The sequence below is a fragment of the Maylandia zebra genome, linkage group LG5, assembly GCF_041146795.1.
Source record: "Maylandia zebra isolate NMK-2024a linkage group LG5, Mzebra_GT3a, whole genome shotgun sequence".
NCBI classification, from domain to species: domain Eukaryota; kingdom Metazoa; phylum Chordata; class Actinopteri; order Cichliformes; family Cichlidae; genus Maylandia; species Maylandia zebra.
In genome coordinates this window covers 14,375,428-14,497,323 of record NC_135171.1, presented here as the reverse complement: position 1 = coordinate 14,497,323, position 121,896 = coordinate 14,375,428, and the positions used below count along the sequence as shown (strand labels likewise).

General features: G+C 43.1%; 2 protein-coding genes across 3 annotated transcripts; one reads left to right on the top strand and one right to left on the bottom strand.

The window, feature by feature from the left end:
* Positions 1-4,789: 4,789 nt before the first annotated feature.
* slc25a26 (solute carrier family 25 member 26) lies at positions 4,790-55,798 on the top strand. Its single transcript, XM_004545302.3, has 10 exons — positions 4,790-4,996; positions 5,509-5,665; positions 7,823-7,941; positions 14,351-14,455; positions 15,212-15,259; positions 35,439-35,483; positions 42,513-42,582; positions 45,329-45,393; positions 50,165-50,238; positions 55,369-55,798. The coding sequence occupies exons 1-10, from the start codon at positions 4,964-4,966 to the stop codon at positions 55,463-55,465; spliced, it is 813 nt and encodes a 270-aa protein (XP_004545359.1). The 5' UTR covers positions 4,790-4,963; the 3' UTR covers positions 55,466-55,798.
* Positions 55,799-57,688: 1,890 nt separating this feature from the next.
* Positions 57,689-94,238, bottom strand: lrig1 (leucine-rich repeats and immunoglobulin-like domains 1). 2 transcript variants are annotated; one of them, XM_014408027.3, is made up of 18 exons: positions 93,131-94,238; positions 83,022-83,093; positions 82,117-82,191; positions 72,951-73,088; positions 72,584-72,727; positions 71,495-71,638; positions 70,904-71,047; positions 69,122-69,265; positions 66,921-67,001; positions 65,271-65,342; positions 65,017-65,088; positions 64,727-64,890; positions 64,079-64,435; positions 63,111-63,392; positions 61,401-61,835; positions 61,129-61,263; positions 60,615-60,899; positions 57,689-60,154 (listed from the first exon to the last, which is right to left on the bottom strand). In XM_014408027.3, the coding sequence occupies exons 1-18, from the start codon at positions 93,331-93,333 to the stop codon at positions 59,961-59,963; spliced, it is 3,141 nt and encodes a 1,046-aa protein (XP_014263513.1). In that variant the 5' UTR covers positions 93,334-94,238; the 3' UTR covers positions 57,689-59,960. The 2 variants fall into 2 exon arrangements, with proteins under 2 accessions (XP_014263513.1, XP_014263512.1); XM_014408026.3 differs by having other exon boundaries at positions 57,689-60,157; positions 93,131-94,237.
* Positions 94,239-121,896: the final 27,658 nt, after the last annotated feature.

Genomic DNA, 121,896 nt, shown 5'->3' with positions numbered 1-121,896 from the left:
TGTTGATCTCTTATGTGTGCAGTCCATACTGCAGAAAAGAAAGGTGTGCTTGAATAGGAAATGCAAGAGCCAGCAGCTGGTAGAATTATAAAGAATTGAGACTTGGTGGACATATTTATCAAAGGAAAAAGTATGCTGCAAACAAAGCTGCTGTGACTCATTTTCCCAAGTACCACGAGCTAGTCTGGATGCTCTCACCTTCTCCCTCGATACGCTCAGGCAATGACAAATGCAAGTGTCATCTGTGACTATGAGCCAAAACAGCAAAAAGCCAGTCAGTTAATACCAGCAGAGGGGGAAATTCAGCCACACTAGTTGTGATGAATAGATACCATATATTCTTTAAGGTAATTTCGTGGCTTTCTTTTCAGTTTTCATTTTTCCACTCAGCAAATTTCTTCTAGGAAACTTCAGGCTGTTGGCGTCTCTCTGAGATCACACTTCCTCCCATTTCTCAACATTTACAGCTGCACACTACTACATGAAAACCAAAGGAAGAAACCAAGTGGGCTGCATTAAGACAACTACAAGATTCTCCTAAAGAACTTATTAAAAGATGTTATGATGTGCTATTTATTATATGCAATAGCACTCTGATTGACTGTGAGGCACCAAGAAAGTAAAGCACAAAATTTAAGGGGTTTGTCCTAGTCAAGTTTCAATCTTGATATTAAAATAAATAAATAAATAAAATAAAAGTTAAATGTTTATATGTTTACAGCCTCCAGGAAGTCAAAACTGGACCCAAAACAGTCATATATATGTGTGGCTGTCTGTTCCCTTACTCCTCCTACACGACTTAATCAATGTGGATGAAACTTATTATATAAACTGCTCAGGGTACCTCATTGAGATTAAAAATCTCATTTCCAAGAGAGACCTGGCATCATGGCAACAAAAGTCAAAATACACATACCACATAAGTATATAACATTTAAAACAAATACAATATCCCATACCAACATGTGTAAAATATACAATAACAGATATATACATCTACAGTGATATAATGAAGATGAAAAGAATAACTTAATAAATTGTAATGAATCTGTGTTTTTGTACATAAGCAGAGCAAACAAGTGCTGCAGACTAATGATACTAAAAGTCAAAATGCCAACAATGTAAATAATTTTCAGTATGAAAAATCATCCGTGGTGATTTGAGCTAATGTCAACATGCTGGTAAACAGCTGGGAAGTATAGCACATTTGCTTGCACCAAGCACAAAGTGTAGCTGAGGCTGACAGGGATTGCGCTGTCTAAGAGATAAGACTGACTCAAAGTTAGAGTGGCTTAGTCCTGCATGTGTTGCACTAAAGGTCTCAAGGCTTAAGCTTTCTCATAAGTTAAAACAAAATTAGCCAAGTAGCAACCTAACTTGATCAGATACTGGGCAGGACCTAAGACAACTTGGAAGAGCAGAACTCATGCGTTTATAACGACTGTAGTCATTCTGCTGTATAAACAAGGTTTTAAACAAAGATTTTATCTGCAAAGTCTGAACATGGCCCTGACAGGTGATGCTTTGACTGTGGCCACTGAACAGCTATAACGCAAGGGTGATTACACACCTTCCAACCAATCCAAATCCATCACAGGTCACTTGGTGTGACAGCCCTTCTCTCAGTTTACCTGCACATGCTGACCCAACGATAACAAATGCACAGTGTGCGCCGTGGTAAAATTGATAACAACAATCAATATCAACCACTGAAATCATTGGCACGGTTGCTTCTGCAGAAAAGAAGGTGTTGACCGTTCTCTGCCTCGTCTGTCTTTTGGCAGGAGCAAAGCATGGGATCAATATGCTACAGGCAGCTCGCTGGTGGCCCGGCAGGGATGAGAAAGCAGACGGGGGGAGAAATAGGAAGGAAAAGATGGGATGATGACATGGCTTTGCAAGGCTCTAGGGGGGTCAAAACACAAAGCGTGGTGCAGAAACAGGTGATAGGGATGCGTCCAGAGGCGATAAGGAAGGAAAAGTTTTGTGTGTAACGCAGGAGTCAGTAGTTTAGCAAACACTTAAATGCAGCATGGACACGGGGCAGCCTGACAGCTTGTCGATTCAGTGAATTTATAATGAATGTTCTTTTATGCTCCACTTTCTCTCTAACCTTTCTCCTCTCCTTTGCTCCCTTTATCTCACCTCCCCTCCTCTCTTCATTTAGAGCATCAACACCTCTCACCCACCCCACCCTGTCACAGGCTCATGTAGCCTATCATCCCGAGAGTAAAAACAAAGAGTTATACGAAAGGTGCTTAGTCGCATTTCTTTCTACCCCTGCTGTTGTGGTGTCCTAATGATGCAAATGTTAGGCCAGCTAATGAGCAGGAGCTATGTTTGGGCTGAAGCTCACCTTGCCGCCTCATGAATAAAAGCACCGTGTCAGAGTCAAGATGTGTGTTTCTCTCAGCTCTCAAACAGCGACCATTACAGATGGTGCTTTCTCACATTACATCCAAGAAAAGAAGACAACTGTTGTTCCATAACAGTGTCCAAAGAATAAGCTAGGCATTTGAAATGAAAATTTATTTAAACTATTAAAATGTAAGCAACCTGTCCTGTCTAAAAAACCTCGCACACGCACACAGAAGCAAGAAAAAGTATATAAAACTTCAGCTGGAACTCTGAGCAGCCTCTCACCTGTGCAAGTCACATAACCTTTTGACTCAGAGTTCATTCTGGCTGTCACCGGCGCACGCCTCTAAAGGGGAGTGAAACCAATAGATGTTAGCTCTGTGTTATTGCAATAAACCTCATGGCTGCTTGCATTTCTCTCCCTCCCCACCTCGTGGCTTAATCCTCCGTACTTTTGCCCTTCAGTTTTTAAAGACAGCCTGCGGGCTAGAAGTGCCCTTTGCTGACTTGTGGCTGACAGTGAATAAGTTCCCCTCTCGTCTCCTCCCTTTTATCTCTGAGATCATACTCTGAGTGGGTCAAGATCAATGGTGCTCCCTGCAAATCTGCCCAGACTCTGGGTGATTCTTATTGACCTTACACGGGGGTAACTGAGCGCTCCTACTCTCATCCTGCCGCTAGCTTTTGCATCCACTCCTATGGAGAAATTCACCTCCTGCTCGCACTGTTTTTATCGAGAAACATGGAGCATACTGGCGCAGGCCGTTGCTAAGTTCTTGTCTGCCTCAAACCGAAATGTATCTGGTTGGAGATTTGCGGTCCTAAAACCAAACTAGTTTCTAATGCTACAGAAGGGAAAACTGTGGTTGGAGACTCAGGCAGAACCGAGATTAGGTTCTGTCTGAGGTGAGGGACAACCAACTTTTGTTGTCCCTCACCTCAGTCCCCCAGGTTAGGCTGTGAGGTGAAAATCCCCAAAATACAGGATATCATTCACATCTTAATTGTGGAAATGAAATCCAGAATTTAAAAAAATGAAAAAAAAAAACAACTTACACATTCATCATGTTTTTTAAAGTGTTCCATCAAGACAACATAAGCACAAGAAGGAAAGAGTAAGTGGTGCGACTGCCATCCTCAGGCCCATGGATGAAGAGAACAAGTCCATCCAGATCCAGCTGGGGCTCTCATCCAATGGGATCCCAGTGAGACCACCTTCAACAAGATGGATGGCGCACGCCGAGCTTCAAACTGGGCGCACCCAGCCCAGACATCATTGGGTCCGGGCTGAATAAAGAGGTGGTGGCCCCTCGCCTGCTCTTCCCTAATAGGAGGTGCTGCCTGGCTGACAGCAGCCCATAAATAACCCAGTCGACGTGTCACTGGAAAAGAACACACTCACCTGAGCGTACTCACTCACTCACGGGCACCACAAGGGAGAAGCAGGGTGCAATAATACAAGGCCATACAGACACAGAATGACAACACGAGTGTGTGAAGATAGGTCTCAAATTATTTGCTCCCTAGCACATATTATGTGGTCTGATTAAAAAGATCAAACAGGATTTGTGCCACACTTTCAAACCACATTAGGGTGGCTTAAATTAGCCACCAGTTCATCTGTGTTTTTGTCAGGTCATCATAATGACTGAGCAGCGTTCTGGGGAGCTGAGGACAGAGCAATTTCCCTTTTTCTTTATTTCTTATGGGAAAAAGCAAACCTGCAATCATCCACTTAGGCTGTAGATGATGACTATTTGTCAGGTGTTCATTTCATCTGAGCTAAAGGTCCAAATCGTCACATTTTACAGCTTTCTTACAGACAATCACACATGGTCACCCAGCTGTAACCACGTTTCTTTTACAGCCTCGAACTTTTTCCCTGCAGTCATTTTGATATGAATTCGTACATGTGTTAGTAATCACACTAATTACAACAGAACTTTAATTAATGTGATTAGCAGCACCGTAGTCTACCTACTATTACCTCTCAAAATGGCCATCATACAAGGACAGCTGTTGCGTTTGCGCTTTTTTCCCCTCCAAACGCGCCAAGCTGTTTGTCAGAGTTATCTGACATTTTCAGAGTATGTTTTTGTTTCAATTAGTCTTTAATTATTTTAATATTTAGATATTCCTCAATTAAGCAGGCAATAACGGCCAGCAGGAGCCAATCTGCTAGCCAGAATATAGAAACGAGCTATCGAAAAGTGGGGAAATTTTTATAATTTTAAGTAATTTTACAGCATCCCTCAAACACCTCAGAGCCTCAAACACGTGGAGGACTTACCACAGCTCATCAAATGACACCACAGGTATTAAAAGGCACATATTATACTGTTATAGAGCATGTTATAGTCAGAGAGTCTGTCTTACTGCTTTATTTCCCTCTCGTTCAGACACTCTCCGAAAAACAAACACGCACGTGAAGCTTCGGCTCAAGCGGTCGACGTCATATGCGTCGTGACGCAATGCGGAAGTAATTTAACCAAGATGGCTGCGTCCTTCACAGGCATGATTTGGTTTCACTGAAGTGTCAGATAATGTGTAGCAGTTGCATTTTTAAGAGCTAAAAGACCACAAGGGCAGCTTTGAGAGCGGAAACATGGAGAGGCGAGAGTTCGTGGCGTCTCTGGTGGTAAGATAATTTTATTTACACAGAGTCGTACTTTAAATACAGACAAATATAAGCTGTTAACCCCCCTCTCATATATCTGGATTAAAAAACGCCACTTTGCCGGTTCCTTGTTGTTCAGACAGTATAATGAAATCTGTTTGAACAGGTAAAAGTCCATGACGCTTTATATTTAGCTCGAGAAAATAAAAGAACGGTACTGAAATGAATATATGTAAACGTTATTATAATGTAAATATAAATATATCGATAAATATAAATTGATAAACTTCAGTTAATCTTCTAGCCAGTCTGTTTTCGGTTGGAGTTTTGTGGAGACTTGAACCGACCTTGAAGAGTCGATTTTAAATGAACTCTTACAGACACAACCAACATTTCTCAGCTCTCCTTGTTTTGCAGTTAAATATTTGCTAGACATTAACGTGACAATATAGCAGTGTTTTCTGTTTCTTAAGTGGACAGTGGGTGAGTGTTGCAGCATTACTGTACATCTCACAATGTGACTGTCACCGCAGGCAGGTGGCTGTGCGGGGATGTGTGTGGATCTGACCCTGTTTCCACTCGACACAATAAAGACCAGACTTCAGAGTCAGCAGGGCTTTTACAAGGCTGGAGGCTTTAGGGGCATCTACGCCGGAGTCCCATCTGCTGCTGTCGGCTCCTTCCCCAATGGTATGATGTTAAATTGTGACAGCTGGATATGTATTCCCTCTGAACTATTGTTTGCATTATTTCTGTTCTTGTGTTATTCTATCAGTATCTCACTGTGTATCTGTAAACATAAGTCACGGTGTAAATAATAATATTTACACCGTGACTTATTCAGCTCATTCATCTTGAAGAAGATATAAAATTATATCTCATATTAAAAAAAATCTACCTTAATCTCACCTGATTCTGTGTCCATGTATATGGAGGGATTACTGAGTAATGCAACCAGAAATGACAGCAACATATATCTAATTTTTTTTTTTTAAAACAACAACAAAAAGAAAAACTTCCAAACTGCAATCATAGCGTATGTCTTGGTCATGAGTTGTTTTGGAACATATCTTTTCCTACACTTCCTACACCTGTCAGCATTTAACAGAACTTACCTGTTTGGTAGTATAATCTTTCACCGTTCACACATAACCTTATTTTGCTCTTCTGATAGACGTCTGGTTGGATATTTTAGTTTGGTAGTTCACAATCAGATTAGTTTGATAAGAGGGCAGCTGATTTTTCAGTGGGCCGATATTGTCAGTCGATATTAGTTTTTTGTTAATCTATCAGTATTGGCATTTTCGATTAGCTTAGAACTTTGTTTTATATCTTCTCTTCGAACAAGATAGAAATTTAGGAGTAACATGGCCTTACAAACCCAACAGTGAGATCTTAAGAGATCCACAGCCTACGGCTCTTCAATGGGGTGTCACAGGGTCCCCAGGAAAAAAATGTTTAAATGTAAAATAATAAAATAAATATTCTTCTGTAGCAATAACAAAGTATAACATAAATTATTCTGTAGCAATTACACAAGAATATCCAGTAATGTCCCTGCCTACAATTAAACACATTCACTTACTGAAAATCGGGGGCATCTGCTGTGGCAAATGGGTTCAAGCCTTTGACCACAAACTTAGTCACTGCTCGGTGACATTCGTCTATCCTGGCCTGAAAGGAGACGCTAACGGTAGACTGCAGTGAGAACTGCCAGCATCTGAGCCAGACTCTGTCCGTCTCTCTCATCATGGTCACCTAAATGCACAGTAATGGCAGGTTTTGTAATAAGGCAGATCGCGCTAACATAATATGCACTGTTAGTTGATTATTTACCTGCCGCATTAACGGGAGAGGACGTGCAAACGTTACCGCTGCTGCTGGGTTGAGATTCATGAGTCCGGAGCGGAATTAAAAACATGACATTCATTTAAGGTTATCGCGTGTTTTTTGCATATTCGTAGTGTTTGTGTTCAGGCTTTCTAACTTTTTCTACAGTCACTGCTTCAAAGAGGATCAAATGTTTAAAAAAAAACCCTTCAAAATCTCCATGGAATGCACTTGTGCTTTTCTCACAACTTTAAGTGCTGCCAATTGCTTGTTACTCCTTTAAACAGTTGCTGAAAAAAGTAACATTAATAACACTGAAGCTGATTCATTTATTTGTTGAGCTGCAGCAAATTAACCATGCACTCAAAGAATTTACCACAAATAACACTGTAGCTTTCTGAAAATTTAGTGATTATTTGAATTCACTGGAACCTTAAACTAAATGATGCTCTCCTTTTAGCATTTCGATCAATTATTTTGCTTTACAATCCTATTTAAATGTCCCTTTTATATCTGTTTGTTTTCTTAGGATTTAATTTGGGAACTTTGAATTGCCTTGTAGTTGAAGTGGTCTATAAAGGGCCTATAGATGTAAACCTCTCTAACTGTAGCTTAGTGTTTTCCACACAGGCAGCATCCTGGTCAAGGAGAGCATTTGAGAAGGTGCCAAGCACAGTCTTACAGGGTAGCAGCTCCAACGTACCTAATATTTGAGCATCAGTTTAAAGAAAGTATGTTTTTTCTGCATGTCTACCACTCTCACAGTCAGAAATTGGAAATACAATAAGCATCTCTTTATTTGAGTAGAGTAGAGTGATTTTGATGATTTCATCTGTATACTTTTGCAGAATGTGTTAACTTTCTTTGGGTTTAAGTGCAGGCAGACACACACACACACACACACACACGCACACACACACCTCAGTTCCTCCCCTGTCAGTGGTAGTGAGGGATATTAATTGCTCTATGCTGGTTGACTAATGGGCCTTAAACGCCTGTGGTTCTGCTTGGTTTCAGCCGCTGCTTTCTTCGTCACCTACGAATACACAAAGGCCCTTCTCGGCACCGGTGGAGTGTTTGCATTACCACATGTGGCACCTGTCACTCACATGCTGGCCGCCTCCCTGGGAGAAGTAGTAAGTCAGCCTGTCCCTCATTCTCCCATCCTTTGTCTCCTCTCATGTGGATTTCTATCCCTGTTTCACTCTGGCAGTAAACTGTTGAGTCATTTGTATTCTTTTGTTGGTCTAAATGATTCCCAGCACTTCCATCTTTAGAAGGCCAGCTGTCTTTACATGCATATTTTTGCTCTTCTGTGTTCTTGCCCTTGTTGTTTCTTTCCCACCAATGTATGTCCCAAATGAAAACCAATGGCATGTCTCTTAATGTTTTCGCCTTTTAAATTTCGTAGACCGCTCTTCAATGGAGTAGCTGGGGAGGGAGTATGTGGTTTTGGCTGTAGGCCTCAAGGTCCAGCTGGGTGAGTTAAGGGGGCTTCCTCGGTACTGTCCCAGCAGTTCTCTCAACCAGCTGGGTAAATAAGACCTCATTACTGCCTATTGATTCATCTACTTTCCCATCTCAGTACCCCAGACTCTGACAATTTAGTCTGGGGAATTCACGCTTGAAACCAATGAGAAGCAGCGCAATTTCCTCAGCCGAATCCTCTCCCAGTCACTTGTAGTGAACCGCAGGATTTGAGCCATAAGGGGGCCATGGGTATTCACACTGGCATGAAATGGGGGATATGGAAAATAGGATGCCCCCCTTGGTATACCCTAGGCTGTCTGCAAAATGCTAGAAATTCAGTATTCATGGCTTTTGGATGGGTGTAATTTAGCCAGGTTTTGCATGTTTATGAAATGGGATTATTCCACATGGCAGGTTGTTCACTGTACTTTAGGTTACCTACGAGGTGCGATGAGAAAGTTCTGAGACTGAGCCTGTTCTGCAAGAACGGAGCGAAGCATGGCATCATGGTTTAAGACCTAGAGCCCAACAAGCCTTCTAGTGGGAGAGTTTCCTAGGAGCAGCTTGATCTGATGCATCATGCAGATGTTTCTTCCTCTTTCCCAGAATGAAATTCAAGTTGAAAGTTTGACATTTTGACTTGGTGGAAGAGATCCAGCGCGGGTCGTTTAAGGCGCTTACAGAACAGAACTTCCGGAGGGAGCGATCCGAGTGTGGCAAAGCACAGAGAACAGCGCGGTGCTACACAAGTTGTTGTTTTGTTTTGTTTTTGTTTTTTTAATTTACAGAAGTCTGTAGCCAAACTTGGATCAGGGAAAAGTTTTTGCCTTTTTTAGATGGAGTCTCTAAACTTTTCAGGCCTCACAGTGTTCGCAAGAGGACATAATGATACTCGAAGATTAGCAAATCTTCCCCTAGTTCTCAGAATTAGTGTATCAGTTATTGGGGTTACCGTATGTGTTTAACACTTAACAATCAGAACATTTTTTTCAGGTTTTTTATGTATACTACAGTCAAGTTGAATGTGAAAGGTCAGGCAGAGGTTGCCACTACCTCTAACCTCATTGTGGATTTGAGCACATCAAAGGCACAAATCCACAGAATGGAGCCGAGCAGAGCAGGGGCGGTATCCTCCTGCATTCTGCCAGCTGAGATTGTCTTGTTCAAAGAGGCTAATCTTCAGGCTTAGCCATGAAAGGCCTACCCTAGTGCTGCCCCGAGTTAGATACAAGACCTAAACTTCTGCACTGTGATGCAACAGCAGCCAAATATGATTCTTTGTCTCAGTAGGTGCTAATGACTTTTTATAACAGTCTTGTTTTGAGTGTCTGACAGAAGTGGTGACAATTTCTTACTTTTCTTAGTATTTGCCAAGAAAATAATTAATAACACAGGCAGCAGAAAATGCGTGATTAACAAACATTCTGGTAATCCTCACTTCCTGAAGTTTTGTTTCATGAGAGGTGTATCTGACTTACTTTAGCACTCTTTTATTTAGCTTCAGGAGACAAGACACCCTCTTTACTTTTATGATGAGCATAAATCTTTTCTTTTTAATTGAATTTATAGTTTGGTCTTGATAAGTAAACTTGAAGCCATCCGTTAATTAGGCTGCTATGGCTGCTGTAGGACTTCCCATGATGTACTGACCCTTCCTTATTTTCTAGTCCTCATGTATATAATGTTGTGGGCATTTAGTTTGATTTTGTCGATTCTCTCCTGTAGTTTTTCTCCTTTTGAATGTTCATGACTGTTCTCTCTTCTCCTTACACTGGTCATGGCCTTACACAGGCCATAACCAGTGTAATAAAATAAAACCCAATTCTTATCTGCTGACAGGGTCACTTGAATCTTACGTTATTCACTTGGTTTCATCCAAAGTTCCTTTTTTTAATAGTCCATCTCATCTGAGCTGAGATTATATCATAACTGGCCAATCATAGCTAGGTGTGTTTTTCACTTGTCCAAATGTTTTATGAGTCAGTGCCAGTCAACAGGTTAAAGCAGAAGCACATCAGCTCTGTCAGATGTGTGTGAGATGGGTGACAGAAAAACACAGTGAACACAGTCACACAAGACTTTATTTTCTATTTTGGCACTTATATGTGCTATAATTTAATATACAGTGTGCTAAAAATGTTTTTGTCCTTTAAGCCACAAATAAAAAGGACATTAGGCAACAAATTGCCAAAGGAAAATTTTGAGGGATCAAGGAAAATATTTCACAAACAGATTTTATGAAAACTGTGCAGCTTCTCCATTTTCATCCAAATGTAATATGTCAAACAGATCGTAATGACCACCTATCTTTAACCAGATCTAATCAATCTTCATTTTTTTCCCTCTTTACAAACAGGCCTGACTTTAGTAAGCAGTTAAGATGGTGGGATGGATGGCGACTGTAGATCAGAGTGACTCGCTTTGATTGTTTCCTTATTGCTCTACCTCCTTCTCGTTTTCTCTTGTGGAGACCAGAGCAGCAGTTGTGTAACACACACAACTTAAAGAAGAAGCAACTTGTTATTTGGTCCTCGCCTGACTTCCCCTCTCTAACCCACTCAGTCTACGATCCTTTCCCCCAGGAGGCTAGTGTGTTTTACCAACTGTTTCCACTCCACAACGTTCACTACAGATGTTTTACGGGCACTTATTGCTTTGCGACTTTGATGTCCAAGCTCAGTGGATTGTGTGCTTGACTTAGCAATATCTTATTAATAAATGTAGACTAAATCTATTATAGCCATACCAAAGGGAGTTTGCTGCTCAGATTTTATTCTGTACCAACGTATGATAGTGGAATTAAAATCCTTTGGTCTAACAAGTGCACAGTCTTTGTGGACGAAGCCAGAAATTTACTAGAGCTGTTGAATCTTACTCTTCAAGTGTCTATATTAACCTAGTTACCACTGCATTCACCTGCAGGCAATAACAGAGAGTTGTAGAGAGAAAGAACTCGAGAGGGTCGAGACAATGAGAGAAAATCCCCACTGCCACAAACACCTCGGTGTTTGTGCGACCGCAGTGGTGGGACGCTCCCATAAAGAATGTGTAAGCTGATGGCGTCTGTCAGGCTCTAGCAGGCTGTTATCCAGCCATTAGATCAGATTTATCTTCATTCCCATTCGCTCGACGTCTGCCCTGAAAGCTCATTTGTCAAGGCCAGGCAGCAGGCTTCTCTCGCATCTATAACCCCCCCTCCCCACACCCTCTTACTGCCACACATCTGTGGGAGGATGTACTGGAAAATACAGTGTGACATGACAAGATAGGGGGGACATTGAGAAGGAGGGAGCACAAGGGAGGAGTTTCTTTTTTTGGGAGGGAGGTAGGAGAAACTGGCAGCCACTTAACTTGGCTCTGAGAAATAATCCATGCATCGCCTTCGAGGAGCGCCACGCTCTGTGATTTATTGGCTGTTGTTTCAGACTTGGAGACATCTCTACCCTTCTTCTCCATGACCTTTTTCTTCTCCATCTTCCTTCTTTCTTCCATTTTCCTTGCTTACTTTATCCTTTGCGATACTGTAATGCATTTGAAGTATAATGAAATCCAAAGAAACAGTGGTTACAGACAGTATTGTCTTTTTGAAAGGGCAGCTCAAGGCACTCTTACTGTTTGTTTTTTATTTTTTATATTGTGTTAACTGCACTATAGTTGCAGCCAAATGTCAACAAAGAAAAAAGATTAAAATTTACTATTGTCCACAAAAGGGCAATCTTGTTTCTTGGTGGTGATCGCACTGTTTTTTAATGATGAATAAATCCAAATAAGTTAGGCCCAATGCAGTTATTACAGCCTATATGTTTTCCCACCTGTTGTTGCTATGGTGCCAAACGGCAATCCCGGTCCCGACTGACCGACCACCGTGTCCTGATGGCCAGACGTGGTAAAAGAGGCATGGGGGCAAAGGCTTGCCGGATGGAGGGATTTAATGACTCTAATGTGCTACGAGTCTCTGCTAATTTCCCATCCCTTACTGTGGTTCTCCCATGACTGAGTGCTGGACTTTCACTACAAACAGAAAACATACTCTGTCATTTGGACTAACGACAACAGGCCAAACTGAAGAGCTTCAAACACAGACAGGCAGCTTCCTAATGAAGGCTGCTTGACATATCCAGCAGCTTGTAAATAAAGATAAATGGTAGCAGAAATTTAAAAGGCTACCAACAGATTTCTAATAAGTTTACGAGCCGGAGGAAAGTGTTGAATGCTTGCATGCTTGCTTTCGTTCCCCTTCTTGATTCTGTGCTCCTTTCTTTTTCTTTTTCTGCTTTGATTTCTTTGTATCTCGCTTGCTCTCCGATGAGATATTACCTCCGCATCTCTAGCCATTATTTAGATTTCCTTCATCCCAGCCATACCTCATTGTGTCCTCATTCAGCATCACTCATTTCCCTCCCTCGTTTGCTGCCGCTTCTGATACTGTATCTGAAATAGCCTCGGAGACCACACACTCGATCTTTTATCCACTCAGCATCATCGCCGCCACCTCTAGTTGCACAAATTACTCCCAAATAAACAATGTTCCTCATTTATTTGGTGTAATCTGTGTCTCATTCTGGCCTCCTCGCTGCAGTGACAGGAAAGGAAAAGGCCATCTTAAGTCCAAACCCCCAGCCAATTACATCAGTAATTACTTGTCATAGCCACTTTCTTTCCATTTAGCTGCCGTTTTCTGCTCCTTTGGAGAGTTGGTTTGGGGTAAACATGATGTACAATGTATTAGAAATTCTAACTTGACCAAAGGGGGAGGGTAAATGAGATCTCAGAGGCAGATGCAGCAAGCTCAGTTGTTGCGAATGGGTCATGCAGGTGCGAGTTTGGGCACTTGGTGGTAGTGTTGCTCCGTGGTTGTGCTGCAGCTGGACACACTGATGTGAAACACCAGCAGCCTGCACAGAATTATAGAGGCACATTCAAGTCGTTTGTTTTTGCTGTTATGTATGGAGATTAAGGCTGCTGTGTTCACTGTGTGCTGAAAAGAGGAACAACTTGCGTAGCCTGCAGAAAACATGATGTAGTGAAAGTCAAAACAAAGTTGAGAATTGGTCCATCTGTTGCTCAACAGTCAGCAGGTATTATAGCAGTACAGAAAAATAAGAGACGACAGAGAGAGCAAGTGTCCACCAGAACCCTTTAACAGCTTGCGGTGTATCTTTGCCTTCTTATTTACAGGGTATGGCCCAAAAGAGCCTAAAGAGCCCAAATGCTAAATCACTATAGCGACAGCTGAACTGGGAAAGGAGCAAAACGGGAAGTGTCTTTAATACACTGCCTCTAACATTCCTTCTCTCCTTGCTATCCTACTAGCTTGGTGTTGCTGTGGCGTCTGGCATCTGTGCGACTAAGGGAAGTCACAGTAGGGTGGGGTGGGGGGGGGGGGGCTCACAAATCGCTCTCAAAGATTGCTTGCTGTTAGCCGGTTTTTCCACTCCGGTGCAGGATAAGTGGGAAATCAAGCCGCCAGGTGGGCAGCTGTGCTTGCCTGCCTGCCTCTCCTTGCCTTTCGGACCATGGGAGTTATGAAGCATAAATATTCATGTCTGTCTTCACTAGCTGTTGGCAGTCCATATTTTTGTTGACATATGGTGGATGGGTTGGGACTTGAGCAGGGAGTGTGGCTGCTGGGGTGTGCATGCGTGTCTGGATCTATCAGGGTGTTTGACGGTAGCATGTTCCTTGGACACAGATACACAGTCAGCCTGATGACCTTTTGCGAACATGACAACTGTTGCTCTGGTGTCATGTCCGCTCTGTGTACCAGTTTGTTAATTGGCCCAGTTGCGCACTAACTAAAGCAGTCGTTAGCCTGCCAGCTTCATGTAATTGCTCTCCTCGAGCCGTGCCACATCATGGCCACCTGCCACGTAGCAGAAACATACAGAAGGTGATATCATGTACAGCAAAAGGGCATCTAGGGGAGTGGCGTGGGTATGTGCGCACACAAAGATGTGGGTTTCCTAACCTCCAATTAAGCACAACATGGATATAAAGGGTCTATAAAATGAAAGTATAGTGTAATACAACAACTACAAATTCAGGCCTTTAATGTTTTGTTTTTTCATCCTGTAGGTGGCGTGTCTGATCCGGGTACCCACAGAGGTGGTCAAACAGAGGGCCCAAGCTTCCCTCTCATCCTCTACCTACAACATACTGCTGGCTACTCTTAGAGAAGAGGTATGTGGCAATCAGAAGCTCGTTTTTGGCCATTAATTTTGCGTTTATGTGTGTGTGATTTTTGGCTGTCGTTCATATCAGTAACGCTGCTGAGATATGGGATCTGAGGCCATTGATGAAAACAAGCCTGTTGCCAAGAAATGCAAGCAGATTATCAAAAAGCAAACTTATCTGAAATCCAGAACTAAAGTACTCGCACTGTGAGTTTACAAGTAATGAAGTGTACTGCTAGTTCATGTGAAGCCATGATTCAAGGCTGAGGTGTTGATAGTAGTTCCAAAAGGTAGCAGATCAAGGTGGGGAAGATTTAAATGAGTATATTGTCCATATTCATATGTTTGAACATATAAGTAAATTAAGTTTCTGAAGTCCCCTCTGCTTTGAGCCAGATGTACCGATCAGATCCACCAATCACTGTTCTGAATGGGTGTGGATGTTGGGTCACTGATTTCATAAATTGTAATAAATTGTTAGACTCTGCCGCTCCCATCTAAACATTATGATGTTGGGTGGGTGTGGTGTGTGGGGTGGGGGGTTTAAGACGAGTGCTTTGGTTGGAGCATACCAGCGCCTTAACCCTAACAGCTCTCAGCAGTTATGTGCTGCTATAATCTGTGAAGAAGCTGAATAAACGTTGTTCCCACAGATGAATTATACAAGTGCTTTATCTGTTCATTGACTGATGTGCATTAAAGCAAAAATTAGATTTTATACGTTAGATTTAAACATTTTTTTTCCTGTTGTTTCTCGGGGCAGGGGGTTCGAGGCTTGTACAGAGGATATGGCAGTACGGTTCTCAGAGAGGTAGGTTTCATTCACGGGTTAACTTCACACTCAGTCGCTCACTTGTGTCTGTCATCCACTGTTGATACCATCATCAGTACCTGTTCCACAGCAGATCCTGCACTTATGTCTGTCTTTGGTAAAGTTTAGTTCCAGGTAATTACAAAGTATGTCATACAGATCATATTGAAATCAATACTAAAAACAGCTCCTCAGCTCTTTCAAAGATGTGTGGTGGATTTTTTTGGATAGGTTGAACGGATATTGAGGCTTTCCACGCTTGTGACTGAAGACAATTTAATTTCTCTGGGGTTGGATTGAAGTTTGTAGTATTGATTTACAGATTTTCTTTTTTCCTCCCTCACTTTCAATACAGTCAATTACTTGCACAAGATGTGTGCTCTCCTTTTTAGAGCTAAATCTGATTAATTAATTCAATTACTCTGGTTATAAATGCAAAACAAAACAAGGATAAATGAGTTCTGGGCTAAACTCCCTTGATAGGCGCTCACCTTTTGTAATGGAGAAAAAAAAAGCAGCTCTAGTTCTTTGATTCATGATCCTCTGCCTAATTGCACCTGCAGTGCATGATATTGCAAAATAATTGCGGGAAGCATTGTATGGGTGTTTTGAGTTTCAATAGAAGTGGAAAAAGAAAATGGAGAGGGAGAAAGAAGTATATGAAGGTGACACTTGTCTTTTTTTTTTTTTTTTAGGGAGGTGGGTGAGGGCGTAATCTAGTCCCCTCTGCTGTGCTAGCCTGTACTTATTTTCTGCCTCACTAAACTGATGTTATTCACGCAAATTCCATCTGGACAGCCAGGGAAAAAAAGGACAACAAGACACTGTGATTTCTCCGAGGGGCTCTGAATAAATGAATACATTTGGAGGCTGGCGCACGGCCTGTGTGCATACTAACACTGGCAGATGAAACGCAGCGGTGGCGGCAGGGATTTGGGGCACGGGAACGGCAAAGGATGCTTCGTGGTGATTGGCTTTGACGTGTGTCAGGAAGGTAATTCATTTTCTCTCAGCCTCCTTCGCTATCCGCCCATCTCGCTCCTTTGGCCAAGAGACCCTGTCAAGATAAGTTTGTTTATGTGGTACGGCATGGCGCCTCCCTGCTCTCACTGGCCCACTAATTGAGGTCCTATCTGTGCTATATATTCATTAGGCAGCCTTCAGAAACCTTTTCTGATGGGTATGATATCGCATTAGCGCCCAGTGTGCAAGAATCCACTTTGATCATCTTGGAGGGTGGAGTAAAGGAGTACAAGTGTCACGTCAGTTGTGATCCGTTTGTCATTGTTGCGCCAGCCTACATGTACGGGCGGTTTTTGCCCAGCGCACCCCGGCTTTGCCCAAAGTTGTCTTTAAAACTTAAATCTAAATTATTGATTAATAGGATTTCAGTTCTTTTTAATTTTGCACCACATTAATCTTTATTGCGGTATACCCTTTCTGTCAAGTTTTCTGCTGAGTTGGCATCTTATGGGTTCCAACTGAACAGAGCATGAAATCACTGAGATTTAGATTGGGGTGAAGGAAACTGGAGCGCGGTGAAAAATTACTTTATTCTGCTCTAGAAAAACAAGGACCTTTTTTAATTAACACCAGCAAGACTTTGCTCAGGACTTTGAGAGAGACTACACTTGCCCCATATCCCACATAAGCTGTTGATGTTGTCTGTGTGTTCATTTGCATTCATTGTATGAAAACACACAGGGTAATCTTCCGAGTCTAATCAAGACTCTAATTATATGTCATCAGTAGTAGTGGTCCTCATTTCGTCAGGATTTCCTGCACTTGCGCGGTTTTGGATTGTACCATCTTTCTCCACTAGATGGCATGTTAAGATTGGTACTGCCTTTATGAAGCTTGTGCCTGACTTTTGTTTGAATTCCACACAATCTGTACTTCCCCTCCTCCCTCTCCTCACCTATCAGTACCAATCCAGCTCCATGACATTTATGCACAGCAGTTACTGATTTTTAAAAGAAATTATTTATTTTTATATCGAGCCCTTTTTTTTCTGATCCAACATATTCTGAGGCAATATTGAGTAATTGAGTCTTAAGTGGGTTATTAGATAGTGTTTAGTAATGCAGTGTTGTGTGGGTTGCGGAGTGGCAGGTGTAAGTAAAGCTGGCTCTGTAAAATGCACCTTGTCTCAGTGACTCTGACATACAGCCAGTCTACATATAATCACTTATAGTTATGTTCTGGAAAGTGTCTGCTCTGAATGCTCTTAATAAACACATTTAATCTAGGAAGCACACAGACAGGGGAGGCATTTGAGCCACCTAAGTTAAAGCAAAACCGGGTGTTAGAATGACTTCCCTTTACCAGCATTACATATAGTTTGCTTAATACAACCCCTCCATCAACCTCAAAGCTTCCCCACTTCAGCAGCTGGGACCTGGCAATGCAAAGTACAGGCTCTGGCAGCTGGGCTTATGAAACACCTCTCCATCCAGGCTCCCCCATCCCAGCTCTGCTTTCTATTTATCCATCTCCTCTTCAATCTGCTGCCCGATCCCCCCCAACCCCCCCCCCCCCCCCCACCCACCCCCGCCTTCTCCAGCAGAGGGCTTAGCTGTAAGGAAAGACACGCTAACCTGGGATTTAACTGTTACCAACAGATCAAATACAAATCGGAGCTGATTTGTATTTGAGCTACAGAAAAGTGACAAATGAGAGAAAAACATGAACCAAAGACCGCATTTTGCCACAATTTGACCAGCTTAAACAGAGTTCTCTTTAACTCTGCTTGAATATATTGTTACATTGAGTGTTCTGATGTCATAATGATCATTAAGTAATTGCGTTTAAATGGTAACCACACTAGGGTCATTTAGGAAACTCAGCGTGTACCATGTTTACATGTCTGACAGCTCAGGTCTTGTGGTGTGTACACTGGGTTATAATTGTCAGAAACAATGTGGGGGTGGATGCTGCTTCCTCTGGTGGAATCCTAAGGTTGAAATTGTCTCAACAGGCACACAGCAGAGCGTGTGCGTGTGCGTGTGCGTGTGCGTGTGTGTGTGTGTGTGTGTGTGTGTGTGTGAGAACCCTCTCCCCATCCCCCCCCTTTTTTGTGTCCACCCTCCACCCTTGATGTGGGTTCAAAAGTGGAATCACTCTATATCCTGTGTCTGTGCACACTGATCCATAGAGGCTCATGTTTATATACCCTCATATGACTGAGACAGAGCAAAAAGAGGGAAAAAAAGAAATGGTAGTAGAAGCGAAGGTTGTTTATTTTCCTCTAATATGTAAAGGTAGGATTTGTGTGACACGTGTAAAGGAGTGAAGGCTTCCTCCTGCGTTGTGCTTTAGAGTTGGAGCTCATCGGAGCAGCTGCCGCTAGTCTCAGAGACCCAGAGAGCAAACCAACTCTTAAATTACTTCAACGCCTTTAAAAGCTTAACAAGACTGGATTAAATAAGAAGGAAAGTGCACTGGAAAAAAGAGAAATTAAGCCAAGGAAAATATTAAGCTGTCATTCGAAAATGAAATAGAAGGCTCACTAGTGAGATGAATGTGTTCACTTATTTTGGGCCTTTTCTTGATTCGTTTTGCACTGTTTGTGTGAGCCGTTTTCATTTCATAACTGTTTGCTATTATACAGTTATAGAATAAGACTTTTATCAGCCTTTGAAATTAATAAAATGGAGCGTTGCTCCGATGGGTTCACATCAGAAGCGAATGGGAGCTGCTGGTGTTATCTGTTTACTCTGTGATCAGTGAGCGGGCTAAGAGGACTGAAGAAGCCTGTTGACCTCAGTAGATCTGATCCTTGACCTGTGAAGGGCTGTATGTGTGTGTTTGCGTGTGCTCCTGTGATATGGAGGAACCGTAGAGGGTTGTCTGCCATCTTGGTGTTTTGAGTCAGAACTGTCAGAGTACACATTCAAAGTATATTTACATTATACATACACAGTGGTGGTCAGAAGTTTGCATACACTCTTCATGGGCATGGTTTTAGCCCAATATGTCACTACTTTTCTTGGCAGAATTGATTGGTTTCCTGGTACTGACTTGGCATTTAAGTTTAGTTTACAAATTTATAATGGGATTGACATTGGGGATCTTCTAAGTCTTTTCCAAAAGTTTAGTGTCACCCTGCTTTATTCATTGTAGACGTTTTCGTGTGTGTTTGGGATCATTGTCATGTTGGAACATACAATTGTGTAAAGATTAAACTATTTAGCTGTTGATTCTGAGGTGAGGTTGAAAAATGTAGAGGTAGTTGTCTTCCTGCATTATTCCATCCACTTTGTGCAGCATTCAAGTACCACTGGAAACAGAAAAGCCTAAATTACCCAAACTGAGTCTATGTAAACTTTTGACTACAACTGTTTTGGTCAACAATTAGTTGGACCACCCCATATAATATGTATATATACTAATATAATATATACTAAGATAATATAATATCCCCTTGTGGGGATAGGTTAATTGGATAATCCAAATTGCCACTAGGTGTGAATGTGCGAGTGAATGTGAGTGTGAATGGTTGTCTGTCCCTGTGTGTTGGCCCTGTGACAGACTGGCGACCTGTCCAGGGTGTACCCTGCCTCTCGCCCTATGACAGCTGGGATAGGCTCCAGCGCCCCCCGCGACCCTGAAAAGGAGAAGCGGAAGCGAATGGATGGATAATATAATATAATATAATATAATATAATATAATATAATATAATATAATATAATATAATATAGGGAACCATTTAAAAATAGGACCAATAGCCAAGGATGTCCTAAAGAAAAAAAGTGCAAAATAAGTCAGTTTGTTCCACAGGAAGTCCAGCTATCATTACAAAGAAAAGTACGACTGTATAGTGTGTATTAAAGAAGATAATAGAAAGTAAGGGGAGGATGATGTAGATTTATTTGGTGTTTACCTTAATTTGTCACCAGTGGCTAGCTGAAACGTCCATATGTTCAATCAAATTAGGTGATTGGTGTTGGGGATGTCCTTGCAAGTGCCAGTTCATTAACAGAAGGCTTTGAGTGACTTCCAGAACATTTAATGACAAGCAGTGAATTTGATAAAATAAATTTAAAGAATACACGATTGGAGGCCTTAGCTTGATTTCTCGGTTCGTATCATTCCTTTCTTTACTGTCAACTTTCTTGACTTATGGGATACTCTTTTTGAATCCTGCCCCTGTTTGCATTGCTTCCAGGTCAGGCTGACTCTTGTTAGAAGAGTGATGACCTTCTTAAGCGATCCACTTGTCGCTGGATGATTTGTATCACTTTATCATAGATGTCACTCAAGGGAATAATGGTTTTCCTCCCACTGCCATTATGGATGACGGATGAATGCGGTTCTGGCTGCACCTGTCATTCCCATCAATGTGCCTTTGTGAATATGATCATATCTATATATTTTTCCTCTTCTGTGTTTCCTAATGCAGCCATACTGGCATGCACGTAGCGTATTGCAGCCCACTCGTATATCCAGTCCCTCTGAGGTGGCAGTAGGACATCTGCTGCAAATCTGACTAAACCTCAGTAACCTTCCTTAGATCAACATGTGGTCTTATTGATGAGTTCTGCAGTCAGTAGGGCTAAAGGAGTTAGCTGCCATGCTGTCAGACCCCCACGTGTGGCTTTTGCTAAGTTCGGTTGGGGGACAGCACCGGGCTTTCTCTGCTGGCTTGTTTAGGATGATACATTGGAAGCCTGTACCACTGAGAGCCATGGATCACACACTTATGTTAAGTACGCTGGTCTCCGTTGACGACGACTCCGAAATCCATCATTCTGGTTGCAGTTCATCATGCACGGCTACTCTGTGCATTTTTGAGACTTATTACCGATATCATCTGCCAAACATATTCCCAGGAAAAAGGCACTGTTGCCTTTAACGGCTATAGTAGCTTTCCGGTGTATAGTGCCTGTGTAAGTGCTGCATTCATGACCACAGTGGCCTTGTTAGTCAGTGAATCCCTCGGGGTCTTGGGGCTGTGTTTGCTTCCCACAACTTTATGCATGTTTATCTCAATCCAGGCAGAAAACCTTTAGTAATCCACATGTGTTTCTAATAACACACAGCCGACAGCCTGGCAAGGGACTTACGGTCTGTGAGTATTTGTGGGATTGGTGGGGGTCTGGAATGGAGGGAAAAGCGATGGCTATGTTTTGGATGTCATGTGGAAGGAAATAAGTGTCAGGAGTGTGCTTCTGTATGTTGGTGCCATAACACAAGATTGAGAGTGATGCATTATTCCCCTGACAGCCATACTTGTAATGCAGATTTAGCTTGAATTGGATGCCTGTTCCACTTGAGTTTAGCAGGTATTTAAGTGACATAATACCCCAACAGCCTAATTACTCTAACACCCATCGCAGTCAATCAGCACTTTATAAGTTACTGCATTTGCTGAAAAAGAATGTTTACATGAGGCAACTCATCAATCAGATCCACTCTATATAGCCAGTGTCTCATTTTCACTTTATCCTGGAGTGACAGGACAGAGTGAGAGCTGTGGGAGTGGAAGAAGGATAAATCAGTGCTGTGTAAAAGCCAGATGTGAGGAAGCACCCCATAATTAGAGGTTAACCTAACTTTTTTTTTTTTTTTTCGTGAAAACCAGTGATGCAGATCCTTATTCCTCCCCTTTCCCCTCACTTCCTTTCCAAAGCCAACCACCTCTCTTTCCTGTGGATTTACTGTAACGTTCAATTCAAAATGTAACTTATCGCTCCTTGTCAAATTAGTTGGCTTTTTGACTTTAAATTGAATAGTTATGTCTATAACTTCTGTTCCCTGAAGGAGAGGAATGAAGTACAACACATAAGTATGAGATATCGCGCCCTTGCGTGTCCTGGCTGAAGAAACCTTTATTCACACCTTTAAGGCAGATGACGTTTGATGACACGCGCACGGCCCCGCCTGCACATATAGCCGCTGTCATCACAGTCATCCCTCAGTTCGATGGCCGCTCTTCACCGAGCCAAACTGCTCAGTGGGGCCACCTTGTGTTGTAACTCGTTCCTCTCCTTCAGGGAACAGAAATTATAGACATAACTATTTGTTCCCTTTCAGTCGATTCACTCCGTACAACACATAAGTATGGGACATATATACACGCCCCGCAGAGCAGCCACCGAACCGGAATCAGACCACCACCACCTTAGTGAGCGGTAGACCCAGCAGAAAGGACAGCATGAGCCACCAAAGGGGCTGTAACGTCCAACCAGGGTGGGCCTTTGCTCCAGGCTGACTGGCATGGAGGTCGGGCCGGAGGATGTGTTCCTGCTGGTGGCACACTACAGCAGTGGGCGCCGATCTCCATGCCGGAGCATGGAGATGGAGCTCATGGCGTGAGCACTGCCCGATAAATCTTCTCCAGCTGCAAAGCAGAGAATCTGCAGTCCTTGGACGGCAGAGTTGTGGGGCCGCCGACACAATGGTTATGGGACGGGGCCAGATAAGCAGCCATAGATGGCTCCATAGGGGGTGGGTTCGCTAAGCTAGCCTCCTCGGCGCTGTCCAACTCCATGTACTGTCCATAGCCGGGCACAGTGACGCGGGAAGACAGAGGTTTGTCCCATGATGCTGTTAGCTCGCAGATAAATTCTGGGAACATGGGAAGGCAGTTTTTGGCCATTGCGGGCTCCGGTGGGAGGAAAAAACCTGGGAACCGCAGCAGTTTGCATATTTTGCTGTGCAGTACAGCCAGACTTTTGACCGCTTCACCTTGGGCATTTTTAATCTGTAGCTCTGCTCTAAAAGAACATGCGTACCTGGACCCGCCTACTATCCTCGGAAACGTAAAATGATTGGCTAGAATCTAAAGTGTATAACAGCTCAGGAAAAAAAAGCACCGAAATAAAGCACCGAAATGTGCGCTGCTTTTCGGTCTGGTTACTATCGTTTAAGTCAGATGGCACCGGATACCGGTACCCATCCCTAACCACATGATTAACTTTAGCTGTCACACTGCAATAACTCCATCATCAGATCAAATATTGAAAATGTATTGTGTCTTTATAAAAAACGGGCTCCAAGTGTATAAAAGTTAAGTTGTTTTTTAGGATTAGTTAGCAAAAATCTATTTTTTGCAGGGGCCTATCCCAGGTGATGGTGAATCTCATTCAGGTGACTAGTAAATGGGGAATTACAAGAACAAGTAAACAAGTATTAGAAAAGTTTCATACTTTTATACCATAGTATACTATAGTGACCATAGTAAACATATCACCTGAACTATAATGTGTTATAAAAAAAAAGACAGCTCAGCCCAGTCATCTGAAAATCTAAAACAAAAGCCAGTATTGGAGTAAATGATGAATTAGAAATGAATTAAAGGAACCGTCTTAATGTCATTCTGGGTGATCCGGTAACTGGATATCTGTACTATTTATTGTTTTTGAGGCGCATGAAGACTGAATAATGATGGGTGTGTTAGTTGAACTAAGATTTAAGATGTCTTATCCATGAAGGGTGTGTGTTTTTATTTCCACTAACGATGTTTCATCTCAGCATTATGTTGTGCTGCCTTTTGTCAAGCCCTTCAACGGATCAATCAGGCCCATACATGGTCTTGTTTTACTCGTGTGTGTGTGTGTGTGTGTGTGTGTGTGTGTGTGTGTGTGTGTGTGTGTGTTTTTCAGAATAGTTGCGTCACTGCCAGTATGCACTTTTCTCACTGTGGAGATTCTGTTATTTCCAGCTGTGCTGCTGCTGTGCTTATCTGATTCCCAGCTGATAAGGTACAGCTTGCACGTGTGTGTGTGTGTGTGTGTGTGTGTGTGTGTGTGTGTGTGTGTGCGTGTTACTTTTCAGCTGGCCAACTGGTTAGCTGGAATGACTCTGGTCTGTGTTTTATTGCCGTGGGCACTGCTCCCAGAGAGCACAGTGTGTGTCTGCTCCTCGGCTATGTGGGTTTCAGATGGGCATGTGTGAGTGCCATGCTGGAGATATAAAAGCAAGCGGCCTTGTTCTGGACCTACCTTAGTGCTTTGCTCTTACTTTAATAACCTTACTGAAATTGGCACAATTGGTTGTTTTTTTTACTTTTTCCTGCATAGTGTCACTGATGCATCGTGATTTCCAGGTTTACTCCTTCACCTATAATACTTCATGCTTGTAACCAGCTTGAATTAGCCTGTCACTGAAAAAGCAGCTCCTTCAGAGACAAGCTGTGGTACCAAGGGTGTGTGAAGGAGAGATTTAGCAGGTGGTTCCTTCCCGCTGCTGCAGACCCCATGTATAAATACACATGTGTATATACATATGCACTCACTGCTATATCTCAATGTGCAATAGTTTTCAGTCAGACAGTGCAAAGCTTCTTATCTTGTCTCCTACTAAGCATCTAAAACAATTTAATGTCATCCTTTGTATCAAATATAAACACACGTATTTAAATTATATTTCTTTCTACAGTCTATAGTTTAGTTTTTCTCCTCTACCTTATGTAGTTCATATTTTTCTTTTGTTGTGTAGTATTGGTGTTATAGGGTATATTGCATGTATTTTTTGTTTTGCTTCTGTAATAATGTGAGTTTCCCCATTGTGAGATTAATCTTATCATATCAGCCTACTATCTTAAACGATGCCTTATGTTGACTGGTTCCAGAAAAATCCTCGTTGAAATGTTTTAGCTGAGTCACATGGCAGTTTTGCAGATACACTTAAAATATTTTACCCTTATGACCTTCCATATCTGTTTTGTGTGTCATAGTTTTGATTTTGATCAGATATTATCTACCCAGGGTTTCTCAGATCTCAGTATCTCTGGAAGCTTCTCTTGACACCAGCTATCTTTGGTGCTAACAGTGAGATAGTTGACATTAAAGAGAAATGCTCGCCTGGTCTGAGCTACTTTATCATATGAAGAAGACAAAGGAGATGTACATTTGAATTCTAATGAGTTTAGTCAACCAGAAACCTCTGAAAAGAGTGTGTGTGCGTGTGTGTGTGTGTGTGTCGGTCATTACTTTGAACATGCCTGCTCCAGTTGCCCTGCTGTATAGTGTGCTGGGAAGACAAGTACCAAGTGTCCAGCTCTCTAGCCTCAGCTAGCCTCCTTGCCTGCGCCTCAGCTCCCAGCACCAACATGTTTTTCTATCTCTGTTCCCTCATGTCTCGCGCTCAGCTTCAGACCGAAGTCCTGAGGCAGCAATACATCTCTGTTCCTGTCAACAGCTAATTGGTCGACCCTCAGGGCATCCTGTATCACACCACATCACCATTGATTGGCTAATATGCCCTTTGCTATTGATGTCATCCATCAATGGCTGTGGCGGGTCAAACCATCATGCTTTTAAGCCAGCCATAGAATAAGTATGACATTTACTTCATATATAACAAGTTCAACTCAACATCTTCAACGTTTTTGTTTTTTTTTTAACTAAGTTTGCAATAATTTTATATATTTTTCCTTTTGACATCATATGTGGATGCCTTTGCTTCACAACAGTGTTGCATTTGCAGTGGGTTAGACTTCACGTCGTAAAGGCCGAGTAGCATCGGGTATCCGTTGATAGGACCCTTTGTGTTTTTGCGTGTTCTGCAGTATCGTGTGTCCAGTCTGAAGCAACAAGCTGCACAAAGCTGCACACAGGTGGGAGGAAGGGGGGGGGGGGATCTCCAGCACAACATAAATATTATTCAGTTTCTGGGAAGCATTTCTCTCATGTCAATGGAATTGCTCTCTTGAATCTTTGCCAGCACACTGTTTCCCCACCACCACCTCCTTAAGGCTTTTCTTTTCCACTCTTTCTCAGTCTCTCTCTCTTCTTCTCTCTCTCTCTCTCTCTCCAGCTTCGAACAAGTCTTAATTTGTCAGGACTATAACTCCGCTGTGCTGAGATTTTTGGTGGGCCGTGGCAGCTTATGGGAACCCAACTCCAGCTGCCATTTGATTGGCTCCAGCGTGATGTGCCGGCGCTTAAACCTCTCCCTATTTTGGCTTGTTTAAACATACGCACACACGCTCGCTGCCCTTGGCATTCAACACTGTCAGGTGGAATTCTTCAGCAAGTGCAGTCACACTCACACTAGTTTTTACAGCGCACAGGGGCTAGAAACTTTGGGATGAGCTATCGCTTGTCGCTTGCGGCTGAATGCTCCTCGCATTTACGCCGTATAGACCTTAAAGGGACATGCGCTTCTGCTGCCGGATGCACGGCAGATGTACGGCCTCCAACCCTCTTAATCTGTGACAAATTTAGGTTTGGTGGAAAGGCTCTGAGAACAAGGGAAGTCCTGCTTTTTTTGTGTTGTAGGCTTAGGTTGGATAAGCTTATGATTTGTGTGAAGCGTGCCTCAGGGGAATCTAGAGACAGGTGTGTATGTATGCACATGCATGCCTCAACTGACAAAGCATATGGGAGTCTGTTTTCTGTAATTGAGAGAGCAGGCCTTGGCTTCTACTAACCGGGACTATACAACCACCAAGAGAGAAGTAATCGAGCCTTCTCGTTTGCCTCTCTCTTTCGCTCCCCCACCCCCAGGCCAAACAGAGGCCCAGAGAGCCAGATCAGGCTCTTTCTATTGATTTACTTTTATGTGTGTGTGTGTGTGTGTGTGTGTGTGTGTGTGTGTGTGTGTGTTTGTGTGCGTTTGTTTGTGTTTTTTAAATGTGTATTTGTTTATTTATTTAAGAAGACCTGAACCTTTCTGTCCCTAGAGTGTACTTAGGTGCATACACGCACGTACACACAGAGGATCCCTTTGTCTCTCTTATTGGACTGTACACATTCAAACTCCTCTCACAGTCCAAGGCAGGTTTTTTGTGGTTGTTGTTTTCTGTTTTTTTGCTGCGTCACTGCAGGATGTGAGATGTGTGATCACTCCACTTACTACCTGTGTCATTACTACAGATGTACAGCGTTTACATGCATGGTGTGGAGCCTGTGCAGAAGAGGAAAATAATTAACAGCCCCTTGAAGATTTAAAAAAAAGGCCAGGTGGAGTTAGCTAGCTCTGTTTTTAAATCATGGCACTACTTAACTGTTGTTTGGATAGAAATATAAGTACGACTGGCTTTAGCGAAGTGTAGAAATTTCCATTTTACAAGTTTTACTTTGGGTTTTGATTCGTCAAATTGTAGCCAACTGGTCTGGAACATGTATACGTATCAATCGCATCCCCTGACCTGTATTTAAAACAGGCCCGCTGTGTGCTCAAAGCTCAGGGCATTGCAACATGCATCCATATCGCATGTCAGTGATACTTCGTTAAAACAGCACTAACTAGCAGCATGCCTGTGGTGAGTGTGTTTGTTTTTTCAATGTTCTTTCGTTCTCGCAGGCATGCACAAACTTGTTTTTAAGCGATCGATTGTTTTCGTATTTTTGTCTTCAGCTGCCCTTGCACGCAGACCTACTTTTTATGTCAGCAGATAGTCCAACAGGTCTGGCTTCTTCTCGCTCAGTGACTTTTTAGCGACTGTGGTTGAGCCCTTGGCACCATAACCTACAGAAGCGTCCAACACCACCTGCCCGTCTGACATGATTAATGACTTTATCGACTTTCAGCATATTAAAATATGATCTGTCTGTTTGTTATCAGCGTGTCACCGCAGTCAGTTCCTCGTCATACTTTCGTGACACACAGCAGATGGAATGTGGGTGTGTCTCGATGTTTGTGTGAGAAGCGTATGCACGCGCTCATGTGTCTTTGGAAAGTGAATCCGGCTTGCAGCCCTGTTGCATTAGCAGGTAATAAATGTGGACTTAGACTGTGGGCTTTGCTGCGCCTGCATAACCCATGTGTGTGTGAGAGAGAGAGAGAGAAAATGGTCCATAGAGATCTATAGTCCTTCTTCCCTTCGAATAAGGTTCCTACTGAATGCTTCACCATCTGACTTCCATCTGCTTCTTTTTTAAAAAGGTTCCTCCTCTCCTCTCCTTTCCTCTCCTCCTATTTCTTAATTGGACCATCCAAAGTCAGCTACAGCTCTTAAGTGACTCACTGTTTCTTAAAATGACTATTTAAACATTTGGAAAAGACCTTATGTTTGTTTTCACTTGTGCATAAATTGAATTTGACGTAACATACGTGGTCTCATTTGAAATGGTACATTTGGTAAATTCCAAATCCACAGATTTAGGAGGTTTTGCCAAATGGATTTGGAATGGTCGTTGAGTATCGAGTGCTAACTGAGGATATGCTAGACTTCTCTGCCTCATGAATCATTTGCTCTTTGCTCATTTGCTCCACATCTGGTGGCAAGAATTGGGTAGGGGGGAGTTCAAGATTGCACCACCGTGTCTTGACTGAGTTACAATGTGAGTATTTATTATTTGTGTCTGGGATTTCAAAATGTAACTGTAAAAATCTTTGAGAGCATCCTTTACCGTCATTGTGATGATGGCAAACAGTGTCATCAAGACCACCCGGGCTTTTTTACTTTTTCATTTTTTTATTTTTTTTTATTTTTTTTTGTGAGACCATGAATTGTGTGTTTGAACACATTTTTAGCAAGGTGGCAAACCTGGTGTGTGTGTGTGCGCGCGTGTGTGTGTGTGTGTGTGCGTGTGTGAGAGAGGGAGAGAGTAATGTGGTAATAAAAACTGAAGCTGGGTTTCCACAAGGCTCAACCAAGAGTGAATTATCAGCTCTAGTGGAGTGTGAACAATCAAATTTGCACAACTGGTAATATGCTTTTTGGTATCACAGATAATTAAACCAAGCTGTGTGATCCACTTAGGGAAAGATACACCAGATGTTAATTATCCACTTGCCACAGTTAAACACAAGTTGCGTTTAAATCGGTCCAATCCCAGCCTTTATGGATGGAAATGATAGCGTGTGTTCCAGGTCACCACTTTAGCTTGGACTGGAACACCGTAATAAATGTTAAATTAGAGTAAGGTATGCATTAGGCAATAAATCCTCAGTGGATGTGCTTTTTCTCTCTCTCTCATATTGTAACATTCAGACCTTAATCTAACACGCTAACACAGTCTCATAAAAATAATAGCTGGATTTAGTCCGAGATTTTAGTATGTTTGAAATGGCTCCAATACTAGAGAGAAGTAAACAGCAAACCTTAGTAAATCATGTTTGTGTAATTTTTTTAAATATTTGCCACACAACATTTTGCACTTGGAAACAAAAGCTCCTTCATAAGGCAGCTGAAAAAATACTTGGCTCGTGACTGAAAGTCATAAACTATGTCTCTTTTAACTCAGTTCAATTCAATGTATTTATACACCAACAAATCACAACAACAGTTGCCCCATGTTGCTTTATATTGTAAGGTAAAGACCCAAAAATAATATACTCCAAGAATCAAATGATCCTCCTTGAACAAGGACTTGGTGACCGTAGGAAAGAAAAACTCCCTTTTAACCGGATGAAACCTCCAGTAGAAAAAGGCTCACAGAAGGGAAGCTGCAACCAGTGTTTAGTAAACACAGAGTGTAGCTTTTTTAGGAGTTTTATCAGTAAATCTGGCTCTAAAAGCATTTACACATCGGATGTGTATGTGAATATTTCATGCATTAAACACGTTCATACCAAATTTGCAGCATTTTTTTTCTGCTCAAGTTTAATTTTTCCACATTTTTTTAAATGCAAATAAACAGATGTGACCAATCAGGCCACTGCATTTGCCAAGAAGTGTACATGTAGCTCAAAAAGGCCCGGTACTGAATATACAGATAGTAAAACAATGCTGTTAAAACTCAGACACACAGCTAGACGCTGCTCTGGGTCAATCAGCTTTCTGACATTGTTCCTATGCTTCCTTATGTGTCCCAACTCTGCTAACAAGAGCTCAAACTGCCCCACTGACATCCTGAAATATGTACCATTGCTTCAACTTCTGTATCAAACCAAGAAATACTCTCTGCTGTTGCCTTTTAATGAGAATTGAATGAAACCAGAATCTTGGTTTCTTGTTTAGAAACATTAGGACCAGCTCATCATGGCTTGATATTGACTTCATGTTTTTCACAGTGAGGTTTTTGGACAAGTTTGTATCTGAAAATTTTTTAAAAACACGCTCTGTGTGGAAATGGCTTGATTGACTAAAATTGTAGGGAAAACCATGTAGCTTTTAAGGCTAACACTGCTAACATGCTACAGCTAGCGTACCTCCAAGTGGAGCTTTTGTAAATTTGTGTTGTGTGTAGAATTTATGAAACTTTGTCAACAGAAGTAGACTTCAGACAGTTTGATAGACAGATATTTGTTACTAAGTACTATCTTCCAAACAGTTTAAATCAAAGTACATCAAATTCACACACTAATCTCATTGGCTAGTGTATTATGCTAAATGTCAGACGTATCAAGGCAAATTTTTAGATTTGAGTTTGGCCTCAAGTGAAGTTGATTTTGGAGTGCTAACCCACAGTAGCCCAGTAGCCCAGTTTCTAAAGTAGGAAAGCATTCAACGTTGAGGGCTGACATACTTTTTTTGGAAAGAAAGCTTTTGGAAAAAATAAACCATGACTTTCATCGCTTGGTTTGGCCATCTATACATGTGTCTGCTTGTCTCAGTATCCATCTCACTTACTATTTCTCTCCTGCTAAATGCTCATCAGTATGCAGAGGCTGCAGTATGACCTATTAAAAGTCATTTGTCAAATTGCAGCCAACTGGCCTGCCTGCAATCAGGCTCAATGTGAATATATTTTGACATGTGTTTTTCCTGCCCTCCGCTGAGTGCCTAAGGACCTGTGACAGCCCGGAGCCTCTCTGAATACTAATAACGTTAGGACTAATACAGTTGGCAAGGACACACACACACGTACACACTCAAAAAACACGAGCACTGTAAGCAGAATGACACAGCAGACGCAATCTCCATATTTGCATTATATCGTACCTGACAGTCACAGCAAGTGGCACTGTCACTTTTGATCATTTGTGAAATACATCAGCGAGAAAACAGAACGCTGCTCTTCATACACACATGCGCACACATAAGCAAGAATATGGTTAAGCACGCCAATGTATTCATACAAAAAAACAACAACTAAGGCATGCATATGCAGGATAACGGGTCTGAGTGAGGGCCCTGTTTGTTTGTCAGGCGTGGAGTCCTGTCCCTGGAGGATTACTTGAATGTACAGATGAGTAGATACTGTTGGGCAGTGCAGCAAGAGCTGGAAATACATCATAAACTGGAAGGTTTATGATCTGTTTTCTGGTTAAAATATTTAAATTATTTGCCTCTGCTCCTTAAGCATGTGTGTCCTTATTTTAATGTCGAGTGATACTTCATGTTTGTAGACCTCAACAACGTGATTACTGCACTGGGTGTGTTCGCCTCCATGGTTATGATTCGGTTGTAGCCCGTGCAGCCATAGAAGTCTACTGATTGGCTCAAGCTGGGGTTGAGCTAGTAAAATGTTGGCAAGCAGAGAAAAACCTCAGTCTTTTTCAGTGGACATAAACAATACTAGTTCTCAGCCTTCAGGGAAGTATTTTATCCCACTTTAACAAACAGCTACTCATTTGTGACTTCCATGTCAAATAAAAAACACAAGGAAACAAGATAGAAATGTCCTCTTTTTAATTAGCTCTTAAATTGAGCCTTAATTGATGAGATAATGATGCGATTCTCCTCGCCTGTGTGGCCTGATAATCCTAACTTTCTTTTCCATTTAAAGGAATTCATTAAGTCATGTTTATTAGGATAATCACAACAGCCCTGGACCTTCCACACACATGCACACGTTAACTTGGCTTCACAGAGCTGAATAGCCCATGGTAGCTGAGGCATTATATGAGGCGGTGGGATGAGACAGAGTGAGCAGTTAGCACCGTGGGGGAGTATGGAGTTTATGCAGCTTGGCTGCCTTCATCCTAACCAGCCTTAGAATAACCCGGGATGCCTGCATGGCCTTGTGTTAGTCTAGCATGACATAGCTGAGGTCTAAATGTGCCCTCAACACTTGTGGCAGAGGCGTCTGTAACTCAGAATATCAAAACCATGCTGTTTTTGCCCACTGGCAAACACTTTGGTAAAGTGTGCCATGAAATTTAGCACCTGCAACCATTTAAAAGCAGCAGTGCACAGAACAGTACACTAAACAGTCATTTGTTCAATATCGAGAGTTAAGTGTAAGATATTTTCATGAGGGATTAATGGTAATTTTGTTTTTATGCTACTTTTACTGTCCCTCCTTCACTTATAAAAGCCAGTTGGGCTTTTTTTTTTTAGTTTTTCCACCAGCACTGCAGAGGGCTAACGCTCCAAAAAAAATCTGTAAAAATAGTACTTCCCAACTTGCACAATGATCCAACTGAATAATAACAGTCACACATTATCCCTGAAGAATAGTCATAGTCATGTTTTCCAGAGGATAGCAGTTGAATATTTTAGGCCCCTCTTTATCTGATTACAGTGTTGTTGGTGAAATTGTGACTTATAGAATATGTTAGGTTTCTCTCACCCTTTCTATAACATGGTGCAGGTTTCAACTCTGTAACCCTTGAAACTGTTTCTGACTGGATGTGCTTGTTAGTGAGGGTTCCTCTCAAGAAAGACGTCCAACTGCGTCTGCATTGATTTATATCGAGGGTCAAAACTCATCATTAAGGGTACAGAGGAGGTCATCAGACTTGATCTTTATACGGGACAGAGTTTAAAACAGTTTGTCCCACTCAGCAGTGGCTTGAACTTTCACTTAGTTTGTGAGTAACAGCGAGTCAGTCAGGTGTGACATGATGTGCATGTCTGTCTTTCCCAACAATGGAAAATAAATTTCTCTTCTGGGCTTTTTTTGTTTTTTTTTTCCCCCAAAGTCTTGCTTGTGTTTTTAGTTCTTCTCCATGGTCTAAGAAGCAGAAGGGAAAGCAGAAACACATGTTCAGTCCCCTTTGTTGTTTTCAGCTTCCCATTCTGTCTCTACCTATCTTCAAAATTTATTCCTTCTTTGATCTCCTTCTGACACTACAGCAACCTCAGGTTAAAGCATTACAGTAGAAGTGCAGAACCTCACATTAATGCTGTAGAAACAACTCTATAGCCGTTAGCTCATATGCCCTCCAGCCTGCGTTCTTGATTTTGTAACTCAAGCAGACATTCTTCTAAATGTCACATGGAGTCAGGTTGGTACGTCTTCCCAGTTCCTCGGTTTGCCTCGGTTTAATGAGAAATTACTCATCGATTTTAATCAGACCTCATGTGGTTTTTCAGATGTTTCATCTTTGCCGGGCAACGCGCTCAAAAAAACGAGCACTCCTCTCCAGCTCAGTGTGCCAGGAGTGTCAAAGCGAGCCATAAATCACCGGTGGATCATTCTTTCCAGATCCTCTGCTGAAGCCATCTGTCTTTGTCTCGCTTGCTCTCTCTGTCTTTGCACTCACTGCAACCAAAGATTTTGTATTTTTTGGATGAAATTTTGTAAATTAATATGTAGTAAAAAACAAAAAACCCTGTCAGTTGCATTTAAGGCTAAATTTAAACAAGTTTTTGATAATTAATGCTTTTTTCAGTTTGTAAACAGAAGTTACTGTCGCTTTATCTGTGCTGCATCTATCTGTGCCTTATTTAAGGTGACGTTACAGTAGTTTTGCACTTATGTGCACAAGAATTCTAGTATAAAATATAAATATAAAACCTGTCAGGATGTGTTTACTTAGGTTGACTCTCAGTTTACTTTGACTCATATCAGTACAACATGTTCCCCTTGCACTCAGCAGCAGTACCCATTACCCTTCCAACATCCCTGTACTCCCTCTTTCTCTCTCTGTCCGTCTCTTTTCCCAGCCTGGAATAGCAGAACTCATCAGGGTGGTAATAAAACACAGGTGCACTTTTATAACACTCCACTTTCTGGGGGCTGGATACCAGGCTTCCAGTATGTCCCAAAAAATTTTTTTTAGATAATCTTAGAGGAGTGAGAGAATTTGCTTCTGTCTGCACAGATAGACCAGATGGGTGAAGATTTCTGACCTTGCACATGCCAGGCCCATTTATCAAGGAAAAGTCAAAAGCCGCCTGCAGTATTTTCAGCTTTAACGCTTGAGTAGTAACTACACTAATGCAGAATTGCATTTAAATCTAAGGGTCTAGGTGAGTTCAGGTGTAGCTGCAGTGCCTGTGTGGGTGGGACAGTGTTATGGGGATTACTTACAAACATTTTACAAGCAGTGGAGTACAAATGTATCAGTAACAGCTCTAACCTGTCATGGATGTCTGGTTTTATTCAGTAGGTGTTTCTTTAAGTTTGAATCTGTACCCCTCCCACCTCCACCCTCCACCCTCTGCCCCTTCGTAATACTATCTCATGTTCTTTATTTGTCATACTTGCATTAGGTCTTTTATCAGCTCATCTCAGAAACTCAATTTCCTCCACTTAGTTGAATTTGCACTCAATTTGACAGCTTTATGTCTTTACTTTAATAAAACTCTGGGCCTCTATGAAGATCTTTAAAAGTCTTATATTAAACTCTTAAAAAGCAGATGCCCTTTAATTGAATCTACTTCAGAATGAGTGTTTATATGAGGTCAGTGCATTTGGACTAAGCTCATTAGGTGGCGTAAACACACTTGGTGCATTGTCTTTGTGCTTTGGCTGACTCAGTTTTTGCCAATGTGCTAACATGGTCTGATGGAACATGTTGGAGGGGGTGGTTCGGATGGATGAACGATCCTGTTGTATGTGTGATCAAAGCCTGATGACACAACTCACTGTCACTTTATTTATTTCTTCCTTTGCTTTTGTTTTTTCCTGTCTTGCCTGTCTTCGTCCACTGCAGGATGACAGGATATGTGCGCGTGTGTGTTTTCTCTATTTGTTTGCTTAGTACACAAATGGAGAAAGTATACTCGTTCCTATGTCTGTGTGTGTGTGAGAAAAAGGGAGAATGTGTGTGTGGTCTGACTGCGTGTCATTTGCACCTCGCCTTGGCACTGCCATCGATTTCTTTCCACTGTAACTTCCTGCCTGAGCCGATTTAGTCTTTCCAGCAACAACACACACACTCCCACCATCCCCTCATCCCTCTATTCCTCTCTCCAACTTTGCTCCATCTATACATCCATCCATCCGTCTGTCAGGACTGCCAGACCACAGCCCGTCTCATTCATTAATCATCAGCACTGAGAAGGAACAAGGGAGCAGTCAGACGAGTTAGAGGAAATAGAGAAAGGTGGCAGGAATGACAAGTGTAAGAGATTAGAGGTTAAAGATGAAACCTGAACCTAAAGAAAATGAAAAACTAATGCTGACATAATGACGATGATTAACACTCTGCCTTCTTTCTTTTTTTCAGATCCCATTCTCTCTGGTTCAGTTTCCGCTTTGGGAATATTTAAAGGTATGCATCTATCTCTTATTTTATTCCCTTTTGCATCTTTATTGCTAATCTATTTTATCAGAGTAGCATCATTTCCAGTGAAAATTATGTCGAGGATAAATCCACTGTACAGTCAAAACTCACACATTTACAGCACGCTCACCCTCTGCATTCTCCTGTATCATTGTGGCAGGCCAAAATGGGACTTTGCACCCCGGTTTAATGGCTTGTCACGACTGTCATCAAACCAGCCTTTCGATTTATCACGAGCTCTGAGAATAGCCGTGTTGCTCTTCCTCTAGCTTTTTCTTGCTTCCTCTCGTCCTTAATGTCTTTTTCTGCCCCATGTCGCTGCTCTCCCCTCGCGTTTCACAGATAAAAAGCCATTTCTCTCTGAAAAGATGGCGTTTTGTTGGAGTGACATCATGTCTCAAGGGCGCGAGAGGCGGCCAGTCAAACATTCCATCAATGTTGGGAGCTAACGGCCGAGCGAAGGCGAACAATACGGCGCACAGCTGTGTGTGTGTATGCGTTTCTGTGTGTCTGTGCATTTGCGGGAGTTAGATTTTGTCGTTCACAAGTGTCTCTTTGTCCCTCAGTCAAAGGCCTCCTCTCTCCAGGCCATCTGGACACATCCGTTGGTGGAGAAATGAACTGCTGGAATCTGGACCTCTCCTCTCGAGCCGTTTTTGAGTTCTAATGGCAGACTAGCCAAGAAAACAGATGAAAATAAAAACCCAAAAAGCAATTGCTTAGAGGCAAGCAAGTTTTTACTGCTGTTTCTTCAGTGACCACAGGGATGTTCAAGAGGATTTCTCCAACAAAAATAATGTGATATACTTTTAAAAAATGCTAAACCGAAGGAATTTGAGACAGTGCATGTGTGTGGCATGGTTTCCCATCTGCTTCACGGCATAGTAATGTGCTGCGTTATGGCTTTTTTTTTTTTTTCCTTTTTAATTTCACATGGAGGCAGCACAGCTGTCAGAGAGAAGGGGGGAAGAAAAGAGAGCCAAATGAAGAAAACCCACGACCCAGTGCTGTTGTCTCGTCGTAAAATGGCCAAGCATCTAAATATCTGCATATCACAGAGGCAGCATTTTGCAGACACAAGTAGTCAGGGAGTAAATCATGAGGGAATCGGTCACTACACTGAGATTTAAAGCTTCTCCACGCCAGATTTCAATATCCATGTGAATAATTCTCACGGTTCTTTCACACATTAATTTCACAATATTTTGGTTTTCCCGCAGTTGTTTTCCCAACAGCATCTGCAGAATAAAGTGCACAGTTTGCTCCATCTGTTCTGACCTCAAAAATAACATTAGCAAAACAGGAGGGTGTAACACTTTTAGGTTATGATTGAACACCAGCTTAGACCCACAAAAAATCCAGGGAATGTGGAGTCAAAGGCATGATGGAAGCTCAAAACGAGCCAGTGAGATATAGCACTGTTTAAAAACAAAAAAAAAAAAATCTGGAGTCATTTCTCCTCCTTACTAATATTTTGCTTCCAAGGAGCTATGCTTTCTTCTGTTCTTTAAAGTGTCTTGAGCAATAGTTCTCCATTCCTTGAGTTTCGAGGGATGAACCAGTGTTGTCTACATATAACAGATAACTTAGCAAAGAACCAGTCTATAAAAATAACAAAAATAAGTTTCACAGCCAAAAAATAAGCATTTTTGCTCCAACAAGAAGGTTCCAAAAGAGCTATTAGCTGAAAGCTTTATATATGTCAGCGTGGTGTAAAACGTGTCGTTAAGAAAATTCAGTTGATCCATCTACTGCTGCTGAAACTGAAATCAGATGATCATCAGATATGTGGACAGAGGAGGTCAGGAGAAAGCTACAGCAGTGAGTCTCTACAGCTGTCTATAAAGCTTGGTGGAGGCTTTGTCATGGTTTGGGACTCCAATCATCTAGTTCAGCGGTCCCCAATCTTTTTTTGAGCCACGGACTGGTTTAATGGCAGACAGTGTTTTCATGGACCGGCCTTTAAGGTGTCGCAGGTAAATACAGTGGTCCCTCGTTTATCGTGGGTGGGTGTTACTTTCTAAAAAATAACCTGCGATAGGTGAAATCCGCGAAGTAGCCAGCTTTAATTTATACAATTATTGTAGATTTTTTAAGCAATGTTCCCTCTAATTTTTCATGTGTCGGAGCGAACACACAAATTCCCTGAGCGGTCTCTTGGACCGCTGTGAGCAACATTAGACGTGTGCACTGTGGTCACGCCAGCATCGAATCCATCCAAGTTACATGGTTTATTAAAATAATCAAATTACAGCATTTATGTTAGACTACTTTTAATTAAGTGCTTTAGCCCACTTACAATGAAAATTTAAAAAAAGAATCTTGTTCTTGACCTGTGCAGCATGTTAACACTATTGGAACTAAAAATAACTTGAACTCCAATTTATAAACACAACTTTTTTTTTTCTTTTTTTCTTTTTTTAAATAAAGCTCTGACTTGTATTATGAGTCTGTGGTCTTGGAGAGAGTCCTGTAACTCTCTGTCTGCAAAACACAGTATATCAGAATCAGAATACTTTATTGATCCCTGGGGGAAATTATTTTTTGTTACAGTGCTCCATTATAAACCAACATTAAGACAAGACAGACAATACACTAACTAAGAATAGTACAATATATACATACATACATACATAAGTCACTCATAAATAAATAGCTGAACAAGAAACATGTGTAGTTATAGCAGCAAACAGTGTGTTAAGTGGAAGCGTTGTACAGGGAGATGGCCACAGGCAGGAAAGATTTCCTGTGTCGTTCAGTGGTGCTTTTCGGTAATCTCAGTCTCTCACTGAACGTGCCAGCATGCAACAGCATAGAGGATCGCACTATAATGACCAATGTTGGGTAATTCATTATATAGTTAACTGAGTTATGCAAACAACAAAGTTTTTTGCAGCTGTTTACCTAAAAATGCAGCCAAGGCAGTGTTTTTAAATAAACATTTCAAACTATTTACAGAACAATCAGCTTGTTCTGACACACACAGCAAAACTATTGACTACACTACACGCTAACTACACAAGATTTGCGCTAAACGTTGCAAATCTCTCACATCTCAAACCACTGCCGTCACTCCTAAAACTTCCCCCTTCCTAAACAACTAAATGCCATGTTGCCATATCATTTTTTTGATTGGTCAACATGATACATTTTTCCACCAATAGGAAAGGGTGGGATTTTTTTTTGGTTTTGTTTTTGCTCACAGGCGGAGAGTGCTTTGAGCGTTTTCCTTATAAAACAGTAAATATAAACAACATCTCCAATGGTTGTACACGTTGTCATTGACGTGGCTTCACTCCATATCAGGCACGCCGCTTTGCTAGCTGAAACACCGGTGTCTGCACATAAGGACGCTGTCCTAGCCTGTCAATGACGTTGATTAGCTGCGTATATACGAATGTGAATCGCATTATTGGCTGGACTATGGGATAAGGTGGTATCGTTCTAATCCCATAGTCACTTACTGACTAACACTGCAAAACAGAACTGTTAAAGTTTTAATTTTAATGTCATTTCAGGTTGGATTTTTGTTTTTGTGCGCAAAGCAGATTTTCTGTGCGCAGAGACCGTGCCAGCAGTGCGCAATTGCACACGCGCGCAGCTTAGAGGGAATATTGGTTTTAAGGCTGTAAAACCCCTCACTACACACTTTAGACACTTTTCTCAGAAAGGCAGGAACATTTTCACACTTTTCTCTCTTGTTTAAACGCTTTCAATGTTCAAACCTTCGTAGAAAAATAAGTCCAGTGTTATAGAATGAAACCAAAGGCACACGCAGTTGCCTTAGGGTGCAAAACGTTTCGTCGACATTGTTGTGTTTGTTGGGGAAACAACTTACAAACATATAATGTAACACTTCAGAGTCACACTGCTAGCGATCGACAATTTATGTAAATTTGACGAGCTGAAGCATTCTGTACTGTAAAGGAGACACGGCACGAGATTGACAGTGATTGACAACGGTCTACAGCCAATCAGGAAACGGAATACAATGCGCTGTAAGAAAAACGAAATCATGCAAAATTGCACCAAAAAAAAGTTATAGCGAGGGACCACTGTACAACAAAATAAAATGAACAAGACAAAAACTGGTATTTTGTAAATATAATAATAAACGCAAATTCACTGTGTAATTGTGTAACTTTATTAGCAGCGTCCTTCTGAAATGAGCCAACAACATTGAGAGTAACATCCTCCTGTCTGCCCCTTAATGCTGTCCGGTCGCTATGGTAAGGCGTAAATATTTCTTTCAAAATAAGACACACAACTACAACACGGGAAAAGACCCAGGGAAGCCGAGTTAATGATAAAAACCCTGAAAACCATAAATTTCACACCCAAGCCTCAACTGGTAGCTGGTACCAAACGACTCACGGACCGGCCCGTGGGTTGGTGACGGAACAAAATGCATATAACATCCAAAAAAGAGCTTTAAATGTCCTTCAGCCTTGATGAACTATTCCTGAAGGCTACTTAAGGAAATTAGAGGAAAGCTGTGTTGAAAATTAAAGGTGGTCATATTGACTTTCAAGCTTGCTACACTATATACTGTGTTTCCACTTCTGTTTTGCACATGTATTAACCCCTGCACCTATTTACCATTTTCCTAATAAGATATATTGGGGTTTTTTAAAAGAGGGATGGCTCAAGACTTTTTCACAGCATTGCATCTTTACTAAAGGACGTTTCCCAGGACAGAAATTCGAACATACACGTGATATACACAGACCCACCGCCCACTTTCCTGTGGGAAGGCAACCAGGTGCAAAGGCTGATCCTGACACAAGGGTTCAGAGGTCAAAAAGTTTGTTTTCCCAGGTTTACTCCTTATTATTTATTCATGAAACGGGCAGTAAGGGAGGGGGAGAGTCGGAATAGGAGAGAAACAGAGGAATCCCCCAGCGTGAGGCCTTTGATGTGGAAAACAAAATCTCCTTTTTAATCTGCCCTCTAATGAAATACACATGACATATCCTGAGCTCATCCACGGCCTCTGCCTTTGCTTCTTCCTTCTATCTTTCTCTTTGTGTTTACTTGTTTGTGTGTGCACACGTGTGCGAGAAAAAGAGTAGAATGAGTTAACATGAAACAGATTCAACTTGTGAAGGAGTGAATAGACAAAGAAAATATTAGTAATCACTCCATGCTGTTGCTCAATTGCTCTCACTGAGAAGTAATCATTACTTGCAGCACCCGAGGCAGCCCAGCTGTCCACATGTATTTTATACGCAGGCTAACCTTGCAGAGTTGGGCTCCTCGCCATTTTGCCAAAAGTGGTGAGGGCAGAAAAAGAGACATCCTCCCTTCTCATCCTGACTTTAATCTTAAAACAGAAACATCAGGTGGTTTCACTCAGTAGCCACTCTTAACTGTGAGAGTTTTTATACACAGTAAGTACTTGGAAAATACACTTATCTATATAATATAAACAATATATTCTATTGATACAATTCTGGGCTGTTTTTTGTCGGTGTAGTTCGGTCTGTAAAATTGCAACGCTAAAATAATTTTCAAATCTTTTAGGATATTTAAGGGGAAGAATAAATATAGCTCCAATCACAAAAAAATCTAGTTTAATTACATAAACTGTTGTTGCATGCAAAAGTTTCCTCATTTCTGAGAAAATATAAAAAAACCCCATAAAGTTAAAGATTCAACATTTCTTTGGTATTTGCAAATACTACAACAAAAAAAAGAAAAGTTTAGGGACTGTCATGGTCAGTTTTTTTAACATCTGCTTCAGAAAAAAGCCTACTGAGGCTTTTCTTTGGCTGGTGAGTCACTCAGTTCTTTTGGGGGGGATTTTTATCCATTCTTACTGTATGAGACACTTGTGGGTTTTCATTTTAATTTAATTCAATTTTTTAAATGTTTATGTTGGATATTGTGAAGTTCATGCAAGCTTTTGTGTTTAGTATCATATAGCGTTGCTAAGGCTGTTGTTGGTTATGAGTTAGCCACACCTTAATAACAACCTAATTAAGGTGTTGTTTTTTTATTTTGTTTTTGTGGGGTATTTTGCATTTGTTTCACATTCACTATATGTGGAGACGTAACAGTCACCAAAATTCCTTGACCGACTTTGAAATTTGAAAAAGAACCGCAGGCCTAGTGCCTTGGACAGTTTTACCAACAACATCAACATTTTGCATACCAATATTCAACAGAACATTTATATAAAGAAAGCTTTAATTAGTATATTGGCCACAAAATAAATAAATTATAAAGTCATTTGTCTGAGATGAACACTTGTAGAGATTTAAAGCCATTTAGCAAATATAGTGTTCTAGCAGGCTAATAACATACTGTTAGCTTAAACATTTGCTAATTAGCGCTAAATGCTAAGTACAGCTTGAGGCTGTAAGCTGTAGCACCTTTAACTGTACTTAGTATTTAGTGCTAATTAGAGGATTCAGAATCCTCCCCACTATGTGTTAGTATGTTAGTAATACCTTTATAAGCGGTTTGATTTTAAATAAAAAAATTTAGAAATCAAAGACAATAGTGAAACACTTCTAACCATCTTTTCATTAAGAATAAATCTGCTACTGTGATGTTCCATGAAATATGTAAAGAAGCATTTAAGTAGGGGTTTACTGACACAGCTGCTTGGCCAGTACATTGATTTTGAGCTCCTGGTGTAAAACTACTAAAGTGTCAGTATATCCTAATATAATTTAATAATTATACTGAATATCTGAGTATGAGATGACCTGTTGTACTAAGTATATTCTCTTGCCTCCCTCTTATCCCACACCATGTCTTGGGAAACAAGTAGCATGACATCACTGGGGAGAAAAGGCAACACAAAAATAGCTGGACAGCTCATTTCCCAGCTGTGGGCTCTAAACCCCAGACCAGACCAAGGTTCACAATATGTTTTCAATGTGTCTGATAGTCCCACTAACTGCAGTGTCTCTCTCTCTCTCTCTCTCTCTCTTCCCCCATTTTCTTTCTCTTTCATCATCCTCCTCTATCTGCAACCCTCTCTCTTGACATTTCTTCTCTTTCTCCCAGACTCTGTGGTCGTCGAGGCAAGGTCACACGCTCTACTCTTGGCAGTCAGCAGTGTGCGGAGCTGTTGCAGGTGCAGGGGATTATATGCTGTGCTGGGAAAGAGGCAGAGAGGGAGGAGGGGAGGGAAAGGGGTTGGGATGGATGGATGGACGGACAGATGGATGTTAGATAGGATAGGTGAATAGATGGGCAGGAGGGCAGCACAAGTTTACCCAAAACCACATTATTGCAAGGTTTCTCAAGTGTGAGCTCTGCAGACAAATCCCATTCTCTCCTCCACCCGGGATTTGCTAAAGACGACTAAGGAGAAAATGAGAAAATGAATTCCAGTATTTTTCTTACACACAGATGGCATTAAACTGGCAGTCCTCGGTGCATTGATCCTGGATTGTTTCCACAACAGAAAAGTCACATTATCACAGTTGTCGGCTCATTCAGCCAGTGACTATTATTCCACTGCAGACTTTATTGTTCTGTCTTGATCTGGGTGAATGGGATATACAGACAACCAGAGGAAAGGACGGGAAGCATGAGATGGAGCCGTTTCTGGCCACGCGCCCCTGCAGCGCTGTGACATCCTGGGCACTGGAGCCTAAGCTGCTTTAAGAAAGGGAGAAAGAGATTAGACAGTTTATTAGAACAAAATTCACAATGAGAATTTTTTTTTTTTTAAATAAATGAGGTACGGATGCACCTTCTTTATCCCAGATCTGGGAAATTCTTTTGGTTTGTTTTTTTACAAAGATTTTACAAAATTAAACTAAACAAAACATTTTCAGGAGGTAATACATTTTACTGCATGTTGTTTTTGTACTAGTTGTAATTAAATGTAGGGTTTCAATTCATTTGGAGAATAAATGGAACTTTGAAACACGACAGGCTTATACTAAATAGAGTTTGTAAAACTGATTCTCTGTTATCATTTTAAAGAGTTTTGCTTGTTTGTTTATTATTTGTATTTATTATAGTGACTTGTCGTACTTGGAGTTTCAGTGTAACCAGAGAGAGAAATCTCGACCCGGGGCCATTTAAAGCGGCAGCGCTGTCCTTCATGGAAGAAAATCTGCAGCAACATCTGTCTTTCCACCCAGTCTTGCATTTTTTGAGATAAAAAAATTAAAACCTGAATGTAAAGACATATTTCAGCAAAAGAACAATTCTGTAGTTCAGTCTGTGGAGCATTTATTGGACTTTTACAGCTTTCAGTCCATAACTCTTAAAATGCTACAGCATGCCAGACAGGACAGGAAGATGGAGGTTAGGTGATCTGGGGGCGTGATGCTGAGATTGAAGTGTGACTGATTTAGAGAAAACACACAACACAGCACCCTGAGGAATTGGGACGTGGCCTTTAGCCATCCCCCATCTGGGCTGTGGTCTCAGTGAAAGGAAGATTGTAGATAGAGATGCTTCAAAAGAAACAAGTGTGACAGTGGGTGTCATTTTAAAGAGGAAACCCCGTTTGGATTTATTGAAGGATTTCTGCACGAGCTGGCTTGAACCTCTTGTGCAGCTAGTAATTGTGAATGATGTCAAATTGCTGCACCTAATTCCTTGTTTCGTTAGTTCCTCATGAAATAATACAAAATCAGTGGATCAAGACTGCACTGTTCACTATATGCAAATAGTATTTGAGTATTTAAGCAGTCAGGCGGCCTGGTCATTGGTTTGAGAATATGTATTTGTAGAGAGAACAATGTGGGGTGAAGGATCGGGGGGGCAGGGTGCTGTGGGTCCAGGGTAGGAGTCAAGTTCACGTCCCTACGTGACCAAGCTGCTGTCCAAGAGGGATCCTCAAGTTTCAGTCACTTCCCCTAACATTGCGCTTCACACTCACTCTCTCTCACTCATACATAATCTGCTTGACGCTGGAAATGCTCACGCATGCGTGTTTAATCATCCCAGATATCTCTATGAGTATCCTGCGTTGATTTATGGCAGCTTTCAGCCTGTGTAGACACCATCATATCAGTCACCTTCATCACCTTCACGTCCCCCACTTACCAAGTGTAGATTATTTAATTGAGCGCTAGACATGTGAGATTATTTATTGGGATGATCGTAGTAAAGCATGCCACAGTAAGACAGCTGTACTGTTTTATTCTTGAACTTATCCCCCTCCCACAGCAGAGAACAAAAGCCATCTATTATAATTAGCTATTAACTATAAACCCTAACGCGGTTTTCCTGCAGCTCCACCTCACTTACAGTCACATTGCTCCTCAGTGGCCCATATAGATATGTTTACCAAGAACAGTTGCTATGTTTGTGTCAGGGCGACACACACGTAACACACACTTTCTCAGTTATACACACTCTTCTGCTCACTGGAGGCTGCTCTGGATTTTGCTGCCTATCCAGCTTCCAACTTGGAGTGTTGGGAGGGAATTTGGGGTGGAACGTCTCTATAAAGCTCACAGGAGTGAGTGTGTGTTTTAGGGGGTCTGCGTGGCTTTTTTTTGCATGCATGTGCATGTAATCAGGTGTGTGTGTGTGTTTATAGCTCAGGGGAAGACGTAGGCTGGACGAAGCTGTAGAAAAGGGGGTGCTGGGAATAGAAGCGCGTCTCTGGTTTTTGTGGTCTAATAACAGGGGAAGGTCTGGGACTTGGAATATTATGATTTTATGAACTTAATGGAGTTGAGGGCCAATAGTTCTTGTGTTTATTGCTGAATTAATACATTACTGTAACTGTGGTTAAGTAATTGGTCTCTTTTATGGGTTTATTTTTAATATTTAAAGTCTGTTCTGAGAGCATAGAGTAAAGGCCTCTTATGTTTTCACTTTGCTGAGCGCGTTTGTGTGTCTTTCTGTAGGTGCAGTAGCCGCGCTTGTTACCACTCCTCTTGACGTGGCAAAGACCAGGATCATGCTCGCAAAGGTATACACACTTTAAACACGGCCACACAGCACAACGCCTCCTCTGGCAGCGAATTCATAAACACTGCTGTCAGGTGATGCCTCGCAGGCGGGGAGCTGAGCGACCCCCGCAGTGGTCGTGAGCACGTTTTGACAGTGTCAGCATGCAGGACCGGAGCAGGCCGAGGTAGCGCCGGGACATTAGTGACACCTGTGTGCACATATATCACCTCACCTGGAATATGGACCATTTCGGGAACACGCTGTTTGTGCGAATGGTTAGTGTTAAGAGTGCGGACATGTTACTACTTCAGGAGAATTTCCATCCCAAGGCTGCTTGTCACTGAGAGGTGAAGCAGAGGCCCATTGTCCCTCCGGTTAACTCTCCTACTATGTCCGTCTTCCAAGGCGTCCCCCCCAAAATCCTCGTGTTCTGCGAATCCTCCTCTTCCTCCCTCTCCAAGCCACCTTTTTTCTCTTCTGGCTCGCTCTAACTGTATGTCTGGCTTCCCTCACTTTGTCCTGTGTGTGTGTGTGTGTTTGTGTGTATAAAGGGTAGTGAGTTCAGAGTAACCTCAATCGGCCCCCCACACACACACACACACACACACACGCACACTTACACTATCCTTGGAGAAGACACAGTGTTCCATTCCCACCCCGTCCTAACTAATGAGACACTGGAATTAACATAAGACTCCGACAGTCTTGATCTCTGGTGAGAAGCCGTTGGCTGTAGGTGGAACACTGTGTTACAGAAGCTTCCTGTAAACATTATCTGAAACACAGCTGCTGTAATTTAACCACCAGCAGAGGACTTGGCCTGCATCGAGTTTCAGTTATAACTTTATAAGGCCAAGTCTTTGATTCACTAAAGGCGCCACAGGTGAGAAAAGGAGAGTGAAACGAGAATGTGCTGCTATGCCGTTTAAAGCGCTTCTACTTCCTGTTTAAAGTCTGTCCACATCCACTTTACTACAAGGAGGATTAAATGTGTGCATCTCAGACTTTCATTTTTTGTAATTGAACTCAAAAAATGTAAGCTTTCATATATGCTATATTCATGACATGTAAAGTGAAATAACTTCAAGCCTTTTTTGTTTTAAATTTTAGGATGATGGCTTGCAGTTCATGACAATCAGAAACTCAATATCTCAGAAATGAGTGATTATTAATCTCCGGCTCTCTTATACAGTGTGTCTTTTGTCTTGTCTTTCTCCTCTCACGCTCAACTGGTTGTGGCGGATGGCCTCCCTGAAGCTGCTTCTGCTGGAGGGTTTCTTCCTGTTCAAAGGGAGTTTTTCCTTCCCACTGTCGCCAAGTGCTTGCTCACAGGGGCTAATCTGATCTTTAGGGTTTTTTCTGTATTATTTTAGAGTCCTTACCTTACAATATAAAGCACCTGGAGGTAACGGTTGTTGTAATTTGGTGCTGTAGAATTAATATTAATTTGAAGTGAAAAGTCTGCATGAATCGTTGGACTTCAAACACCTTGGATTCTGTGCCTCTGCATGCTTCCTCCAGACTCCAGGACCTTTGTTTTTCAGTAAAGGAAAAATGTGCTTTGATCTGAAAATAAGACTTTGGGCCGCTGAGCAGCAGTGGTTGTTGAAGCTTGTGCTTGTTCCTGCCACACTTTCCCCTTCCAGTCCACTTGCTTTTTATTCTTCAGCACAGCACTCTACTAACATCCTACACATGGAGGGTGTCAGTGATCATCATCATCATCTGGACAACGGTTAGGTCAGCAGGCTTTCCAATCGTGGCGGCGTGCACTGAACTACCTTTGAGTATAAATACTGTTGAATTGTAATTTAGTCAAACTTTAAATGAAAAATTCTAATAATTTGAGATACTGGATTTTCAATTTTCATGAACATCAATCGCTAAGCTAAGCTGCAGATTTTTTTTCTCCAGTAACCTCAAATCATTATGTTTAGGAGTTAGGAGAAAGTGATAATAATGCCAATAAATGTCTATTTATGATTAACAGTTTAAAGCTGTGATATTGAGTTTATATTCACCAACCTGGAAACAACAAATCTTTGGCATTTTTTTTTTTTAAATTACTGAAAACCCCCCCAGAAAAACATCATATTTAATGGCTGTGATGTATTTCCTGTCAGCCAAATTAGCAACCAGTGGTCCCGATAGTTCTTAAAGTGGTGCTGAAAATGAAATTGTAAACTATTTTTTGTGAAAATTATAAATTATTTCCTGTGACATCAGAATTTATACTGTCCCGATCAAAAGATCAAGACCACTTGAAAAACTGCAAAAAGCTATATTTTGCATGGTGGCTTCCAAGTAGAGCTTCAACATGCAACAAGAAGAAATGGGAGTGAGATACAACTTTTTTTTTTTTTTTAACATGCAGTTTATTGAAAACAACACTTAAACTGAAACAGGCTGTTTTACAGCTGATCACAGGTTTAGGACCACATGTATTTAAAAGGCCAAATCTGTGCAAAAATGTGGATTCATTGTCATTTTCTGTCAGGTAGTCACACTGTCATGACGTTCTGATGGCAAAGGCAAAAAAACGTTCCCTTTTTGAACGTGGTTGGGTTGAACTGCATAAGCAAGGTCTCTCGCAGCGCGCCGTCACTGCTGAGGTGGGACACAGTAAGACAGTTATTTGGAATTTCTTAAATGATCCTGGGGGTTATGGAACGAAGAAGTCAAGTGGAAGACCCAAAAAAATTTCACCAGCACTGAGCCAGAGGATCCAATTGGCTGTCAATCAAGACACCGGACGATCCTCGAGCCAAATTAAGGCCCCATAACCATCAGACGGCATCTGAAACTGAAGGGCTTCAAAAACAAATCTCCTTGAATGCCACAGAGCTGACTTTTGGACTTTCCAAGCGAGCACCAAACATGGGACAATAAAAGGTGGAAGAAAGTTTTATTCTCTGATGAGAAAAATGTAACCTTGATGGTTTCCAATGTTACTGACATGACAAGCAGAGATGTTTTCTATGTGCCACAGCGGAGGGGGCGCCATAACGGTCTGGGGTGTTTTTTCCTTCAGTGGAACAACAGAGCTTCAGGAGGTGCAGGGGCGTCAAACGGCCGCTGGCTATGTCCAGATGTTATAGAGAGCATCCCTCATGACTAAGGGCGGGTTTGGTCCTAAACTTTTGATCAGCTGTAAAACAACCTGTTCCAGTTTAAGCGTTGTTTTCAAAAAATGTTTTGTCTCACTCCCATTTTTTCTTGTTGCATGTTGAAGCTCTACTTGGAACCTTGTTAAGATCCAACTATGCAACATACATTTTCAAGTGATCTTAAACTCTCATTTTTAGGGGCTCAGGTTTGGTGTCGCTCGGTTGGCTCCTTGTGGGTGACAAGTCCAGGCAGGAGCGTTGAAGAAAGACAGACAGAGCAGGGCTCGTGTTGACTGTGGACGCTTTAGATCCGGGCTATGGGGGGAAACTGGGTGTTGGAACTTGTCACATCAGTTTTCTTCCCACAGGACACAGAATGAAAGACTGGCGTTGTACAGTATGCAGCCTAGCGCAACCGAGACCCAGGCAGGCCGACATCCAGGGCACAGCTGGAGGAGCAAAGCCCCTCCAGGACAGGACTGCCTGCAGCAGTGGCAGCGTGCCTGTTGTACCACAGAGCTGCCTCATACCTCCTATGCTGCTACCGCACAACACTGGTCTTCTTAGAGTCGGAGATTTCTGCCTGTTCATCACAGTGCTGCCATCAGTGTCATGTTTACTAGTATCCACTGAAACCAACTGTGGCAAAGACAGGAGCCAGTGCAACACTTTATAGAGCAGCCGTTACTGTTCAGACTTTTCACAGGAAGCATAGTGGATGCCAGAAAACCCAGAAAAACACATCAAGAAGCACTTTTAAATCTTATATTTGGACAACAAAAAAACACGAATCGGGAGAAGAAACTCATAAACTGAGATGCATAAAGATACTTTTGTATGTCAGCATAAGTTAGACAGGGACTGTGTGTGTGTGTGTGTGTGTGTGTTTTGGACACCCTGTTCCTCCATTCCCTCGTTCCACCATTCCACAGCAGTAAAGGAAAAGAAAACTTGTCAGGCCAGAAGAGGAGGGGGCGGTGGTGGATTCATTTCTCAACCACCTGTCTCCAACAGAAACACAAGAAATAGGGGTGTTTTTCCCATTTCCGTGAAGAAAAGAAGCATGAATCCTACTCTAGATTTACAGCGGATGCTGCAGACTGTTTCCTACATGTTCAACAAGCTGCAGCATAGATCGCTGTGCGCACACCAACACACAAACTCCTCAAGCCTGTGCTCAGCTCCCTCCTGCTTATTCGAATCTCACAACTGCCTCTTCCATTTTTATCTTCCTTCCTTTTAAACTGAAGCCACCCACCATCACTTAACCCAATGTGGCCTTATCGTGCCGCTCTCATACCCGTGACGCTCCACGCTGATGGATTCAAAACTCTCTGGCCAGCTAATCCGTTTAGTATAAATAAAACGACCGGACTGGCAGGAGGAGAGGGAGACAAGGAGAACTTGTTGAGTGTGTTTTTTTTGGGTGGGCAGCTGGTTGGGTGTGTTTCTGAGCGGGTGCTGGAGGTGACACCTGCGCTGACACAGCTGTCCATTAGCAGAAAGAGGGGGGAAGGGGAGGCTGGAGGAAGCTGGGCTAAGAAAGACTAAACAGGGTGTCTGTCTGAGGAGCAGGAAGCACGGGAGACAATTTATCAGTCATCGCACCTCTATTTGTGCTCTCCAGGTCCCTCTTTCTGTCTCACTCACTCACTCACTCTCCCTCTCTCTCCCTCTCTGCAGGCCGGCTCAACCACAGCGAGCGGCAACATCCCACTGGTGCTCTACGATGTGTGGAGGAGTAGGGGCATTGCAGGGTGAGTGTGTGTGTGTTTGTGTGTGTGTGTGTGTGTGTATCTTGATTTTGGTGAAACATTCAAAGACCCTTGTGATTGTTTAAAACCAAACAGCCTCTTTACACAAACCATTTTATCCCAGGCCACTTTAGAAAGCTCGTATTTTACATGATTTGATTTAACCCGGCTCCCGATCCCTCGCGTAATCAAGTTTGATAGAGCGGTTCCTCCAGGGAGCGTGAATTTACAGCCACGGCTGAAAAATGAGCTGTATAAAAGCTTTTCCTGACGACTTGCTGCAGCGCCTTATTGATTAAGGTGTTACGAGGGGCCAAGTGAAAGGGTTTATTTAAGTGTTTTGATGTGTTTATGATGCGCACTGGACAAAAGGCCAGGTCTAATGGGGTCCACAGAGGGCCGCCAGCACTAAAACAAACCCTCAGTCCCGGTGAGTAATAGGCCTGCTTGTGTACAGGCTGCCATCGCTTAATCGGGATGCACCCCGGCGTAGTGCTCGCAGCAGATTTGGTTTGGGGCTGGGCCAAACGCTAGTAGGATAATGCTCTCCACCCTCCCTGACTCGCAAACACACGCACACACAGGCAAATTTTGTGTTTGTTTTTAGCAGACACAGTCCTGGAATCCAATCAGAGCCAAGGGTGATTCCCTAAAAACCTCTTTCAAACATTGGTAACACTCTGGGCATCATTTTTAATAAAGATCACGTCTGAGACTTGATTAAATCTCAGTGAGCTGATAGTTGGCAGGCCCCCGTGGAAAAACCCTAACTACAAGTCCCACTGTCCCTGCTGGAGCACAGGAGAACTGTTTACAGCCTCCAACTCTGCAGCACATGGAAATCTTTTTTTTTGTCTCCCTCTTCTTCTCCTTCTACTCATTGTATCATCATCCTGGGCTTAGCTGTGTCTCAGCTGCACCCAGAGAACAAGGACCATGAGCTTAAAATGACAAACACTTTTTTTTTTCTCCTTCATGATGTGATGTAACCAGAGAAGGTGAAGAATGAGAACAAAGAGAGTAGCTAAGAGACACATTAAATGCAGAAACAAAGGAGAGTGTTTAAAAAGTTTTTTTTAAGTACAAAAGGAGGAATGGGGGGGTCTGTTTTGGCCCGGTGGCCCGGTGGTTGCACTGGTGCATGCCTGATACAGATTGCTGGGGCTTTAAAGCTGTAATTATGGTAATAGGCCCAATTGCTGTGTAGTGAAGCTCTAAAGTGCTTCCATGTGTGTGCCATGCCCCAGAGAGCCCGGGTTAGGAGAGAGCAGTGCAGCTCACTGGCCTACCCCACTAACCTGCAGGATAACCAAACACGGCTATGAGTCATGTCAAAATAAACACTAATGGGCAACATGTCCTCGAGGCTCTCTGATTGGCTCCTTGTGCAAACCAGAATAGAAGAAAAGCAAATAAGTAACACGCTCTCACCTCACACACAGAAACCTGTGGTAAAGTGCAATTGTACTTTACTGTTATTGGTCCTGCAACACAGCATGAACGGAGTCGTGCTGTGTTGCAGGAAACAGTAAAGCTGTGCTGCAAAGACACAATGATGAGCAGCTGTCCGCCCATCATTTAAGCCTGTCCCTGTTTTTGTCTCGTAAATATCTCGAGGACTCCAGAACATAGATAGGATTTCTGGGAAAAGGTGTCTGTCTTCTTCTTTTGGAGTCAAACTTTTCTTAGGCGCTGCGCTGAGGAAACACAGAAGTGATTAAATAGCATTTTACAGACTGTTGTTTCCTTCTGCAACAAGTGGGGAGAAACCATGTTTACTAGAATGCCATGTTAATTCAGCCTGTAGCACAGGTGTTGACTACAGAGGGAGTTATTTCCAAGGATTTATCAAATACATGTAGCGCTCTGTCTTCCAGAATTCCTCAGCCACGTCTCAAACTTGTTAGTTCTCACGAGAACTGAACAGTATTAAAGAAAATGTCACTTATTCTTTTTCTTTCTTTTTTTTATAGTTTTGGACTCACACAACACAGAAAGTGCTTGTTAGAGGCTCAGTGGTTTGTGCTATTTGTTCAGATGAAAAATGTCCACCATCACTGCAGTTATAGTTATATAACAGATAAAGATAACACAGAGGAAACAGGGTGACTACAGATGAGTAATTTGTTTTCCAGACACTGATTATTTAGTGTTTTTTAAGGGAAAGTGTGCTCGAGTCTGTTTTTGTCTCTGCAGCTATCGTCCACTTTTCTACACCCACTCCCTGCTAGAAGGACATAAAAAAGATTGATTTTCCTCAGATTTGTTGAAGACCCAAACATGTTAGAGTCGGTCCTCTTTCCTCTTAAATTTATCCTTTCAAAGAGTTTCCGAGGACGGCTATTTTTATTTTATTTTTTTCATGGAACGCATTCTGTCTGCCAGAAATTTGCTTTCAGATACATTTGAAGATTTCTCCCTCGCTCTCTTCTTAAGCAGCACCGGCATATTTCTTCACCGCAACCAAAACATTTTGCGTGAGCTCACGGCGGTTCCTCCATACTGTCCTGCCGAGCTTTGAAACTATATTTAGCCCGGTTCCTCGGGAGAGGCGATTGGCCGACAATAGGGGGATGACGGCTCTCTGTGAATGGCCAGGCCGTGATGTCGAGGAGTCCCAGGGGGAATATTTGAGCTCCGGCTCTGCTCTGACGTCCACAGGTGGGCCTGATCCCAGACAGGAAATGTAACGGCAGCAGAGAGCTGAGACAAAACATGAGCGCTGAGTTTAAAATTAGTTCATTCCTCGCAGCGCGGCTATCGGACCATCACATGATGGAGAAGGTTGAGTGGAATACACAGGGATCTGTGTTGTCGTTAGGCGCTCCACCTGCCCTCTGTTACTTCTGTCAGTGGGTTTTGATTAGCTTTGGATTGTATTTGATATCAGGGTGTAAGCAATGCACAGCACTCCCCCGGTGCAAGCCTGCGACTTTTGTTTCAGCAGATGGTGATAGATAGCCGTGCCGAGATGGAAAGAGCACGTCGAAGGGCAGGGCAACAGCCTCTGACTAATGTCCCGTGTTTATTTGCAGCAGTTCGGTTCATGCTTGGATAAACACACTTGTATAAGGTCTCTCACACTTCCAACTTCCTCTCGGTTTCACACACTTATCAAAGCCAGCCATGCAAAGCTAAGCCGTCTGTTGAGACCGGGCGACCTAGGCCTGGAGCATTCTTAAAGGTGGAGTCGTGTGAATGGTTGGGATGTTTGGAAGATCCCTGGCATGCTTGGACACTTGTATAACTTTACAACGGACAACGTGAAAATATCATAAGTAGGAAGTCTGTCATGGCCTCTGATCTCAAATATCTCAAAAGAGCTGCACTTAACTATGTGTGTGTGTCCAGAAATAGAAGCTTCATGTAGGGCACTGAAAGGAAGATGACAGAGCTTACACAGAGACTGTTGTAGGAAGATCTTCTGTTCCACTTGAACATGCAGGGCCGATGGTTAGGCACAGTAGAGCTTTGAGCTAAATGCTAACATCAGTATAGTAAATGCACAGCGGAGCGCCGCAGTAGCTGTGTCATTAATACAGGTTTTTTTTTTTCCTCTAATAGTGAGTAATAGCAAATCTTGGACTGGGTGGCTCTGCAGCAGAAGCTGGTGTGAAGTTCTGAAATGTGATATGGAAAATAATCTGCATACTTTACCTCTCAGTTGCTAGCTGGAAGTCCTGTTTTAATTTCTTCTCTATGAAAACCTGAAACCTTAAAAATGTGATGCCTAAGCACAAAACCGGCCTGGTCAGGTTGCCCAGAAGTTGTCAGCTCTTCAGAATTATTTTCTTTCTCTTTTGATGTGTGATGTATTTGCATTCAAGAAGCATTTTTAAGGCTGATGAAAACCAAATTAAACTTTGCAATATTTCAAAAGTTTCTCTAGAAATGAAAGTGGACAGGAACACAAGTGCCAACACACCCACACGGATGATGAATGGAGACAGACATGTTGCATGCGTCGACAGTTTTGTTTTTTTCAAACACGTGCGCGCGCGCACACACACACACACACACACACAAGCGAGCACAAGCACACATCCACCAGCACACAATACTTCTCATCTGGCTTGGACTGGGCCAGACCTTGTGAGCGTGGGGGCGTATTGGCAGACAGAAGGTGTTGGTAGGCAAATGCACTGCGAGAAAGTCAGACAGAGTGAAGCGGGGGGGGGAAATAAATGGAGAGACGGACACAAAAAGCCGGATGAACTGACAGGACCGAGTGAGCACGTGTCTTAGAAGTGCATGACGCAGCACGAATAGGAGTCAGAGGAGAAATCCCCAAACAAGTGAGCCAGCTGAGGGGGACGTCGCTGAGCGGAGAGACAGAGAAATGGATGGATGGACAGCAGAGAGACATGTGCAGATGTCATCTGGCCATCAGTCACATAGAGAGAGAGTAGAGAGAGCGAGAAGGAGGTAGGTGGGGGGAGTGAGAGCTCCAGAGAGGACTTGGGTGGAGGCTTGAAGCCTAATCCCAAAAACAGCTGTGTGTAGCAGGAGGTGGGGGGTATCTTGGGAGACTCTTATGGCCCATCACATCCTTTGACCACCACCAATGTTAGCAGCTCCTCGTTGAGCCTCGGTCGCTGTAACACGGGCCCCAGCCTTTGCTCTTTGTGAAAGTGGCTCACTAACATGGCCTCATGTTTGAGGCGCTCTCATCGACCCCTCTGCACCCAAACACCATGCAGAGCTGGACACGAGACGCTCCGGGCTCCTCCTTTCACAGCGCTTTTTCATGGCAGTCATTTAAGCTGCAGCACACTTTTATGAGAGTTGATCACACGTCTGAGTGTAAGAAAATCTAGTCCTTCCTCTAACCACGCCGTTGAAATACGGATGAAGTGTGCTGCACAAAACGCCAAGTGTTCTCTTTTTTAAAAAACATACTCTAGCTCACAAACAGGGTGTCACGAACAAGGCAATCTTACGTTGTTAGACAGTAAGCGAACATTAGTGGACTGACATTTTGCTCTTTATATTGAGGACTCCATTCATCCTGCACAGAAGCGCTGTAGATAGTCTTGTAGCGTCTCAAATGCATTACTGTACCGCAATTTTGACAAATGCTGCAAAGATATCTTTTTTTTAAGAAGCACATGTTGCTCTCTCCCCTTTCTCCAGTCTGTTTGCTGGCAGCATACCGAGGATGACCTTCATCAGCGTGGGCGGTTTCATCTTCCTCGGAGCCTATGAGAAGGTCCGCCGCACTCTGCTATAGCAGCACGACCTGTGACTGTCCTGAGTCCTGACCTGATGGAGAGAACCAGAACAGCAGGGAAATCGTCTCTGGAAATGGAGGATCCAGCATCCTGCTGAGTCCTTTGAAATGAGGCAGAGAGGAGACGCTCACGGGGATGACTGCATTACCCAGAGTGCCACATTCATACTTATTGATTAGGCACTCAAAACACCACAGAATTTTTTGAAATGAAGCAACACTGTATCACCTAGGACAACGCAGTCATTGTAGTCAGCAGTGACTGGGACCATTTATGTTTCACGTGTTTGTGAGAGAATGAGTTATGTGATTAAAAACGGTCTTTGTATCTTTCGAGTGAGGTTTGGGGCTTTCTTTGACTCTCTGGAACTCTGCATAGTTTAATGATCATTTTAGCGTTTTCTCCTCTCCATTGGACTAAGCCACCTGCTTTAAAGACCCACCAGAGAGACACAGCACTATCTCACCATTGTTACAATCCTGCTGCAGCAAAGCTGACCTCATCCACATGCAAAAGCCTTTTTTTTTGTCTTTTTTCTTGTAGAATCCCAGAACAGTAGAAGCCTTTTATTAACAAAATCACGCACTTTGTCATCTCCGGCTCTTCAGATCTTTTATTTATGAATAGATCAGATTTTTGATTCGGCCACTGCTTAAGCATTTTGCTGTCTCTCTTATAGGTTTGTGTAAGGCTTTTTTTTTTTTTTAACCTTTTGTTGACCTCCTTCACTAGTATCAGTGTCTCTTTGGAACTCAAATGAAGTTCGACTGAACAGCAACCAAACACTCCAGATCTGTTATCTGCTTATTTTGTAAAGAGAGAAAGAAGGAATGGGCTTCATGGGCTAGAAACCTGCATATAAACCAGTTCACTTGTTGAGTTTCTGAAAACGGGGTAGTTTGCATAAAAAATGGCTGCTTCTCTGAAATTTTGCACTTGCTTAACATCCCCATGTTTTGATGTCAAGTGCTGCACATTAGCGGTGCTGATAGGCAGTTATAGAAAGCCATGCTAGCTTTTCCTCTTATGGCAGTTGTATGTTGTGGGACGCTCTGAGCAACTGCATTCTCCACAATGTACAAACATTCAAGTCAAACAGAATTAGAGTAAGTGATCGACCTGATTAGAAGTCATGAAACTGGTAAACATGCTGATTTTGGCTATGTAAATCACTTGTGCTCTGATACACTCACTGAAGGGATCAGCACACCAGATTTCACAAAGAAGCTTCATTTTCTGCTCTTTCATTTAAGCAGATGGTTTTGATTTTGTTTGCTGAGGTTGTGTGATATCAGCGGTCCAGTCCCACAGCTGAACCGATCTGCATGACTGGATCAAGCAGAGGTAAGGCCGTGCACATTTTTACTCCGGCTTTGATCTTGTTTATTGGAGCAGCGGTTTCCAACTCCTGGACCACAGAAGTGTTGCGCAACCCGGCCACGAGGACGAGATATAAGAAAAGTTTGGAAATGAATGAGAGAATCTCTGAGTTTAATTTAAATTGTTGCGTGATGTGATTTCCAGTGTGGCCTTTTTAAATTTTACAAGTATTCATGCACCCCCTCCCTGCTCCTCAGGCTTTTAAAAGAAGCTGGCATATGGAAGAACAGTTAGGTATCAGTGTGTTTTCAGTGAATTAGCTCCTCTCATCTGTCAGCAGCCGGTCTGGAAGGTAAAACTGCACGAGAAGACAAATGTCCTCACAGGTGGGACTGTTTGTCATGCTGCTTGTCACTAGGCTGTAGCACAACAATGGTCGGAGTGTGATTGGTGGAGGCCGCGGCCAGGGGCACGTCAATCATCTGGTGACAAACGTCCATCTGGAATGCACATCCTGACCTTCAGTCAGACTCGACTCAATAGCAAATATTTTTAACAGCCCGCAGAAGGAAAAAAAAAAGCCTGCTGTCTTTGCAGCTCCAAGGAGCCAAGAGACATTCCTGGTTGGAAGATTAGCTTTCTCTCTGTGTGTGTGTGTGTGTGTGTGTGTGTGTGTGCGTGCGTGCGTGCGTGCGTGGCTACTTGACTACTTTGAAGCTCAAGGACTCTGGATTTCATGTCTTTGTGCATGCTCCATTTGAATTGATGGCTTCTCCATAACCGCTGTGACAGGAGAGCAGCGTTAAATGCTAACTCAGCTGTTTGTGATATTGTCGAAACATCCTCCCTATGTGTGTGCTTTTTTTTTAATATGAGCAAGAAAACAGGCCCAACACTTGTAATAATAGCAAAATGGGATTTTTATTAGACACTTCAATGCCATGTTAGACACTTCACTGTTTTAACTTTGACATTGGGACAACGGTTTCAGACAGTCTGCATCAATAAATTACTCAGGATATGAACTGCACCCTCGCTCCTTCGAGTCCCTTTTACCTACTACACGGGGGTTGCTTTCCCAAAGCCCAAAAAACAAAGAAGAGGAGGAAAAAAAAACAAACATACTCTCTGATTGGTCTTGCTGGTAAAAATCACCTCAGTAAGTGCTATCAGGTGTAACCAGAGGAGCATGTCCTCCAGCTTACCTTGATAAGGCCACTGGTGTATTCATGTTGAATGGTACCAAAGCATTCAGGGACTGTGACAGTTCACCCCCCAAAGTTTGGTTACGGCACTTTTCACAAGCCTCCCTAACTGTTCACAGGAGTGAGCTGCACCTTTATCCACCTCAGGCATGAATCGTTATTACTGAACTGCAGTGATTCAGGTGGAGTACTGGCCATCTTTTGCTCCCAAATGCACCACCCCGTACCCCAGCTTCCCCCCCGGATGTCGACCCATATTACAGCAGTAACTGAATGACACAACATCACAATGCATCTTTTGCTAATTCCATAGCATTCAGATTTTATTATTAAAAAGAAGAGAAAAAAAACAGTTGGGCAGCCGGCCAATTAAACATCCAAAAATTGCAGCTTCGGTTATGAATGTGGGCCGTAACTCATGACAGGTGTCACGCAGTTGCACTGAGAGATTATTACTGGCTTTTGCAGCTTCCAAGCAACAGCTGTTAGCAGCCACATGTGGTTGCAGAATTGTACCAAAGTCACTTTCTGGGACAAATAAAAAAAAAATCGAACTTAAAGAGGACCTATTATGCTTATTGCAGATCTCTCTCTCTCTCTAGATCGATTGATCTAATTTTGTAAAAAATTATTGGCATTGACTTGAGCAGCTTTGCACGATTCACAGTTCAAAACAATTATTTAGGTTTGTACACTGGGCCTAAGTGCAGCCCCCTCAAATCATCCTCTGGCAAACAGAGTGTCTGAACAGCAGGTGGGTGAAAACCGAGCAGTCTGAAGCCTGAGCTTTGGGCTCACAGGGATTACTTCTACATGCACTGACCTCGTTATGTGAAAACTTTGGCTATGTTTAATACGAGCATCCAACACTGTAACAGTTTCCACGTACATCTGCATATGAAAAGGAAATACCAAAAAGCATAATAAGTCCTCTTTAAAACACGTGAAGCATTCATCCCAACCCGATGAGAGCGGCTTTGCAGTAAACGTGTAGTGTTGTGAAACAGGTGGAAGAGCCTTAAGGGTACAGTATGTACTGTTGACTTTAGTGCGTCGAGATATGCGGAACGTCTCCTCAGAGAGGAGGCTACTGCATTCCTGCCGGTGGATCGTGTACACACAGTCTGCATGTTTGTGAAGTGAAGAAAAAAGTGCTTTAACTGATATCCCACCACTCGCACCAACATCTAACGTACCTAAATAATCAGCATCCGAGCTCTTCCTTCATACAAAAACGGTGGTGCGAGCTGTTTCCGTAAGGCCATAGCTGGCAAAAAAAAAAAAAAAAAAAAAAGGTAAAACATTCAAGTGCGATCAAGTGTTTTGTTTGCGATAAAAAGTGTACCAGGATCTCTCACAGAAACAGTCTCTGGATATATGCTATTACAACTTGAGTTTTCTTTGATCATGCAATAAGGCACTGCAGCTGAATGTTGGTAAAAGCTGAAAAAAGGCTGTTTTTTTTTTTTCTTGTTGTAAGAAAAATAAAAATACCATCACTCCTTTCTTTGCCATGCACATATATTTAAACACTCTTTTTTGTAAAAGTTATATAATATATAAGAAAACTCTTATGTACAGTCAAAAAAAAAGTCCAAAAGGCATATTTCTCTTTTTAGTCCCCCTGCACATACATATTGTACAAGATTCCCCACATTTACATGCTTCAAATGCAAGTCACATTTTTTTCTTCTTTTTTTTTTCCTCTTTTTTGCAGCTAAAATTTTTATTTTTATTTTTTTTAGCGGCCACCTCCCAAAGGAAGGTTTTTAACTATGTACAGCTGATACGCTCAGATGGGACGCCCCCCACACAAGCTCCGCCTTCAAACTCCGGATGCCCATCCCCCCTCCTCCGTCAGTTCAGATGCAGGAGGCTCGGGACCGTTTGCCTCGATATGAGGTAGCAGGTTATTTCCCAGTGCAAGAAAAAAAATTATTGTATATATCGGTCCACATTTTTGGGGCTGCTAGTCACTGGCTCTCCTTAGAGAGGCGCTCTCATTCTGAGAGGCTCTGAGGGCGTGTCCATTGGACAGCAGAGTCTGCCTGAGCTCAGGCTCGCAGTCCGTGTCGATGTGTCCGTGGCTCGTCACGCTGGCCAGCTTCACCGGCTTGTGGAAGGAGTCTTCCTGCGATGTCTTGGTCTGTCCCGCTTTGCTCACTGCTGAAACAGAGAAGGAACAGGCGGGGTCAGTGACGTGGCACGCACAAAGACAAATATGTGCTCGGCTTTGGAAGAAAGCGAGTCAGTGGAATGTGTGTGTAGAGCTGTGTGGAGGTGAGAATTGGTATTCAAAGGCCAATACCACTGCTATATAACTAAAGGAGCTGAAGCCCAGAACAGGCCTGGGCGTGCATCATCAGGAGGGAGATACATATCCTGAGGGGCTCTGGGCATGTAACTATGATACAGTGTCAGATGCTGGTAGGAGACAATCCATCAAAGATCACATTCAAAGGCACTTGCAGAAAGAAGACTCCAGAAGGGCTGATAGCTTCTCATGGCATCACCTGATAAAACTGTTATTCCATCAGGGCAGTGTGGAGCTTTAAGAAGAGTAGTGGATTTATGGGATAAGGCTGGATAAGTACAGTTAAACTCACTACACTAATCACCGTACCTTTTCTATCGTGTTGGTTCAGTGTTGTATTATGGTTTTTTGGAAACACTGATCCTTCAGAGTTCTTTCGGATCCTGCTGGGGGTCCCATTGCAGAGTGGGGTTGTGTGTGACCCAGTGTCGTGCTGCTCCCCGGGGTAACAGTAAGAGTAGGGTGGTGGAATAAGCTGCTGTTGGTACTCCATGCCTGCAGCAGGACCAAACCCGTGTGCCAGGTAGTTGGGATCTTTGGAGTAGCTGTTGCCATTCTCCATACAATCTGTGCACAGCACTGTGCTGTCGAAACCTGCGGGCAGCCACGGGGAAACAAATAAATGATTTGGAGGCAGAAAGTCAACAAATGCATGTCAAAATTGTGCTGAGGGCGTCTCCTGTGATTATTTTTGACACTGAGCAGGTCTTTACAGCTTTACAGCAGCGCTCGTCTCATCATTACGTAACCCACCAGGGGACGTGGGAGAAACTGCCGGGGAGAGCGCAAACATTTGGAAGCAGAGAGCGAACTTTAGCGGTACCTGTGGTGTCTACAACGTGTCCGTTGGGCTGAGGGCCACCGCCGGTCTCCACACGGATGCACATGTCCTGCCGCTCGGACAGAGTCCCCTGGGAGGAGAGGTAGCTGGATACATCTGGGTGAACGATCGTCTCATCTGGGAGAGAGAAAAGAGGCAGACATCAGAGCCAGAACTGTGGGCTGCATGAAGTTTTAGTGGTTTCTTCATTTTTAGATTAAATGTGTTTTTAACTTACAAATTAAAAAAGCAAAAAGAAGTCATTCTGAGCTCACCTGTGTTGGTCACGCTGCACTCCTCGCTCTTCTTCCTCGTCTGATAGATGATACACACCCACACCAGCGATGTCACCACAATACTCGTAACCACAGCGATGACGATGATCCCTATAGTAACGGTGCTCGGGCCTGTCGGCGTGGCGCAAGCGTTCCTGCGCTCAGTCACCACCAGCTGGCTGTGGGCGCGCTCTGTGCCCAGAGTGTTGGACATGAGGCAGGTGTAGCGCCCGGCGTCCTTCAGCAAGGCGGAGCCGATGACAAGCAGCTGGTTTCCCGGCGTGAAGTGGTGTCTGTCGGAGGGGCGCAGCGGTTGGTCGTTGTGCAGCCAGGTGATGCGCGGGGGCGGGCTGCCGAGAGCTTTGCACTGCAGCGCCACCGTCTCCCCGACAGTAATGCTGCGGTCCTCCAGGTCCTGAGCCAGGTGGGGCGTTTCTGTGGAAAAGTGGGGTGATGAGTTTCCTCATAAAAAGAGCCCAAGGATTTCTAGAACTACGGTTTTGGTGGTTCTACGGTTTTCTTTAGCACCTTTCTGTTCACTGTATTGATGACAGACTACTGGATTGTGGTGATTCAGCTGGACAGCCTGAGCACAAACGGACATGTCCAGCCACTGAAAGCCTATCCGTCTTCTAAGACTGATATTTATTACTCAAACACAATGCTGATAAAGTCCGAAGTTTCCTGAAACTTAAAAGCTTTTTGATTGGAGCACAAACATTTCCTCTGGGGCAGGATCCTCTTCAGAGGACCTGTCTGTTTCCTTGCCAGCTTCACATTTCAGTGAATGAAGCACACTGGACTGAGCGATGGTGTGCGTGTTAAGGGTGGCCTCTCCTCTCAGAGTGAGCACTTCCCTTCACAGTGGGATGTACACAGATTAAGACATCTCACTTAACCCACTTCAGTTGTGTTCTCGTCTATCAATATTTTCGTCCTCCTTCTCCCTGTTTCTCTTTCTGCCCTCCCTCTTATTTTCTCTAAATCCCTTTTAACTACCTCCTCCCCCTACATATGCGCACTCACACTCCACCGCTGCAGTTCTTCTTTGGCTCCCATTTTTCTTCCCCCACCACTTTCTTTCAGTTAGGGGCCCCTTGACTACACACTACCCCTCCTTCTCCGTCACTTAAACTCAAACATTAGAAATTCAGAGTGGTTCTACGGTATCTTGTTTCAGTATTTTGTAGTGCTTTGTAGATTAAAACTTGACAACATGCAAATGTTATGCTAAAGCAGTGTTTTAAATGTTTGCGGGTATGTTACAGATTAATTTAAAAGGTCAATTAAAAATGTATAAGTAAAAATATATCCCATCTGTATACAACAGTGGGTTGTTTTGCTCAGTTCAAAGACAAAGGACAATGATGATCTATGTGCTGAGATGGTTATAAGAGAGAAGCTCTGTTCTGTTTAACAGTGTAAAACAGCCAATAAACTGGGAGCACTGAGGCCTGCAGTGAAGCAGCCATGACTGTCCCTCACAGAGAGTGTGTGTGTGTGTGTGTGTGTGTGTGTGTGTGTGTGTGTGTGTGTGTGTGTGTGTGGTGTAAATGCCTAACAAACTCCCCTCTGTGATCCCCCTCGATCCCCTCCTTTGACCCCTAACTGTGACCTCTGACCCCTGACCTGCAGCAAGGCCACAGCTGGCGAGAAAGCAAAATATAAAGATTCTCATTCTGCTTCGGACTGACCAAACCCAGCTCTTACCCAGTACGGTGAGGGTGGCGTTAGCAGAGACGGTGCCAGCTGTGTTTTTGGCAGTGCAGCTGTACACGCCCATGTCCACCGGCTTGACGTCCGTGATGAAGAAGACGTCGTCGTCGGGCATGACGTGCATCCGGCGGTCGCGGGCGGCGGGGAAATCCGTGCCGCCGTCCTTCTGCCAGGCGATCTGAGGTGCCGGGTGACCCTCTGCAGCACACTCCAGCCTGGCGGTGTGGCCAGTTCGGATGGTGCTGTCCCTGGGAGTCTTGATGAAGGATGGAAGAACTACGGATGGAAAAATTCCTTCAGTATTAGCAGATCAAAACAATATGACCTTTATATATTGTAGGAAGGTTGACAATCCACTTCATAGTTTGAGTAATTTCCTCATTTACAAACATATAGGCAGTCTACCCGAGCAGGATGTAGAACTGCAACAGCAGTTGTAAAGGATTACAGAGCTGCTCATTCATTTTCCCAGCTGCTGCTGACATTCAAATCAAGAAACTTTCAGTTAGAAAAGCAGGAAACCTTTATTTATACATGAGTAAGCCAAAGCAACAACCAGGTAAATAACTGCCAAAATGCTAAATTCAGTTTGACAGGATCTGCTGTGAGCGAGCACTTGGCTACAGCAAGGGTTAAGAGGTCTGATGGAGGCTTTTTCACACTGCTTTTCTGCAGTTGGACAGTATTTATTCAGAGTTTGGTTCCCTGCCAGAGCGCAGAATAGATCAAGCCTGTCAGCGATGACATGCAGCTAAATCAATTTGTTCCAAATATCAGCCTAGAGGAGAGGACGCTCAAGAGAGTGAGAGAGAGGAAGGGGACTTTATTGTAGCGAAAGACAAACTCACTGTGGGCCCTATAATTTTGAAATTCAGTTGAATAATATAAACAGCTGAAACAATTCGTCTGTTTTAATAAATGAATAAAAGTGACCCAAAGAAGCTATTAACGACGTAACATACCATTGACGATGAGTCTGGCCTTGCTCGAGTAGGTGGAGCCAAAGTGGTTGGTGATGATGCACTGGTAACGACCCTCGTGGGCAAAAGTGACGCGGCGCAGGTGGAGAATCGTAGTGTACTCCATCACGCCTCCTCCTCCTGCGCCCGGCAGATCTGGTGTCGCAGCCTGGTGGTGAGCACGCACGTGGGCGTAGTTCTCCATCTCAGCGTTACGAAGGAGCTCCTGGTCCTTGCGCCAGGCAAAGGTCATGGGGGAGGAGCTGCTGCTGGCAGCTGTACAGGTGAGACGAACGTCACTGCCGAGGACTGTCATTGTGGTTTCCGGCTGTACGGTGATCTGAGGCTTGGGGAGGTCGTCTAAAAAAAGGCAGCGGGTGAAATAAAGTGTGTTTAAAAAGCGTGAGGATATTATCACAAGCGTTGCTCAGCAGGTGTCTGAATGTAAAAAGGGAAAATAAAAACTGACATCATGTTGCTGGAGAGTTTATCGCAGAACTAAACAAAAACACTACCCAAATACATGCAAATGTGTCAATAACAGGACAGCGGAGCCCATGTATGTGGCCCATCTGTGCCTTGAACGCCTCCTACTCATCACAAAGCAATGACACAGCCATGTAACCAGAGAACACACACACACACACTCACCACACACAAAGCTGCTGGGCGGAACCTCAAAGACGCTCTTTCCCTTCAGACTTTCCGGGTGGGCGCAGGTGGCATTGATACCGACCTGCAAACCACGTGCCACCAACCAGTCGGGCAACCAGTGGAGCTGGCAGTCACACAGCAAGCTGTTGCTTTGAATGAGACTGGAGGAGAGGGAACAGACAAGCATATGTCACGTGCACTGTACCCTTTTCTGTATTTGTGAGTGAGTTGCTGCAGGCAGGTTCTGTAAGCACACTCAGAACCAGAAAGATCCGTGTTAAACTCACAGGCTTTTGAGGTTCCTCATCTTAGTGAAGGCGTCGGGCTGGATGGAGCGAATAGCGTTCTCCCCCAAGTTCCTGTTGAAATATTAAATACTGTTTCATCAAGTGTGAACAGATTAGTGTTACCCACACCGATATCATTCTCTTTCACCACGACGCTAGCAGCCTCCCCCTGCCAACTACTTTTACAAAACCCACACCCCCTTACACTCCACCCCCTCTTTCCCCTCTTCCGCTCTCTCTCCTGGGATACTCACAGGTGTTCCAGGGTATCCAAGCCAGAGAAGGCCTTCTTGGCCACGGATTTGATCTTGTTTCCAAACAGAGTCCTGCCGTTTCCAAACACGAGGGGTGTCAATATATGAAGAAGGGGGGAGAGGAAGAGGGAGGAGGGAACATTTTGGGGAAAGGGGATGAGAAGAGAGAACAAAACAGAGAGAGAAGCACAATTAGCCGGTTTGAATCTGATAAGATTGACGGGGGGGGGTTATTGGAAACCTGAACTGTGTGGAGATTAGCCAAGAGGAAGGGTAAAGGGGATGGAACAGGGATGTGGAGGTGGGCGGGGGCACCTGAGCTCTGTGCTGCTCTTCAAAGACCACTTTTATCTTTATTAGAATCTAAAAGCCCCCCCGCGAACAGGACATACGTGTAATCATTTCAGTGTCTGTCAAGCCCAAAGTCTAGCTGCTCTGATTTGGGGTCTTAATCCCCTTCCTTCATCCCGCCACTGCCACCTCTTCATACCCGTCGTAGCCTTTGGATCGCAGGAAGAGGAGACATGGCTGGCTGGCTCACAAAGAAGAGCCCAGTGTTCAAACTCGTCCACATGTACACAAACAAATGGCAGTCTTGTCACACAGATAACGGTATAATTTTTTGTTTTTGAAGGAATTCAATGAAGCTGTCACATGCACTTGTAACTGAATCAAATCCAAAAATCATCTTTTGAACAGTAAGATCCACTTCCATCCCATGTGGCGGCATTCCCACGCAGCTTTTTAAAAACAGTTTTAAAATGGGAACTCTGTGTGTGTAATGGACACTTTGATGTAAGATTCTCTCTCTTGTTTTTCCCATGGCTCGCTTTGCCAGCGTTGGGATGCATCAGGCAGCTTCCGACAACGGCGTGACAAAAGGGGCACGGTCAGAGGGCGGGGCTCATGAGGCGTTTGATGTTTGATGACTGAATGCGGCCCTCAATTTCACCCTCTCTCAGCTCTTAACAACAGAGACTGGGAATGAGGGGATGAGAGGGAGTGCGGCTATGGAGGAGAAATAGTCCTTCGCCTATTGGGGAGCGAACCCCTGCCAGCTCAAAGAAAAGCCCTTTCTCTCCCCTCTTTCTCTCATTCTTTCTTTCAGCGGTGCTCACACTGGGAACCATCTTGGCTGGACATCATCTTTTCATCCTGTGGGTTGATGATTGCTGCTCATTGCCAGAAACTTCACGCCTCTGTAATTTCTAAGCTTACTAACTTTTGATATTGAACTTTATACAAGGCGTTTGAAAGCACCAATGAGTAATTAAAAACATGACTCATTTTTCCAGCCATTATCAGCAAAGAGAACCCAGTTTGCCCATAAAGCTTACAATCAAATCACAAGATGAACGCTAGAATGAACTGAAGAGAAAGTGGCCTCTATAGGATGAGGAGAAAAAAAACTAATAAACTAAATAAAGAGGGGACCTTTAAATTGTTGCTCAGTGTGAGCATGTTTTTTTCAAAGTAAAGTGTGGGGTCGTGATAGTGTCTCAAAGTTCTAAACAAACTTAAACTGGAGTGGCTTTGGGATGCAAGAAAAGGAGGCGGCTCCCTTCGCTTTCTCTATTTTTGTTTTCTGAAGAGAGCAGAGAGACAGTGGCAGGCCAGGGCTGAGGGATGAAAAGGAGGGGAGACACTCACAGCTTGATGAGGCTGTCCAATCCAGAGAAGGCCCCGTTGGTGTCCTCTATTGTGCCTGAGATGTCGTTATGGTCCAGCTCCCTGTGGAGAATGAGAGAAAAGAGGAGGATAAGAACGGCGGAAGGCGGTTGAGGAGAGGAACAGGGATTGGTCCTGGCAGCGCTGAAGCGCTTCACAGCCCTGGCAGAAGCTGCTCTTGGAAGTCACGGGTTACCCCCTTCGCCCCCGCTGCACCTGGCTTAAAGAGCCCCTCTCCCGCTCTGCTCTGCCAACCAAGCATATTCTTTCCTTAGAGGGGTGGAGAAGGAGTGTGCGTGTGAAAACGTGTGCATGCGCGCTGGTGTGTTGAGGCAAACCCTAGTGCAGGGAAACATGTATAATTCATGATGGCGTAGAGGGACTGGCAAGAACACAATGCCAGAAGCCAGACAGTTCGGACTGCAAGTCCGATGCTGGCAGGTACGGCGCAGCCAAGAGTGCCGACGGGGTTAGCAGCCAAGCTTAGTCATGGCCAGACAAAGACAGAAGAGATTGAGTGAACGAAAGTTGGGGGTTTCCGAACACTTGCTGAATGCTTCTGCTTGAGAGCTACCTCTTTCAGTGAAGTCATAGCTGCAGAGGGGCCACCGCTCCGCCCTGCTGCATGGTGATCAAAAAGAACAAGCGGCAGAGTCTGAGAACTTCTCCAAGCCATTAAAAAGAAAAAAAAAAAGACTTTCCTCAAACTTGAGAAAGGGCCTTCGGGGTTAATGGTCAGCCCCACCCCTCCGCCCCCACCACAATAGCCACCTCCACTCCTCCTCCCATTTGCTTTCCAAGCATCTCTTATCCCCTTTTGGTTCTTTTCACTTTGCGCTGACGACTGTGTCTGTTTGACTGGACTGGAGCTGCCAATTTCCTACTCTTTCTGGCTGGGTGGATGTTAAAGGCTATTGCCTTGTTAAAGCAAGGGCAGCGGCGGGGGCTGCAGAGTAGAGGAGCGAGCGAGAGAGAGAGAGTGAGGGAGAGATGGGGGCACGGAGAGGGGGGCCCCGATGAGCCAACGACCCCCGTGGCCGAATTAGAGGGCAGGCTGGCTTGTTTGGAGCTTTCACACCCCGTTTCAGGCTCCAGCCCCATGCCAGCGCAACCAGCCACTCCGGCCCAATTAAAGCTCCCCCGGCTCCTTTTCAGGGCCCAGCCTATGCACGTCCTCCCCACTGCTGATTAGATTAGGCCTGCCTCAAAGACACCGAGCAGAAGGAGTACAAGAGAGGAGGAAAAAATTCCAAAATTAAGACAGAGATTATATGTATTGTGGGATATCGTTAGGAGATGACAGAACACACTTAGAATAACAGAGGGGAAGAAATGGGCATTAAGAGGGCTTTGAAAGTGTGCAGCCAAATGAAACAAAGCAGTTAATTAAAGACAAGAAAGAAAAACATGAGAAGGGCTGAGATATGGCAGTGAAAGCTCCCTGTTCCACCCTCTGTAGCTAGTTATCTGGCATCCAGCGTGCCAGCAGAGGGAGAAGCCTTATGTGCCTTGGCTTCTGACCCTGCTGTCAGAGAGCCTTTCTAGCAAGCTCTGGTATTACTCTCCTCTCTGGCTCTCTTGTGAACAGCTCAGCCAAGAAGACCTTGGTTAGGGACCAAGACCCCCAAGTCTTTCTGCTGGATTTATCCACCGGCTTTCTCCCTGTGGTTCTCCCCTTTTCTTTCTTTGGGCTTTTTGTACACATGGTGGATCAGGGAAAGGAAAAAAAAATCCTCTATCTTCATTCATGGCTTCAAAAAAGCCAGGAAGGATCTCAAGGGAGCCGAGTGACACAGAACCCTTTTAGATCCAAGATTGCTGGGTGTTTGGAGACAAAACAAACGCCCCAGACAAAACTGAAGAAACAAAGTGAAAAAAGGCACTAAAAAAGTAAGAAGTTGCTACAGAAACCATGACAATAGACACCTTGTAAAAGACATGAATACAAATGACAGTAAACCCTCACTGAAAGCCAACAGCTCCCTCTTTCCTATGTCAAACGAAGGGACTTCATGAGATTAACTATCAAATGTCACCCAGGCAAAAAACAAAATTAAGCATCTCAATTTTCACTGCTCCCAAGTGGCACGTCTTAACCTTATGGTCAGCAGGGGCATAATGTGTGAGTTAGGGGTCTGTTTAGGGCTTGGTAATGGTGGTTGGGGGTGGGCTGGTGTACTTACAGGATGCGTAAAGCCTTGAGGCCTCTGAAGGCTCCCTCGTTGATGTGGCTGATAGAGTTGTGGCCCAGACGGAGGGTGTGGAGATCCCCGAGCACTGCCAGACTCCCTTCATCCAGACGAGTTAAGTTGTTGTAAGACAAATTCCTGGAGAGAGAAAGAAATAGAGACAGAAGAGGAGAGACAGAGAGAAAGTGAGGGAAAAAAACAGAACAGACAGAGAGAAATATTCTGTGTGAGGTCTGGAAGGTTGGCAGACCACTGAGACCGCTCACGACATCATTATACTTCAGTTTCAAAGCCCATTCGATGACCATTTGCCAGTTTATGATGCGTTTTTCCATTGTACGGTTTTCCACACCGCATGATGTTAACGGAGAATGGATTTAGCAGAAGTCAGAGCTTAAATGAGCTTCGCATCGTCTGACAGGAAAGAAAAGAAATTCTGGGTTGGGACTCAGCATGTCTACAACCTCCGTTTATAAGACTACTTAAGCGTGTGGTAAACCCCAGGGGAATAAACTGCTACTCGTGTCCTGGAACCCTCAAAATGTTGCTCATATTCACATCCAGCCTCTAAATCTTTTCTTTTTTATTAAAAGGCCTGAGGAACATACTAATGGGGTGTCGACACTGCATGGGTTTCCAAGGGATTTCCCCTGTTTTAGGAATTCAGAGAGATGGTTTACTTGCAATCTTAAAAAGAAAAGGAAAAAAAAGAAAAGAAATGAAACTACAGCTTGAAGAGACTTCTAAGAATGTTTCTTCTTTTCGTGGTTTTTATGGCAAATCCTGATTACCACTGATAATAAATCTTACAACGGTATCTTTCAAACAGTGCTCAAAGGCAGTATTGTGCATTTTATTGCCCTCTCTGTCTGTCTCAGGTTTGCTTGACTAGTCATGTGTGCAGAGATTCTCCCTGATGACCAGTTCAGCCCGGCGAATCGGGAATGCAATAACAAGGCTTCTCATAAAGACGAGTCACTCACTTCTATCAGCCGTGAGGGTCATCAAAACGCAGATAATAAAATCATATAACTGGTGGAAAGGTGTGGTGCTGGGAGAAACGTGTGCTGGGAGCGTACAGGAAGCGGCGCTGAGATACCCAGAGCAAACTAGCGCGATCACCATCTACCACTTTATCCATTCTGACTGTTACACATAAACAAACATAGGCGCCACAGATAGCCCCGGCTACCTCGTAGTTAGCAACGCCTCAGCTGAGCGAAGCACTTTAAAGCGGCATTACGACAGTCGTGTCAACAGTGCAGGAAAGACTCTCAGATAATAACTCGGCAGACAAAGGCAGTGAAGGTGATCCTTCAGTGTAATTACCACAACATCCAGCGGAGGATTTACACGCCGGTTTGCCGCAGGTTTACACACGGAGCACAAAAACTCATGTCGAAGCGCTCGAGTGCTGTTGAGCCCAGCTCTAATTATGGGATAAACAGGCTTAATCCTAAGAATAGTGTAAGCGTACTGAGTGTTAAAACAAAATGTCGTTTAACCCTGAAAGGGAGATGGTGATGATGATATGGGTGGCAGGTCAAAAGAGTTGGGCTCTCGAGGCTTTAAGAATCCACATTTAGTGTTAGTGGAAACTTTAAGAGCTAGCATTTAAACCTTTATTTTAAAAAATGCAAACTGCACTGATATATACGCTTTTTGTCGTTACCAAGCTGAGTTTTTCGGATATTTAACCACTCTCCGGTGAAACGTTTTAGCGGTACATCTGGCAAGAGAGTGTGCGTTCGGGCTAATTTGAATGCTGGTACTTACAGCTCCCTTAGCTTCTGGCAGAACTTCCACCCATCAGGATTGATGCGTGCTATGGAGTTGTTACTGAGGAACAGCTGCTGCAGGGAAGTCAGTCCGTAAAGCGAGCCACTGTTCACCTCCGTCAGGCTGTTGTAGTCCAGGTGCCTGCATGACACAGAGATACTGCAGTGAGAATCTGTTGATCTCACAACACTTCACCACATTACTGTGACATAAATTACAATGCAATTTGTGAGCATTACTCTGTTATTTTGCGTGTAATTTAAGTGATTATGTAAAAGTTCTGGGTGGAGGGGGGAAAAGTGTAATTGTGAGAAAGTTCCAGTAAGGGTACAAAAAGATCTTTTTTAGTCAGTGAGTATTCCTGTAATGGCAGTAAATGAGTGCAAATAGGATTAGCCAATCAGATAGTGCTCGCTCCAAACTAACTGCAGCACCCAAATTCTTTAAATTAGATTTTTTTTTTCCAACTATTCGGATTTGTCCTCTGCTGTGCAGGAGAACTTGTGAAAGTAAAACAAAACCAGTCGGATAATAGTTTTAAATAAATGATTCTCTTTGGTATGATTAAAGGTCATGTTTAGTACGTACAGGACTTTCATCTTAGCCAGGTCAAAGAAGGCTCCGTCAGTCAGTTTGCCGATGCTGTTCCTTTGTAGTTTGAGCACCTCCAGGCTGGATAAACCCTGGAAGGTTAGACCCTCCACTTGGCGTATACGGTTCCTGTTCAGCTCACTGAAAGGTGGTAGGACAAAACAGATAACTGTAAACAGAAGACCATTTTAAAGAGAAGCAGCAGAAAAAACATCTTCCCCTTGTTTTGCCCTTATTCAGCAAAGGCATTTATCAAGCATTGGTGGTGGTATGGGGCCAGGGTTGTACACTACATGTGTTATTACCCCTTGAATTAAGACAGAGTGAGATGATTAAAAACTTTACTCATTTTCTCTTTGTATAAAAAGCCTGAGGTGCCTGTGGATGTAACAATGAATCTGTACAGCCGCTGTGTGCGCGCGTGTGTGTGTGTGTGTGTGTGTGCGTAGGCTGTAAAAGCCTTCAGCTTTTTCAAAGATAAACATTCACAAAGCTTCTTTTGTGTCTCATGTGCATCACCTCTAGCATGTGGTGATACAGTGTCACTGGGGCCCCATGTCCAACAAAAGGCACCTGGGGAAACTACTGGAGCCACAATGGAGAGAGACTCCCATTACGCGAGTCCCTTTGCTCTCCAGAATGGAGGCGTTGAGCTACAAATGGGTCTACCTCACCGTTATGCTAGAGGGAAGTTTGACGAAGATAAAGGAGCATGGTGTGGGGACTAAACTAACCACTTTGGGGGATATGGAAGAAGGCAATAAATCACCAATAATATGGCTCTGGTGTTTACCTAGTCAGGTCTTATCCATCCCTAGTGGTACAGCTCACACTAACAGCACTCTAAATGTTAAACACACACACAGCTCAATCAGCAGACACTAGAAGCTCCTTCTCAGGGAAAAGGCTCATCTCTGTGTAGTTTCCAAACACTACAATTGGGAAAGGCGCTCGGTTTTCAGCCTAAATATGATATGACAACAGCGTAATGTTTTTGCAGGGTGAACTGTTTTGACAGATCAAAGCTCAAGCTTGTCAGCACACTAGCCTACATTGTTAAAACTGATCAAATCCAGTGGCACTCACAGCTGGGTGAGCCTCGGGAGCTGGAAGGCTTTCACGGGGATCTGGCTGATGCGGTTTCGGCTCAGTCGTAGAACCTGTAGGGTTTCGCCCAAATGGTCCAGAGCTCCGAGCTCCAACACATTGATCTTGTTGTTACTGAGGTACCTGAACAAAGGGAAGCCACAGTGAGGTTTGTTAGAAATCTTATATTTGGAAAACATGTTATTTTGCATGTGCATGTCCATTAACATCACTTAATATTAGTTACAGAACTAAAGTTTCCTCATATAATAAATAACATATTTATCTTTACTAATTTATTTAATTTTGTTTTAATTAAATAGCTGGTGCATGACGTGCCACAGGAATCCTCTGAGATGCTACTTACAGATCTCGGATATGGAGGCCTGCAGGGAAGCACTGTCCTCGCAGCTCAGTAATGTCATTATTGCTCAGGTCCAGGGTTTCCACAGAAAGCAGCTCCCCAGTCCGCCTGCCATCAATACTGCGAATCTTATTATGATGTCTGAAAAATAAAGAACACAAACAGAAGACATAAGGTGTGGTCCTCACTGTTACCTAAACTTTGTGTACTCTTCCCATCAGGGAAGCCACTCCAATCCCACTGGCTTCTGTAAGCCCATTCGGGAAGAGAGAGTGAGAGAATGACAACACACAGAACAAAGTGGTCTTCATCCACCACAAAATGTAGTACTTTAAGTGCTTCCAAACAGAGGCTGGTCTTCTTTAAACAACTCCCAAGGACAAAAAAACAGCCACAAAATCTGTCTGATGGATGGGGCCTCAGTGATGAACCAGAGCCACTTGAAGGAAAATCTTGGTATGCTGTGAAATGGGGAGAGGAGTTACTTTAAAGGTCCTAATGAACCCAGGGAGTTTTCACACAAGGAAACCTCGATCTCCGCCGAGCTTTGTCAGTGGGTGCTAGCCTGGTTTAGCCAGAAGCCTGAAAGGAGACTGAATTTCCTCTCAGGCTGTCCTGTTTAGAGCTCTTGTTCAGAAATGAGGGTGACTCTCTTTACCCTATTCTGACCTCCTCCACATCTGTGCTCTTTGAGAGTAACGAAATTTCTATTCTCTGTATGTCCTGTACATGTGGCAGAATTGACAAATAAAGTTGACTTGACTTGACTTTATTTTGTGGAGCAGACGTGTTCCACACAGAGAGGTTGAGAAAGACAGTGATATAATAAAGAGTGAGATAGACTGATGGAGTGTGATATTTGACATTTATCCGTGTTGCAACCAAAGTGGTGTGTGTGTGTGTGTGTGTGTGTGTGTGTGTGTGTGTGTGTGTGTGTGTGTGTGTGTGTGTGTGTGTCTGGAGACTGAAGGCCTGTGTAATCTGAGTGTACATGAAAGCTTTTGCTGGATGACACGTTTGACACATGACTAGGTGCTAACTAGGGTCAGGGGATCCATTTAGTACCACATCCATTGTTTTTACAAAACTAAAACAAAACATTTAAAAAGTTAGGAAACACGACAGAGTAACACAAAAAGGCAGAGCAATAAGCAAACTGCCACTTCATCATCTGACATGTACCACTCAAGGGAGATCTTTGCTACATGACGGAGGCTTTTTTTTTTAGCTTTCACAAGCAACGTGTTTGACATCACCTTGTAAGGCAAAACCATTTGATGCTTCTAACTAGTTAATCACAACTTCCCAAGTGCCTTTTTCCAGCAAATGACACCAACTTCTTTTTTCTCTTGAATTTAAACAAAGCTGTCTGGAGTGCCACAAAACTACAGTTCCTCTCATGGCTCCAAAAGTAGTCCTGCTGCATCATAATGCTAATCGCTGAACGTCTATCATGAAATTAATATAGCTGGAAGCTAATTCCCCTCCTTCGTCAGGTACTGTCTGTAAAGCTGCATCTCTCCTAATTCCAGTCACAGTACTGGATTTTGGTGCTTTTTGGAGCATCTTAATGTAATTCTCTGGTAGACGATGCAACCTGTTGTAAGGTACAGGGTTCATACGCCTTTTTCAGGGTCAAATTCAAGCACCCGTACGAACCCTGAAGGTACAGCGATAGGCAGCACGGATATAGGTCTGAAAAATGAAGCCAATCGTCTGATCAGGGAGGGGGCAAGACTTTCCCGATAAGTTGTTAGGCTAAGTCACTCATTCCAGGAAATAATGAATGAAATATTAAGTTAGAATGGCCACAATTAAACAAAACGGTTTTTCAGAAAGGAGCACATCTCATGTATGGTTTCAAAACAGCAAACTAGCAATGAAAAACAACAACAACAACAAAACCCCACTTAAGGCTTCACACTAGCTGACAGTAGCTGATAGCTTAGCATTGCACCTTCTGGTCTAAAATAGTGTTCTTTCACATCACATTCTTCATAATGCTAAGGTTAATCGTTCAAAAATCCACAGTGGCTTTTAAACACAGTCTATGATCCAAACCTAAGAGTACTGTCACGTGGCCTGCCTCATTCAGATTTACTGTAGATTCTTTCCAAATCTGATAATACACACTATCACCATGTCGAACCAATTCGGTTAATAAAAGGTCACGGTCTTCTTGGAAGTTAGGCAGCTTATTATTTATCAAACATCAGGGACAGAGAGATTTTAACCAAATCACGTGCAGCATCTTTAAATCAATTCACTTGACCTTTTAAGAGTTTGATAGTGTTATATTTAAAAGGGCAGTGCGTGTGCGTGCTTCACGGAAAGTGTGAGGTGGCAGGTGCTCTACCAGTCAAACTCATCAAAACAAGGTCAATCCCTCCTCTTTTTCTAGCCTGCAGCCAGCAGATGAACACACACACACAGTCATTTATTGGTGTATGGGATGTAGGAGGGTTCAAACCACAGTGGCCCACCTGAATAAACAGTGGCAGAAATGGTTAAGGATGAGCACACATGCGCAAACACACAACACAAATAACAAACGCACACATGGGCCAGAGCAACAGACAGTGGCAACAGTGAGCAATAAGAGCAAGAAAGGGATGGAAAGAAAGAAGGAAGGAAGCAAAGGGGTGAGGAGAAAATGAGGGGGGATTATGGGGTGAGGCGAGGTCAACAGCTGGTGACCTTCACTGTGGAAAAACAGATCAGTCTCAAACTGGTGGGAGAGGCTGAACCCCCCCCCCCCCCCGTTCCTCCTCCACCGCTCCAATCAAACTTTCCCCTCCCACAGCCAGAGCCCAGCTGCACCGTGTGAGAGACGGATAAAGCCTCGGCGCTCATCGTGTTTGAAGTCTGCACATACAATAGTAGCGATCATGAAAACTGATTATCATACGGCTAGTGACATTTCTGATAAAGAGGAGCTCGGTTCACCCGTGCTCCCTTTGATGTCCAGGAGTTCCTTATTCGCTTTGATTCCACTTAATTCCAAATTTCATTACCCTGCCCCATCGACCATCTGATTATCATGAGCCCGGCTCATTTTGACACGTCTTTTGATGTATGGAAAGTGCATTTGTTGGGGGGGATACACTAGCGTGCCCATTCTCCTGTTTCCAGTGCCATCTCTGAAGTCGATTGTTTGGCCCGTCTCTTTCCGTTTGAAGTCCACTGTCAGGACAAAGGGAGAATTATTTGAAAATTAGATCATCCAGTGGGCCATACATATTCTATCCCAAGCTGTGTTAAAGAGCCCCTCTGAAGCAGGCGATGAGCACAATAGGAAAGTTTGTGCTGCTCTGCTGTCGCTTTGACACTCTGATTTTAAAACATTTACTTGCTTCTGGTTTGCTTGTCATCCTGCTGTGGCTTTCTGGGAGCCTGCAGGACATCAGCAGGCTCGCCAACTGTATTGTGGAACTGTGGGTGCCTGGCATATGGCCTTTGGATGATTTAACAGAAAGTTTGACATGCTCAGATGACTTAATAGTAATTCATGTCTTTTATGTGATGATTGATGGACATCTAATCAAATTGAAAGTGACCACAAGTTTCGACCACCCCGCCATGCTTGTCTGTACCCGATCAAAAAGTGCAGCAAAAAACAGAGCTCGCAGACATGTACGGAAAGGATGAAAGCACCAAAGGGAGAGTGCTACAAGAGGCACCAAAACGGCCAAAAATTTGAGTCTGAGTCATTTCTCAATCAAACAAAACATTGAGAACAAAAGCAACTCACCTGCCCACTCGTCTCTTTTTAGCATTCCTATTATTTCCGTAGAAGCCAGGCTGATGTACTTGTTTTTCATTTAGTATATTGCACACCCACATGAATCAGTCAGCAGTTTCGTTCTTCACCTTCCAGTGAAGGTGAATAATGAATGTACAAAAAAAAAAAACCCACAAGTGTTCATTTTTGCAATTATTGTTCTTCATTTGGCAGAAATTTATAATGCCAAAAGTCCTAGGAGCTAGGGCTGGGCGATATGACCCAAAATTCATATCTCGATATTTTTTAGCTGGATGGCGATATACGGTATATATCTCGGTATTTTTTTAAAGCCATAAGGTAAGAACAAAAAGAGAGTTCTTAGTCAAAGCTGTGTCCCAGATGTCACACAGGCACTTATTAACATACAGCGTAGATGTACATGAAGAAATTACTCAAAAAATAAATTATCAGCATTTATTAAATAATAATTCTCCATAAATAAAAGAAAGCAATGTTGTTTTTGTGCATAACAAAAAGCTCACAATTGTGCAGTCAAAATGTAAACTAAAAGACGATGAGCATAATAACTAAGGCTACGTTCACACTGCAGGTCTTGATGCTCAATTCCGATTTTTTGATCAAATCCGATTTTTTTTACTGCTCGTTCACACTACAAATAAAATGCGACAGCAAACGTGCTCTAGTGTGAACGCTCAAAGCGGCCCGCATGCGCAAAAGAAGATGTCACACACAACGCGCTCTGTTTAGACCCAGAGCAACAGTATTGTTTGACTGATGGCCCTTAATATAAAGACTTCGGACTTCACGTTTCCCAATTTTTGCTTTAAGTTGTTTTGTTATTTACATAATAATGTAAATAACCTAATAATTATCCTTATTGCTGTTTAAGAGAGGAGCGGTGCTTCAAAGGATAGCTGCAGATTTCTGTCAGAATCTGCAGATTAAACAGTACAAATAAAATGTTTACGTTGTCTTCCCAACAGTTTCACTGACATCTACGCTGGATGGCCAGGAAGCGTTCGCGATGTCGTATCGGGTGCTTCTCCGGCGCTGATAATTGGCTTCAGTCTTGTGTCGGTGACGTAAAAGACGGATTTAATGCAACTTGACCGTTCAAACAGCAGTCGCTTTCTAAAACATCGGATATGTATCGGATTCAGTACCACATACGAAAGTGACCCAGATCGGATTTGAAAATATCGGATTTGCGCCGTTCACACTGTCATAGCATGATCAGATATGGGTCGCATAGGGCCAAAAAAATCGGATTTGATGCGCTTTCGCCTGCAGTGTGAACGTAGCCAAAGACAGACAGATTTCACAGTTCTACTGCGTGGCTGGCAGCCTTGAGTTTGAAATCCTCTTTGGCTACGTCCACACGTACACGGGTATTTTTGAAAACTGAGATTTTCCATTTTTGTTTTAAAAAATAATCCCGTCCACACGTAAACGCAAAAATGAAGGAAAACGCTGCTAGGAACATGCCAAAGCAACAGGTGGCGATATATTCCTAACCGTGTAGAAATGTTGGCCAATCAGAAGTCTAGAAGCCTCGGTGGGAGATAGTAAACAAAGATGGCGCATAGAAGCAGAACCGAGTCCTATGTGTGGAGGGACAGTGACTGTGTGTGTATGTGTAAGCATTTAAACACTGCAGAGAGTAAAATTAACAGTAACAGTCTCCCCCATTGTAGAAATTCATTTCACCGAAACAATAACATGGCGCACAGTCTGACATCAAAAAAGGCGCACACCTTTGACGCTGCGTTTTCTCCGTTTTCCTCGTCCACATGTAAATGCAAAAACTGAGTTTTCGAAAATATCCACCCTGGCAGGCGTTTTTAAAAATCTCGGTTTTCAGTGACCGAAAACGCTGTTTACATGTGGACGAAAGGTGCAAACGCATAGAAAAATCTCCGTTTTCAAAAATACCCGGGTACGTGTGGACATAGCCTTTGCAACCATGTCTCTTAACAGGTGCCATTTATGGCCCTTATACACACACAATACGGTAATATTACGTTGAAGCACAGTACGTGCACTCAGCGAGGCTCCAGACTACGGTAGCCGTAATGCTCCGACAATCCATCAAGCGGTGCAGCTCCATAGCTTACCAAAGTCGTACTAAAACATTTTTTGACAGATTGCTGAGCGCCGTGTACCACATAAAATTGGTTCGCGGTCATCAAGCACAACCAGAATTCATACATAAGGCGTACTATCGATTTTTGAGAAAATGAAAGGATTTTAGGTCGTTAGCGCGGTTAGCTCGCTAACACGTTGACGCCGTCCAGCCCCACGCACGGGGCGATCCGCGGTAACTCGTTAACGGAGATTTGCCGTGTTCATCTTGTCGTTGCCTGCAGGTGAAGCTATGGGGGAGGGAAGCTGTGTTCAGTGAAGGAGAGGCGAGGCCGAGTAACGTTGCGTAGAGACAAAAGTGGACGAAAGAGAGGCAAACTTGCGGCTCCATAAGTATAATTATAACGTAACATAGACTATATCGATATAAACGATATTGTCACATCTTATATCTCGTATGAAAATATATGGATATTTAAAAAAAAAAAAAAAAGATATATCGCCCAGCCCTACTAGGAGCTCACCATTTATTTCAGGTTCTGTGTCAAGACACCTTCTGGATAGATCCTTTTATTCATGACTGCATACCTTGTCTGCAACAAGTCATTCGATAGACTAGAAGACTCGGAGGGAGTCAGCCTGTCAGTCAGTAGCAACCACATATAAAATGCTCTTGGGCTTTTGGAGAGTTTACTGTTTGATGAGCGGCTGAAGACAGATTCTCTGTCCATTTGCTTCCCTGGGTGTTTGTATGTTTATGCAAGCCACTGTCTCACACAAACTTCTAGTCAGACTACATTCCGGACGATCTCCAACCAACAGCACGGGAACACCGCCCAGCAGCCCGAGCTGCTGTGTCTGCCAAGGTGCATGCGCGCGAACGCGCGCGAACACACACACACACACTGCAGAGGACTTAGTGGTTGGTGTGTTAAAGCACATTGGATTTACTTTTGGGAATGACACTGAACCCAAGATCACTTCTCACTTCCTTTTTCCTTTCTTTTCTGCACCCTTCCTGCTGCCTCATCCACTACTTCTCCTTTAACCATTCCTCTTTCGATATATGATGGTGTCATCCTGCTCTGATACTACGATCTATTACTACCTCCCTGATTTCTCATCCTTCCTCCCCTTCCCTACCCTCACCCATTTTACTGTAAGCTATGTGACTGACAGCTGCAGCTGCAAGTGCTTCGGTGGGCCTTCACTTCAGCTGCATGGCTTAGTAAAAATCTGACCCTCCCACCAGCCTCCACTCCCATCAGCACTACTGGCCTTTCCCCTAGCAACAGGCTGCAAGTCAGACCCAAAAAAAGACACCCCAATCATTTGCAGGGCCTGCAACTGGACACAGTTTGTGCAAGTAAAGGTGAACTTGCTCCAGTCTGTTTTATATCAGAGGCAGAGTGAACATGAGACTGTGCTAAAACTTAAAGATACAGACCAAAAAACCCCCCAAACAAACAAACAAACCATGACACACAATAACAGAAGGTCAAACTTCTGATACACGTCAACAGACATCTGTTAGAGTTGAATAATCAAACCACAGATGCTTCCCTTACCAACTGTCCACAGCTTACAGTAATATTCTGACCACATCAGTGCATCACGATAAATTCTGAGAAGCAGGCAGATGACACACAGGGAGAGGCGGACGTGTGACTCCCACAAAGATCCCCGCTGAATCTGATATGTCGATGACCAATGTAATAGGAACCAGCAGCTGTGTACTTTACTACCATGCAGCCCGCCTGGATGCCAGCAAAGTGTGAAAGAAAATACAGAGTGAAGCTAATGGTTCGCACTCGACGATGGCCGATTAACTTGCTCGTTTCAGGCTGAGCGAGTTGTGAGAATGTTTGTGGATACCGCAATAACCACAACGCTGCCATATCCATTCACAGGCCAGCATCACTACCCACATTTATTTGCCTTGTTGACCCCAATCGGAGGTGTCGGGAAGAAGTGCACTGCAGCTACATTTATATTTGCACAGTGAATTATGTAGTTCAGCTCGTTTTGTTGGTTCCATTACTGTTACTGTATACATATTTATAATTTTTTAATTAACTAAAACACAAGCAATTTAGGACAATAATGGCATATTTTTCCTTGCTGTTATCGAACCCCTTTTGGCAAGCCCCGCCCCCGTACCCTGAGCTGAGGGGCTAGGCGCTGCATTCGTCACATGCTCTGCACATGTGTGGAGCATGTGCAGAGAGGCCACCGCTGCTCAGCACTCACGAGGAGAAACATCCTCAGAATATTGATTATTTCTATTTGTTAACAAACGTTCAGGGAAACTGCTGCACTTTGTGGCCATGTGACTAATCACTACCTTTGTTGAAGTTTATACCGGTTTTTTAAAAACCTTTGTCTCTTGCATTATGAGTTGCTTTAGGTAACATCCTGAGAAAACAAGGTGTCAGAACTCTTTTATTTCCTTCAATTACTTTGCATTGCATTAACTTTATCTTATTATGAACAACATTAAAAATAAAAAGATCACATATTTCTGTGGGCTTGCCTCATCACTGCTTTCGCCATCTTTTAGCAGCATGAATAAAGTTACTGAATTACCCCCACTTCATCAATTTCCTTCCATTGCAAAAAAAAAAAAAAAAAAAAAAGACACTGCTGAGCCCACGTTTGTGACAAACACAAGTGCACCCACGCCCTTTCCAAATACGGCTGTAAATATGCAGCAAGATGCCAGCCCCCCCCCCCCCGCCGCCACAATTTCACAACTGGGAGCAACGACTTAGAACTATATACGAGCTGACACTCCAAACAGCCAGCACCACTCACTGCAGACAAGCCCACATGGAAAGGTAAAAGGACTGGTCGCTCACTCCATCACATGCTAATCCGTGAAGACAGAAATTCGTACTGACACCAGCTAATTTAAATGCAGTCGAGTCACATTTGTGGCTACCTTCACATGAATTCAACATTACTTATGAGATGCAAAGGCCTATTCTTTCTCAACATATGTCAACAGACTATTTAAAAGCACGCCAGTGAGGCAACTGACCTAAGAATACAGTAACAGAAGCCCTCTGCAGACATGGGATACATAGGCATGGCTGGCTTCATCAATCTGTTAAAATTACTAAAAGAGCAATATTTGCTGTGCCCTTTCAGACGTGAGTGTGACCGCACTCTCTAACGTTTAACTCTCTTTGTTGTTGTCACTGTTTGTGAGTCTGGGCATGTGTGTGTGTTGCAGCTGTGAACACACAGGGGCACCTCACACACAGGCTACAAGGGAAAGGTCTCTCTTTTGGATACAGATCTTCTGGTGCCATGTTAATCAGTAAGTGTAGTAATACTCACAGGTAGAGGGACACAATCTTGGATGCAGCCTGTCCTAAATCTGGTATGGAGGTCAGCTCATTGTGGTCTAGCCGACTGAAAGTTACAAACACAGAGAGAAGAGGGTTAGAGAAGCAAACCGCTGATAAAGGAGCACCCTTGAAAATTGACTATATACAGGCAGACAGATAGATAGATAGATAGATAGATAGATAGATAGATAGATAGATAGATAGATAGATAGATAGATAGATAGATAGATAGATAGATAGATAGATAGATAGATAGATAGATAGATGTGTGTGCACAGATATCTACACATATTTAGATATGGTTGTTATAACTCATTTCAGTCAAAGCACGTATAAATCAACATATAGGACTTTTCACGTCTGCTGCACAGCAAGTGGCAAGTCATCCTTTTAAAAACTGAAAATAACATGGGAGTAAAACAGATGTCCGGGAGCGTATGACTGGCCCGCTGGCCTGCCAAAGATGTCACCAGTGTGTGTATCACCAGTACGTTCCTGTATCTGTGTGTGTGTGTGCCTTGTGTACTGGCGCTGAGTGACACAAAACCAAGCCCTCTCCTCACCATATAAAATATTTACAAGGCCAGTGTTGGCCACAGTATCAGGTGGTGGGGGAAAGGGCTTAATATAGAAAACCACCACTTAATTCTCAATTGGACTTAGTTCAAGGGAACACATATGAGAATGCTGCTCGGAAGCGGCGCGGCAAAGATGGGAGTTAGCCAGAATGAAGTAACTGATTTTTTATTTTTTTATTTAAAAAAAAAAAAAAAAAAACAGGTGACACTTCAGGTGACAATCCAACAGGGCCAAACACATTTACTGAAAAGGGTTTAGGAGATTTTAAGGAGACTGTCAGCAGAAACCATGAGTGCTCTGCGGGTGACTACTTACAGCTCTCTCAAGTTGGGAAGGTTGGCAAAGGCTTCAGGACTGATGGAAGTCAGTTTGTTGTAGCCAAGATTTCTGAAAACAAACAAAAAGTTGCTCATTACAAGACAGGAAACAACAATTATTTGAAATACCTGCAGGGCAATGGTGTTTCACATCTTTTATTGCTTTTGTCCTTGGCATTTTTCAGCACTTTAAATAAGGATCCTAATCAATAGCAGCAATTATGTTTCCCATTTGACAAACATCCTCATCTGTCTGCATTAAGTATGCCTGAAAACACTGCAGTACATAAATTTACGCCAGCCTTCAAGGAGGGCCCGAATCGATACCATCGATACAGAGCGTCTCTCTCCTGGCTCACTTTCCAAACATTACCCACAGGCCATTCATCTGCAGCAGTCAATCTGCACTTTCAGCTAACGGTGTATTTAATAGCTGGCACTTGACTTGTACAGAAGCTTATTAGTGAGCGATTTGTCCAGTGACACAGCCTTACTGCGGTTAAGAGTGCAGGTAAAAAAAAAAACACAGCTAACACACCTTTGCTTTTTCACCGAGATTCCCACGCCGTATGAATCGAGTTTATCTCGCGTAGACAAGTGCTATCTGTGTCACACACTTGCCTCCTGCCTAGCTGGCATGTCGCCTGCCTGTTGGCAGAGCAGGCCGCAGTGAGAGCGCTGTTTGTGTTTGCGTGGTGGGGCTAGGCTAGGCGAGACAAAGGGAGCCCACAGCTCCGAGCCGCCTGCCTCCCGCCCCTCCATCCCTCTGTCCAGACGTGAGAGACGGCCCAGGAATGTTTCACAGGCCTGCCGAGAGATGGCTACTTGTTCCCAGAGTCTGGGGACACTTTTACCTGATGTAACGCATTCCTCATTCTGCTCTTGTCCCACAGTGGGCTTTTACCACAGTGGCCTTAAAAGCCCACAGACTGGACAGCGACATATATTTTTTTAAAAGATAAATTTGAAGCTAAACAAACACAAAAAACCTGCCATTTTCATACTTCATGCTCACAACACTTTCTCTTAAACAATTTATGCCCATCAGTCTCAATAGCCATCTCACTTGACAGATTTCCCTTTCTTGTCTTCTGTGCTCAATTGCAGATAATGACAGTCTTTTTCCCCATTTCTTTCTCTCAAAGTGTGTGTGTGAGACGAGATAATAGCAGAGCGTGTGTCTGCCCTCGGGGCTGACAGAGAGGTGTGTATGCATGTCTATGTCATGATCATTTACTGGGGCACCTCCCATTCAGGCCTAGATCGCTAAATTATTGTTCCCTGCAACGGGAGGAAATTACCTTGTTATGACGAAGCCAAAAAAACAACACACACACAGAGTCCCCATTGATCACCTTTGCCTAGAGGCAGGTATAATGAGCCAAAGATACACCCAACACCGACAGCATGAGAGGCAGTGCCGTCATCTGGACAAGCTATCAGTAGTTTCTAATCAACCTGCATTTGGCACAAAATAGCAGAAGAAATTTCAGCAGTCCATGCTGCATAACAAGCAAGTAAAAGATTTATCCAAAAACGCCACAACCATGGAGCTTTGTGAATTTCTAACTTTCATATTTAATATTGAATTAAGCAGAGAAAATTGACTGCAGATATGATACTCAAGGTTTAAAATAAGGAGAAGGATAAAGCAGGATGAAGGAACAAAGTCGAGGTTGGGGGGTAAACCTGTCGGGTTGGTGCCAAAGGCCACAGCAGCAAACAGAACTGGCCCTTTATGTGTGTATATGCAAGCACGCCTGTGCCTTTTTTTCCTCAGTCACCTATGGTATTTACACAACTCCGTCTTTTCCTTCCCACTTCATTGAGACAAATCTGTTTTCTTGCCTATCAGATGAGATAAGTTTCACAGTATTTTAACACCTACTGTAAAGGAGGCGATGGTGATGATAAGGGCTGGGTTCTCTCCCTCTCCAACCCCCATCGCCACCACACACACACTCCCTCATATGGCAGGAAAGAAGGAGGGAATGTGACTCCAGCTTTAAGCATTGTTAATGCTTTCCAGAAAGTGACCTTGCACTCATGCAGTTTCTGAAAGAATTTGCTGCATCGGGTAAGAAAAATACAAGTCTTTGAGTTTTCGACTGCTCCGCGAGTGGAGAGATGCAGACGCCAACACTAACAGAAACAAACATGCTCAGAAGAAGAAGAAAAAAAAAAGAACTATCCAAATATCCTCTCAAATGCTAAACTGGGTTTAGCGTTCCAGAAAGCTCTGCAAGTTTATGCTGTATAGTTCAACCAGCTGGAAAACGAAGTGTAGCTGTGTTTTATTAAACATGGCAAACACTACTGCAATTTACCTTTAAAAAAATTGAGAGTGGTTCAAACACTGCATTCCATTGTGTGGTACAACTACTTCATAATGGGCAGGACTGTTTGACATTAGTCAGCAGGATCACACTCAAAAGCACTCTCAGCCAGGTAGTTAGCCAAAAAAAGTGTGGGAAAATCTAAACGTTGAATCAAATGCTAATTTTCGCAATGACTTCAATCTGTTCTGATTAATGTGCTGATGCCAGTAAAGCATTTTGGATAATCAAAAAGGGGCACAATTAACATTCATCACACAGTCTACCAATGTTTTCCCTCAGATTTTGAGTCCTTTGGTGTGCGTGGGCGAGTTTATGTGGAGGAACAGCTTTTTCAATTATTAAATATTATTTTATCCTCCAAATAAATAACTGAACAATACAATCTGCTGCCTCTTTAGTTACTCGGATGTACTTTCACTCTGCCGTCTCTAGTGCATTGCACCTAAAAATTTTAGTTTTTGCTCACAACAACCCCACCAAGTCAACTTGGCCCAGTACCAGTACCCTAAAACACTTAAAGATGGAACATATCAAAGGTTCTTTATGAAACAGCAACAGACATACTTCAATTGACAATATCCTAAGCTGGTCGCCTTAACAACTAGTTGGAAGGTTTGACTCAATCCGAGTATACCTGGGAAGGAACGCTTCAAAAGCAAGCATGATAAACTCATGAAAGGCCTGCTTCATAGAGCAGGTGTCTTAGAAAGAAAAATGGAGCCTAGCGCCTGCAGAAGACCATCACTTCTGGACTGTGTAGCCGATGTGACACATAAAACTCATTAAAAAGCTTTAAAAAATTGCTTCGTTATGGGTACTGTGGGAGTAGAGGAAGCCTGTGAGTAGTGGAGTGATGTCATAGCGTATGACACTACACTTGTAAGTCAGCGCATAGCCTGTGTGTGGGAGAGGAGATGTGAGGAGGGAGGAAAAGTGCAGGGACTTAGACATACAGAGATACATCATCATTATCTTTTCCCATTTCTATCGTAGATAAATGCAGTGTGAACTTTGCTCGCTCAAAGTGTGAAGTGATGTCAGGGATGAGCCTTCTGTAGCCCAGTTGTGAGACAAAAGCTCTTTAATGTGGTCGACTTCATGGCATCGTAAAACTGGTCAAATAATAACCTGCGTGTCAGAGAGCCAGACACACAGACACACAAACACACATACACACACCGACGCTGCTCTTCCTGTCATTAAAGGCCAGTTTATAGCCCGGCAACTGCAGTGAGAGTGTACACAAAGCTAACACCAGCTCCCGGCCACCATTTTACACACAAGTCATACAGCGAATGAGAAGTGGGGCCGGTATCTTATCAGTTTCGACAAGGTTAAAAGCATAAACTGGCCGACAAGCGTTACTATAAAAGTGATAAATCTGACTCGTTAAAATCGGAGCAAAGAAACACAGTAAATACCAGATCCTTGGAAGGGGGGGCAAGGAGAACTTAGGTGCAAGATCAGAGAGATGTAGTGCTGATGGGCTCAGCATATTTTACCATTTGCATTACAGATACTCACTGCCCCCACACACATAACTCAAAGAGGCTGCTCCTGCCTTTGAAATCAGCCCGACAGGGAGCGTGACTCTGAAGTTTTCCGATGCAGGCACATCTTGGGGCCATGTGCAGCCCCGTTGTGAGTGTTGCCGCTTTGGGGTTATAGCAGGAGATGAAGCAGCGCACTCCAAACAAACCAGGACGAGGTTGGGGAAAGTTTCTGCAGCAGCCCGAGGCGCTGCTTAAACCCACGGCTGGGCCCACAGACCCGAGACTGGGCACTCCATATGAGAAGCACAAACCCGTTGATGCCGTCTGCACAGCAGGCAAACCAAGGGTTTAATGCAGGAGCATGCTCCTGCCGTCTAGTGTGATAACAGTGTAATGTTTTACAAATGGCGCCATGCTAGATCATTCCGAGTACAGGGAAATGAGTGTCCCAAATTAATCTCGAAGAATAACATAAACACTGTATTGTTGTACTCCTGTCTAGTAGTCTGGCCTAATGCTCTTAACTTCAAAGTGAAGAAAAAGACAGACAGTTTTTCATTCGTTAATTTCCTTCCCCAGTGATGTTTATTTTATTAGCAGAACAATAATTACCCATGGTAATAATGATTACACATGAATATGTGGTTGTTTTGGGATTTAAGTTGATGCTGTTTTCTACAGTATCAGAAAGTACAAAGGCCAAAAAAAAAATCTGGCCCAAGTTAGCACTCCAATCTCCCCTTGTGTCTCGAAGGGCTGTCTGTTTTCTGGGGTGAAGCTGCTTCACTTGCGCAGTACCTCTCACTCTTTCCAAGTCACACTTTTTTTTTCTCCCCCAAACATCTTCTCCAGATTCCCAAACTCTTACCAGATGTACAGAATTCACAGATGATTCACTGATCAAGCCCACTTTGTAGATACTGACTTCAGGGTAGAGGGAAAAGAGGAAAAAAAAGAGAAAAAAGAAAAACTTGGCGCCCTAAAGTGTCTTCACAAAAGAGCCATCTATTCTGCTGACTGAATTCCTGTCGAATGAGTTGTGGCAGCAGCTGTTTGATTGTCATTAGAGCCAGCGTGAGGCTATGAGCTCATTCCATATCTCCATATTAATGTCAGACTTTATCTGCTCTTATTAGAGTAGAGGATCAAGCTTTAGCCGTTTCTTCCTAATTTGTTCACAGCTAATGCGTTACATGAATCATCTCAGCCGGTTAAAAAAAAACAAGACTTCTATTTAATCTTCCATCTAAGAACCACCAATACTTCTACTAACCTGAAAATCTAATGGCCTGATGTGGGAGGAAAAGTGACGTGGGCCTGATAAAGATCACCTCCAATGATAATATCATCCTAAAGCCTTCTAAACACACAAGTTAGGTCTACAAAATATCTACCAGACATGAAAGTCGCAAGGCCAGAAAAACTATGACAATAAACAAACTTGGTATAATCACCAATACCACAAGATTACAAGGCTGCGTAGCGAGAAATGCCCTAGAAACCACAAAGGGCTCAGCCCTGCTGAGTGCTGTTGCTGTATCTCTGCCCCAGCTGCTCAAATGTTGATGTGTTTAAGCAAGAGACGAAACATTTCTGCACTGTGGTGTTTATACATCAGTCAGTCCCAACATAAAATCCAAAATCCCTGACAGTATAAATGGCCATGATGGAAAAAGTAAACCCAGGGCAAGCATAGTACTAGTGGTTAAACCTATTTTGTGTGTCTATTAATAGCTTAGATGAAGCAAAACACTACCTGAAAATAAAAGTGTTATTTCTGCATATATGTGGCAGTCAAGCAAACGGCTGTGTAACATGCAATTTCCTTTGGGTTTCCACTGTGTGTTACAACATGTGTGACAGTGGTTGAGGTTTCTGACCACTGAGAGGACTTTCACCAACTAGTGGAGCTGAGATTCAGTAAGCAGAAGCAGACTGTGGCATTAACAAGACACTTCCGCTTAATGCATCCCTCTCCACGAACTCCTACTCCCACAGGCCAGGTGATCCAGAGTTACACCCCCCCCAGTAACCAGTCTGCAATCGACCATCTGGGCTCTCCATCCCGAAACCACCAACACAAACCTATTTCCTGAGGTAGAAGCCAAAAACCAGCTGTTGGGGGTAGCGTTTACCAATAAGGCTTTAAGTGAGGTTGAAGGCTACACTTTGGGGATGACTTGCAGCAGAGAGTTTGGCCAGCACATGTAAAAACTTGGGAAACCACTAGCAAAATGCCACATTACACAGGGGGTCATTTGAGAGCAGGTGAGTGATTCAAGGGCTCAGTATTCAAGTGAAAAATATATATGTAGAAAAGATGGAACTTTCCATAACAACAAATAGCAAAAAGAAAAGACGGAGAGACGCTGGCAAACAGACACCCTCCATCTGCTTTATCTCTATCCCAGCACGCAATCGCAGCCAAAATCTGTAATGCTCATGCTTTTATTTACTTGCAAAATCCCATTATGCCAGTGGCACAGTGGGCAAAAATGCTTTTAATACACATTACTGTGGCTGCAAATAAGATAAGACACCACTCCTGAGAGGGAATATGTGACTTTGTGAGAGTAAACTTGCTTTATATGTTGTTAGGCTATTCATCAATCAGAAACAATAGGCAAACATCTGAGAGTGGTGGACAGTTTGTTAAATGTTACAAGCACTGATGTAAAACAGGAAAGGACAAGTGCAACGAAGAAGTTCATAACCACAGAGGTTTCAAAGAGGCTGGATGTCCAGGCTGTTAGGCATTCACTCATGAATCTCATGTGCTTAAAGGGGGGGGGGGGCAATAAAGCATTCTAGTGTGATCAATAGTGATCAATATTACTGCGATACAGTAATCAATGATCTAAAATAGCAAAAAGTAGCTAATACGCTTCTTTTTAAGGGTACATTTCCACACCTGGTCAATCACCCATTTTTCCCTTAAAAGTTTGAGTCTTATTTGTCTCTGTTCTTTCTGTGGCCCAGGCAGGATGTGCTAACATCTTTTGTTTCCCTGAATGCACCATCAAGGCCACTTTCTCACAAGATCCTGAGGAGAGATTATTTTGACAACTGGAAAGCATTACTGTTTTCTCTCCACCAAGGGATGTGGACTCTGTGGACTTGGGGCTGCTAGTAATGGATGAACTGCAGTATAACACCGGTCCACTGGCCACTTGTCTTGACTGGCCAAAAAGCTCATCGGCTTTTCCAGATCCATTCTAATAAACTACACTCTTCATCCATTTTCCCTGACTCTGTAACACAGGGAACAACTGCAAGAGCTGCTTTGGTTGTGGCTTTAACCTGACATTATACAGTTCTATTAACACAAAGTGTAAAAGAAAAATGTTGCTGCAATCATTTGCTGCCTAAAAGCTTTGAAATTCTCCAACATCTTGGTGAAGGTATGATAACTCTCTCCAAGAGCAGCTTCCTCGAGTGCGCTGCTGTGTCATAAGAGCCATGGTTCATTACTGTAATCCCAATTTAAGCGCCTGTGTGAGGATAACTGCAGCAGCTAAATGACAGCGCTATCGTTCTTCACCCACACAAAAGGGTGGGAAATGTTCATTTATTTGCTGCTTGAACCATGTTCATTTTACAGACAGCAGAGCAGAGGGTTGAAGGGTTAAAAGCTTCCGACTGTAGCATGCACGCTGTATGTTTGACTAACGGAGGGTGCTTGTTGTTGTGGATTAACAGCCTCTACTCGTTTACCTCAGGTGATGATGAAATTTTTCCTTTATGGGAAGCCTCTGCACTGCGCACTTGAGTGAGAGAAGAAAACTGGTGTGGGTGCCTTGTGTTTATTGACAACCACCAATGCTGCCTTTTCTTGCACCACCACTGCCGCTCCCTCCCCAGGGGGAAATCATAACAATGAACTGATTCCACACTGATTACTTGGCTAAGATGCCTGAAGGTGGAGATAGACAAGCACACTTTGTTTGAAACCAGGGACTGTGCACACTGACTCTTTCAGCTCTTTTGACAGGCTAAAACTATTATTGTTGCACTGTACCACAGCCCCTGCTCTATCTTGTCTTTTTCAACAATACCAAAGTTTCCCTTTCAGCTGTGCACATCATGCACCACACACGAGACAAGCTCTAGTGCACAGAAATAAAAAAATAACCTTCCAAACTGCTGCATACCCTAAAATAAAATAAATTGTTTTCACATAAGTGTACAGAGTTAGCACAGGGTTCACTATGATGGGATCACATTGGGCCACAGGTGAAATTGTCCGTACTTGCCTCTTTGGGTTTACGGTAATCATCCACTAATCTGGCTCATTTACGGACCCCAGAGGCAAAGAGCTGGTTCCCTTTGAGTTAGCCGCCAGCACAATGTGACTATCTCAAGTGGTGTGGAAATATGCAACCTAGGTGTTTTAAAAGATAATTCAAAGCCATAAAGCCATTCCCTTTGAAAACAACAAAGATTGCGGGTCCTTAAATCTCTGCCTGATAAGGTTTGGACGAGATAACAGAAGCCGACTTGGAGCGGCACAGGGCTTGCGCGGGGAACCCTGTCTTCACACAAACCAAAAGGTCCAGTGCAGCAGTTTCAGATGGGACATTTGTCCCACAATACATGATCATTGTCCAAGAGGACAGGGCAGTACTGTGAGTCTGCGTGCATGCATGATAAACAGCATCTGCACTTGAGAATGGCTAAGAGGTGCTTCAGGGCAACGGGGCTACTCAGGCACAAGTGCCATTATTCGTGTTTTCTGAGGACTTTTTAAAGCCATTGCATTCCTGACTACATGGGGCAAGAAAAACTGCCTCAAACAGGAACCTGGGAGCCAGAACAGTCCTAAGGCCTTTATCTAAATTCCCAGGAATACACACACACACACACACACACACACACACACACACACACACACACACACAAACACTAAAAAATCTCAAAAGTTTAAGGATTTGTAAAAGTCACTGGAAACAGTGGGTGCAATATACTCCAGTGAGAAACAACATGTCAACAGGGAGGACAGAGAGCAGTGTTGTCTGTAAGTAAACTATCTAATTCAGTCTGGTAAGTGCTTAAGTTCCCCATACATTGGGGGATGTTTTATAAAAATGTGCCAAATTAGCTCATTTCCTAAATGATCTGGCAGACAGAGTTTCATTTGTTGTCAGCTTTACTTCCAGGAGCCGGTGACTTTCCCAAGAAATTGAATTTATGAAGTGAATCTAGCGAGACAGAAAGGGGAATCAGGATGATACCTGTCATAAGTCTCACTGAGTAATGACGGTTAATTTGTTATGACATGTTTGGGTCTATTTGTTTGCTCAGGCTGCAGGGACTGTTTGCTCACTCTAACACTGGAAACATGAATACACCTTCAGATAGATGCAACCGAAGGCACATGTGCCAGGCACAGAAAGATAAATCTTTTTTTTAAGCATGAAGATAAACCAGAGCCTGGAACATTCAATCACATCTCTAAAAGTAAGTGCGTTATAAAATACAGAATGACTTGAAGTTAACGATAATTCACAAAGCAAAGCCTTTGACACCCTTTTAAGTGCAGACAACTTGGAATACACGTTTGCGCACGTGGCTCTTCTCGCGATAACAAAAACACCTGTTAACCTACTTACTTTGAATAAAACTCCCCAAGTCTGACTATTTAAGCAAAAAAAAAAAAAAAAAAAAAAAAAACATCAGCAGGGAATGCCCGAACTACACAAAAAGTCTTTCAACACAGCATCTGGCCAAGTGTCAAACTCACAGATGCTTTTATTTGTTTGGGGGGTACAATGTTGTGAAAGATTATGCGACTTTAATTTACGAACAGCATGAAAAACAAAAAAGCTCAAGTGGAGTTACAACATGATGTTCAGGGTCTACCTGCGTAAAGTTTTAATGTTCCGTCACTTTCTAGAGGCGCGGGGGGCCTCCGGAGTACTTTGACGGGGTAACTAACTGAAAACAAAACGCGCGGGGCAGGGGGGCAGTTTTGTTTGCTTACATACAGTTAGAAAGGAGGCACGGGCATAGCTTCTATGACAGCTGCCCGTCACTCCCCCCTCTGTTTTAGTTCATAAGCAAAACTATGCAACTCTAAGCAGAACCACAAAAATCTTTGACGGGATTCCTGGGGAGAAGCCCCGTACCAACAGGGGTCCTCTGCTTCAAAGCCGTGCTGTCGGCGTGTTTAAGCAAATAAAGCCCTAACACTCTATGCTGCTGTCCACGTTTTTACACTGTTATCCCGTTATGGGCTGGTCAATAAATAGGTTAGAGCAACTAAGCGCTTTACTTACAAGGAAACAGTCCGAACTGGAAGGTCCAAAGGCGTCGCCGTCAGCTCCAGATTACTACAGTCCACTGAGTCGCCACTGCAGGTACAGTTCTGGGCACATGGTGTGTCTGAACTCAATCCGTAACTTTGAAAGAATTCGACCGACAAAATTAAATAAAAAATACACCGAGACAGATATCCAAATCGTCCCAGGAAGGCCGCCATTTTGTATCCAGTTTTAATAGCGCGGCTGCTGAGCTCTCTCCCGGTGCCCACAACCTGGTGTCTTTAATGTGGCTACGAAAAAAAACGAAAGCTCGTTATAACGCATTAATTGTCCTCTTGTACTAAAGATGCTAGCACGGACAACTTTGGGGCAGCCAAATGTTTTCCGTCCCAGAAACATTCATCTCTGACACAAGTCCCCCACTTCCAACTTTCTCCTCTAGCGTCCGAGGCGGGCTAAAAAAAAATAATGAAAGGTAAATCACGGACTAGCAGCGAAACTCTGCTACAGCGAACTCCTTTAACTCTCCAAACTTTGTGCATAAAAGGCTAAATGTAGTTTGTCAGTAGTGATATTGCTTTTGCCGACCTCTGAAAACATGCAACAGTCAGACGTTAAAGGACACTGCGCCTGTACACCTCTCAAAGTAACAGTTGATCAGCGGAGTAGCACAAAAAAGTAAACACTAAGCAAAAGAAAACTGCCAGACGAAACCAGAAATTTGAATATGTAGGAAATAATTTCGGGCTCGCAGGAACAGTGGTGAAAACTCCAGCGCTGGTCTCTCAAGCCGAACGTTGCATGTCGTCCATACCGCGGCGGTCGAATACATCCAACTTTAAACCCCCCGCACGCCCGGTGTTCTCCACCAGCTGCTTATCAGGTACAGTCTGTGGTCACAAAATCTCGACGATGCGATTAATAGCTAAATTGAGTACCCCCTCCTCCTCCTTCTGAGCGTTCAGTACCACCATGAGTTTTTCCCCCTTACCCAGTTACTTTTCCTTTTTTTTCCTACGGGACCTTTCGGTAATCCCATGTTGGAAACACAACAGCAATTCAATGGTCCTCCCCCGGTTCGCTTGTGATTGGCTGGTGAGAGTTGACGGCCGGGTTACAGCCTAACCTCATTGGTCGTTGCGGGTTCTCACTGCCTCGCGAAGTTGGAGAGCCCTTGAGCAGTTGTCACTCAGCGGTTTCTGGCCCCGCCCATGTTTCCCACCCCGGGGTGTGAAACCGCACCACCTCCTCTCACTCTCACTGCTTCTTAAAGAGACAATCACCCAGATCAAGCTCTGTAATCGCATTATAACAAGCCGTAATAACATAATTGGTTTGAAAGCCCGATTTAAGTATTTGTTAGTAAGGCTGACATCAAGATTTACATACAGAAGAAAGAGCGGGAAAGCTGATTATAAGCAATTGGCTGTATTCCCCTCAGCCACGCGCATTTGAAGGAGTTTCTGTAAAATACGATAAAGTTCCAGCTGGAGAAAGTTGAATTGTGCATGTGCATTTGCTTGTGTAAAGTTTGCGTATGCATGAATATTAACAATTGTGGAATAGTAAGTACATTTCTCTTTCCAAGTGAACACCTCAGTCGACTGTTGCCTAATAATAATAATAATAATAATAATAATAATAATAATAAGAAGAAGAAGAAGAAGAAGAAGAAGAACCCTTATATCTCCACTCCGCTTCAGAGAACAATTGCACTTTGCAGGTGTTCAGATAAAGAATAGAATCCAGCAGTGAGTGTTGCTGTGAAAGTAATTTAGACATTTTACATCACTTAAAAATAACAATACTACAGAAATACTTTGTTTATAAAGTTCAAAATTTGCAAGTTTAAAAATGCTATACTCCTAGTGAAAGTAGATACTTATCAGGCTCAAATCAAGGTTAAATTAATTGCTATCAAAATGTCAAAATAAAATATACTAATGTCCACTTTCACCCAGTGATAGGTGAGAATGTCTTCAACCCCTCATCACCCTGAAATAGATTAGCGATTAAGAAAATTGATGGAAAGGTGGTTGGATATTACTCTGTTTAACGATAGACGATTGTGCAAACATCATTAATGGCGGTGACTGTGGTGATGATTCCACCTATGTATATGTTATCTAATCTAATCTACTCTAATCATTTTATATTCTAATTCTAATCCAATCATAATTAAATGTATTTAATCTTAAATAATAACATCTTACAAATAAAACTGGAGAAAAATACTGGATTTGCTTCCTAGTAGTGGAGCATAAAAAAGTGTAAAGTCAAAATACCAAAAGTGCAGTAAAAGCATAATTAAATATAACTGTATTTAAGTTCTCTCAGGTACTCCAGATTCATCCCACAGGTTAACTTGTGGTTCTAAATTGTCTGTAGGTGTGAGTGTGAATGGTTGCCAGTCCCTATGTTGGTAGAAAGTGATGAACTGGCAACCTGTGCAGAGTCTACCCTGCTTCTTGCTCCATGACAGCTGGTATAGGTTTGTACAGGCCCTTCTGTGACCCTGAATTGGATAAACGGACGAAAATGTATGAATGTTCGGTGCATGAGTAAAGCCTACTTACATTCCAAGTAGCTCAAATTGGCTCCATATTGACACACTGTCCATACGCTGTAAGCAATTGAAAGGCCTCTTATAAAATTCTTAACATAATGTGATTAAATTATCGATTTATTTTCGATCTTGTTGATAATATTGCACAATGACTTTGAATGGGGTGTCTTTAAAATTAGTTGTGATTAAGTAAAGAACCTTTTTCATAACCATCCGCGAAAAGCTGCAAATGTTTTGTGTACATGTACCTGACAATTTGCATACACAATCGCACGCAAAGTGGATGTGTATAATTGTATGTGTGTATGGGCCTGCAAACACACCCATACACATGTGTGTCATTTGTCCATCCAGAATAATCGTTCACCATTTGAGCATGCCCAGTAATGGCCACATGATAGCAGAAAAATTTTCCCAAATGTTGAAATCATATTTGCCCTGTGCCTCAAAAATGCACATCTGTGATAAATCAATGCCCCCGTCAGCCTCCCGGCCCCTTGTACGCTTTTTTTTCTTCTTTTTCTCGTCACATTTCTTTTCTCAGCACTGAAAGATAAGTATTGATTGACTCTGTCGGAGCTATTGTGATCGCTTCGTGTTGGGAGAAGTCCCAGATTTCTTTGCTATTAATCACAGTAGCAAGGACATAGATATTCACACCTGGAGCACTGCAGGCAGTTTAGCAGCGCGGTTCCTTTCCAGTGAATAAGCAAAGGTTTCACATTGCACCATGTGTATGAGTGAGCGCTGTGGCCTACAGGTGAGGCCTCTGGCTCTTGGAAGCGAGGAAAATATCTGCAAAATGAGACACTGTTAAAACATGACTTCGATGGTGATGGAGAACTGCAAATTTCTATAGTTTTGTCCAGAAACTGCATTTCTTTTAGACTGTTCTTTGGAGTTGTGAAAATCATTCAAATATTTTAAATGCTTGATATCTCACAAACTTTCAACTTTAAAATATAATATAATATTTATATCTATTCGTTTGATAAGAAATGTATTTAGAAAGTAAATTCCAGTTATATAATTCTATTTCTTAGGAATATATGGTGTAGTATTAAATCGTGTCTTTTTTTCAGTATATTTTTAATTGATACTCAGTAATATAATATATCAATAGTAAAATATATAAATATCAAATTGCTAGAGTTTATTATATTGGACTTCCAGCCACTGAACTGCTATTTAAATGTCCTTATTCATATATACCATCGCAGCAATGCCACAAATGCCCAGCCCAACAAACAGGGTATGTGGACCAGGTACTTTGGGGCTCTATTTTGAGTGGACTGTTGACTTGTCTCTTAATGTGATTTATCTGGTCATATAATGTCTACTAGTGCAGCAGGCAGACAGCAAGTTAAACTAATGAGAAATATTTCTTCTCATATTTTTTCCTCCAAATTCTTATTTCAGTAGCAGATATTTCTTTACTTTGATAGCATATGTTTTGGCACTAGTTTTGCCGTTCATTAAACTGACAGTCAAACAACGATGTTACATTGTAAGAAAAGCATTAACGGCCTTTTCTATCACAACTGGGAAACTCCTCAGACTCACCCCACGCCCATTCTTGTCTGTGTTAGTGGACATGTTCCTGTCATGAGAGTCCATTCTAAAGAAGATAACGATTGCACCAGATGAGCCCTTGTCTTCTTCTTTTTTATATCTGTTTTTTATGATTTTAACACCATTCATATTGGTGTTTATGCAGCTGGAACAAAATCAAAGTGTCCATAAAGACACGTCCACAGATTTCAGGGCCGGTATGAGAAGTGCAGGCAGTAGCTTCTTATGTGTTCACGATGAGTCAAATACACATTGTTCACATTTCACTTTATTTCAGTGCTGGAGGGGTAACGTGATGGCGAGAGGAGGGGAGAGGAGGGGTGGACGTGCGAGGCCTGGAGCGATTCATCACGCTCATCTTACTGGAATCTTCAAAGATAACAAACCATCTGCTGCAGCTATTCATCAACTATAAAGTGGAGAGGCGTGAAACGCAGCCAACTCATCAAACTGGGACTAGATGGCTAACGGGTGTTGCAGGAGTGCAGAGATGCCTGGCTAATAGGAAGCAGAAACAGTTTGGGCACTTGTGTCGATACCAGACTGCCTGCTAAGTGGCGTGATTACGTGGCCTACAAGGCAGAGGACGTGAGTGAAGAGGGGGAAGAGGAAAGCGTGACAGATGCAGAGAAAGAAAAATGTAAAGGCAAGAAGGTGCAGGATGTCTATAAACACTCCACGTGCAAGACATTTTGGATGAAAGACTCTGGCCTTGACTCTGATCTACCTTAGGGTTTCCTCAAAATTAGGAATAATCACTGATTACTTGATGACTACTTATTTTTATAAATTTTAAAAGTCTGAAGAAGATATGTGTTGTAAATAAATGTAAAGATATAAAACCAAAGCATGCGACAGGCTACACTCACATACATTTAATGGAGTAGAGCATTTTTCAGTGTTGTGAGAGAGAAAAGGATGCAGGTAATGTGTGTTTTAATTGCACAATTACTTTAGATACATGCTTGCTATTTGTTTTTTACTGCTACATTGTCACTTCCCCAGCTACTCAGTTACATTATCATCTCCCCATTAGTTTTGCATTATTTTTTTTATGATCACAGTGGGTTTTTTTTTTTTTTTTGTATTTCTGCTGTGTTTTTTTCAACTTCAACTTTTCGTGCTTTTACAGCATTTTTCTATTTCCTGGTGTTGTTAAGTTGCATTGCGTTTGACCTTTCAGGGCCACCGTACAGTCTCCACTGACCTGGCAACAAACCAAACAGATATTCATGTGTAAAACGCTATCATTATGAAAATGCACAGAGAACAACCATGCATCCATCTCCTACACTTGGCCTTACCAGGGTCAAGGGGAGTTACTGGAGCCAATGCCAGTTACTCAGGTACAAGAGGCAGGGCACACCGTTGGGAAGAAGTGCATGGAGAGAACTCATGCAGACACTGAGAGAAAGCCATGCCGACATGGTGGATTTAAACCTAGAACTGTAGGGCAACAGTGCTAACCACCGTGCCACTTCACTACCCCTGAAATTTACACCTGTAGTAAAGAAATAAGCTAGGAGTGATAGCTACGTCGAGAGGAATCAGTATTTCACCAGATAATGAACTAAACCACGGGTATATGAAAGACAATAACAAAGAAGCTTCAAGTGTGGTGCAACCTGCAGGTGTCTAAACACCATAGCTCCAGCTATTCTCCTGTTTTTTTCTCACTGCATAGAAAGTGAGCTAACCTTCACAGTTCACATCACTGTTTTCCTTATGACGAGGGTGAATCAGGCTGTGCCATGCCAAGTTCCTGTCAGTAGGTAAGACTCGCAGCTTTGCAGCCCAACGGCGAGCGATGAGAGACAAACCATACCAGCTCCCTAACCTGTTCCATCACGAGGTAGGCGTGGCGAGAAGCGCACACCTTGTCTACTATGCTTACATTTCAAGCCCACAGTGTCAGCTGCAGTGAAGGCATGCATTGTTGAAAGTGGGGCCCAAAATGGCAGTTAGTTTCCAGGTCCTTTCAACAGGTGTTTGCTTGTGTCTACATTGCTCACATCCTCGCCCTGCGAAGTCGAAGCCATGGCTTGTCGGTTTACAGCTACTTTGACAGACAGGGTGGGGAAAGGTGACTCTCTTGTGTATTCGGCTGTGGTTGTTTTAATAGGCCTTGTCAATAGAATATTTCATAAAAGAAGCAATGGCCCGGAACAGTTTTTGTTCTGTCCTAGCAGAGGAATGTGCTTGTTTCACTTTTTGAAAGGTGGTGCAGGGCTGCAGCAGCCAAACAGCTTTCAGTCTGCCAGCGCTTTTTGTTTCTGTGTTTTTTAGTGCAAACACGTTTGTACGAAAAAAAGAGATCTCATTCTGTCTTTTCTCTCCCTTGCCCTTGTCTTTTGCTCTCTCTTCAGGCTCTGAATGGGATTAAACACAGCTTTTGTTGTTTGTGTGGAATATAGCTATAAAACAGTTGGAATTACCGAACTCGGTGACCTGTCTCCACCGTGCACGTTTTTCTTAAAGCAAAAAAGCTTTTAAAACGACTTGATTCAAATCCACGGATTTAAAATCGCTAGGCCTACGTTTGACCTGTCACATTTCACGGCTGGTTACCCACCGGCCTGGCATTTAGATAGCCAGTGAGCGGTTTAATTAGCTAGCGAAATCAGAATGGTCTGAAAGTCTCAATTCAATTAGGTCTTCAAACACACTCAATGGCACCGCAGACCAGAGGTGGAAAATTCAATTTATTTGAAGCAACTGGATACCCATTCACTAGTGAGCCAAATGGCCTCCCTCTTGGTATGCGTTGTATATGTTTACGAGCAATTCATTCAGCATCATTACTTTATCTTGAGTGTATCATTAACTGTGGAGAAATGGCAATTAGACGGCGTGTTAACTGCTGCCACAAAGACTGCATGTTTACCAGCCACTTCACAGCTCGGGCACAAAACATTTTCCCTCTGAACCACATAAATTACAGTGATTGAGTGAAATCACACTCCACTGCATTTGCACTTGTACATTTATTATCATCTTTAATTGCTGCGCTTTCCCTCTAAATATCCCGGAGCTGGTTATACGTGACACAAATGGACTTATAAAGTGAAGCCACCCATGTAGGCTGATGAACGTAAGACCGGCATTCCATCAGAGAAAAGAATGAACCCGTATTAATCAAACCTTTTCTCTTTTGCAAACCTGTTTCTAACTCTCTCTCCGCTCACACAACGCTGTGGCCAACTCATTAGTGGAGGCTTTGGAAATGCTTGTATAGCCATGTGGAGTACAAAGAGTGAAAAGGCTGATCCCTCCTTTTTTTTTCCTTCTTCCTTTGCTCCCTTGCTCTTGACAAAGTAGAGCCTTGGTGAATAGTGGAGGCAAAGGCAGAGTTGAATAGAGCTGGAGGAATGGGGCTCGCTCATGCAGAGAGCTCTCAGCTCCTCTATACCTGCTCTGGAGAAAAGAGTGGCCAGCTGCTGCTGAGCCTTTTTTCCCCTGACTTCAATAGAGACCTTGTGAAAAGAGCCTGGACAGGGCAGCTGAATAATGAGAGAGAAAGTGAGGAATGGAAGTTAGGTAAGGAAGGAAGGAAAGGGGGGGAATAAAGAGGAGGTTGGTGCGGTGGGGGATTAATTGGGAGCAGAGAGGGTATGTGGGGTTTGCATAAGCACATCGTCGCTAACACCCCTGCTGTGCACGCAGCTCTTGGGGCTGGTGTGTGACAGCGAAGAAGAGCAACTTGGTTTATCATAAAGGAAATTAGCATGCGGTAGTGAAGCGGTTGAAGTCCATTATTTGGGCAGTTCAAAGTGAGAGATTGACTTTGGAGCTGGGATCTGCAAATGGTGGCCAAATCAAGCTCGGCAGGGCGTCTGTTGAAGCTCAAAGAGAATATGAGTCATTTAAAGAGCTTTCCAATGCATGCCAGGTAAAGTAATGATGTGCACACAGAGGGCCTCCCAATTCTTTCTTCTGAAGATTGCCGTGGGTAAAACCCCTGCTTCTATTTTTAGTCAATTTTTGCATCTATCTTCTCCGCTTATTAATCTTTTTTTTCTTTCCACAGCTCCAACCACACTGCTGCGCTGCCACAGCTGCTAAAATGCATGTCAGCTTGTTTTCCTTCCCCGTGCACTTTACATTCATACTCTCCCTTTACCTACGAACTGTTGCTTTACCCTCCTTCCACCGGCTGCAGCTCCTGTTTTTTTCTTTAGTGCCGGTTCCTTTCCTCCTTCCTTTGCTCCCTTACCTGCCCCCAGGCCACTGTTGCTGCTAATAGGATAATGGCTGCCATGTTATGCACACTTAAGCCCCACAGAGCAGCGCTGAGGGCTGTGTGCATACATGTGTGTGTGTGTGTCAATGTGTCTGTGTGTGTGTGCTTGGTTTGTCTGTTTGGGGGGTGGAGATGGGGATGCAGGACGTCTTTAAAATTATGTAAAATTACTTTGTGGGGATTGCAGGAGGAGTGAATTATCTTTAACGTTTCAGCACCGGGGCTGTGGACATCTGGGTTTTTAGCCCCTGAGGAGCATTTATAAGAGTTTATAGATGTTTTTTTTTTTTTTTTAAACAAACAAACTTGAGTAATTTTTTGAGGTAAGTAAGATGTTGGATAAAAAATCGCTGACACTTCTACAGGCTGGATTCACTTGTTACTGAAGGGTGAACCAAGTGAGATAGAGGCGGATTTATAGGGCACTGAAAATATGTTCCATTTATCTGCTTCTGTTTATTGAAGGAAGAAAAATGGACAATAACTTAAGACCTTGGGGAGCTTTTCTGAATTTCAGCCAGGTGTTTTTTTTTAAGGTGCTTTTTAACCTACATAACAGATGTTTGCTTTTTTTCTGTTCTTAAAGCGACACGGGACAGTTGTTCTCGCAGAAAGACTGTAGGTATGTGTATGATGGGGAATGATTCAAAAGGGGAAACTCTCACTGCTCTCACCTCTGTAAAAGAGCAGGCATGGACACTCATGACACTTTATCATACGCCTACGCTTTAATCCCTTGGAGCTCGAGCTCGAAGAATGCTGGAGTTCAGAAATCCAACCTGACTCCATAAACTCACATATGGGCAAACAAACACATGCAACTTCTATCATCCACACCTGAAGACACATATGAGTTCTGCACATTCCCTGCACACTGCCGCACATGTCAAATTCAAGAATAATAAATCATCCAGCCATCTATACAGCCTTTTTTTTAACCACTAGCCCTACTCAGGATTGCAGCAGGGGTGGGAGCTTTAGTCCATCTCAGCTGTCACAGGTTGTCAGTCTGTCAGGGTCATAAAATATCATTGATGAAAAGATAAACAAATCAGCAGCAGGGCATGCAGCATCGTGCAAATTTGAAACGCTATGCAAACTAAATTTTCCAAAATCAAATTTACCCCGTCTTCAAATGCAATAACTTAACATCTCGCATTGCACAACATCTTCACGATCTCTTCCATCTGCCTTGTAGCATTTGGGATGATGCAAAAAAAAAAAAAAGCAAAAAAGCCACAAAACACCCACGAATTAGTCGCTTCTTGGTGGTTCTGGTTGCTCAACATTCGTCGTAACCATGAACACGCAGCAGATGTCTGCATGTGTGGAGAAGCAGAGACGTTAGATCTGAGCTGACAGTGAGATATGGACATCTGAGGCCCGTGCTGTAAACATCATTTTACTTCAGAGCTGAGCTCATTCAACAGGTTGCATTTATTCCTCGTTAGTTCATTACAGCTGCTGACAGCGACGAACTGTCGTTCAAACTCCCAAACTCTTCAAACTCAAACTCTTCTGGATCTTTTCCACCTCCAACTTAACTCCTGTAGATCAGTTTAACCTTTGGCATTGCAGACACGTCCAGCTGAATTTGTTTTTACCGGAAAGGTGCTGCTACGCGCCAGAGCTTCCTGATGTTTCCCATTCCTGCTCACACACACACACTCCTGTGGTGAATTTGTTGTGCTTATTTAGCGTGGGCACCTCCGGCTGTTGGAGACCAGAAGCGTGACAGGACAGATGCGCCTCAGTTCTGCATATCTAATTCCGAACAGACACTTGCAGTTTCTCTCTGTCCCTTGTTTTCTAACCTGCTCTCTTTGTTTCCCTCGGTCTGTTCGAACTTAGTAATGGTAAAGACTGATGATGCACTAGGAAATGAAATCTTTATAATGACACTTGGCTTTATTTTCTTTTTAAACAGGCATTTTGAGTGTCCCGGCAACTGCCTGTCCCTCATGTAGTGAGACGTCAGTATAATATCCTAATAATAATCACTCGCTTCCAAGTCAAACACACAAAGTTGATTAAAACATGACTATAGCAGGATATTTGCAGTGGAAATCACATTTCGAGTTGAGGTGAGATGTGGAGCCCTTAAGTCTGGCAGTCACCGAGTGGAGCAGATTGATTGCCTCGTCTCACATTTCATCTTGTTTGGACGAGGGCCCCGTCTTACACTATCATACTTAGCTCGAGCAAATTAATTGGAGCTCTTCCTAATGAAAAGGGACATCTATTTGTTGTTGATGTAGTTTGAAAGTATGATTCCATAGTGAAAGTACGGTGTATTTACCTTTTCTGTCTTTCAGATTTTTATGGCCGTGTGTGCCTGCCGTATTGCATTTCTCCAGATGCCCTGCCTGCTATGTGTGTCTGTATACACAGTATGTCAACATGCATGAATGCTTACATGCCGACATGTGAGGGAACATTTGCTCTGTGAGTTGCAGACCCATTTGCAGGTGTGAAAATGTGCTTGCGTGCCTGCAGACGTGCACAGTCAAATGCAATAACGACACCAATGATTCCTGGAAGAGTTTATTCCGTCTCACAGTGGGTTTTCATCTTTCTCTTCCCTCTTCCTCTTCTTTTTCTTTTTTGTTCTTTTTTTTTTTTTTTTTTGCTCTGTTTGACAGTGGATCAGACAGGAAATGCTTGCCTGATTGGAAAGATTAGTGAAGCTTCTGCCAGCTGTCGAAGAAAGATGAGAAGATTAAAGAATGTAAAGAGATACACTCCCTTGCTGTGTGTATCCTTTCTGATTGTTAAAGAGATGGAAAAAATGCTTTGGCTAGGTAATCTGTTCAGCAAATTACAATGGAAACAACAGTAGGCTACAACCACCTTAGCTGCTCTGTCAGGCACAGGCGCTTTGAGCTAAAAAGGCTATTGAAGTCAATATGCTGGTATAATTTTTGGTACCATGCTCACCATCGTTGCCTTAGCGTTTTCAGAGTGCTAACGTTTACCTCAGCCTTTTTCATACATGAACTACAGACAGTGTCAGAGGAATTAGGTCAAGAGTCCCAGCCCTTTGTCAGCAGATTGTCCAGGTTAGAGGCCTGATGACGATGTCTTTTAGGTGAGGGGTGGCACCCAGGCAAAGAGTATTGTATTTAGCACACTGAGTCACTTTCTGTGAATTCTCCAGATGTTTACTGCTGTCATTTTCAAACTAGCTCATTGGACTGTTGGTGGATTAAACCTTTGAATAAAAGTTTAGTGTGATAGTAGTGCTAGTTGACTAGTGACTAGTGAGCAAAGTTGTTAACAGCTCCTCCTGAATATTTATATCAAATTATGATTATAATTATGATTTTTATTTTGGTAATTTGGTTAGTCATAGTAAAAGATAGTACACACTCTGCACCTTTTCTGTGTCTTTCTCAGTTTCACATATCATTGTAGACGACTTTAAGTCCACTTTTTTCTTTCTTCTTATTTGCCTTTTTTCTCCAGATTAACCAGATTTACTTCTGCACTTTGACAGAGCCATTACAACACATAGATTCTTTTAGTTTTCAGGCATTCTTTCATAGATTTGATGCTGTGCTTTGGATTATTGTCCTGTTGCGAGATCCAGTTTCATCCATGCTTTAGCTGTTGGACAGATGACCTCACATCTGCCTGTCTAGAATTCTTTGGTATGAAGAGAACTGCATGGTCGGCTCAAAGACTGCAAGGTGCAGGTACTGTGACTGCAAAATAAGCCAAACTTACCACCCCTCTTTGTCACTGTAGAATAATGGACTAAAAAAACAGTTTAAAATAGACTTATCCCCCATGGTGGACGTCTTTTCTTGATTGACATCGTCTTAAACACACCTAAATGCTCCAGACCAGAAAACCTCTCAGATCTGCTTTTATTGAGACATTTTTAGTTTAGTCTCCCCTCACCAATCTGAAAATAATTAAAAACTTTATATTACGTACAGTTTTTATATATTTTCTTCAAACTTTACAACAATGTACTAGGCCTTGGGAGACAGAGTACCTAGGCTGGCTAAGCATTTGACCTTAACCCTCATTTTTATTAAGTTCAAAATTTCAAGAAAACATATGGAGTGTAATATATTATATGAAGGGGCATGGAAAGAGCTGCACGACACACCTTATTATATTATATTTTGTCAATACGACTCACTAGGACGTCACAATGACACCATAACTGGCTGACGTCAACATGCTGTAATAAAAGCGTCATAAAACATCAAAGATTGAGAATATGGCCCTTGCCCTTTAGAGGGAGTTGTGCTCTCTGAGTGCTCTTGTTTGCTGGTGAGGAAGTTGCCTAAAAACTCCAGGCAAGCGCACGTTTACTTTAACACAACTGACCTGAAAACGTAAGAAATGACTTTTCATTCTTTTCCCAAACAGATTAAACAGCCAGCTTAACCTTGTCAAGAAATCTTTTGAAGGCTCTGTATCGCATGACATAAACAACAGATGCCTCAGAATTTCAGATCTGCAGTTCAGCGCTCAGCTTTTCAAATGATTAGAATGAAACAGAAGCTTCATAATGTACTGGAATGTGGAAATGCAGTTTGTCATAGCAGAAACAGCTGCACCTGGAATAAGTCGCTTACACAACCGTCGCACCTGCATGCCCTAGATGTGTTTGGTGTGTGTGCTCGTGTTCAAGAAGAGTGAAAAGGGAGTAAGAAAAACCGCCCCACGGAAAATGAGGGGAGGAAAAAAAAGGAGATTAAGATTTAGAGGAAGTAGACAGTAAAAGAGGTGACAGTTAGACAAATACAAACAGAATAACGTATCGACACGGCGAAGGCTCCATTTTCCTCCTCACTCCCTCTGGGAGTAGCTGTAAAGTTTCTTTTAAAGTGCTTGCAGGATGTTTTCTGAGGCCTCCCCCCTGCTCAGTCCTTTTATTTTCTCTCTGCGCAGTTGCTTTTTCAATCACCCAACAACGCTCTCCTGCATGTCAATGACCTGGTTTCTGTCAGCGTGCGAAGCATTAAAAGCCCTCCTTAAATACTCTTTTCTCACTATTTGGTTTACAGGCCAGTGACGCACAACCAGGAAGACTGTTGTGGTAACAAAGGACAACAAGTCCACGCTTTCTGTTTTTCATTCACATTATTAAGCACGAAATAAACATCTTTCTCCCAAAAGGTGAGAATTTCCTCCCAAGAAAACGGGAAGGTTTCTAGGGTACAACACAATCGCTGAATTGCTGTTTACTTAACATGACGTGCTCGTAATGGGTGAGATAAATTGCCGCTCAGAAGTAGTTGTGTGCGCTCAGAACAGTGATGTTCATTCACAAGGCTCAGCTGCCTTGCAATGCACCGACAGATGGGAAATAAGCCATCATTACCTACTATTGCTCATTTATCTTTAACCGCCTGTATTTAAACATAATTATCTCCATTGCACAGCCCATCAAGACAGGACAACATAGGACATCTGTGTGTATGTATGTATGTGCGTGTGTGCACGTGTGTTCGCGTTCACATGTGCTGCTGAGCCTGGGGACTGCTCGAAAATTGAGATGATGATGTTCCAAGTATTTTTCTTGGTCTTAAATTGTTATATTTTTCACTCTCTCAGTCCAGCACACGCAGCAGATGTTTTCATGTGTACCTCCTTGTTTTTACAGCTTTGTAATAGTCACAGGCCCCTTCTGATAATTCATCTAATGCCCTGCCGTGTTCAGCTTTGGACCGTAACTTCATGCTTGTTAGTGCTGTCTGAAAGAGCAGGTCATTTTGAGTTTAGGGGCTTGTATGATGCCTGTACATATACATTGACAGCCGTTAGTCAGTGGTGCAAGTTCCCTGACCACTCACATGAGCAAAAGCAGCAGACCTGTGATGGAGAATTGCTCCATTTCAAATAAAAGTCCCGGCCACTAGAGTTTTATTTAAGTAAAAGTGCATTGCCTCTTACCCTTGGAAGCAGCAGATGTTGAACAAGATGAACACATGTGGATTTAATTTCTTCAATTTTTATTATTTCTTTATTCTGTCAATTTATTACCAAACTTTATTTGAACCTACACTAGCCAAAAAAAATAAAAAATAAAAAAGTTGGGAGGCTGTGTAAAATAGAAATAAAAACAGAATGCTGTGTTTTGCCAAAACGTATTAAAACATAAACCTGTATTTTATTCACAATAGAACGTGGAAAACATATTGTACTTTTAAACAAAAAAAGGGGGTCATTTGAATTTGATGGCACATCTAAAAGAAGTTGGAATAAGGGCAACAAAAGGATGGAAAAGCTACAGCACATCTGAAGTACATAACATCATCAAAAGTCTCTGATAATCTGGAGAAATCTCTGTCTGCATGGGACAAGGCTAAAGATCAATATTGGCTTAATTGACACTGCATTTAAAAAGTTTATTGAATCATAAAGTGTGCTCACTTATTTCTCGTGGGATTGCATAGAAAAACGTTCTTTTTCACATGACTGTATTTATTTCTTTACAGTATTCTTGACATTGCATTTCCTTTCTATGAATGGTTCAAAAGAGCTTGTATGTACTGATGAACTGAAATGAATCATTTCCTCGTAAGTGTGGGATATAACAAACAATTAGCTTTAAATGACTTGTCACCACTAAGCAATCAGGCTTCATTGTGAGGCTCGGTACAGTAAGTCACCCACGGCTTCATAAATGAGCTGTGGTGCTTGTATATAGAATGCTTCACTGGCCACACAGTTTGTTCAATAGGCTTAAAGGAGGAGGCATGTGTGCACAAATGTGTTCAATGTCTTGCTGGGGCCCAAACCCACAGGTTGGATCCCTATACAAAACAACACAGCCAGAGGGGAAAGCTACCACATGCTCTTGAAGCACAGGTGCAGCTCTGCTGTCTCTCATTCAGCACAAAAAAGAAAAGAACGAAACAAGAACAAAACTTGACCCTGTGACACGCAAACAAACACTGAGGTATGCACCAATGGTGGCCATTCTTTCCTTTTTTTCTGCTTCTCTCTATAACAGTTTCTTACAAAGCTACAAAGCAAACACAGTAGTGGCAGAAATAAGGGTAAACACAGGTTGTTGTGACGTGTGTGTGGTGAGTGACTGACCGTATGCGGTGGACATTCCTGATATTTAGACAGCTTTTTTTTTCTTTCTTCTTGTCGGATGAGATGTTTTAAGAAGCCCAGTCCCCCACCCAGGGCTCACCTGTTGAGCCGACAACCAAACAAATGGCTTCTATTTCTGCTGACACCGACCTTTGACCCCTGGGCTTTGAGCTGCCCTGCAGAGAGGGGCCGGTGGAAGAAGCTTCCTGGTTCAATAACATCTTTTCCCCTGAAGCGGCTAAAGCGCTTAGCTGTTTAACACCTGTGGTTTCATCCCTCTGTGCTCCAACACTGCTATTATCTTCCACATATCTTCACACAAGGCGCAAGTCATTTGTCACGGCTTGTTCTCTGGACATCTGAATGCAACAAAAACTTCTTATTTTTTGTGGGATAATAAGAAGAATCTGTAGAGAGGGCGAGAGGAAGGTAGGTAGGTATTCTTATGCACATCCATACTGTGCATTAAAAAGTGATGTAATTTAGCAGACCATGTGCTCGTTAGCTATTTTGATTGTTTAGTTGTTTTCTAGAGCAATTATCCAGTTAATTAGCTGGAAAGTGTCACCTCCAGCAGGGTGCGAAACAGCATATGAACCACGATGCCAGGCTAATTGACATTCTGACTCCATAATCTGCTAAATAAATGAAACACCCTTACAGAGATGTAAATTATGATGCCTAGATTGCAAAATCCCTCTGTGCTATGTATGTGCTGCAAACAATTATTGATCATTTCAGAGTTGAGAACTTCAAAATTCAGAAGTAAAACAGAAACACAGCAGTGTGGAAGAAGCTACGTTAAACAGTTAGTTTGCAGGATGCTAACTTGCAGAGATGTTTACTTGTTGTTTGTTTGTTTTAGCAGTGTGTATTATGTAAGTGCTGTGCATTAAAAGAAGCGAGACAGGTGAGTCTGAACCTTTTTTGTATTGACCATTTCCTATATTTGATCTTTAACCTATAGCATATTTAAACATCAGACATTGACCCAAAGTGCTTTAAATGGTAAATGGCCTGTATTTATATGGCGCTTTAGTCTAGTCCCTAAGGACCCCAAAGCGCTTTACACATCCAGTCATCCACCCATTCACGCACACATTCACACACTGGTGATGGCAAGCTACATTGTAGCCACAGCCACCCTGGGGCGCACTGACAGACACATTTACATTCCAGGTCAGCCCAGTTTCAAAATACATGAAAAGCTTAAAGGTGTGTGTGGTTGTTGAAACTAATTATTATGGAAAGTAAAAATCTCAGTGATTTCGTGGTCATTAAAAGGTGTTCAGAATTTGCAAATTGATGATGAATCATCTCATAAATCATGACACACTGCTCTGCCGTACTTGAGCTGCCTCCATAGGTTAAAATAATGAGAATCGGTATTGATATCAGCAATACTGGCTGATATCAATACTGATACTGATGTACCACTAGCCTGTATCTGTGGATACAGGTACAGGCTAGTGTACCATTCACTTGTCATGTGCACACCTCGAGTCCAACGTGCACAGCCCATCAGGCTCTAAGCGGGAGAAAATTACTCCACACTCATGCATGAGCGCACTCAATCCGAGGCAGATATTCACTCACCTACGGGTGAGGAACAAACCCCCCGTCTGACCTCATGAATAAAATAAATAATCTGCTTTTTAATGTCTTAGAAGCAGACAGTCTGCACACAGAACTGCCTATTTTTACGCCGGTCACACAGCTTGGTTGTAAGCTTGTTTTTATTTATTTATTTTTTTAAGGTGAGCTTTACAGCTTTCTCTTCACTCCACAAATCAGCAGCAGTGCTTCAACGTGTGCCGCTGCGTGACTCCTTTTCAGAAACCTTGACGGAACGCACGCTGTTTTCTTTCACACATAAGGTGACGTAGTTTAGCCGCACAAACAACCTCACTTGCTGTACATTCACTTGCAGAAGCCCATTAAAGTGTGCGGATGCACAAGTGCACACAAGCGCACACACGTGTAAAGATATTGAATACATTTAGATAGCTATGGCGTCATGCGCAAACAGACATTCTGTAAGAGTCATAAAACATTTGTATGACTCCTGATTCAGATTGAGAAACCCTGCGCTGGAACAGTTGGGCTCTGTGAGTTGCAGCATACCACCAGGAACACGTAACGGCTTGTATCAAGCTGATACAGATGCAGAGAAATGCTGCAATCCAAGACTGTGCTGCCAAACGCTGCTACAAACAACAGCAGCAGCACCTGCTCGAAATCTGGGGAGCGAGTGGCGTGTAATGCCTTGGCTTCGGAGTGGATGTCTGCATATGTTCTTTCAGGAGTGATCGTGATGAAACAGGGCTAGTATTAGGTCATCACTTCTCCTGGCGTCTCTACAGCTGCTGGGCTTGACTGGTGGAGACATGTCCACATATGGAGGTTCTTGCTGCTCTCAAAATATTTTATACTAACGACGTTTTGTGCTGAACTGGAACCAGAAAATACCACTTTTTGCTTTCAAAGGGATCAGTAATAAACTTGTTATTAAGGTGGTTGGTATGGACTCTAATGTTGCACATTGTATGAATGGACACAAATTTGATTTTCAAAGATTTTTAAGAATAGTTTCAGATTTTTTTTCATTAGATTTTTATTTTGTGTCTTCTTCAGTAAATAGACAGTGAGAAAAATATGCAGATTGCCAAATAAATGCATTTTCATTGTTCCATGCTATGTGTTCTTTCTTTTTAGCTCTGTTTCCCATCTGATTGCAGTTAAACCAGGACAACGCTCTGACTCATCAGCCGTTACAGTGGCGTACTTTCTTGCAATCCATATGTGCAACAGGCAAATCACTCGTGCACTCGTTTTGCGCCCTCGCACGCGGTCCAACAGCATCAGTGCCGTCGAGCTATTCCGCTGCCGGGTGCGAATCTGTGCTGTGTTTAGCGCATGAGATTGTGTATTTTGAGTTTGAGAGTGTATTGGGAGTACAGCGGGTCAATAAATATTTGATGACAGCGCCACCTCTCCTCAGCGCCCAAGTCCAAGCAGATGATCTCCTGACCTTCAGACACCCAAGGCCAGATGAATTATTAAGAACAGAGCTGTCAGTCATGAGTGCCGCGCCAGCTCCAGGTGGAATAGAGAGGGAGGGCTATCTGTGGTCACATCTCGCTCAGATGTCAATCGCCAGACCACCACCTGCTGTTTGGACACTTCGAGTAAGGGGGAAAAGCTCTGCAGAATGTGAGCGCTATGGATAGATGGATCACAGGATCCCTAATTGATGATTATAGAAAGCGTTCTTTTCATCTTTCGGCATTATGAGTGATGGTTATGACCTGACAAATGAGATTAATGGGATTCTTTCATCATTCTAACATTAGCATAGGCTTGCTGCATCATATGGACGGCCCGTGTTTAAGTATGCCAGATGCTTCAGTCGTCTTCTAACACACTTTCTGCTTGCCTACAGTTTTGCTATCACATTAATGTTTTGTTTGCTTTGAGGAGATTCTAAACAACTGGTCAGGACTTTGTGCGTTGAGCTGAGTTATTGTGGTCTCTAGACCAATACCAGACAGCAAACTACTGAAATAATTCTGACTTGCTAAGCTTTGTTTGGGTGGAGCCCTCCAATTTCACCACTCAGCTGTAAGAAGCCGCTGTGTTTGTGCAAGCCCATATGGATTAATCAATGAGTGTGTGCACTGGCAAATTGGACTTATGCTGAGAATGTGACTCGGTGTTTGCTTCATCTTGTGAGTATTTGTGTGTCAGTGTGAGCAGTGGGTGTTAATCTGTGTGTGTGTTTGTCTGTAGATTTGTGTATCCGTCAGCGTTTCCTGAGACTTGTGGTCCTGGCCGCTGCTCAGCCCAGAGTAACCTTCTCTCATGAAGGTGTCGCATATGATACTTCCTCAGGCTTTGGCCAAACATCATCCGATCCCTCATCTGACACTCCAGCCTGATTTCTTCCATCCCCTGTATTCCCTTTCTGCAGTCCCACAGCTACCTTACTGCCACCCCTTCCCTTTTCCCAGCACTGGACATTTAGTCACCACCCCAACCTAATATCTTCTCCATGACACCCAGTCCCGGCAACAGCTGGGCTCAACTTGCAGCTGATTGGCACTTTTGCTTTGTTTGAATGAGCTTGGATGCTTCAGCTGGGTGGCAAAGGACCAGAGAAAACTGTGTGTCAGACTGAGATTTGACGAATGAAAAATGCTTGTTTTCAAAGTTATGCTTTTAATAGTGTTGAATGGGTTTTACTCTGAAAGGCCCCAATACTTCAAGAGAAGTGTTTTATTCACTTTGGGAAGTTATTGGTCTATTTAAAAGCACTGTTTAGATTGAATGAAATTCAAAGACTTAAGCTGGGCATATTTGCCCTGAGTTTAAGGAAAGATGTTTGAGTTTCTTTCTTTTCACAAGTTTTCCTCTATTGTATGTGCCAAACACATGCAGCACAGTGCAAAAGTCTTCAACCACCCCTAGTTTCTTTATGTTTTCTTTACAATGAGCCAGACTGTCTTGTATTTTTTAATGGTCCTGAGCAATATGTTTTCTAAAAGTCGTTCATAGTTTATCTTTGGACATTGCATGGTTTTTCATGTTATTTTCAGTCCAGTTCTTGTACCTGCCCATTCTTAGAGGAATATTCTTTCTTTTTTCTTGACTGGCTGAAAACAAGTGGCAACACGCCTTATGGAGTGATTGAAATTATTATCAGCATGCATGGAGGAGATCATGAGAGATGTACAAGAATGAGTGTCTAAAGCCATCTGTAAATACAACATGGTTTGGGGCTGTATTTTAACCAGTCGTGTTGGACATCTTGTCAAAGTTGATGGAAATATGAGTGCAGAAAGGTAACTTCAGGTTTTGCTCCAACATGCAGTATCATCTGGAAAGAATCTCATTGGTATCAGCTTCATTTTTTAGCATGACAGTGATCCCAAACACATTGCCAGTGCAGTAAAAGCACACAATGAAACACCATCAGTCATGGATTGGCCTCCCCAGAACCTGGATCGCAGCATTACTGAAGCAGGGTGAGATTATGTTGACAGAGAACCGAACAAAAGTCAGCCAAGATCCAAAGAAGAGCTTTGAATGTCCTTCAAGAATCCCGAATAACTATTCCTAAAAGTGCTCAAGAGAGTTCAGGTTGTGTTCAAGAATAAAAGTGGTCATACCAAATAGTGACTTTCAAACTTGTTGTAACTATACAAATTCAGTTTTTGCCTTATGTACTGTATTTTCATGCATGCTTGCATGTTTGAATAATTCACCGCACCTACGTTCCCCTTTTCCAAACAAAATATAAAGGAATGAGGGGTGACCCAGGACTTTTGCACAATATTGCAAGAAATAAGACTATGATCATACTCGTTAGTGATAAAGGAGCTAATCATTTTACCATTACGAAGATTACTTTATTGATCCTTTGAGAGTACGTAACTCTTAATCCAGCCACATGCACTTCAAAATGAATCCATGTTAGACCAGATCTCTCCATGTGGACTTGTCATCCATTTTTCTTCTGTCCAGCTTTTGTGTACTGTCGAGTTAGGGTTTCAATCACGGCAAGAGTGTGGCATTTAGTTTTCCTTCTGAATTATATTCTGGCAGGTTCACCAAATCAGGTTTCCTGAATGTTTTTGTCCTGCTTGTGAGTGACAGGTGACATTGTTATTTCTCAAAGGCAACATGTCGGTCAATGTAAGCGAGCTGGCATGGCTGATACACAGTGGATTTCCACCCAGCTGTCATCGTGTGATTGGAATGTAAACATTAAGGATGTTCTGCTGCTCGGATCTGACAAACACCATTACAGTGAAGCTATTGATCATAGTGGACTTGAAAAGACACAGGTTGTCATAACGATCAGAAAATGGATGGTGGATTATTTTTTTTTATAGCTTTAGATAGTTTGACAGTCATGAAAAGGGTTTGGGAAAGGGTCCAGCATCATGTTAATATACAGTGTCCTTCAAATTGTGCACTTGCTGATTTGCATGACTCTTCAAATGTTTAAAAAAAACAGATGCACACAGACAGACACAGAGACATTTGTTGCAACATGAAAAGTACTCTCTAGCTGCTTTGAGAAAGTGAGCCAGCATCAGACGTATTGTGCCCAGCAGACGCAGTTTTTCTGTTTGTTTCAAACACAGTGTCCCCAGTGCCGTCTTTGCTATCTCAGCTATGGGTATCAGGGGAGACATTCTGCTCAGGGCTTGGATTCTTATGGGTTTCCTAAGTGAAAAGACAGGCCACGCCAGGATTACTCCTCCGCTTTACCACAATGGCTTTTCCAGTGACTGGACACTTACACAGTGTTTGGGGGAGGGGGGGCACCTGGGGCTGTATCTCTACTGTCAGCACTTTTTTTTTGGACAATGCCTCCACAAAAGCTCAAGTTCAACGATCTGTCTGCTTCCTAGATCTCTCGAATCTGGCAGAGAGCAATGAGACATATTTCACGTAGCTCGCTCTCAGCTGGGACCGCAGTATAATGCTTCACTGCTTCACTGGTTGCATGTGTCTGGAGTCTCGGGGCAGTGCTTTGCCTTATATACCAAATCAGCAAAAAATAATCACCCTTATCATTTTACCTACATCAACACTCAGCCAGTGAAATATTATCAAGTAAAACACACAGGTGCTGAATATGACTGATCAAATCCGACGAGTCCAGTTTCATAACCTGTGAGGAAGACATACGGCTGGCATCAGACTCTTTGGCAAATGATCACCCCTCCTCCATTTCTTGCTTGATATTCAGTTTTATATAGCTCACTCTCTTGGTGTCTCATTAACACGTACTCCTGTCCATCACTTCTCCCCTTTTCACCTTTACCATTTCTCATCTTCTCCCTCCGCTTTGCTCTTTTTTTTAATCATCGCTCTTCTTTGCCAGTACCTTTGCATCTGCTATGTTGCTGTCTGGCTCCTCCCAATCCTGCTGTGTGTGTATTATACGGCGTCTCCTAGTTTAAGCCTGAAAAAAGAAAAAATGCTTATTTCACATTTAAGCCAAAGAGTATATATTACCACAGGACCCCACAGGCACGGCAGAATAGTGATAAATTGGTATTTAGTTGAACGAGGTCCTGTTATGAACATCTATTTGGAGTTGTTAATGAAGTCTGGGGACAAAGACTTTGCTCTGGAAATTTTCATGCATCGGTTGAAGTGATTCCCGAGACAAATAATGGACTTTTTCAACTTCATTTGGCGATAATAATGTGATTTATTCCCGCTTGCTTTAATCAGCACTCTCTAACTTCCTGTCATGAAAGTCACGAGAATACCAGAGAATTACTGTAGACAAATCCGAGGAACGTACAACTCTCCCCATCTTGTATTTCCTTGGAACGCTATAAGAAAGAAGAAGCGAAGAAAGAGGGAGTGAAAAACAGTTTGGCAGCTGTGATTGTGAACTTTTCCCCAGTTCCACCTGGCTGCAGCGGAGCGCTTTTCAGCCACGACAGGCCCCCGGGATCTGGCGCTCAGTGGAGCGGACCATGCATATGGGCTGTGATCCCATTTATATGTGTGTCTGGAGAGACAGCTGTCCAGCTCATCTTCCCCTGTTGCGGGCCTGCCTCATTTATAATTAACCCAGATGACCAGGTGGCTATGTCCTTCTGTCCCTGCCAAGGCATGCTTCATTCTGACCTCTGAACTTCTATCAGACATTCTTTGGATCATGTTTATCGCCCATATACTGTTTGAAACAGAGCACTGTGCATACATAGAGTGAGATTTTTAGTTTGCTTTAACTGAGGTATTTGACTGTTATCTTAATTCATTATCCTGGGCTTAAAACATTTAGTTAAGCCACATCACTTGTGGGTTTTGGATTTAAAGGCATTTAAAGATGAGAATTAAGGGGAAGATAAAGGGAAGTGATTGTGGTTAACAGAAAGACTGCAACAAGGAATGGTAAAAAGTTTTACTGAGTCACACTGGGCTCTGAACCTTCCTGAAGTCCTTGGCTTACTCAAGGCCAGGTCAAGGCAATAGGAAGTTTTATCGCCACCTGCTACTCTCATTCCTAGTGTCTCTTGCTGAGTACCAGGCTAGTCATTTACAAGCAGAGAGCACTGTAGTTGCACTACCGTTTGGCTGTTGTGTTGTTGGCTTCCATTTCATGCTAGCATTAAAGAGTTTCCCAGATGTGTCCAGGAGATTTAGCTGCTTTTGGGAAATCTCCACAAACCTCCATGTAACCGATTATCCACCAAATGTTGCCCTTGTAGCCGAAGAAGCTGCCCATCAGTGTTCGGTCCAGAATAGATTAAAGCTCACACTTTTTTCTGTGCCCTTCTTTCGTCGCCCTCATAATAGTGCGAAAGGGGCTGAGGGCAGGACAGAGACCCAAGGTTAGCGAACAAGGCGTATCCAGTTTCTGTTGTGTAACAGCTATACCTCCAAGTTTCCTGTGCACATGTTCTGTGTAATGCTCATGTCCTGGTGATTGGGTGGGCCATTAGAGGACATGAGGCAAGTGAAACTCTACCTGATTCATACTTCCTCCCGCTGCTGCCGCTGCAAGTTGGAGCCGGACTTCAAAGTTGTCCTACAAGTGCGAGCAGATGAAGAGTTGATTGCCGTTCAAACACTACCTCTTTGTTTGGCCGGGGAAATGAAAGCTGGCTTCGACATTTCTCATTTTGCCTTGTGTTATTTTCAAGCTGAACTCTGCTCGCCCCCCCTTGAAAACACACGGGGCATGATGCGGCAGAATGTGACCCTTTGTGCTGTCACCCCTCTTTATCACTGGTCACACCTCTCTAAAGGGCAGGCCCATGGCACACTAATCTCCCCATACCCACTTTACTGCCCCACCCTGACCCCACCTTGCCTACCCGTGTTTGCTTTGGCACTCTCCAGAACATCCGTCACAGCACCTGCCACTGTGGCCTGCAGCCTGCCTTCACACCCCACCCCTCACCGCCTCAAGCATGCTAAAGGGTGAGCCACATGTACCCAGCACCTTCTAAACGGGTGACAATACCGCTGTCTGGATTAAGCACAATGTAATCAAATGGCTGCTTCAAGTGGAGGGTAGTGCTGGAGAAGTAGTTAACAACAGGTGTGCCTTTTGTTGTTGTTGTTGTTTTTATTTTCTTAGCTGTCTCCTGTGGGCTCTGTCCCAGCAAAGCAGCACTGGGGAGGGGAGGCTGGTTATAGTAAAGCTACTTTCAGCTGCTCCGTTGTTCTCAAAGGGTTGCCACAGCGGGTAGCTCTGCTTATTTGATTTGGCAGATTCTTTTTATGCCAAATAGCCTTCCTGACAGAACCCAAAAGGGATTTGTGTCTTCTCCCAGGATCGAACCAAGGATCTCTTGTTTGTTTGGAGGCTTACAGTCAATGCTGAAATAAATAAGAGTGGGAATGTAACAGAATGAAATGGATCTAAATATGAATATAATTGAATTCTAGTACATCATCAAGCTAACCTGTAGGGCGGTCTTTTTTTTCTTGCTCATGTAGAAGTAGGCCTTTTGGGGCGTCTGCTGCTTTATCCTTGGATAGAAAATAACCTAAAACAAGGGTTGAACTCAGCACACAAAGCAGTCAAAATCACTGGCACCTTTTGACACCTGCATTAAGGCCTCTTTGCCTGGGCACCCATATGTGGAGCACAGGGAAGTGACTAAGCCATGGCCACAACTAGGCCAGACTGTAAGGGAGAGAAGCTGCTTTTGTCCTTGGGGGTCTGTAATGGACTGATAGCATCTTGCTGACTTCCCTACTTCCCCACCTGCTTCTATTCTCCCCATTCTAGTCTTTGGCTGTTGGCTGTTAAAGGGCCCATTTAGGGTTGCTGATACTCTCAACTTTTGCCTATCAGCAACTGATGGGCAGGGAGAGGTGCAGATTGTGTGTTGTAATAGATGAGGTACCAGTGGGTAATGGATAGAAAACAGTGCATTCTTGTCCATCTTGAACAGTGGCTTTAGCTGGTATTACACATTCTGTAACATTATATGGTCCTGTTCAGAAATAAAGCTTTAAGGGGGCAACAATTGAAATGTCACCGTGAAGGTGATATCCTACAGCTCGGCCAAACTGACAACAGCATCTTCTTGAGTTCATCAGAGGTGAATTTACAGCGTCCTTGTAGGTTTCATAGCATCATCTATTCAGACATGTCCCAAATGTACAATGGGATGACAGAAGCCTGTATATTAGACCGCCCACAGGGCTGATTTGGTCTCCGTAGCAGTGCCACAGCCAACATCATACTGTGATCCTTCCACTTTGTGAGAAGACCTCCGTTGTTAAACCCAGAATGAAAGAGAACATTTTTCCTTCCCTTGCCGGGTCATCTGACAGTCCAATCTACCAGGCCTCCAGTAACATAATATCCCCTCTTCTGATATGGGTCTCTCCACCACTCGCTTTCACATCACTTGCTTTTCTCCCTGCCTCCTTTCTTCTCTTTTGGTCCATGTTGTTGTGGCAGGGATCTACAGAGAGTGCTGATGGTTGGCAGGGCAGGTGTCTGATTTTCATTAGAATTGCAAATAACAGTGAGTGGATGCCCGATCAGATAAGAAGGAGAGGTGAGAGGAGGAGAGGAAAGGAGAGCAGAGCAGAGGAGAGGAGAGTGTTTGAGCCTTGCTTTGCTTCCTTTTATTCCTGTGGGTACAGCCAAGGCTTATCTACCTCATCACCACACCCAGGGGATGGGACCCCCCCTTCACCTCCCTCGTCCTTCCTCTTTCAATCCCCTCTCCCCCAGCAGTCCCATTCTCACTATATGATGGGTAAGAATAGTTTAGAAAGGTCGAGCAGGGTTCAGTTTCATCATATAAATTAAATGTTCATAATTACATTTTTCATGTTATATTTTAAGTGGTTACCCAGAAGTGTTTAGTAATGGTCTTCTTTTTCTTCCTGTGGCTTCATAGCTCCATCTCACATATATTTAACACCTCATCATCAGTGCTCTTTCCTGTATTTCAGACGCCACGCTTCATTATATCTGCTATTCATTTAGCAAAAATAGATGAATGAATTTGAAAACTTTTATGAGCAACTGGTCGAATAACACACGCGTGCTTATCATACGCACACATACACACAAACATCACATACGTTGCCTAACACTAACATATACCTAAACTCACCCCAACCTTAAATCATTTATCACCTTAAAATGTAATGATTTGCCCCATGGAGACTTTCTTTTAGCACCCATAATGCCTATGTGTCAACACACACACACACACACACACACACACACACACACACACACACACACACACACACACACGCACACACACACACACACACACACACACACACACACACACACACACACACACACACACACACACAGACTGAGACCAGCTGTGCCCAAAGCTGTCAAAGCCAACAGCTGGACTTTACAATTCTCCCCTCTCAGTGAAATATCACACCACATTTCTGGAACCAAAACCCAAATTAACAAAAGCATGTCTGAGCACCAAGTGGTGTGAAAATGTTCATCCAGTAAAAAAAAAATCTTTTATTTATTTATTTTTTAGATCTGATTTTTGTGCGTAATAGTCTTTGACATAGAAAACACCTTGCCATCCCCACACTGAGCAACCTACAAGCTCCCTGAGGTGAAGTGTTGAAAATCATCAATTCCACTGGGCCTGTTGCCGTGGTAAAGGCTTGCAGTGACAAGGCCGGCTGGCTGGCTGCTGCACTCCAAAACGTGCACCTGGGTGTGTTTGGGAAATGCAAAGGACAGGCCGGAACGAAGGAGCAGCTATGTCAATAGCGCCAAAATGGGAAAAACAAACACAAGTGTGTTTCAGTTATTTTTCCTGCTGAATAGTTTTCCCTCTGGATATACCCCCGCCCCCACCCCCATTTCAGGACGCAGCCTGTGTATCCAGATAAAAATATTTTCCTGCAGGTATCATGTAAACTTTAAAAATGGGAAATTATGTAAATAGCTTTTTCTTACATTTTTTCCAATTTTTTTCAGCTGGGTTGCAGTGGCTGACAGCGGCTACGTAGGAGTTTAAAAGAAGATGGGTACCTCATGAGGCAGAGCACTGCAAGCCTGCGTGGGCGAGCTGCCCCTGTGTTAAACTCTGCTCTGTCCTGGATCAAGTTTACAGTTCTGCTTGGTTTAATAATGTGGATTCCCCCCACAGATAGACGTGAACGGCCCTGGGAGCACCTGGCCGCGCTCTTACTCCCAGCGGGCTCTGTGTTCTCACGATACAGTGCCGCTCCGCACCACCTGTTGGTCAGCCCTCAAGCAGCAGATGTTTCAGCTACATTCCATCCCCAAAAAGCATGACTATTGATTTGGAGGAAATCCCTGCCAGAATCCATCATGTGGTTCGCTTTGAGTTATGAAAGCACCCTGCTCCAATTTGTCCTGCTCTTAAATGGCGGGAAGCAGGCATATTCTTCGTGAAGCACTGGAAGCTGTTTCCTATTTGCTATAAGGCTTGAAGGAGACAGGCAGGTCAACACAGGCACCCCGATGGACGTGCATTTAAACGCACATGCTTTTTACCTTTTTCTTTTTTTGGCTTTGCTTCACAATCTTTTGCTGCCTCTTTCATATCAAGAAACCAATTTACTGCTTTCTGCTATCCGCGTAGGACATTAATCATATCCTTTTGTCTCTTACCATCAACATGCCACCACTCTGTGAAAAGGTTATGTTTTTCTTGCGACTGTGGTGATACTAAACAGGGTTCAGCATGACACTGCAGATATGGATTGTAGTGTTTACTTGTTGACAGACAGTGTCATATAGGAGCAAATCCGACAGCCTCAACAAGTGGAGCAAATTGGCACACAGTTATGTCTCACAAGAAGGGGCGGGATGTTGGCGGAGCAGGGGGACCAGGAAGAAGTTCAATGACAGAATGAGTGAAGAGAGCAAAGAGGGCATTTGGCAGAAATTGTGATGAAGTGAAGGACGAGTAGGGAAAGTGAGTGAGTGGCAGAAACAAGCCAAAGAAATGTGTGAGCAGTTAGAGAGATAAAGGAGAGAAAAGCTTGATACTTTTAAAAGACAAAAAAATAGTGAGACTCACACACACACATAACCAACCCACCCCCTGGTCTTAAACGCCCTCTTTTTGCCATTACTGGCAACGGCCTTAACAGGGCCCTCTCAGAGAAGAGCCCATGCAGCTGCAAGCTCTAACGTCCTAACACACAAGTACAGGCTTTGGTTGCCTTGGCAATATGCTGCTTTCTTCCAAGCCGTGCCACTCACCGCTGTAATGTTCAATAATGCGAACAAAACCAGAGAAAGGACAAAAACAATGGACCTTAGGCCGTTGCCTTTCTTTGTCCTTCCTTTCCCCAAAAAATGACGCACTCCCC

What these genes read in the sequence shown, in the direction of transcription:
- slc25a26 (XM_004545302.3), top strand. Translation starts at nt 4,964, where the DNA reads ATGGAGAGGCGAGAGTTCGTGGCGTCTCTGGTG. An exon ending in TGGCTACTCTTAGAGAAGAG is followed by an intron (nt 14,456 to 15,211) that starts GTATGTGGCAAT and finishes TTCTCGGGGCAG; the next exon opens with GGGGTTCGAGGCTTGTACAG. An exon ending in CGCTTTGGGAATATTTAAAG is followed by an intron (nt 35,484 to 42,512) that starts GTATGCATCTAT and finishes TCTTTCTCCCAG; the next exon opens with ACTCTGTGGTCGTCGAGGCA.
- lrig1 (XM_014408026.3), bottom strand. Translation starts at nt 93,333, where the DNA reads ATGGCGGCCTTCCTGGGACGATTTGGATATCTGTCTCGGTGTATTTTT. An exon ending in AAGATTGTGTCCCTCTACCT is followed by an intron (nt 73,089 to 82,116) that starts GTGAGTATTACT and finishes TTTATTTTTCAG; the next exon opens with ACATCATAATAAGATTCGCA. An exon ending in GAACCAACACGATAGAAAAG is followed by an intron (nt 60,158 to 60,614) that starts GTACGGTGATTA and finishes TCTCTGTTTCAG; the next exon opens with CAGTGAGCAAAGCGGGACAG.